This window comes from Chamaea fasciata, unplaced genomic scaffold, assembly GCF_029207755.1.
Source record: "Chamaea fasciata isolate MVZ Bird 193981 ecotype frontalis unplaced genomic scaffold, bChaFas1.0.hap1 SCAF_4, whole genome shotgun sequence".
NCBI classification, from domain to species: domain Eukaryota; kingdom Metazoa; phylum Chordata; class Aves; order Passeriformes; family Sylviidae; genus Chamaea; species Chamaea fasciata.
Window position 1 is genome coordinate 22,739,126 of NW_027094089.1, and position 125,495 is coordinate 22,864,620.

Sequence of the window (125,495 nt, forward strand, 5' to 3'; positions counted from 1 at the left end):
GGGCTGAGGGGGTCCTGTTATTAATCTTTGATGCTTCAAAAGCTGCTGCAGAACAGGAAATAATAACATGGACTCTACTAGTTTGCAGGCAGAGAGAAGTGGGTGTAAAGTCCTCCTAAGCCTTTTTGAAAAAGACAACTTTTTACTAAGGATAGTGAGTTCCTAGCCAGAGGCTGTCTTTGAAGGCAGTGGAACTTCTGGGAATGTGAGATGGTAAGAAAAAAACACTTGAGAATCAGGAAGTGGGTAGGATTCATCCTGCTTTGGGGCTAAAGATGACATCTTTCATACTATTTTGAATATTAATTTGCACTCGAAAGAACTTCAGATTTTTCATAAAAATTACTAGATTTTAATGAGAGAATCAACACCCTTACTAAACTGTGCAGAAGCTCATGCATATGATCACTAACTGGAATCAGAAACTCTTGAAATACAAACATTTCTGCTTTACTTTAAACAACACAGTAAAGTTTTCAATAAATTGGCTAATGAGAAATATTAAACTACCCCAGTTTTCTTGTTTCAAGTCTTTGATTCAGTGCCTCTGAGAGAATTGTGTTTTGTACCATACGTTTTCAGATATTTTTTTTGTTTGTTTGTTTGTTTTCCTTTGAAATGGTCCTGGAAACATAGATAGCATTGTTCCAATGGCTTACTTACTTCCTGAAGGATGGATAAGTAAGAAAATTACCTTTTTATTACTCATAAGGAGCAGATTTACTGCATCGTGCAATGGGTAGAAATTTTTAATATACCAACATAAGGGTTAGTTTTTGTAAATTATGCAAGTATGTTATGTAGCATTACAAGAACATTGTGTAACACAGACCTCAACAGAAAAAAAATTCGTTTTTGATGCCAAGACACTACAAACACTTGACATATGAAAGAGGAAATATTTTATTTTAGGAACAGCTGACACTAAAATATGGAAAATAAAGAACTACTACCAAAGGTATCAGCAAAAGTGAGTTTATTGAAATACGTTGTAAAAGTGCAACTTTTTCAACAAAATTCAATGGCAAGGTTCACCATATTACTGCACAAAGGATATAATAATGATTCAAAGCTGGCCATATGTCATGACACCATACAAAAAGCAAAGCTACCAATACCAAAGTCTTTGTGCACTATAATACCAGATTATGCATGGTATCTGTCAGTTACTGAGCACCTGCTTTTGGTGGGAGGTCTCTATGCTTTGAAGAGCAACCTCAAAAGGTGTCCCTGCTCAAGGGGAGATTCCGCGCTACAAGCTGCTTAGCAGAGAGAGCTTGAAAAATGCTCATTTAGGCTAACATATTTCTGGAATAAAATGGTTGGCTTGTAGTCAAACTACATACAATAGGAAAGGTATGTGTGAGATTGCTTGCACCCACAGATTTCTTTGTTCCTTGATAAATGAGTCCTAGAAAAGCTACCTGCTATTCATGTGTTATTTACATGATCAGTGACCCAAGCTCATATGCATCAGTGCTCACCTCTGTCACTCTGTTCTTTTGTGTATTTTTACAGAACGGACTGGAAATAGAGAAGTTCTTGTGCTGGTTATGCCCTAGGTCTTTACCTTCTTTGGAGCCTGTAATAGCTGCCCTTACTTTGGTTAAGGAGTTGAGTGCATTTGTCACACTTGGTCAGTTTGTTCAGGTATTTTAGCCAGGCACAGAGACTCTGCAAGAAGAATACACATAATTGAAAAAAAAAAAAAAAAGGCAGTTAGTTGTTGGCTAACAGAGTGGAGTTAGCTAGAGTTTAATGAGCTGCTAGACAAAGCATTACTATATTTGCCACTCATGTTAAGCTACTCAAGAAGTCTTTGCTGAGCAGGCAAGCATGAGTAAAAGGGTAAGGGTCACTTTCCATGGCTCTCTGGAGAGGAATCCCAGCATTTCTAACTTGCAGTCTTCCATCAGCACTTAAACACAACAAAAGGGTTCACAGCTAGTCCTCAACTAGACTCTCTAGCTTGACCAAGCTTCCCCAGGTTATCTTTACCTTTATGATTTTATACCTTTTCATGCTGGTGCTTTCCTTCTGAAATCCTTGAACATCAACAATCTCATGTCCACAGCCTTTCTTTCAAAACTCTACAGATGGCAGACTTTCATAGGAGTCTGGATCAAGGCCCTGCAGGTGTGTTGTGTCAGAGATGGGCTTTAGGATACATGTACACAGGCAACGAAACATCCAGAAAAGTGGGGTGAAACACAGAGCTGCTCTTACAGACAAAGAGGGTGTCAGGGTTGGATTGGATACCTCCTAGATCTTTCCAAACTACACTGCTATAACCTGGTGTATATAGAAAAGTTTGGTACCTGACTTGGGATTTGAAATTCTCTAGATTCTGTGACACTTGACACACTGACCTTCCAGGCTGTTTTGTGGATTTACCTTTGTTCTTCTCTTTGTATCTCAGTTTTTCTTGCTCAAATATCAGGAAACTGGCAACTTGCTTTTTGAAACACTTTCTGACCAGGCATGAAATTCCTTTAGACATTACTCAACAACTCTTTAGGGTCTCTTTGTTCTAGTTAGTACCTTGAACATTATTTCTAAATAGCAGTGAATTCATATGGTTATAAGGAAGCATTCAAAGGATAAGTTAATACATTATTCATTCTGGAACTTAAGGATCATGTGGATCAGCAAAAGCAAGATTAGAGATTGTTGCTGGTACCCAAACAGAGAGCCACAACAGGATTGAAAATGTTAAATATATTGATAGATTTTAAAAGGTATCTCCACTAGAGACCTAAAAGAATAAATATTTTCAAACACAGAGTGCTCAAAGCACAAAAATGAGTTATTATCTTTAATATAGTATGTACAAAGATTTTCTACCCCACATTCTATTTATTATTATTATATTTTATATGTATAGAATTTGAAATCTACTTTCAAATACATAATTAATAAATTTTGAGAAAGCTTTATTAATTATCTGTCTAGAAACATTAGACAAAAGAACTTACTAGCATATTGCAGAGACTTGTTAACAAACACGAGAAATAAGAAAAGCTAAAATTTTGGCATCTAACCACGGACATCTGTGATTTGCATTTTCAGTAAAACTTAGCAGTTAGACGACCTTTCATGTGCATACTGCTCTGAATTCTGGAACAACCATAAATGTCCAGCTGTGGTGCCTCCAGACCACATGCAGACAATAAAAAGAGTGACTCTCTGTGAGAAGTTCAGTTTATATGACTCACAAAACACGCACAGGAACTCTGTGGAAGAAACAGATGCAATTATTCAGAATACAGTTCTGAAGAATAAAACTATCCTTTGACTAGAAATCATTTGCTTGACTAAAAAGCAAAAGCATTGCAAGAAAATGGAATGCCTGACTAAGGAACAGGATGTTACTCGGCAGAGGGAAGTATGAGACATCCCTGAAATACAATGAGGCAGTGAACAACTGGCTAGACAGCAGTTCAGAAGAGAAGGATTAAGGTGCTGAAGTGGACAACAAGTGTACGTCGGCAATGCTATGCTAGTAAAAAAAAAAAAAAAAAAAAAAAAAAAAAAAAAAAAAAGGCAAACTGTATCATGAGGTATAACAATAAGATAGCCTATAAGGCTGAAAACTTTGCAGATCACATCCCCCGATGAAGAGCAATCAAGCTTCAAGAATTTGAGACAATCCTGAAGAAGGCAAGGAAATTTTCTTAACAGGTACATTATGTTTAACATAAAAATAAATAGAAAAGAAAAAAAGACACACAAGACCTCTTTCAGGTAGAAGTGCTATAAACTGGAAAAACTTTCACCATGAATGTCCTGGAAGGGATGAGCAACAACTTTAAACAAAACTTTCTCACGGCTACATGAGAAGATGTAGCCAGACTACTTTTGGCATACTGTACCTCATACTACTCATACTACTGAATGAGGCCAGAAATATGGAACCTGCAACAGAAACATGGTCAACTCCTGCTCTCCCCTCATGTCTTATGTGATTTTTTGGGAGTGAAGAGTGTGGTTTGTGAGCCGTAGCGTTACTTGTCGCGGTTTCTGTGAGGGATTCCCAGCTGCCTGCGGTAATGCGGCATTGCACCCGGTTACGGCCCGGCCCCGAGCGCCGCTGCGGGCACCGGGCACCTCCTCACCCCGGCCAGAGCGGCCATCCCTGCTCCCGGAGACACAGGGACCCTGGGGCCACGGCCCCAGAGACGAAGGTGGCTTGGGGACATTACTCCTGCCCGCTGGGGACTGGGCAGATCGGAACGTGTCCATTCTCTGTCCCTCATGGTCCTCTCGGGCTGCCCCTTCCCGTCCCCCTGCGCGGGCCCCCCCGGACCCTGCAGCGCTGAGGCGCCCGGAGGAGGGGCGGCGCGCGTTCTCTCTGGGAGAGAGCCAAGGGACGCGCTTCCCGGAGCTGGGGGGAAAGTCCCGAGAAGCGGCTCACCCGGCGCCCCGAGGTGGGAGGAGGCACCGCCCTGCCCGGGGAGGAGCGGCCGAGCCGCTTCCCGGCACTGACCGGGGGGGCCGGCGCGGCCCGGTGCGGAGATCTGGCTGACCCCGGGCGTGAGGGGGTTCCTGGTGTGTGCAGGTGAGTGATGCCGGTGTCTCCCTGTCACGGCAGACCGCCGTTCCCTCAGTGACTCGCCCGTTTCTCCTCTCCGTCCGCGGGCGTCCCGTCCGCCCTCGCTGAGGGGAGCTCTGCCTGGCCCACTGAGGAGCACCCACCGCGCCGCTCCGGCTCTTGTTTTGAAGCTCGCTGTGGAGTTTTTACTTTGAATTTTAGCATTTCTGATGCCCTCTCTACCCTTTGCTCGCCCGTTCTCCCGTGTTTTGCAGGCACCCCTCGGTACGGCGTTGCGGGAGAGTTGGAGCGACGCCTCGTACCGCATCTCCGTCCTCCGGACGCCCGCCAGCATTATCGCATACCGATGAATTTAAGGCGCTTCATGACCGTCTAGTCTCCTCTGCTTTCAGGATGCTACAGCTTAGCTACAGCATAAAAGCTGCTGATTTGACTTGAGCAAAAATTACCTCGGGTGGGGTACCTCGTGGGATGAGAATCCTGCACCTGCCAGAGGTGACTGGGGTTTGGTTTCAACATCTTCTGTGCCCACTACTTCAAGATGATGACTTGCTCAGAAATGCGAGTCCAGACCTTTAAATCTGACATCACACAGAGACAAGTTGTTGCTCTTGCTTTCTTTTAAGTAGCTGAAATCCAGTGATTGATCTCAAGGCCATTTGTGTAAACAAGAAAACATGAATTCCAGTGTGGTTCCTGAATTTTTTGCAGTTTGACTATTTTTTTGCCATAACCTTTTTGCCTCTCCTTTAATGTAAATTTTGCATGTCCGGACCAAACTCCAGCAGAGCAAACCACATAGATTGTAACAGAGATACAAGTAGATAATGCCTGAAAATTTGTTTCTCTACAATTGCTGACATTTCTTTTCTGATGGGGCAGGAGTAGTTTAACCAAGTTCATTAATTGCTTTATAGTTTTAGATCCTATTTCCTCCCTATTTCCACTGCTTTTTTTTTTTTTTTTTTTTTTTTTTTTTTTTTTTTAATTTGGATTCTTGTCTTTGTGGGACCATGAAGTGCATGTTTTCTATTTTGGCAGAGTTTTTCAGAAAAGCAACAGCATGCATCAAAGAGCTTTCTGTTTATCAAAACACAGGAGATAAAACTGCCCTTCAGCAGTCAAATTATTATGTGTATCAGACCTTAATTATAGAAATTACTTTGTTTCTTTCTTGTGCAGCCTTTTAAACATGTTGCTCAGCCATTAAATTAAAAAGGCTTTATTAGGAGCTTTCAGTGTCTTACATACAGATGTATTTTGTGTACTAAGTATAATTGAAACCACCTTTAAAATTGCGTGGGAGAAAAAAGCAAGTGCAAGGACTAAAGGAAATATTCATCCACTTTAGAATGTGTATCTCAGATGTTTGTTTTCTTTTTAGCATTCAGGATTGTTGACAATCAAATTCTCAATTTTTTATATAAAGTGTGATATTTGTTTTTAGAAGGGATCTATTTAGCTGGAATGTTTTAGCAGATACTACCTTACCAACACTCCATAGGCTCCTGATGGCTTGACACTTCTCTCACTTTCAAGAAAACTACCTCAGATGTCAGCTCTGCACTGTTGGTTTTGCAAGGGATCTATTGGGATTTGTAGAAATCAGGAGAGCAGATGCACTCTGTGTTGTAGTCTTTGTACAAATCGTTGACTTAGGGCCTTCCAGTTCCTTCTGACAATTACCTAGTTATCTCTTTATTTAGGACACAAAAAACCGCATCAGGAGGATTAGTTACCCTGCCTGTGCTCTGCTTACTTTCTAGGGGTGCCTTTTTGTAGGCTCTGGATAAAATTTTTTAGATTTTGGCACCAAAATGTCACTTATGTTATCAATCTTGTGTTGTGTGGTAGAAACTTGAATTGTCATTCTGATCCTCAGTTTGTTTATTAAGTAGAGGGAATAACAACATAGGATGAACAGTGTTATGTATTATTACTTGATTTGCCTCATTGACAGTCTTCTTCCATGTCTGGTTTAGAAAAGCTTGTTCATGGTGTTTATGGGTTGGTATCCATATCAAGTACTCTCCATTAAATGGATAAAGTATTTTGCAACTGGAAACATTTCTTTTCTCCGCCTGTGAACATGCTCAGGTTCATTTAAGGATTTGGCTTGTGCAGCTGTTTTAAATAAGCAAAGCAAAGGGCACTGAGAAAACAAAGTTGTATTAAGGATGATTTGAAATATGTGCCTTCAGGAAGACTGCTACAAAACAGATTAATTCTGCAGTCAGCTTTTACTAGATGTTTTAGCAGGAGCTTCCTTTCCTTACACACAGGTGTTCCCCGTGCTGCAACAGTATGTGCACTGTATAGGTCCAACTCCCAGTCAATTGAATTTTGGTGCTTTAGTGACTTTGAAGTGGAGTTTGATGAAATGTTAATCTTTGGTCTGTTTACTAGGTAAATAATGAGAATTTTTTAATTTCATCGGTGGCATCACAAAAATGTTGGCTTGGACAGGACTTCAGGGATTGTATAAGCCAGTCTTTAGCTCTGAAGGAGAAATAGTCTGTGAATAGTTTAAAATATTACAGACCACCTACTTAAGGAAATACCATTTTCTCAAAGGTAATTTTCTCCTATGGTGTCTCCACTTCTCTAAAGAGGACTGACTCCTCTTTGATTGTGTTTAATCTGAGCAATTCCTATTGCTGCTGAATATTATTTCAGTTGCTGTCAGGTCTCCAAAATAATTCTGTTCTATTTAAGTATCTATTAGTGCTGATTAATTTCAAGTTAGGCAGAGAAGTCCTGAATCCCTCTGTATTTGTTTTGTCACATCCCAAGTTCATTTTTCCAACAGGACAATTGTAAGTAGACTATGAAGTTACGATTTAAAAAAAAAAACAACTAATGTTTTAGCCTGGAGTCTGATAAAACCAAGCAAGTCTGCTTTACTTCCCCCAGAGAATTGAATTTGAGTTTTTATAAGAGGAAAGAATGTATGCTAAAAATGAAAGATTTATTACTCCGCTAACTTCTGTAGTTCTCACAGATCATTTTGTGCCAAACTGACTTCAGCTTGCTACTCAGTATCTCCCCTTTTCTGGTTACCTGTCTTCATTGCCTTTGTTGTTCTATTTTCACTTTTGGCAAGGGTGTTGTTAACATTATCATCATTTTGCTGTTGTAGCCTTTTTTTTTTTTTTTTTTAAATTGAATTGGTAATGTATTTTGTACAATTGTAGCCAGGACACAGACGTATGAATGATGATTTTATAAAAGTACTTAATTATTGATAATACATTATAAGTTCTTGACATTCATTGGTGGTAATTACTATGTGTGATTAATTTGTTAGTCACAGGCAGATGTTTCTGAATAAAGAAGATTTAATTTAAAATATTACTCATACATTAAGGAGCCTATTTCTTTTTTCTCAACTAGTGTTTAATTTATTTAGAATTACTTAATATTCTCTTTTGTTAGAGAATTCTAGGACTTTTTCATGAAAACCAGTTTGTTGCCTACAATTGCACATATTACCACAATTTGTTTATCATGCACTATTAAACTAGATTACTAGCATACTGAATAGTGAAAACCATTGTCACTCTCCAAAATATGGTCTTATTTTGGTAATCATTTATTATATTACACTATTCCTTTAGTAGCGTAAGGCTTTTGCATCAATAAAAGTGATCTAGGCTGTGCCGTTAGTGAACTGGTGGTGTAGATGACTGGAGCTAGATTGTTAAATTTAATGCTCTTAAGAACCATTCTGAACTACTGCCATGAAACCATGACATTGGTTTCATGACAGTAGTTGAGAATGGTTCTTAGGAGCATTAAAAAAGTTTGGATTTTTTTTTTTCTGAAGAGGAATAACTTAAACAAATAGTCTAATATGTCAGTATTCCAGACTACCTTCCCACTGTTTTTAATGTTGGATTTAAAAGATTCTTAACCAATGGGGCAAATTTTGTTTGTCCAGCCCCAAAGATATTTACAAAATTAGGAGCCTTGCAGGGCCAGATTTTTCTCATGCTGATATGATTAAGTCAGGAGATATGTTGCTGAACCTAACTGACCACAGTTGTCTCGAAGTATCTGAAAGCAGAGAGTTGAGTCCTTTGACTTCGAAAGCAGATTAGTTGCACATTTTTCCTGGCAGAAAAAAAAAATTGTAAGATTTGGCTTTGTATCTTAATATAATTTCTTTCAACTCAAAAAACAACAGTCTTCTGAAGGAGTTACCAAAAGTTTTAACATGATCTGCCTTGGAAAAAAATTCTTTTTATGTCATTTTCTTACCACTCTCTTCTCTATATTGTTTTCTTTTTTATTCCAGAAAAGACATAAAAAATTATTTTTCCTTTTAGGTCCTAGAAAACCTGTGGAAAATCCAGAAAAAATAAGATATCCTTAAATCACTTCTTGGAATAGTCTAGTAGTTGCATGTGAATTAAGTCTAGCTTCTCAAAAATATTTAGATTCTTCATACATGGTGATCTTAGTGTTATATGAATACTTCTGAGGATATTTGTTTAGTGGCAGGAAAGACTGCAGAAGCTTATGCATTAGGCAAGACAACACTCACCTGGTAAATATGAGGGCCTCCATGTGAAGCATTTGAGCTCACAAGGAGAAGTTTGGGCACACTGCAGCAAGGTTACTTGTTGTGTGCATTGATGCCTGGGTTGGAATGCTGCATGCAGAACTGTCCTACAGTGTTCGTGTGACCTTTAGAAACATGTTTTAGAAAAAAGTTTGAAGTCTTTCTTTTTTATCCTTCTGAGGAATTTGGAGCTTCTCAAAATGGTTGAATCTAATTAAACTTATTAGACATAAGAGTCTGCAGCTCTGAGGTATTAAATCAGAAGTTTTCTGCTAGAAATAAATTCCATGGTGAATTCCTGGCCCTTCTGAAATTTGTGAATGTTCTTATCTTAGCTTCAGTGGGTACAGGTCATTTTGGTTATCTCCTGTTAAGCAGTTGCAACCGCTGTTATGGAAGTAGTGATAGAAGACTATCAGTATTCTGCGCAGCTTCAGACCTGTAAAATGTTCCAATTTTTTGTTAAAGATAGCTGTATCCATTGTCCTGTTCCTGTTGTTTGTACTCCTTGTACCCTCTGTGCCTGAGAGCTTTAACCATACTGCAGCTTGATGTTTAGCTCTCCCTTCTGGGTGGGGGAATTTGCTGGTGATTCATGTCTTTGAGATCTAATGTACAATCAGTCTTTCAGAGCTGGACTGTGCAAGTCAAAGGGTTTCATCCTGGCACAGCATGAGTGTTAAAGCTGTAAATGGAATACAAGATAGAGCTCTGTGGTTCTTGAGATGACAGTCCATCTCAAGAATGGAACTTGCTAAGACTTGATATGTGTGTTTCAGCTCCAGCCTAACTAAAGCTCTCCATATATAGTGTCCTGGGTGCTGACAGAGGAATCTGCTGGATTCATCAGTCAGGCTGTAGGTGGAGCAGAAATCACAAGGTGTTTTGCACCTTTAATACTCTTTTCCCCTTGTTAGGATGGGTATCTTCTTAATCGTGCAGGAAGAAAGCCAAAATATATTAGGACAGACTTCTACTTCAATATTTATTTAAAATAAGTCGATAAAAAACCTTTAAGATATTGTGTGATTTATTTACTTAGACTCAACTGAACTTTTTGGCTATAGTGCTACTTTGCTACAGCTAGGTCCTAAAAACAAGAGACTTACTACTTTTTAATTCCTTATCTTTCTTTGTGTGTTCTTCCTGAACTTCTCCTAAGCTTCCTGGAGTCTATGCAATTGGGTTTTTATTTATTCATTCTTAAATATAGTAATGTTATCTGGACTATTGTTTGGCATACTGCATTTCTCCTGAAAGAAACAAATAAATAAAAATGTTTTCTTTGCTGTTAAGTCTTATGCAGGAAAAGGTGGACAAATGATGAATCACTTCATGATTCTGGCACTACTGATCCCCCTGAGGATGTGCTACACTACATGCTCAGAGCAAGGTAAATGTCTGAATGTTTGATTTTTTTTATTTGGAAGCAATCTACAGCAACTGAAGCTTTCAACTTCCTGATTTTTAAGTCTCTGATTAAGCAACATGTCACACATTTAATCAAATTATTCTCTTTGGTAAGGTGATAGAGCAACTTTCATTATTACCTTTGTTACCCCATTATTCAAAATTACTCAAAATTGCCTGTTGAATCAACAACTTGCATTGGCGTGAAGCCAAAGTGTATTTATTTATTTGCTCCTCCCCTTTCTCCTGTGATCTGTACTGTCATCTTCAAGTAATTTATTTCCTCTTTGACCACTTTTATGGTTTTTTACTTCTTTCCTTTCTTTTTTTTGTCTCATTCTGAAAACTTTAGCATTTCTGTTGGCTCTTTTCTGATTGGGCCACAAGATTCCAGGACCAGATTTTTATTTTTTACACTTCACATATTTATCCAATACAAATACAAAAAGCAAATATACATATTTGAAGGGGAAAAAGTTTAATATAATGACAACTTTTCAGAAGGCTGTATATTTTAAGGTAAAAATACTTCTTGTGTACTTGCTGCTATAGCAATATAGCAATATAGCAATAGCATTTGGGTATGTCTCCATTAAAAGAAAAAAGAAAAATTTTAATTGAGTTTTCTGTGACCACAACTAAGAAGGTAGACCTTACCAGGCTCTAGTCTGCATTATGGAAATTTTATTGCCTTTTTTTAAGTTGGTGAAGAAGGTAGAGAGATGTTTTATAAAATATATTTATTGTCATACTGAAGGGGTAATATATCTCTTTCAGACATTTTGTCTCTCTTCAACCTTGAAATTCATGTGTTCACACACCACTCACCCAAGTCTCACTTTTGAGACTTATTACTAGGGCTCCTAAAATGGCAAAACTTTGTAATGCAGGCAAGTCCAAACTGTTACTTCATTACAGTAACTTGGTCACCTGTTTTCACATGCAATTTTTCAGGAATAAAATTAGTCTCTGTTGTTAATCATAACTATTCACATAGTCTTGAGTTAGCTTGCAAGTTAAAACAAGTCTTAAGATGTCTTAGGTTTTCCTTGTGCCCTAGACTCCGACATGTCTTGATTGCTTAATTTTGCTAGGAGAAAATATTGTAACTGTGAATGCTGCAAATACTTCGACACGTTAAAATTATTCTACAAAATTCTTTAATACCTACACTGTAACTTAGTGGTCATCAAAAACTTGGATATATCCTTAACTATATTGTTTCTTCTATTTTTTAGTACTGTGTATAAGCTCCAACTGATGATCTAGACTGTCTTATGCCGGACTCGGTGGAAAACAAAATAGTGTGGGGTGTGAAGTGATATGTCATCTAGCTGAAGATAGGGACACTTGTACAGGTGGAGAAAACCCAGAAAATAATTACACCTTTGCAGTTTTTTATCAAGCTAATTAAGTGTTGCAGGTGGAAGTATTCTTTATGGTTAGAAAAGGGATATTTTCATTTGCACAAAAAGAAACAGATGCAGAGAGGAGATGCAGGCTCATCGTCAATGCAGTAGGCATAATAGTGACACTTGCAATTAGAATTTGCTAGAAAAAGAGCAGAAAGAGGATAGGGAAATTCAGAAGATATGTAGAAGTTTCTTTTAATGGTGCACCCTGAAAAAGAAAGGGGTTTCTGCCAAATGCCTGGTTTTTCTTTCAGGTGTATTTATTTCCTTTCCCTGAGTTCTTACTTTGTGCCATTGAATTTCACTGAGAGACAAGCTGGGTCATTTCCTTCTCCCAGTTCCTCTTGTCCTCTGTTGCTTCAGCTGTGCAGACAGAAAAAACAATGATGCCAAAGCCCAGAGTTCTAGATCAGCTTGTGTATGTAAAACGAGATCCCCCAAGAGATTTGGTACTTGGTGCTCCAGGTAAACAGACGATGAACGTACAAGTAAAGGTGACCAGAAAATGAGCAGCTAAGATTACATACTGGAGACAAACAACATTAGACTCAATTCTTAGCAAAAGTGGATTTTGACAGTGTTTATCTTGTTTTGATGGTGAAAGTCTGTAAAATTTGGGGAAACGAAGTGTGTTTTATCCTATCTTCCCAAAATAAAGTGATGCTCCACTTCCACAGTTAATTTTATGAATCGCTGTGTTGTTTTGGTTGTTCGGGCTCCTTGCCTAGTCAGTTGTTGGCAGTAAAGCTAAGAATATTTCTTTTTTCCAGTAAAACCTAAAATTGATGCTCCGTCATCATTCAGTGAAATTTATCCCCAAGCCTTCCACGTTGTTTATTCAGTTTCAGGCAGTAATTGTCATAGGTAATGGTTTTCCTTATGGCAGTATAAAGCTGATGCCCATTGTTTTTCAAAAGCAGCTGTGAAGCAGCAGATACACTTTTTAAGGACCATGTCATTACCGTAGACAAAAAGGAAATTTTATTTCTGCATGTGAAACATTTTGCACTTACCTCACAGAATCACTTAGGCTGTCAGTTCTGCTTTCACATTATTTACATGTTAATAATTTCCTGTTAATTATATATCAAGACTGCAGTGAGACTTCATAGAAGGTGTATTACATGTATTTCTTCCTCCAAAACACTTGAAGATACCCCAGTCCTGGTTCTGAGACCATGTGTTTGAGCAGTGAAACTTGTTTTTTCTCCGAACTTATCTGAAGATGCCTGTACCAGTTTCCATTCCTCTGGATGGAAAGCATATGGTTTTCATTTTGCTCTGACTTCTAGTACCCTTGAAAATGGAATAAAAAGGTTAAAAATATCCCAACAGAGTTTTTGGATGATTTGCTAAAAAGAGAATTTTTTTTTCCAGCAGCTTTTAATAACTTTGTACTAATGATAAAATGCATTCTTTTCTCCATTTATTCTTTAATTATGTATGGACTTACATAAACAACAAAGTTGTGTCTGTATTCTCATAATTAACAAATATGTTTATAAAGTTTTATTTGCTTCCTTTGATTGATCAGAGGTTGTTATAACTTCTGCTTCTCTTGAGCCTTTCATTCCTTCTCTGAATGTAAAAATCCCTGTGTTGGGAAACTGCTGCACAGAGGTTAGGGTAATCAGGATAAATTGCAGAATGATTTGGATATGTGATGTATACCAGAAACATCTATCAAAATGTAGATTCTCAGCCTAAATCTCCTGAATGCTTGTGTTTCTGCTAGTGATACCTGGCAAAAGTCTCAGGTAGTTCAGTTGGTGAAGTCTATCTGGGAGACAGGAGTGGAGGTGGCAGTTTTGTGAATGTGGGCTGCTGAGGTCACTTAATCCATTGTGTCCCTGATGACTCTGGCTGTAAAGTGTCAGGAATGCACAGAATGAATTCTATTTTATAAAAAGGTGCAGCTATTTTTGTGACTTTTTTTTTTCCTGTGTCTTGGTTAGGATGAACATTCCACCTTGTCCTTTTGTAGCAAGCAGAGGCACCTTGGAAAGCACATGTGGCAAAAGAAAAGGCCTGGTTACTCCGATGTTTCAGCTCCCTGGCTTCATTAACAACCGGGTCAAATTTAGGGGGTTTATGTTTCTTTGATTAGTTTTCAGGAAGTAGAGAAATGAAAAATCAGTGAGTGCTATATTTCATCTCTTCCAACAGTTAGGGTTTTAGGGAGGGGTCACAAAGGAATCATCTAAAAAGAGGAACCACTTATTATTTGTAGTTTTTAGCAGAACAATCTTGCAGGAACTTTTATATCCCAACACCAAAAGGGACTTCAGTCTGACTTTTAAACTTTATCATGTTGTGGTCTGGAGTTAAATCCAGAGCAAGAGAAGGATGCAAGTGCCATTAGAACTAGGTGTCTAATTCCAGTAGAAGAGTAGAAGAATATACAGCCATGACCTAAGCTCTGTGTAGAGTCACTAGAAATGTGCTTAATACTAGACTATCATCTAAGCTTACTACTGAAGGGAAACCCTTAACATATTCTGTTCAAATAATGATTTTGCATTAACTCATTTAGTCTGGATTAAGTCAGAGATCAAAACTGAGCCCAAAGTTTCTGCCCTAATGATATGAAGGCTTGCTAGGGTCTGGGATTTTTGGGGATTTAGTCCCTCTTAATACATTATGTTGTTCCTCTTCATAAGATTATGAGGGGATGGATCTGTATTCCCATAAAACAGCTAGTAAATTGAGAGCATAAAGAAATGAAACAGCATGCCAAATATCATGGTGGGGAGCTATTAAATAGATTCAGGAACCTCATTTTAGCTTGCTGATTCTTTAAGAAGAATAATAATTATCTTTTCTTTTGTCATCATCATCACAGTTCCTGATAACTTTTGTTTTTTCCTTCAGAACCATCTGATGTGGAACCTGCCTTACCTCTAACCACTGTTTTTTTCAGATCTGATTTGTAACTTAGCTAGACAGTAATATTTTTGTGCCCTTTCTGTGCTCCTAGAAACCGGTGTGTTTCCAGTAACATACCTTAATGTTTCCAAGGATTTGGATCTTCAGAGGCTGCTGGTGGAATGGGATGTTGACAAGTCAGCACATGATGCTGAGCTGGCAATGTATTTTGAGATACAAGTCCGTCGAACTGATGAAGCTACTACTGTGTGGACAGTAGGTGTACTTACAAAAGAAGGGTACTAGTCGTTTACAGTGATGGAAGATGTATGGATGTCTCTTTGCAAAGTCCCTGTCCTGATAGTTTTCCTTAACATCTAAACCAGCAACATTTTTTTTAAGAGATTACCCAAATGATAGCCTTAGCCTGTTCTGGGTGTTATTCTGTTCGTGAGTTCTGTATGGGAACAGTCTCCAAAGAAAATTTAAATCTGAGTGTCTTGGGTTCATTGGAGGGAGGGGGTTTGCATTCTCCATTCCAAGGGAAGGTCCAGCTTTACCTGTCTTTTCAAACCAAAACACCTAGTAAAACTGAAAAACTGCAGTAGCTCATTTAGAGTTGCTATTTGTCAGAAAGTACGTAAAACAGGCAAGGGCTTATTTTTCTGAAATCAGTGATCAATAAAATAAGATAGGTGGTGTTAAAAATCACAGTTTACTTTAATCACCCAAGTTGGTGGTGTTTTGTCTCTGAGTTTGAAGAACCATGTCTTCACTGCAAATGAGCTTTATGCAGTTCTGAAGATTTTTACTACTTTGATACGCTGGATAGGATTTTTAGGCCAGTGAGTAGATCTGACCCTAAAGTCAGTAACTGGGACCATATAGCTACAAACAATTAAGTTTTGGGTTTTTTGAAGTGTCCTTCAACAAATTCTTATTAACTTGTTGGAAGGAATTAAATTTGCTTCAAATCCAGGAATGTATTGTGTTCCATTATTTGTAATAAACATGACAAGTTACTTTGGATATCACTACCATACAGGAATGTATTTGCTTCTGTGTTTTTCTGAAGTACGGGTACCAATAAAGAAACTCTGTGAGTCTGCTCATACCAAAGCATGGACAGCCTATATAACTTCTAGAGCAGTTGCCACATTCCTTAGGGCCATAGCTGAGAAATTACATTTTGAACTGATGGCAGAGTTTTTCTCAGAGCAGTGGTAGTATGAAAGTGCAGGTGTTGCTGATGGAAAGCAGGGCTGTAGAGAAGTTCTCTCCTGGTCATTGTGAGTCAGGGCTTTGGTACAAAGGCGTATGAGCAGCACAGATCCGTATGCTGAGAACCTTGAATGGTTGCTATAAGAAGGACTAAAATATGTAGAATGATAGAATCCCATAGGTTGGAAAAATTCTTTAAGATCATTGAGTCCAGCCGTTAACCCAGCACTACCAAGTCCACACTAAACCACCTCTCTAAATGCTGGATCAGCACATCTTTTAGATCACTCCAGGAATGGTGACTCCACCACAGGGATATGTAACCCAGAGCATTAGGATGATGCATTTTATAGGCAGCAGTTTATGCAACAGCAGACACAAATAACCTACTGAGAGTATCTGAGAGCAAACCCATGTCTTGAGAAGCAGGGTCTCACTCCCAAATATGTCAACACATCAGTCACTCCCAGCACTGCAGGACATATCTGAAGCAGCTGATAAGCTGACTAGTTACTTAGTGTGAGATCACATGTAGCTGGTGGAGTTTCACCCATTCCTTTTCAAAGGCAATTTTCTCCTTTGAACTTTCTCACTGCTTTTGATTGTATTTCCAAATCTTCACATTGGTGTGTTTTCAATACTTTGCCTTACTGCTCTTCGTAGGAGTTTCATAATGTCACACTTGATAAACTGGGAAAGCGTCTTCATTGGACATGGGATTCAGACATACCTTTGGAGTGTATGTCGCATGCTGTGAGAATCAGGAGCAAGGCAGAAGCATCAAAAATCTGGAGTCAGTGGAGTTTGTGGGAGACAGTCCCAGGTAAGCAAAACAAAACAATATTGAGGTTTCTCTCAAGTATAAAGCTAGATTGTAATTCACCAGTGAATGTAACCATGGAGGACTATTCAGGACAGATGGCATCACATCAATAATCCATTTGCTCTAAGCACTAACCAGTTCCTTGTATTTTGTTGGCAATAATAGCAGTGCTTCAGCTATTGCTCTAATTTGCAGACTGTCTTCCTAAGCTAGTAGACTGAAAGTTTTAGAGCTTTTTTTTTTACTCACACTTTTAAAAAATGTAGTAGATGGACTGTCATGGGATCTTGGATAGGCACATCCCTGGCCCAGACTCAGGAAAAGGAGAAGAAGCACATCGCTAGGGGCTTCATGATCTGATGAACGTGTTGCTTTTGTCTGGGATTCATAGCTTGAACTGATATTACAGAAGGAGAGAGAAGGGAGCAAGTCAGCTCCTTATTTCACTTGGAATGAATGTCTTGTGAATTATATGATAATAAACAGAGAGAGAACCAATAATGTAATTAATGACATCAAAAATTTTATCTTTTTTTTTTAATTACCATGTCTTACTAGAGTAGAATCTTGTTTTAACAAAATATGTAACTATTTTAGAAAATAGGACTGTAGTGATTTTATAATCGTTTGTCCAAACACTTGTTTGGAGCAGCAAGGGCTTTTAGATATTGGAGACGTCATGTGTATAGATGTCTTCAGGTGCTCCAGTATGAATGAACGGGTATTTTTTCATACTTGGATTGTGACACTCTTGTCATATAATGGGGAGTAGACTTGCAAATAGTGTAAGATTCTCTTTTTTGTCCCACAGTCTCCTCAGTCCTGGAGATTTTATTTTTTTTCAGTTGCAAGTGGATGAGGCTCAAAAATACTATTTCTTGGTCACAAACTGATCCCACATTAAAGACTTGAATTAGAGCTCTCTGGAAGATAGAAACTCAACATGTCATCAGGTTTTTGGATCAGATTCTTGATACTACCTGTGTAGTATGTGTAAAAAATGGTGAGTCACTTAAATTCCACGAACTTTTCCATCCATTAACTAGTCCAATATAGAAATCTATGGCAGTCTCATTCCAGTTTGATTATCCCCTCACTGCTTTGATTCAGTCAATGTTGACTCCTCTTAGCTGAGCTCTGCATGAGCACCAGACCATGATGTTTTTGTAGCCCCCTGCTCCAAGTCTTCAAGAGAAGGCATTTTTGATATAAGCAACAGCCTGTGTATAGGGGCAGGAGTTGGTGTTCCTTTCTAAAGGCAGTTCTTGACAATATATTTTTGTTTTCTCTAAATGAAAGGCAGTAAAACAGATTTAGTCTCTTAGATAGTTTGTTGGACTACATTACGTATTTATGAGTTTATGAGAAAGGTATTATTACATGTGAAGTTCATCTCTGTGTTGGGAAGAATACTAAATAAAAGTCTATGAATGACTAATATAACATTAGCAATTTCTTGTGTAAATGCTTAGTTTTGTGTTCTGGGTAAAGGCTGCTGCCCTGAGCAGATTTTGAAATGTGTTTTGTTTTGTTTTGTTTTTTAATTTGCAGGCCTGGACACTTCAAATAGAAGTGGGCCACAGATCTTTCCAAAAGAAAAATTTTTAGCAGAAGGCTCTGCTATCACTCTTTGCTGCATAGGAGGGAAAGGTCAAGCCATTAAGGAATTCTCTGTATACCCAACTGTTGATGTTTTCAAGCACACGAACAGTCAAGTCAGACTTCTCACTGTGAAAAATCTGTCACATGAGAAAGGGTCCAACATTCATGTCTACTGTTATGATGAAGATGAGCAGTTTCATCAGGCAGCTTTCTTTGTGGGCAGTAAGTGAACACTTTGTTAGAGTTTTATTTTCCTCTTACTAATAACTCAAGAATGACTGTAGAAAAATGGATGGGGGAAAAAAGCTTTCTGTAAGTTGTCATGGTCTTGTCATGTCTAGCTGAACTCTGCTTGAGATCTGTAAACTTACATAGAGAAAGCAGGGAAGAATAGCATTAAATTAATTGACCCTATGACAGGTGAATATACTCACCCATTTAGGAGTTCAGCTTCATTGTCTGTGTTCACCTGGTAAAAACAGCACAGTCTCCTTTTCAAGGGCTAACAGCAATTTTAAAGCTAGAAAAGAATACAGACTGAATAAATGAACGGATGAGTGTAAAAAGAAAGATAATAGAGCATAAAAGTGTTTGATTGCTATTGGCTCATGGTATTATCCTGACTATATCTGCAGAGTGGTCATTGAATAAGTGTAATTTCAGTAATAAGATCTATAGTAAACCAGACTTCATTCTTATTATTATGCGTTATGCTTATTATTTGTGTCTTGTTAATATATTTAAAAGGTTAGTGAGTTTTGCCGTGACTGTCGTGATGTTGGTTTGGTTTTTTTTTTTTGGTTATTTTGTCTGACAAGAACCACCTGATACACCCAAAGATTTTTCCTGCCAAACTCAAGACATGAAAAGAGTAACATGTACTTGGAGAGAAGGAGAGACCTATCTCTATGGACAGAATTTACCACGATATACCTTGTCTAAAACGTAAGTCTCATTGTTATATTAACCCTGATCTGTGCTGTACCAAACAATTCCTTCTTTCTCTTAGAATCTGTGGAAATGCTTTTTGTCCATGTAATTAGCTGCTTGCCTTTTTCCACCTCACTAATCACTTATTTAACAAAGCTTGAGCAGTGCAGAGCTGCTATGAATTAGCCTAGCTATAACAAAGTTGACAGTCCTTTAGATCAAGTTCTGCCTGATAAAGCTTATTCTAACCATTCTTTTGAGTTAATATGTTTGGATATTGTTCAGTAGGTATGAAGACATCCTGAAATCAGAATGTAGATAACTAAAAAGTATAACATAATTATTGGGTAGTACACACAATAGATAACTAGGATCTGATCAGCTGGTAGGCTGAGATCATGTGTGTTCATGATCCATTGACACTAGTGCTGACTCAAAGTTAGCAACCTGCCTGATTAACCTCCCTAGTTATTTTCCTTTAGGATTTTAGAGCTTTACATGCTGATGTTTTCCTTCTTGAGTCCTTGAGCTACTGACAGTCCTACTTCAAATGTCCTTCTTGGGTCTTTAATTTCTGTAGTTCCAGCTGGCTTCTCTACTTTAAAAAAAAAAAAAATATATTTATATATATATATCTGCAGACTTTCTCATAGCTCTTTCTTAGCTCTGAGTCTAGGCTTCATAGCTGTGGTATATCAGACATGGCTCTTACATGAGGAGAGGGGCTTTACAGCAAGGCCTGCAGAGAAAGGGAAACTCATAAAACAGGACAGATACCTCATAACCACAACAAACTTTCATCAAAACGTCTCAGCAGAAAACAGGCCAGCGTTGCACATACCTTCCTGGTCTCTGCATCATTCACTTCTATTAAGATACTGTAGTGGTGATTTAAAGATGGAAGGTTAGAAGGTGCACTTTAAGATGCAGCTGAAATTACAGCTTCATTTAAAAGCTTAATGGTAAATATGTAAATTATTTAAGTCTTGGCAAATAAGTCTCTGGTTTAGACTATCCATAAGGAAATTTCTAAAAGCAATATAGCTGTATCTTAAAAACACAAACCTGGATTTCTAAGGAAACTTTCTTTTAGGAGTATTTGTATTAATCATACTTCAGGCTAAGGGAAAGGACTGGGTGACTTCTTATATAAGGCCCCTCATCCTTATTTTTATAATGCTGTATTCTAGTTAGACATCAGAAACTTCCGAGATCTATGTTGATTGTATATTATGGAAAACATCTTTCACTCTCTTTGCCCCACCTCCTACGTCTCCTTTTCTTTGATAGGTCATCCCAGAAAATGACTCTGTGCAAAGCAAGTTGTTCTAAGCAGTGCTCATGCTCTTGGGATATAGGCCAGCAGTGGATCTGGAATGTCACAGTGACTGTGGAAAATCCACTTGGAAAGAAAACTGCCACAGATGTTTTTGATGTGAATCACAGAAGTAAGGTTTTTTCCTATGTCTTTGTTTAGGGCTTTTTGTTCCTCCTTCTGAGCTTGATACTTCTGTGTCTCAGTTTAAAGTATGGAAGTCCTTGATTTGTATCTTCACAGTTTAATTACTTATCTGTCCTTGTGCTATAGTTACCTGCTCTCAAGTTTCAGCTTTGGAAAATTGTATTAACAGTACAAAACAGCTTTACTCCAAAGGTCAGCTTTGATTATTGGAATGACCTCTTAATGTTTAAAAATTTGCTGTTTTGCTGAAGCTGGTTAATGGAAGAAAAGCAAAATTATGCAAGGATATAAAATGGGGAGTTTAAGCAAAATATTTTTGTAGGTTACTTTGGAATGGGTATGATTCGAGATGTGATACACGTGTAAGAGCTATTGCTGGGAAAGAAGTGATGGTGCTAACCTGCTCTTGGTCCTAATATGGGACGGTAATTCCCACTGTGCTACTGTACGGGAGGAAGAGTAGTTCATTGGTGACAAAGCCAAGACAGGCTGTCTTACCTGTTTGAAGAAGGAGGAGGCAACATGTGCTTTGTGCAGCTTGGAAGCTGACAGGATCATGGCCTAGGAGGCTGTTGGTGTAACTGCTGCATCCTGGCACTGTTTCCTTCCTCAGAGGCATTGCTGACAGTTTTGCCAGCCACGATTTTTTATATGAAGGAACTTATGTTAAATGTCTGTGTTAGATTTGTCTCAGAGAGGCATGAGAATTATAAAATCTGATTATCTGATTGTTTTAAAGTGGAAGAAACAAGGAGGAGTAAATTTATAGCTTGTGGGGAGACAACACAATGTCATAAACTAAGTTTTCATGGGAAGTCATGCTAGAATAGTTTATATTCAATGTGATAAGTACATTAAAATTTTTTACAGTATTCTTTTTCCTGCCCTAGTGAAAGTTGCAAATTAAAAAAATTATGTATAATATGTGTGGTGAGTTAAGCTTTTAAATAGTGGTTCCTGTAAAATCCTTCATGTTTTTTCTGACCCTGCAAATATTTACATTAGAATTTTCCTTACTTAAAGGATGACAGTAAGTATAGAAAAATGTAAATCCATTGTTTCCAATTCTGCATGTGGTAGTTTGGACGGTCTATATCAAATAAAACTCCTTTGAATAAGAAAGTCCTCAAATTGTGTTTCATGGAGTAGTGTAATTCAATAATGTAATTTGTGAAGTTTTACGATAAATGGCCAAGGATGTAAGCATGCCCCTCATTTGCATTGCATGCCCTTACATTGCATTACATTCCTTACTATTACAATATGGGAGAGTTTGAGATTTATTTCATTTGCTGAATACTCTTACACAGCATGCTGTAATGGATCTCAGAAATCTTTTGGAAGAAGTAGCACTGGCACTGTTTACCGGAGGGTAACTACTGACAGGAGTCAGTGTTAAAATTGTGAATAAAATTTCTGTCAATTCTGGAGTGTAGAAATGTGTCAAATGTTACCATGTTACATCAGGAGCTTCTGCCAGTTCATGAATCAGAGAATTTTAATGGTTTGCAATAAATGTCTCTCTTTCTTTTGTCCATGATGTTTTAAAACATTAAGTCAGCACAAGGGGTTTTTTTAAACCTTGTGTAACATTTACTTACATTTGCATTCTGAAATGAAGTTTTATAATTTCTATGTGTTTCTTCTAGATCAGGAGAAAAATCTGTATTTTTTATTTGTTTTTACTACTCAGCTAAAATATCTTATCATACTGTTGCATATATTTTATGTTTTAAGAGCTAACTCAGATTTTCCATTGGCAGTGTATCCCACTGCTCCTTTCCAGGTTTGGGAAGATTGTACAGATACAGAAATTACATTGCATTGGAATTATGAAAACAATGATATTGAACTCTTTTGTCAGACCCAAGTGCTCCAACCTGATGGCAAAGTAGAACTGGTATGAAACCTGAATTTCCTAAACAAAAACATAGCGAAGATCTTTCTGATATGATTAAAAAATAATTCCCCGGTAATGCAAATAGTTTGTAAATTTTGTGAGCATGTTGATATGTCTGTTTTCTGGATTTGTTTGCTTCCCAAGATCTACACTGATTGTGCGGTCGATGTGGGCTGTTGGCTCTAATTCACACTCCTAACACTGCCTGTACTCCGGCAGAAGTACATGGTGTGACTGGTCTGACTGTGGGGCTCAGTGCTTTGCTGAATGGATCCTGAAATTTGTTGAAGTTAGGGAAACCACTGAAGGGCCTAATAATTCTAAAGTTGTATGATATATAATACATATATGTTAGCAACTGGTAATCTTGATTTGTTTCTATTGCTCATGCTATTTCACACACCACAGAGCAATGTTGTAGATTTCTTTTGCATCAGTCCAAGCTCTTTCTATGTGCCATTGACTGTAGTTGATGGTAGTGTGTCTGGTTTCTAGTGATAGAATCCCAGAACAGTTTTCCTTCCCTTCCTCTTCAACCTCCTTGAAGATTATTTGAGTAGATTCCTTATCTTGTTCCACCTCTTCCACAGTGAGGTTGATGGACTCCTTGCCCATTTACTGTTACTTCTCTGTAGCTCTTTTCTTAGAAAGCAGCTTGCCTCTAGCACATTAAAAAGGCACAGTGAAGATCACAGTCAAGCTGCATTCTGTCTTGATTGTAGTTTAAGAGCTGTCAGATCAAGTGACCACTGGAGTTGGCCATTGCAGGAGACAGTTTTGAGGAGCGGCTTAAAAGCATGCTGGCTTTTTGATTCTTACCAGAACTCACTCTGTCTCTTAGGAGAGAGTGGGGTGAAGACTGGGGGAAAAAAATGCAAAGAAAAGGTAGCTGTAGATTGCTCTGCAGAGATGTGGAACAACATCCTACTTTTATATGACGTAATAGCACAAGACTCTAAGTGTGCAAGATCTCAGTAAATTCCCTCCTGGACGTAAAACATACTGATGTGGAGGGTTCTGAGTGACTCAGACAGTTACACAGAGGTGGCTTCCAGCCCTCTTTTTGGATCTCCCACTGTTTTGATCTTGTGCGTTATTTGCTTTTTTTGTTTGTTGTTCCATGACTGTCTTTCCCAAGTGAAGCTTAACTGGCTCTTGCGGGGTCTAGAGAAACAGCTCTTTTCTCAGAGAAGAGCACCTTGCTGAGGATGCTGTGCCTGTTGTGTCTTTGTGTTTTGCAGCACAACAGCTCCGTCGCGGGCTCAAAGCGCGTCACTGTGCGCGGGCTGCAGCCGTACACGGAGTACACGGCCAGGGTGCGCTGCGGGGCGGCGAAGCACTTCTGGAGGTGGAGTGAGTGGAGCCAGCCCCTGACCACCAGAACAAAGGAAGGAAGTATGTCCAACCCATTGTGAAGCAAAGTTTGAGGGATGTTCCTTGCTCGCCACCTCTCTTTGCTGTTTGTTGTTACTCTTCCACTGTGTAGCTAAAGCAGAGGCCTGCTGCATGTGTAAAAGAAACACTTTAAGCAAACTTCAAGAAGATGACTTCTTGAATAGTTCTCAGCCTACCTGCTAGTCTTGGACATTCCCTCCAATGCAGGCAGTGGGAAATCTAGTTGACTGGGAAGATGGATGGACTGAGTTACAGTGCCCTGTGAGTCCTGGAGGAATGGTGCAGAGGTGGGAAAAAGAGTCTGGTGACTTCAAGCAGAGATTTTCCAGGGAAATTAAGCAGACTTAATTCAGGAAAAGGAATAAAGGGAAAATGGTGTTAAAGGATAATGTTTGGTCAAGACCTGGGGGTGATGGGAAAAAGGAGGTGTTGTGAGTGGAATTTCTTCAAATGGGAGGAAGCAATTAAACTGCCTATCCTTTCAACAGCCAGAGCACTCTCATTTTCTTGTTTTGATATATTTATTGCAGCTCCATCAGGGAAACTGGACATATGGAGAGAAATTACACCAGTTCTGGGGGGACGAAATGTGACCTTGTTCTGGAAGGTGAGACGTGCCTGCAGAAATAGAAACAAAGCTCTTCATAAAGGGGTTGGAAAATTCTTCCATGATTTGTGTGCAACTGATAGCAATTCAGTATGAAAATATCTGCTACAAATCTAAAACAGATTGTATATTAAATATCTCAGAACACATATATGGTGTTGTTGTCCTGGAATTTCAGACATACAACTCTGTTTTTCTAAGTGTTAGACCAAGACAGATTCCATTACCAAGATTTCTGCATTTCCATTTCAACCAGTATGTGTGTGAATGTATGGAAACAGATGTTTATTTTCTTACAGAAATAACACATCCTGGTAGTTATTTAAAATTCTTAATGATCCTCATACTTTTCCAACAAAATTTACTAAGTTATTGTTCTCTTCCTCCACAACTTTTTTCTCAGCAAACTTCAAGTTTTCAAGCAAATGGAAAAATTATTTCATATGAAGTAACCTGGGAAAAAATAGAAGATGGCTCCAAGCCTGAAAAGATCTCCTTTTCTTCAGTCTACAACAGCACAAGGATTTTCATTGACAACCATTTCTACAGAATCAGTATAATGGCAAAGAACAATGTTAATTTTTCACTTCCTTCAGTATTGATCATCTCCAAAGCTACAGATAACAGTAGGAGTATTTTCAGTTGAAATTATATTATTGGAGTTTTGTTTTACCTGTTTTGAGTGAAGTCATAATTTTTCATCTTGGGCAACAAATTAACTTTACCTCTTAACTCACGCCACTGCTTTCTGAAAATTACTACTTCATTTTCTGCTACAGGGTGGCAGCTGTCTGTTTATTAAGGTTGAGTGCAGGAGAGTGTCTTCACAGAGCAAAATACATTTAGCCTAAAACTAGGGCCTCAGACCTGCAGTAGGTACCTTGATGACATTGACAGCCAATGTCAGTGTGATTAGCCTCTTGTGACTCTTTGACTCTGGGTTTCGGCAGCTGATTTTTTTTTTTTTTTTTTTTTTTTTTTTTTTTTTTTTTTTTTTTTTGGAAATAGGTAGTAACAGTTACTGGATGGTTTCTGAGCTGTCAGTTTTCAGCATGTGGAATACCCCATATGTCGTTTAGTGAAGGAATGCAACTCTTTAATTGTTGTTTTCAACTGCTTAGTATAGGAAATGTATTGATCTTCATTTATCAGACTTCAAGAATCTGAAGTGTCATGCAGGACAGTAATAAGAGATTCTGTTTTCTTCATTCCTAGGCACCAAGGAGCTTAAGGAAGGACAGGTTAATGGTACAGAGGATGGCATTTTTATCTCCTGGGAGCCCGGAAGTATATATGACAGTTACATTATTGATTGGTGTAACTTTCCCAGGTTGCAGCCTTGTGATTTGCAGTGGAAGAAATTTGGACCCAACACTTCCAGTGCTGTGATCAGCTCAGGTGAAAGCCAAACAACTCCTCTTTCTGACTGTGCAGCAGTCCTTCAAGCTGTGGGCATTAACTGAATTTAGGAAACAAATAATTTTTTTAATATTTTGAATATTGAATTCTGTTACACCTGCTGTGCAGGTGTAATTCTTCAAAGACACATGACATCATATTCTTCCTACCAAATTAATTAGACAACACAAATGTACCAGCACCATTAAGCCTTGGAAATCAGCATACTATATTAGAAAAGTTAACACAGTATTTTAGACAAAACTTCTTCTGAGTGGCTTATAGCAGCATCATGAAGGTGGATGGTGAGGTTAATGAAAGGGTTAAAACAATTTAGCAAGCGAAATGCAAAAGGGAGCTCTATCCTCTCTGTGACATGGATCAGAAGTTTAGACTCAGACAATTTAAACCCATGATGTAGTGAGAGGTTTGGTGCTGTCAGTGTGCCACAAATGATGGGTGTCAGTACCAGTCCCTGCTTAGGATTACTTCTATCTGTTTTATCCTGGTTGTGGCCAGTAGACCTAAATCCTTTCTGTCTGTGTCGAAGTTGCTCTGATAAGCTTCTAAAGCTGCAAGGATTTAGCTTTCCTAGAGTCTCTCAAGCTGAGGGCTCACTTTGGTATGAAACTTTCGTTTGAACAAAATTTGATTGAACACACATACATTTGCAATAAAGGAACTGCGCCTCAATTCATACAAATGTCCCCTGTATGTAATGAAGGGGACTGTAGTAAAACATGGGAAGAGTATTGTCAAATTCCTCAGCAGTTTACACTTGCTTAATGTGAATGGGAATGGATGTCAGTGAGGATAGCAAGGAATCCTGATACCTGGATATGTGTCTGTATTAAATATTCCAAAACACAACCTTTGCCTGTGCCAGAAACATAAATAAAATTGTCTTCTTTTTTGGTGGAGTCTATTGTTCAGTCACCTTGAATATTGTATGGCCAAAAAAAAATTATATATTTATATATTTATATATTTATATATTTATATATTTATATATTTATATATATCTATATATATTCATATATTTATATATTTATATATTTATATACAAACCTCTCTTTCAGACAGAACAAATGTGTTTAATTCACATAATGCTCACCAAGAATTGGCTTGCCCTCTCTCTCCTTCAGTTGCTTTAATAGCACAATGGCACTCAGAGGTGTCTAATAGGTTATTGACCCCTATAGGAAGCAATTAAATAAAAGTATAACTGAAAAACAATCCATAGCCTATTTTTGTTCAACTGTTTTCTAGATGCTTTTGTTCCGGGGGTGAGATACAAATTCTGCATCTATGGATCTGTTGCTAACAGAGCCTCCTTACTGGAAAAGAAGATTGGTTATCTCAGAGAGCTGCGTAAGTTTGCAACATATTTGGGGCTTGTGCATTTGCTAAATTGATCTGTCACAAATAGAATAATTGCCTCCTCCTACAGCTAGACAAAATTGGATTTTTTGTGTTCTTTCTGTATCTTCAGTGAGGCCTTTTAAAGTTCTATATCAACATACAGGCCCTACATGGAGGATGTTTGGCTAGTGCAGTGACCAGGTGGAGCTCATGTTTATTAAACAAAGCTGTGATTATCAGTTATTGCTTCGTGTATTATGTGGATGCATGAAGGCTCTGTGAAGCTGATAGTTTTTGTACAGAACTTTGGCTTTGTTCAGCTTTTAAATACAAGAAAGATGTAAACATAAACACCACGGGGGAATGTAGATTTTTCAAATGCTAAGAGAAAAGAATAATTTCTCTTGAAGAATAATTGCAAGTTTAACTTGAATTTCCTTTCTCCAGCTCCTCATCTTGACCCTGTTGTGAGAAAAGTTGACCTGACTTACAATTCAGTAACACTGTCTTGGGATTCTTATTTCACAAATGAGTCAGATCCTGGTTTTGTAAGAGGCTACCATGTTTATGTGTCACCTATACAAGGGAACTGCAATTTGAAAGGATCAAAAAAGCACATTCTTTCAGGTAACTTAATGCTCTAATACAGAAAGTTGTGTCATTGGTACAGGTGAAAGACTTGTTGGTATTGCAGCATCTTAGAAGGTTCACATTAGGCAGGAAATGGCTGGCTCATTCAGCCATCTCTAGGTTTCAACACCTGTTGCTCTTGATTCCTCTCTGTGCTTGGAGTGCTGGTAGGCAGAAGTGATTCCTGGCTTTTAGTGATTTACAGCCCACATCCTGTTGTCCATGACTCTTTTTTAGCTCCAGAAATTACTCCTTTGGTACTATAGGAGGAGTTCTGCCTCTTGTGATAGAAGCTCTGGATGAGTGTTGAAAAACATCTGTGGTCTACTGGATAAAAGTCATAAGAAGCATGTTAGTCATACTAGAATTTGGGGTATTTTAGAAACAGATGGGATACAATTTATTTCCTTCAAAATTGGAGCACTGTATAAATTCCCCATGTAAATTCTTTTTTAGTGAAAGTATTTATTTGTGTGCTCTACAGTGGAGTTCCTTCAGCAGAACTGAGCTGTGAAGTGTCACAAAGCCACAAATTTATATCAGACCTTTCCACATGCAAAAGTGCTCAACATGACTTTGCTCCATTAGAATTTTCAGATGTTTCCAACACATTAAAAAATGTATTTTATTTTTTCCTTGCCTCCTCTTCATGTTCTGTGTTCTTCTGCTGATTAGACTAGTGGCAGGATGAAAAGCATAGTTTGAGCTGAGGGAGACCTATGTAGAAGTTCTTCTCAGAACTAAACTAACCATTTAAGTACTATAATTCTGTAAGTAATACCAGTTAGACTTTAAAAAGTTTAAATCAAAGACTTTCTGCTTCACTGCTTCTGCTAGCAGACAAGGGGTGTGATTGAAAACAGCAGAAATAAGCAAACCCATTTCTCCCTGGGGTTTGGGAGTTGCACAATAGAGAGGCAAAAGAGCTCTTTTTTTTTTTTTTTTCAGGCAGAGATTTCTTGCTTTTGATTACCTTCAAAGAAGTTTGCATAAGTTTAAGGACTACAGTATTCGGGTAAAAAAAAAAAAAGAAATGGCAAAACGCAAATCATTCTGGTACAGTGCTTGAAGAGAAACAAATTAAAATAAACAAGGTTCTATCTTTGACAACAAGTTGTTAGGTGTCTGCCAGAGGAGGGCAGTGCTGTGGCCAGTCCTGTTAGGAGGGATGTGAGTTCAGCTAGTGGCAGTGAGTCAGGATGCATCATTCTTCCTGGAAGAAAGTGTGCAAATTACAAAGAAGGCGGATTGCAAATGTTTTGTTATTTCAGTTAACTGGTTTTGTAATATTTTGGGGAGAACTTATTGCAACCTTTCAGTACCTAACAGGGGGCTTATAAAAAAGATGGAGAGAGACTTCACCAGGCCTTGCACCAATAGGACAAGTGGTAATGGTTTTAAACTGAAAGTGTGTAGGTTTAGGTCAGCTATTTGATTCACTGCGAGGGTAGTGAGGCTCTGGAATGGGTTGCCCAGAGAGGCTGTGGATGCCCCATGTCTGGAAGTGTTGGAGGCCAGGCTGGATGGGGCTGAGTAAGCTGGTCGAGTGCAAGGTGTCCCTGTCCATGGCAGGAGAGATGGAACTAGGTGATCCTTGGGGTCCCTTCTAACCCAGAGCAGTCTGTGATCCCATGATTCTATCTTATCTGTTTTGTTTTAGATGAATCAGAGCTATGTAAATACACAATTGAAAACCCAGAAGAAAAGAGATACACCGTGAAACACCTGATGCCAAACACAACATATAAAATAGTGGTTAAAGCATTTACAGGTGGCGGAGAGACTCCCATTATTAACTTTAGATACATAGATACACCATCTAACTGTGAGTACTGGCTGTGAATAATGTCCTCTAGGAGAAGGATGGGATGATTTAAATGTTATAATGATCTTCCTTTCTTTAGGGAAAACATTTAATTCAATGCAACATTCACTTAAGAAAGAATCCAACTGAGAATAATTTGAGCAGACCAACACGGCATTTTGATACTTCTAAGTAGAAAGGATTTTTTCTATATTTTAGAACAATCCTAATTTACATCCTTATTTAAGTCTTCTATCCTTCTGGGAAATAGCTCAATATTTGCACATTTGCATGCCTAGTGAGTTGTGGTTGTTAAAACTCATTGAAGAATTGTGTTTGGGTTTAACTAGTTTTCTAGTATAGGAAAACCTACAAACCTGTGTGCAAACAGGTAATTCCTGTATGAACTCTTGAACTTCTGATGTTGATTCTTACTCTCACCAGTCTTTAAAACCATTGCCAAGTTCACTCATTCATAAGACAATACAGAAAGGTTGTTGGCACGGGCACACTAGTTTGCTAACTCCGCAGATTTGATCACCAAAGCAGAAAAGGAAATCACTTGCCCATAACTTTGTCCCTTGAAAATGCCAGTCAGCATGGTTGTGAAATTCAGGATCCAAACTAGAGATGCCTGGTTTTGAGAAACTTGTTGGGGCTGGAGATGGAGGAGAAGGGATGGGAAAGGGGGAAGCATTGGCTTACGCAGGGAGACTTCATGTTTTAGGCTAACTACTACAATGTCTGACCATCATGACACCCTCACAGGCACAGTTCTGGTTCTAACACACAAGTTCTGGCTCCCATCGGCCAGCCAGATGTTTGTACAGCCAAGCATAGAATAAAAACAAAGCTTAATTAACCCTAAAGAGATACGAGGAGAATGTGATGTGTCAATTCCCTCCTGTGGTGTGTGATAGGGATACACAAACTCTCTGGCACAGGGCAGGAGGGCACTGGACTAGGCAGAGGGAGAGCAGGCTCTAACTGGTGCGCTCCTCAGCTCACCTACAGCCTCAGCTGTTTGTGAAGAGCATAGCCCAAGGCTGTCTTCCAGCTAGAAGGAAATACTGAGATCCCTGTATCAGCATAAGTCCTAGGAGACTTGAACACTTGCGTAGTGTTTTTCTTGCTGTAGTGAGTCTGAAATGGAAGTACAGATGTTGCTCATGTCCCACACTAAAAACCTGCCTTCTCTGCGAGTCTGAGAGAAAAACTAGAGCAATACTTAAGTGAGGTTATCATTGCCTCAACTTTTGAAAATTACTCTTACAGCTAAGGTGCCAATAGGAGGGCAAATAAAAAGAAATCTTGTTATAATTCCATTCTGGTAAAGAGAATCAAGTTCTAAAGACTTACAGAGATATCCCAGAACTTTTCAGCCAAGCTACTTTGTAACCATGGACCACACAGTTTTACTGTGGAATTAGTGGGAGGCATCCCACACAGACTTGATGTTATTTTTGCCCCAGAAACTCAATCTATATTGACTTTAACATGTGAGATATTAAAACCAAAATTTTGAAGTATTTTTCTTCCACAGCAAACATGCTGTACTTTGTATTCCTGCTTGTGATAGTTCCAATCCTAGTAGCAGCTATATGCCACTGGAAGATGGAATGGTAAGTTGTAATGCATGTTTCTGTTGTAGACAGAGAATATAACTAACCTAATTCACAAACCACTGCTGCAGCTTGTTTATTCCAGCCCGTTGCAAGGCCTCATTCATTTCTTCCTTTGGCTGTCTGACTGTGTGGATGTTTTAAGTATTTGGCTTGTGGCATTTCTGAGACACTGGTCATCTGCTGCTGTGCCTGTGGTGTGCTACACTTCTATGGGTGGCTTCTGCTGATAGAGTGTGCTTTGATGAGAGAACAAAAATGCATTTATTTTGGTCTCTTATCTCCAGGGTGAAGGAGTGTTTCTGTCCTGTAATACCTAGTCCTAACAAGAGCAAAGTGCTGTCATTCAAAGAGTTTAAGGTAAGATCACTGAAAATCTAGAGTTTTTAATTTGTCCATTCTTTGCTTAATAGATTAAAAAAAAATTCTTGTGTTGACTGCATTTAAAAATCAAGTTCTTTTCAGTTTTTGTGTTCACTACATTTAATCATTATATACAAATTAACACAGTTTAATATTACCATTTAGTGGAAAACACTTCTTTTGACATTCATGTGACTCTGCAATGACCAGCTTATATTCCAGTCTGTTACCGCAGGGAAAAAAAAAAAAAAAAAAAAAAAAAAAAAAAAAAAAAAAAAAAAAAAAAAAAAACCAACCAAAATCAACACATCTGGAGAATAAATGAAATCTTTTGTTCAGCAGGTGATTACCTCCACTTTACTGTTCAAACCCCTGCACTGTCTGAACTCAGCAGCCCAGAGGACATGGGACTCCCCTGCAGTCCATGAGCTGTGTCTGCCCCAGTTCCCTTGGGAGGACACTGCAGGGCCATGCACTTGCTGGCCTTGGAGGATGCTGGGGGCTCTGCCAGGCCTGGCTGGGAGAACAGCATTGGCAAAAGGCCTCCAGCCTCTTCTGTAGCCCCTTTGAACTGGGAGCTGCTGCTTCTGTGCTGCATGCAGGGGGCTCCAAAGCCTTTGCCCTGGCACATGTGAGGCTGCTGGTATTCACTGAAGAGCAGCACAAGAGCGAGGACTGGAGTACACATAACAGTTGCTGCTGTTGCTTTAATTGCTTCTGCCTCGGTCTAAAGCCAGCACACATCAAAAACCTGGCCAAGTCTTTACAGCAGAGGGATGAGTTCCTTCCGCAAATACAGTCATTGTGAGTTTACTTAAAAAAGAAATCTCTAAATAAATAATCTGATAAATTTCACATAAAATACAGCTTCCATTGAACACCCTCTATGTAGGTTTTCCTTCAAATTCATTTATTTGAAAAATGCAAACTACCAAAAAGCTGTGTAGGGGTATTAGAATTCCTTAAAGTAATCACTCTCTCTTCTCTACTTTGGGCTTCTTTCATTGAGTAATTTTTTTTTGTTTAATGATTCTCTTGCAGATTGATTCTGAGAAAGTGCTGAAGATAAATGACTGCCTTCCTGATGTGCTAGACATTGACAGTAATACTGAAGCTCAGAAATTGCATCCTGTTACTTGGAGCCCGTTATCTTCAACACCAACTGAAGATAAGATTGATGGTCACAATTCTTCCTGGATTTACCCTAGTGAAAATGCAGAGAGAGACTTTCCACCCACACCTACATCTCAAACTCATACTTGTTTCGAGAATTTGGCTTATTCTTCTCCCCTTAAGGCTGAATCTGATCCATACCAAATACCTGAGACACTGGGAGCAGGCAAGACAAATCAGGCAGTGGTGCTGTACCAGCCACAATGCTATTTAGATATTTTTCATGAGGATGCAGCCTCAACCACCAGAGAAACAGCTGAGAGAAAGAACAGTCTGAGATACAGCTCACAAACAGATAAGCACTGCCTGGGGGGAAGGATTTGATGTTCTGTCCTCCAGTGAGTCCACCCAGTGCTTGGCTACATACTATAAATGAAAATTTCTAAAACCACAACTTCTTTTGATCAGAGCTCTTACAATCCCAGCTGCCTGATTTCCATTAATATGGCAAAGCTGTTGTTTCTAGACTAGTTTTGAGTACTGATTTACACAGGAATTATGTGTGTTATGGTTCCATTACAAGTTACTGGCATTAGATGAGATTTATAGGCTGGTTTGTGGCCTGTATTGTGCAGAAAGTTACATCACAGCAATCTGTCACAGGCAGAGGACTACTTTATTTTGCAGAGATTAAAACTTTATTCATAAAGTAGAGGAGCAAATGAAACAAGTGTGAAGGTTGTGCTGCTCTAGGAGTGTATTTCTCTTGCAGTGTTCTGTGTACTGTGGCCACCCCAGCCAATGGGTGCTGTGCTGCTGGGCATGGAGCATTACTCAGCCCCATCCTTTTGGGGGCTGGATTGTATTTTCCCTCTCTCAAACGATGTAGGGAACCATCATAGAAGCATTCCTTGCACACACTGTGGCTCATTCCTAGAAGATTTGAAGGAACTTTGATTTCCCCAGGACTGCTGCCCAGAGCACCCAAGTCCAGTGATTATCCTGCTTTCTCACCTGTGTCCTAACTACGCTTGATGTGTGAAAAAGCACAGAAAACAGATCTTCACAGGGAAGACCCTGCTTCCATTTATTGTAGCTGGGGCTCCTCACACTTCTACCTTCTCTGCCTAAAGACCCTTTAAAATCATCTTAACTATACATTGAAGAGATGTAGGGAGTTAGGTGGAAAGGAGTTAATTTTTTAGACGTAGTACCAGATGGAATGGTACTTGTGCACATGAACTGAACTTTTGGTATTGACCCTTGCACTTCCATAGCCAGCCCCAGCCAGTCAAGCAAGCAAGCAAGCAAGCAAGCAACGAGACAGGCTGGTCAGAAGCACGGGTGTATGAATCCCATTTGTGAGGAACATCATATTCAGGCTGCATACATGTAAATCTCCCAACACTACTTTTTCATGTGTTAAAACAAAACCAAAAAATATTTATTGTTACACTCAGAATTCCCACAGCAGGCAGCAGTGAATTTGGCCTTTCATTTTGATTTCAGGAAATTGTACACTTGAAATGAAACAGTACAGTTGGAATTGTAGTTGAAAGTCTCATCAGATTTACCTCAGTGTGCATAGAACCCTTTGGTTTTGCCTCCTTATGCTGTTTGTAATTTGTCACAAAGAGATGGTTTTAACTTAAGAGCACAGCATAAGTGATTCTCAAAGGTGAAAAAAATGGTGTCTGACAATTTGATGTTCAGCCAGTTTGCTAAAATGCAGTTACTTGCCTTCCGTGTTTAACTAGCTAATATCACTCCTATAAACCAAGCAGCTGCAGACAAAGTGAGTTCTGACATTAAACCACATCTAGTTTCCATAGTGTTGCTTACAGATACTGTTGTCATGTCACAAGCTGTGTTGCAACAGGAAAACCAGTAAGACCTTGCACGGCAAGGTGACAAGCACTGACTGCAAACAGCAGGAGGAACCTTCAGCCAGGAAAAGGGGAGGTATAAAGATACAGAGAGAGATGGGCAGGTGTGGCCGGAGGTGTTCAGTGCACACCGTGCCACATCCATCTCTGTGCTGTGCACAGGTGCAGGTGGTTCACAGACTGGAGAAGCAGAGAAGAGTTTGCAGCATGGTCCTTCCTTTCAGCCTCCAGCCAGCTGAGTAAGGAAACATGGCTGGGCTCATTCTGCTGAATGGCAAGAGAGCAGGGAGGGTGAGGCAGAAGGCTGATGCTATTTGACAGATACATCCCAGGGAAACTTCCTCCCTTTATCTTAACCTATTCTCTGAGGAACAATGTATGTGAAAGCTTGATACCACAGTATCTTTACAGCTTGGAACACTTGCATCTCCAGAGTGCTTCATCACATTTTACGTCCATGTGTAGCTTAAATGCTTTACTGCTGGAAAAAAAGGCCAATAAACATAAGGGAGCTGCTTTTTCTTAACCAATACAAAACTTCTGAGCTGTACATTTCAGAAGAAGGTGTATTTATCCTAAAATGTTGAAAAGGTGTCCTAAATCAAGAGTTATGTACTAAAGAATTCAGACATAGATGTCAGTCAAAGAAATCAGAGTGTCACACAAAGCATTTTAAATTTTGACATTGCTGCAGTTCCTCCTGCCAGGGCGACAGCTGCAACCACACACAGCTCCCTGCTTTGAAAAAGCTGCTGTCACTGAGGCCTGGCTGCAGCAACTCCACCCAGGAAGGGAATGAAGGGGTTTGTGGGTTCAGCCAGTTGTGCCTTCTTGATGGTGGAGTAAGACATGTGGGCCTGGCTGAGTTCCCACTTCTCAGTCCCCTGGTCGTTCCTGGGAAGATCCTGGTCTAATGAAATTCCATTATCTGGATGCAGTGACATAATTGACCACGTTTCAGACTGCTTGGTGAGGGAAAGAGAAGCTGGCTCCTCTTTCCCTATAAACCCTTCTGCTTCCTGGCTCTGTTGTGTGGTGCTCTGTGAAACCTCCTGTGCATAAAAAGCACACAGATGGATGATTCCAGGAAGGATAATGCCTCTGTGGCAGTCAAAGGGCAGTCTGGGAACCAGAACTGAAGACCTGAGAAGTATTTTGGCCTACATGGAGAAGTGTGTATAATTTTTATATATTAAATATTAAAACATCTGTCTTGCATTAATGGTTGAATGAGTTCAAAACTGTAATCTTTTTTTTTTCTTTTTGTTCATACTGCAACTTTCACAGCTGTTGCTGAAATGGTAATACTTAAACCATCACATAATAGAAAATCATTCTCAGTATGTTAAATTTTTAAAATAAAAATGGTGTGTGAACTATTAAAGGGTCTCTGTATCTTATAAAGCATTAATGTAAAATATATTTTTGACAAAAAATTTCATTTGGGAAGCTTCTGATTGTTCTATTTAACTAGTAACTTAAAAATATGAATTAAATTCCAACCCCTTTCTAATGCTGAGAGGTAAACAGGAGACCAGAACAACTATAAGAAGTTTAAGTACATTTTATTAACAATGCATCCCTTTGATAAGACTACGCTTCAGGAGGCCTTTAATGCTTGTTGACATGAACTGTACACAGTATACAAAACAAACAAACAAACAAAAAACAAAAAAAAAAAAAAAAAGGAAAGAGAAAAAGAAAAAACACAAAATCAAGGTGGGCAATACCATTTTGGGACAAGCCTCTTTTTAAATTATACACAGCTCAATGCAATATTCTTACGTAAAATATATAAATACTTTCTCTTTCTATGTTACAGGTATACAATATAAATCAGATTTCAATGTCTGTTCAGTGACCTACAAACACTAGAACCTCCAAATATGTAGCAGCGTATTACTAAACAAAAAAAAAAGACCACACAGGACAGGGAGAGTAAGTATTGAAATTTTTCTTGATCCCTACCTCAGATCAGAATGATTTAGATAATCTCTTGTAATGCAGTTTTAGGGATGCTGACAGCCCAGTATTGGAACAATTTTTCAATTAGATTTACAAAGTGTAAAGCCTTTTTCCCCTTTACACATAGAATCTTGTGCTGAAACACCCTATTCAGTGGCAAAATGACGTTACGTTTTTTGGCATAAATTAGGTTTTGCAAAAAAATAGTGTATTTTAAAAAGCAACTGAAGCAAAATGTGCAATTTCTGCATGCTGTGGCATTGCTGTCCGTCTATGCTACAAAAATAACCCAAAGAAAAATCCACATTCTTTAGTGACTATAAATTCATTGAAAACAAAACTATCCAGGGAACCAGCATTGGGAGTTAAGCAAAAACCAGGGAGATTGAAGACCTCCAGAGAAATAAAAACATGGTTTCTAGCATGTCCTCAAAAGTCTTTTGCAGTTTTAAGATTTTGCTCTCACATCATATACCTGTCATAAGCACACAATAATACAAGTGTGACTTAAAAAAAAAAAAAAAAGTTGCTGGACCTGCTTTTAAGTGGCTCCAGTGCAGCTCAGAGCAGCAGGACTGTGGGGAGGTGAGCAGGACCTCAGAGCCTGGTGAGAATTCTCCCGTGGCATTGCTGAGCTCAGAGCCGCTTACTAGTTTTGCCAGCTTCCTGCTGCCCAAACTGTCAAACACCAAGTCCAAGGCACAGACTACAAAGCAGCAACTCTTCCATCCCTCACTAGGTTTTGGTTACAGTCTAGAACAGCTACCTGACTCTTCAGGCACCTAGGAGAGGCGCTTTGGTTTTGTTTTCAGTCTCACTGCAAACCACAACTCGCTTTCCAGACCACTATGTATGTTTCAAAGTGAAATCAGAAAGAGAAGCAGGATTCTCACAAGTGCTTTATAAATGTTCATAAGGGCAGCTTACCTCAGTGTGCTGAGCCACTGCACCCGAAACTAGTGAATTGTTTAGAACCCCACTTAGGGGAAAAACCACCACTACCCCTTGAACAGAGTGCATTTAGGGTATATTTGTCAAGATGTCAGTCAAGTAAAAGCTCTCAGATGAGGAAAAACAACTGTTTCAAGCACAACATGCTAGGGGCCCCATATAGGAGTTGGGAACTTCAAAGCCTGATCATCTCCAGCTCCAAGTGATGTCCACAACAGCTGGGAGTGTTCTGCATTTCTGAATTTCAGAGGTGAAAAGTTCTCCTTCTCCAAAAGGAGACACTCAGCCCCAGCCTCCTTCCCTCCATGGAGAGGACTAGGCCCTCATGGAGGTGCATGGGTGCCTGCCAGTCAGCTTTCTGCTCTTTGGAAAGGGCTCCCCTTTCCCCTGCCTCTAAGAGCAGACCAACAGAATCAGGCAGCTGATGATAATTGTGACTGGTTCCACAAGCAGCCTCTCCTTCCCAGAGCAGCTCCCACCGCTGAGCTGTGTGTGAGCAAGCAGAGTCCTTGAGGAGTTTTCTTTGCCACAGCAACCAAACTGCATCTGTATACAGTGTAAGTGAATGCTAGACGTTACCATTTATTGATAAGTATCACCAATCACTCAGACTGGAAATACAAAAAGTGGGTGGTCTGTCAGCTTCCCTAGGAGAAGTGGAAGAGATTTTTTATTAGGGCTAATGTAAGTACAATCATTATTTACTACAGCTTTCTTTCGAAGTTTTATCATGATACAAATAAAACCCCAAAATAAGGACTTTGAAAGGGACATTTAAAAAGAAAGAGAACTATAAAATTAGAAATTCACAGTTTATAACTACGCCAATATAAATTTCCTTCAGTAACAGTATCCCCTTCATCTGCCAATTAAAGTGAAACATCAATGTGAGCTTAATGTCAGTGTGTAAATTAATTTTCTAGAAATGTATGTTATGTACAATACAGACTTAACATTCTTGATGCATACTTGTTGAAATCTACTGACACTCATACACTTTCAGAAGAAAAATCACACTTTATAACTGAATTTGCAGCCATAATTTTTTATGTCAAGTTTCTGTTGTCATGGATCCCCACACAAGCGCATTATTCAGAATACATGAGCATTTCAGGATGGAGATTCTTTCAAAAGTATATTTGCTTACCTGTCTATAATCAGAGGCCTTCCTATGATGCTTTCTACATTAAGTGCTATGGGTTAAACTTAAAAAATGAACAGAGGTTTTTTTTTAAATATAGGTGATAAAACTTGTTTGTTTTGCCTTAACTGCAGAAAAATAACATGGAGTTGTTCGATGTAACCCCATTTAGTTATTAAAACAAATCTCTTCTACTCTAGCCTAACTGAGGTAGTGTTTGAAACTACTGTATAACATACGCTATCCCCGTTTGAGGGAAAACTACATTATTTTCCTTTGGAGTTTATACCACTATTTGGTCTACTGTGATTGACATTTTGGTTTTACAGAAGCATTTATTTCCTATGACCAGAAATCCAATAGTTACTGGTGTGGTGTGTTTTCTAAACATTTCAAACATGTCTTGCCACACAGATGTATTATTTGTGTCAATGACCACAGAAGAGTTCAATCAGTTTCTTTTTGCTCCTTTCAGTGGGAACTCATGAAAAGACAATCTTAGGAACTAAATCTGACTATGAGCAGCAACTTACAGTCTGCTTTACCAGAACCTGATGGTATGCAGTGCACATAAGAATTCAGTGAAGTAATAGCTGCAAAGCAGTGCTTATGTGGCATGATGAAATTTCCAGTAAGAACAAATAAATTCTACGTTTCACTAGGAATTGTGTGTTACTGTTCACATGACTACTTATTGAAATCTCCAGTAGCATAGCTAGTAAGAACAGAGATATGAGCATCAGGATAAATTTCAGTTAAGTATTAATCTGACAATTATAAAAAATGGTAGGAGTGAATGGATAAAAATACGTTCTACTTAGTACAGTCCAGCTGAATTATTCACCTATATCAAAATCAAAGGGTAATCCCTTCTATTACAGGCATTCTAACAAAGGTGGCCATGCTACTGTATATACACATTTGCATATATTTATACTACCTTTATATAAAGGCTTCTGAATCTTTAGATCCATGATAAAAGTGACAGGGATTCCTACTACTTTTTTTTTAGCTTGTACTTACTAGTTTAGAAACAGCACTAGTAACATGATAGAGGCAACTACTTCAATCATTACCAGTCACTGTATCATTTAGCTTTTGCAACAAGTCTTAAATTTAAGTACGGCTGCTCCAAAATTTGTTACTTAAGGCTTTTCACTACAATTATTAGTACTATCTGATGCTTGATCACTAATCCATTGAAAATTCAAATAAACCTTTGTTTTTATAAAAAGCTGTTTCCATGGAACTTGGAACATACCTAAGTCTCCTCACAAAACCTGCAATGATTAAATGTCTTCAAGTTCAGTTTATACAATATTTGCTTATCTGATACAAATCATGCTTTTTAAAGGATTGTAGTTGAGTAAGACCCACATTTGTACTACATGAGCATGAGTTAGAAACTGCAAACACATGCATAGTATTCAGGGAAAAGAATCTGATTTCAGCACTTTACGTTTTAAATGACTTGTTTTGAAAATCAAATTGTAGTGAAAATCCTTAACTGGTTCAGACAAGATACATGTATGTAAATGCAATGAAATCGAAGAGACTGCTAATAAAATGTCTTACAACTATAGCAATATTAAAATAACTTAATGAAACCTCAGATTCAGAGGCATTTCTTCCTGTCTGAAGTTACAAATCCCCAAAGTAGTGTTATAAACAGTACAAAAATCAACAGAGAAGGGCTAACATTAATCCCCTGGTGCCCACAACTACAGCATGGCTCCCCATTGCTGGCAGTGGAATGCACCCCCATCTCTCTGATTCCTGGTATCCAGGGTTTAAAAAGCAAGGCATCGTTCTGCTTCTCTGGAACAGAATTGGAAGTCACTTAAAAATGTCTCTGCAAGTTGTCCTATTTCATTGTAATTTATGGTAGAAAATGAAATGAAAACTTGTGGAGGTGTTCAGTGCTTGGCTCTTGCATATACTGATAATTACTATTATTAAAACTATGGTAATGTCTAATAAATCCCCAAAGGGCTCAAATGACTGTGCCAGTAATTGGTTGAGGAAGAAAATGTTTTCAGTTCAGTCTTCAGGTACCAGTAGCTTCTGGAAGGTTTCAAAGAAGATGTTCCTAACTTTCTATCCAGTCAGTGGGAGGTTGTCTGAGCATTTCAAAATCCATATGCAGAGCACTGCCTGAGCAGAGGTCAGGACTCAGCTGATGCATCGATTACAGGCTGCTTCGTTGGGGCTGCCAAAATAGCCTCTGCTTCCTCATGCATCTAAAAGGAGAAGATGGAGTATTAATACTGCTAGAAATTTTACTCAGGAGACATCACAAATTGTTTCCTTTTGGATGTACCTATCTGAAAGCATCTTTAACTCAGGACATGGACCTGCACCCAGCCAGCCACTTTGGTACAATCAGTGCGTGTGCACCCTCCACTTACCTGCAAGAACTGAACATCTTGAAATAGTTCCTGAATGAACCTTCGGGATGGAAGTCGAAATGTACAATGTGCTAGCAAGTAGGACACCTCAGAGTAAAGGCATATGTCATCAAATGCTTGGGGATACTTCTCCTTAATTCTGAACAAGAGAATAAACAAAATTTTGTAGGTCTTGAACAGATTTTGTATTTGTTTTCGTATTAAAAAACCCCAAACTCTTCAGTAAAATTGCCATCATTAATTCTTCAGTAATAGGCATTATAAATCCTAGAACTGTCAAAGTAAGAAAATCATGACAGCAGTACTTTGTACAAAACTGGAAGAAATCTACACTAATGGGATGAAACAGAATATACAACTTGCAGGTTGTACAGAATTACTGTGATTGCCTAGGCTTAAAATAACAGACTTAGAAAGAGAACAGTATATCAAATAATTGGCATCCACATGTACAGCAGTCATAAAAATATGGAAAAAGATTAAAATAGTCTTTTAAACCTGTAAGCATTTTTGAAACTAAACCACACATTTCTGCATTTTCTTTCAGCAGCTGTCAGTTTCTAATGTCACTAGCCTAGAAACCCACAGGTTATAACATTTAGTCTCTGGATTTATATTCCTATATTTGAATATTTTTTAAAAATAAATTATTTTCAGGAGTTGTACTGCTGCTTAAAGTAGAGCTGGATTTCTCATGAAGTCACTTTCAGTTTGTTATTCTACTTATCTATTATTCAGCAATAATAAAAAAATATTAGTTTCTTTTTTAAAGATATATGCTACACTAGGCTGAATACACTACAGTTGAATTACTGATTTTAAAAAGTTTGGTCAAGAGTAAAATAGTAACTAAACACAGAGCAAAAATGTTAAGATTATTTGTTTAGCTTTTACGTTACATTCAATCATATCTGCCTGACAACTTTTGAGAAGTGAGATTATCCACTGTCCCTGAGACTTTAAGAGAACACTCATGTGTTGCTAAAGCATCTCTAACATATTGAACTTACGTCAGAAGCCCAGTTTCATGGCCCTTAGTTCCTACTGAACTGCTCAAGTTGATAACTAAACGTAAGACCTCTTTCCGCAGAAGAATCCTGCACACTGGTGTGTCATCTGGGATTGACTTTACTCCTGAAAAAACAAGTAAAACAGTGAGGATTTAAACAGAATTGTCTTTGACTGAGCCAATCCTACACTATAAGTCTGTTTATGCATTCCACCCACACATGAACACACATATTTACATATGTATTCTGAGCTATCAAAATATTTCTATTGAAATTGGAACATAGAACACCACTATTTTCAGGAATTTAAACAGTTTACTTTTTCAAAAATATTTCTACCATTTAAAAGAAAAACCTGGAAGACAAAGTTACTGTGGTATTGTTACCACTAACATGTTGCAAACTGGATGAGCTTCTATCATAGGGGAGAATTTAAAAAACAGCTACTTTGTAAGAAACCATCATAATTCAAAATATAATACACAGGTATATAAAAAATCTCTTTACAGTAATTCAGTAATTCTAAGACCCTTTTTTACATTAACATCTGTAGAAAAAAAAGGCAATCCATTTGCTTGTAATGTCAGGTATTGAATAATCTGTAAGAATGCTGTATAGAAGAGAGAGAAGAGTTTAGAACTACATTCTCCCACCTGGAGATGGATGATGTTTTTATTCAGATTTGTTTGTTTTTGTCTAATAACAAGCATTAATTTGTTGCAGTGTACATAAGTGAAATATAATTTTTTCACAATGCCTAGAATATACTTTATTAGTAACAGTCTCCAATAATCATAAGGCTTTCAAATTCATGAAAACCACAAAACCAAACTTACCTAACACAAGCTCTGTACTCTTGGTGCTGCTGGCTGAACCATGGGATACTGCATCACTACAGCCTGAAATTCCAGAAAATTTGGAGGAATGCACATCTAAGTGATTGTGAATGGTCTGCCCACACCAGTCAGTATATGGAATGTCTGAAAAATCTGACATAAACAAGATGTTGTACCTTTGTTATTCACACTTCTCCTCCATTCATAAGCTTTCATTATTTTTCAACAATGGCAAACATGCAAGATACTGATGCACTAAGTACTATGCATAAGATCAGCCCAGAACTAGATAGTGGATTCTGGACAAATCATCTCAAACTCTTCCAAAATTGATTTTTTTAAAAAAATCTTGGAATATGTGAGTGGAGTATTTTCCAGACACTGATGGAAGCCTAAGAAGTCATCACACATAGTACTGTTACTGATACATCCATGCTCTGTTTTATGTAACACAATAGAGATGCTCTTGCATGTGCAGACTTCTTTTGGTTCACACAATTGTCACAGGTGTTTGCAGGAAGGGCTCTGGCAAGAGCCAGGCTCTGCTGCACCTGTAACTATAGCTGGGATTTTATTTGCCACCCCTTCTTGCTTCTGAACTCAACCTCCAGCTGAGTTCTCTGAGCCATTCCTCACATTTGTGCATCACTCCCCTGGCCAACATTGCTACTAATAAATGTCTAACAATGCTGTGAAGCAGTGAGGATTCCTTCTAAGCATCCACTACTGGATTACCTTTCCATCTCAGGAACTGACAAAACACATGCAACTGCAAACTCTGCAGAGGTTAAAAAAATAACTCTGAATCTCATGTGAATCTCAAAATAAGACAGAAGATGACTAAGTCCCAGAAGTGACAGCTCAGCTTCAACAGACTCCACAGATTTCCTTCGTTGTATTTTGTGGCACAGACTTGATTTGATGTCAGACTTTTCATTAGTTCAACAGCAAGTGTCAGCTTTCAGAACATGCATTTTAACTACTAAATAAGATTTTTATTTTGACATGCTCTTAGGAATATTAAAGAAACATGCAGGCACCTACTCCTACTAACACTAAAAAGTAGAAAGCTTGAAATGACCATAGCAATACCACTGGTTGCACCATGAGCTTATTAGAGGAATAATTTTAAGGTCAACAGTCAGTTAAACAAAAACCCTTCCAGACTATTTAAAGTTAAACAAAAGCCAGTATGTTCCCTCAGTTTTATCACAATTCTCCACAGGGAACACTAACCTGTACGATTATAGGAAGAGCTCACTTTGGTGTTAGGCTGATAACCCAGAATGTGAATGCAGACACAGTAAAGACAGTTCTCATCTGTGTGCTCCTGGAGTCCTGTGTCCTCGGTACCTTCTAAGAACTGACAGGCGTCTGAACGGCTGGTGTTCATTATTTCTGTGAGACTGATCTGCTGGCGGAGCATCTGAAAAGGGCTTTTGACAACATCACTCCCACCTGATGGAAGACCTGCAGATAAAATTCAGTTATCGGAAAAAGCCCCCACAAAACCAAGCAACCAACACTAACTCTTTCAATTAATTTCCACTTCCAAGCCTTTTAAGGCTGAGGATGGAGTGCATGTGAAGACCTATAGTGTTTTGGGGTTTTTCTTTTGAGTGGTTAAGCTCCCAAGACTGTTAGCATTTGAGAAAGAGACAAAGTTTTAGTCCCAACTTATTATACATTACAAAACATTGCAAAGGACAGAATTCAACCTCTAAGTACACACTGTAAGAAGGTAAGTGGTAAATCCTGACATGATATCAACATTACTAATACCCACATAACACCAATACATTACCAATTCCATATTGTCAAACGAGATTAATACAACAATATACCAGATGTTGAAATTACACACACACCAACGCAAAAACAAACACAATTTTAAAAAATTGTAACTTAGTGGCCGTGACAGGAAGAAACTAGACTCAGCAATGCAGAAACAAGCAGAAGACACTTTAGTGACATGCTCTTCCCTGGGTGGAAAAAACAAACAAATACAACTTTGAACAAGAGTTACTTTACACTGAAACTTAGCAAACTACAGAAACACACTTCAGCAAAATCAACTTTGTGTATACGGAAAGGGAAAAACCCCAAAATGTAAGACAACAGCTATCTTAATAAACTATTAAGAAAACAGTGTCAAGCCTTCTTTTTTTTCAGTTGAAAAGACACATACTAAGACCCTACAGATTCATGACTTCTCTGGACTAAATAGGAGGTACATTTCAGAGCAAGCCAAGCATTAGAGAGAGCACTTGCAATTCTCTCGTCCCATCACCTTCACTGATCAATTGTCATGGATGCATCATAGAAAGACAATTTACTTTTTGAAACACATATCTAACACCGTAATAAGTTCCTATAACTGAATGTGTAATCAAAGGGATATAGTTCAGTATGTGGCACTCATATTTTTCTAAGCTTAAATTTTGTTACTTCCTGTAATACAGCATCACTACCAGATTTTGAGCAGCATTATCTCACGTTATCAGAGATGTGCAAGCTTTCCTCCTTCATTTTTTAGAGTAGGACCATACTTTGAAGCAATAAATTAGCTCAAACAAAATAAAACAGGGAATTAATGGCCTACTATCCTGATTCCAGAAAACAGTCCTCAAAGCTTAACAGCTAAAATTATGTTTCCTGTAAAGAAAAATTAACAAACAAATCAACAACCCACCCAATATGCCAATAAACAACAGAAAGCTACAGGGAGAGGAACAAAACCAGTACCTCCTGCATCAGATGAAAAGACCCTAGATCCCTGCTCATCAAATGGAGGTGTAGTTTTCTTCTGGAAATAAGGAGTTTCCTTTACCTGAAATACCCAAGTGAAAATTAAAATTAACAGAGGTGATAATCAAACACAAGAAAAAAAAATTGATTTTATGAGGAAATCAAATGTTTCCTATCTTTCACTTCAGGAAAAATATATCATTAAGAGGAAGAAATTAAGAATGAGCTCCTGAGTAATAAAGAAAAGCCAAATGAGAAAAATATACATTTGTGAATGAACATTTATTAACAAAGGCTCATGAAGAGTTAGCAAATGTTAAAATGGTGCTGACAAGCTGTAAGGAAACCAGTGACCCACAGGGGCCATTCATAATCTGTCCATGATCATGCTACACCACTGGACATCTTGGGAATGCAGTACAAAAGCAACCAGGACACCTAAAATGGTGCCTGTAGGATGTAGAGCTGATGTCTCAACTACAAAAAGATCTGAGAGAGATGAAATGAGGTAACAAATATGCCTCAAAGACTGTGAGGGAAAAAGAAAAAGTAGTAATTTCACAAAAGAAAAACAGAAGCAGATACATGATATTACATGATTTTGCCCCGTGTTTAGCAATTTTTTGAGATTAGCAAGACATTTATTTAGATTTGAAAGGCAAAGACTAAGTAAAAAAAGATAATGAAGCTCACTTTTACCTTTGACATAGACCACATCCTGGTTTTGATAATTAAGTAACAGAGTATTAAACCCTATGATGCATCAGTTTGTTAAATGGGAATGTGTTTCTATCAAGTAGAAAGAGGAAGGGATTTGCTGAAACACTGAAAATAATCTTTTCTAATTTAAATACAGGTATCTGCAAAGTTAAGACAGTGTAATTTAATACCATAATGACATATATTAAAAAAATATTATTTAATACAGATCACAGTAGTAGGGAGTTAACTGTGTGATTATGCACATAATTTATAGGTGACTCATGGATACGTCAATTATTGGTTGGCTAAAGCAGAACTCACAAATGCACACAGACTGATAATTTTAGTATAAAAGCCAGATGCCAACTAAAAATCTTATGACAGCAAATTTGTCACCACTTCTCTAATGGTCTTTGCCATTATTTGCCTTTAACACAAACCTGTCTAGTAATCTTGTGTAAACAAGAAGAACAGTTAGAAAAGAAACTCTAGTTCAAAATGCATTCCTTTAACGTACTACATCCATTTTTCCTCATTTCTCTAGATTTAATCTTTTCTCATGAAAAGCCAACTGTTGACTGCCTTTCAGTATGAAAATGCAAAGGAACCAAATCAGTTAACACATACATACCTGGAATATTTCGTTGATATCCACTGGGAGAGCAAGGCCAATATAATCATCAGAGCTACCATAGGTAGCATTAGAAACCATGGAGCGGACAGAGGAGGAACGCTGAAGTGTGTTTTGGTTAATAGGACTTAATAAATCTTCTTTATCTAACGAAGCATAACTTAAAGCTTTCATGAACCTGTAACATTGAAACAAAAAAATCACAATTGCAGTTACTCTCTCATTCTGGCACATTAAACCTCAGGACTGCTGACACACAGACCATCCTCATCTTCCCACTGCCTATCTCAGAGCCTGTTAGGACAAATTATAGGCTGTTGGAGTTCAGGGCATTCCTTTGGGCACCCCGGGAGGCCACAGACCTCGGAAGAGAGGTCTGGGACCCGAGCAAGAGGGTTTGAGATCTGTACAGGGGGGGTCTGGAATCTGTATAGGGGGGTTGTAGACCCTGGCACAGAGCCCAGAGAGACACCGCCTTTGACTTCAGTCCATGGAAAAAAGCTTCTAACACTGAGAGAAGAATTACAAGTCACAAAGATGTGACAGACAGTAGTGTAGTGTGTCACAGGGTGGAAAATTCTGTAGTTTTAGGATTCTTAGTATGTAGGTGCATGGGGAACAAGATGGAGGATTTAGGATGTTGCCCTGAGTTCTTCCTTCTTCTCCCACGGCCTCCATCTTTTGGTGACGGTGGCACAAAGTAGTTAAAGGAGATTGGGTCAGAGTAGAGTTGACCCCTTTAGTATAGGTATTAGGCATTGGCACATAATTGTAAATAATATACATGTAGTTATCTGTATAAAAGGCAGTGACCTCCCATCTTGGCGGTAGTCGTCCTGTGTCCAAGCAGCTGTGAACATCTCAGCTGGGCACAGAGAAAATTGTAAGATAAGAAAATAATAAACAACACGAGAAACCAAAGAGAAAAAGACCTTGAAGACTCCGCTTTTTTCTCGTGTCTGGCTCGGGGCCTTCAGAGGGCAAAAAAGGCTCACTCGAACCAACACCTGAATATTGGGAAAAGAAAACCAAACCCGAGAATAGGTTTATTGCTTTTTCTGCCTCATTTGTCTTGCATGGTTTGGCAGTTTCTGGAGTAAAAATTTCTTCTTTATAATTTTTGGCACAGGAACTCCTGCCCGTCCTGCAAACCCATGGATTTTCTTCAGCATTCTAGCTTTGAATATTTACAGCCCAGACACAGCGAATAAAGATTTGGGCTTCTAAACTCCTAACTACCGAATTTTGAAATGTACCTATGCACTGAACGTGTATTTCCTGCCTATTGACAAACTCTGAGCTGAGCAGGCACATCCCTGCAAAGGCACACCTTGAGCCTACCAGTGATACACACAAGGAACATTTCTTCTGCCATACTCCAAAGGAGCCACTCAGCAGGTCACGCAAGCACAGAGGAAGTATTTGGTAAACACGAATACAAAAAGAACAAACTTAAACCTGCACAGTGAGTGGAGCTGACTGTGACAAATAGCTTGAAGAACACAGAAAGAAACAGGATGGGAAAATGAGACAGGAGAGAGGAGGCTGGAGAACAAGTCCTCAGTAACCCTACTGATGGAAATTTCACATTTAGCCATCTGTCATTTTACTTCTCATCAAACATAAAAACCTAAGAATGCTTTCTGATAACCAATCTATATAGATGGCCTATTTGCATGGGCTGAAGCTTCCTAATAAAAAACACACCTCAGGAACAGTGAATTTTTATTGCAAATTATGACACACTGGAGAGTAAAGTGAACATTTGATTTTTTGACTTTTTGCCTTGGAAGAAGTTTTCTACCAATTTTTTATTTCAGATGGGCGATAAAGTGTCTGCTTATCCCTATAGATGGGATTTATACTGAGATAAAATTAAATTATCAAAGTTTGACCATGGAAGGTTCAAGAAATTATTATGCAACGGAAATGCACAAAATACAATGAGAGGATATCAATAGTTTTCTTGTTGGTAATTCTGACCAATGCTAGTGACAGTAGCAGTGGACTCACCACAGAAGTTAAGCCACAGTTCAAAAAAAGAGGGAAAAGGCCTCAAGTTATGCCAGAGGAGGTTTGGATTGGATATTAAAAAAACCCTTCCTCACTGAAAGGGTTGTCAAGCACTGGAACAGTCTGCCCAGAGAAGCAGATGAGTCACCATCCCTGAGAACATTTAAAAGATGTGTAGATGTGGCACTTAAGGACATGGTTTAGTGGAGGACTTGGGCGTGTTGTGTTAATAGCTGGACTCAATCTTAAGGGTCTTTTCCAACCTAAATAACTGTGCAACCATAAAACTCAAAAAATTTTTAACTGCATCAAATGCTTAATAATAAAACATTCTATACTCTCAGCATAAATTAAAGATAGAAGTCCCTGCTTTTCCTAGGAAAGCAAACAGATAAAGCATCAGTAGTGGTAAATACCACCAAGTTTTCATGAAAGAATGTCTGCAGGACATTTTCATGAAACAATGATAGCAGAGCCACCATCTCAGGATCCGAGATATGCATGTTAGTATTTCTGGCTAGTCTTTAAAGACAAAGGTGGGAAATTTAGCCTCACAAAATTTATGCAAAGAAAAAGGCTTTTTAAACTTCTGAATAAAAAGAACAACTAAAAACATGGCAAAAGTAAATCTATGACTGTTAGTTGCTACTAACACATGAACTTTTCAATAAACCATAAATAAGTGTCTTCTGAAGACTGACAAAAAAATTGCTTTGGCAGTTAAAAAGGACAAATTTTTTCTTTCTACTTTATTTTTAAAAAGCACCTAAGAACAGTTTTAGCTGGACCAGTAAACATACTCTGAATTTATTAGTAAATACAACCTGAAATTATAAGGACCATAATTTTTTAGTGGGGACACAGCATAACCAGCAAGAAAAACCCGTGTACTAGTTTCACTGCAGCCTTTCCAATCAATTATATTAGCAACTAACACAATCTGAATCTCTCTTTGAGTATGCATGTTTGCAATTACTTAACCTTCGCAGAGATACAAGCACTGCAGACATTTCAGTTCAGCGTTAGGCAGGTCAGCTCAAATCCTTGACTCTGTCCACTGACACAAGAGAACATGAACAGCTAAGCAACAGGAATAGTCAGTATGACACTGCATGCAGGATCGAAGTCCACTGCAGCAAGGCTGCTCTGCACATCAAGGACATGACTGCAAGGAATGGTAAACATTACTTACAGCAGTTACTGAACCTGTACTACCACTGAAATGACACCCACTAGTTCCTGCACTAGCACAGGATGCCAGTGACAGCAAGGAACGGCACTTCCAATTTCCAGCACAGTGAGAGGGAAAAAATTGTCCTTAATCTAACCAACATACTCAGACTAGCCCTAACTTACTTCAACAAAGGCATCTTCCATGGCATCTTTCCAGAAGGATGTGAAAATACCAACAAATGGATGTTTCTCTTAATCAGGACATATACACTCAACTGTGTATGAGGAGGGCAGCTCAAGGATTGAGCATTTGCTTTTTCTGCAGTATGTAGATGAGCCATGTACCAGTAGTGTCTCCCCCTTCTCTAATTCGAGAGATGATAAGGTAAGAACAGAGAAAAAAAGTGCCTTTTCCATTTCAACAGTAATGTGAAAATCCAATGCATTAGTTAAAAGATGATGTGAAGGAAAAATCTCATACAAGAGCTTTAAATGGGAAGGTTATTAATCAGCGACTGTTGCAGCTGGGAACAGTGTCAATGTCAAGAGCTAGACATTTTATGTAACTATCTAATTAGTCTTCAGAACATCTAATATTGCTCAAAAATAAAGAGGTGACACTGCCATCTAAAAATAAATGCTACGAGTAAAATCTTTGATCTGCTGTAGCTAAGAAGCCAAACTGACATTCCTATCAGTGGTAGTAGTATCTCGTCACTGGCCTCAGTGCCACAGTGAACACAAATACAGCATATTGGCAGGAGGCCCTGTCCTAAAACCTCCCCAAGTGACATAGAGAAAATTCTCTTCTGAAATATAGCTCTGACTTCATGGGCAATTTAGTGTGTTTGCAACTTTAATAATGCTAGAAACTTTAATAATGTTAGCAGTGCAACTGCATTTTTTATATAAGAACAGGAAGCAAATGTGATAAAAGGAAACTTTTTCTTTTGTCACCAACAACAGCATTATAAAGGACTGAGCACAGCTATGAAAGCTGGGCTTCTCTGACAGCACTTAGAAAGTTGAGAATTATCCTTTTACTATTCACTTAATACCAGAACTGCTTTCAGTGAAGTTACGGATCACCTTGCAACAACTGCCCCTTTTAGGTACAGATAAATAAAAATTTTAGGAAGACATTTAAGTTGCTCTTACAGCACTGAAGTAAGAAATGAGCCTGTAATAATTTCTTACCGGCTTGGGGTTAGTCGAGAATCCAGGCTGCCAGACTTCATGGTGATAGTGTCAGTAAACAGCACATCCTTTGCTGGAGATGCGAGGGCTTCTGAGTGAGACAGTGAGGGATGCATCCTCTGCTGCTGCAGGCGCTTTAGTGTAGCATAGCCAAATGCATCTCGAGAACTTGTGTAGCTGAAGTTATAGTCAGCAAGGCTTTTTATCGTAGCAAGAGAAGGAGCTTTAAGAGACTGGGCTCTTCTGGGAAGGGTATGAGAAGACCCTGGTGGAACCAGGGATACAGAGTTGGATTTTGAGAGAGGCAGGTGGTTAGACTGTGGTGTTGAACAGTGACTTGGTTTAACTGTTTTTGTGCTTACAACAGTACTCAGACTTCCGCAGTCAGTATCGACATTTGTAGTGTCCACACCTACAGTCTCCCTTGAAGGGCTAGAGCTCATTGAACTTATGCCACTTGTTGTGGTATCTGTATTAAAACTTAAGCTACGACTCTTGAAATGTGTTTGCGTAGTACCATCTCCTATTAGCCTTTCTTTGCTTGTGTTTTCCCGATGAATTTCATTTCCAAGACCTTTTGGCAGCTTCAAATCATTTTCTCCGATACTCTGAGTACAATCAGTATCTTCCACATGCTTACTTCCAACAAAAGAAGTTTCTAATCGTAAAGTCTGGATTTTTGGAACTCTGAAAACAGGGGTCAATTCTTCCCCAGGAGGAAAGTCTACGCTACCACTAGGTTCTGTTACTGTACGATTTCGCCTCAAGCCTGACTTACTGTCAGATGACGTCAGCTTTCCTCCTTTTGGATCACTGCTACTTCTGTGTTTTTTATTAGGTAGAGTAAGAGAGTTTAGAATGCGATTTTTCACAAGTCTGCTAGAAGAAAAGAAAGGAAAGGGACTACGGTCTTTGTCTTTTGAAGGTCCAGGTCTGTCGTAAAATATTTGCTCTGCATCTTCAGTGATATCTAGGAAGAAAGTACTGGTGGAAGTACTACCAAAACGGTCATCCTCCATGATGAACATACCTGAAATTATACAAGACTTTGTCACACAAAATAGGCATTTCTTCAAAGTCTACAAACTACGTTGCAATATATAGCAATATTCTATATATTCTACACAAGCCCAACTGGGAGTCTATGCAATTTACTGTAACTTTAATTCCTCTTTTTTTTCTGCAGAACTTGGTGCAAATTTGCTCTCTCGAGGAGTAACTGAGCTGAAGATCTCATTGCTTCAAAAGAAAGCCAAACTATCTTATTTCAGTGCAAACCCAGCTACTAGGATTACAACCTAAGAACTCCTTTAACAATATCTAAATAGGACATACGTCTTAATTTAAATCCAAGTATCCACAGAAAAAATAAAATACATTAGGTACTTGAAATACACAATAGTTTAAATACAGCAAAATTTCGGGGGTGTGTGTACATCCAGAAAACATAAATACTTATTTTCTAGAATATTGCTTTGAGGACAACCAAGTGTATCTTTATACCTACGCATGGCAGTTCTGCAACATGCTAGAGCAAACTGCCATGACCTAACATAAAATTAGTAACTTACTTCATGTGAAAATTTTTCTTCTACACCAAATGTGAAGCTAAGACACAGTTTTATTCCCTCGGACTTGTCTGCATCTCACTGAATGGACATACCTGTCCTATTGGTTGTACTGTTGTATTGCAAGACCACCTTTGCACCACTGGTCTGAACCTTACCCTGACAAACGGCTGGTAAGAAAACCAAAACACTGTTTGTGCTGGGTTGGGCTCTTGGCAGGTGGTTTTTTTTTTGTTAGCTTGTTCATTTTTCTCCTGCTTACTTGTTTTGGTGTTCTGGTTACTTACTTGACGGAGCAGATTCACTTTCACTGTTGTGCCTAGAACTGGTAGACTCAGAGTTTAAGCTAAGAGTGCTGGGTATTGAAGAAAGTTCATTGCAGAGCTGCTCCATGTCATCAGGGACCACTGGCCAAGGCTGTCTACGACTGTGCCTCACCGCATCCCAGTTGTGATGCTTTAAAATGTCACATCCTTGTTTAGTTTTGGCTATTAGACCAAGCACGTAGACACAGGTTCTGTATTTAATGTATATATAGAAAAAAGAGCAACAATAATAGCACCTAATTTAACTAAACTTACTTCATATTTGAAAGGAAACAGTTTCAAAGCAATTCAGGAGAAACGTCACAAAACCAACAAATAGCATATTGTTACTTTATTTGAAAATCAATGTAAGCTTAAGAAGTTCATTAATATATCTGAGAACAAGATACTATTAGAAAATAAAAATCATCACAAGAGCCTGATTACGTAAAGCAGAAAAGTACCTTTTGAAAAAAAGGCTAAACATTAATGTAGTAGCAGTATTAGACAAAATACGATCTACTTATGCTTTTAAATATTTTAAAAAGATATTTAATAAAAAAGATGGAATAATAAATTCTCACAGAGATATAAGCAGAAAGTATTTTGTTTTATAGAACAGGAGAAAACTTGTATCTACCTTTTTTAATAGATTTGTTTACTGCATGTTCTTTCAGACTTCCTACACAATTCCGCAGTTGCATAGATCTGAGACTGATCATCACTGACTTTAATAACTGGTTTCCAGTAAAGTACAAATCTGTACTCATGTAAATCAGGTAAAGCTATTTGAAAACTGATCACAACTACCATCTGAAAATTTTATGTATAAATCAGATACACATACCCTCTAACAGACAGAACCTCACAATGCTGAGCGAGTGCCATTATATCAGGAATTACATTCTCCTCTTGAAGCAAGTTAAGACCCCAATTCGATGATCCGATATTGCCCTGGAATGAAATTTGTCAAGTAAGTTTTGATCTTAATGTGATCTGCAGCACTATCAATGTAAAGCTTTGCCAATTTTGTTTGTTGGTAGTAGAGTTTGAAGCCACATCTTCTCAAAGCAGTTAAAAGATCTGAATACCCTTTCTAGCATTTCCTAGCTGTTCTAACGCAAAAAAGCCCTCAGCACACTGTGTATAATAATTAAAGGTGCTCAAAGTTAGAACTACTATGTATTCCTCACTTTACAAGTCCTACTATCGCCTGCAGCATGGTCTTGGATTACTCATTTTACATTCCTCCTACACAGGCATCTTGTTACATACTTACAGTATCTTCCAGTAACAGTCACCTTGGACAAATGTTCCAAAATTAACTTCAGGGAAGACAAGAAGCACATTTAGGAGTGTAGCTTGGATACACATCAAAACTAGGTTTTTGCCTGTCCCAAATACCAGGGTGACATGACCACACGGATCAACACTGGCAGCCAACATCCTTGCAGAAACATTAGTGACTACCACAGTAAATATATTAAACTCAGACAATGGCAACTTTTAACTTGTAACTACCAGTGCCATACTAATATTCATATGCAAATGTGGTATTCTTATTTGTTAAAAAGAAAAAAAGACAAAGTGATTATTAAAAACAGAACGAAACAGGCACAGTGAACTATTTTCAACTGAAAGTATAGTTATAGAACAAAATTCCAACTTGAAAAAAATCACACATTTTTTGAAAAAGCCCCTAATTTATTTTTATAGAATTTTGCTTAGTTATTTAAGAATCAACAGTTATAACAGAACCAAACAACTGCAAAACTTAGTGAATATATTACTAACCAAGGCCCAAAGAGCTGCTTTCAGCTGCTTAATTCCTTCCCACTTATCCAGCATTGGGGAACGAACAGTGTAACTTAGATCTGTAACAATACTCTGAAGGAGCAAAACAGAAAAAGAAAAAAACTATGAATAGGAGACTTCAGTTAAACAGGCTCTCTAGCATTTATACTAGAAGCTAAAGCAATAATTTAAATCATGCACTCTAGGAAGAAAGTGGTAATTCTGGAATAATAACCATAAATTAACAGCAGTGATAATGCAAATGAAAATTTTAATGAAATCACAGTTTGCATAAAGTTAATTTAGGTACTATAAAGATGATAGATTAGTCAAACTAACACACCGCAATATATACATTTTCTCTCAAACTTATCAAAGAGCATCATCAATTCATTAAATCATTTTACCAACCCACATAAAAAGTGAATTTAAGCAATTATGGCTTAGGTTTTGTTTTCTTAGATTTTCAAAATATTAGAAAGATTTTATTTCATCATCTCCCATTTTTGCATGCTTAAAAGCATAGTTTTACCACATGTATAACTGTCAATATACAATCCAAAGAGACTAACAATTTTTTTCTATTTATGAATTGGCTTTCCATGCTAAGATTTTGCTAGTCATTTTAAGAAAAATGCTGAAAGATATTTTGCTGATATTTCAGTGTCAGGAAGGAATTTTACATGATATTAGATGACAGACTGTCTTTACAACTTAAGACTCATAATCAACTTCTTCTGCAATGCCTATTTAAATGCCTCTTTTAAAACCTTTTTTCAAAAGGTTTACAGTGATCTTTAAAATATTTTAAGTTACAAAGGACTATTATCCTCACCTGAGACTCCAATAAATGGCAGCCTGTTTTATGGTGCACCAGTTGGCCATAAAGGTGAACTGGCAGGTAGACATGTGGTCGCTGTAATCTGGGAAAGACAAACATACATAGGTTTCCCAACACTTCAAACATTTTATTCTAAAAGTAAATTACACTGCAATGTAATACGATGACTTACCCTTCATTTTCTTCAGAGAATTCTTTTGAGGAATTTAGAAAGGAGCAAACTGTTTCAACTGGAAGGGATGTACAATCATCATCTAATCCGACTGCCAGACACTTCAGGGCTGACTAAAAGCCTGTACAAATGCCTCTTGAACACTGACAGCCTCGGGGCATTGACCACCACTCCAGGATACCTGTTCTTCTCTGTGACCACACACAACCCTTGTGGTAAGGAAATGCTTCCTAGCATTCAGTCTGAACCTCCCCGGCTTCAGCTCTGAACCATTCCTATACATCCTGCCCCTGGGTGCCAGGGAGAAGAGCTCAGCACTTCCCAATGCCCTTCCCTTCCTCCTGAAGCTGTGGAGAGCAGTGGGGTCACCCCTCAGCCTCCTCTTCTCCAGAGTGGACAAGCCCAAAGACTTCAGCTGCTCCTCACAGGAGGCTCCAGCTCTGTTTCCCTCCTCAGGACGCAGTGAAGGACCTTCCCCTCCCTCATCTGCAGGGCGCAGCAGGGCCCCCTGAGGCCGCCCCAGGCTGAGCCCCGCGGGGCCATCCCCAGCCCGGGCCGGCTGCGCCGTGCTCGGTGCTCTGGGATGGGGTTTGTCCTCGGGGCTGCCCGGGCACTGCTGACCCACACTGAGCCCAGCACCAGCCAGCCCCACCTCCTCTGCAGCTGTCCAGACACTCCTCTCCCACTTTATCTCTGCCCGGTGTGACTCCATCTCAGGTGCAGAATTCAGCATTTGGACTTGTCAAATTTCACCCCATTTAAGATTGCTCAGTGCTCCAATCTATCTAGATCCCTCTGCAAAGGCCTCTTGTCCCTCAAAAGAATACACAGCAGCTCCCAGTCTGGATCATCAGCAAACCTGTTACTGGTGCATTTACCTGCTGCACCCAGATGTTGGATAAATCCACAGAACAGAACTGGCCCTGGACAGGAGCCCTGAGAACACCACTGGTGTGACAAGTCACCAACCAGATGTTGCCCCATTCACTCCAACCCTTTGTGTTCAGTCCTTCAGCCAGTTCTTCACCCACCACACTGTGATCCTGCTCATCCCACAGCTCGACAACTTATTCGGAAGGACACTGTGAAGGACAGCCTCAACAATCTTGCCAAGATCCAGGAAAACAATATCCACCATCTTTACCCTTCACCCAAGAGATGGATGACCTTATCATAGGAGGCTAATAACTTAGTTTAACTGAAAACTTTCCCTTTGTTAACCCATGCTAACTATGACTGATGACTGCATTGTTCTTCAAATGTCTTTCAACAATACCTAGTATAATCATCTACATAATTTTTCCAGGTACTGAGGTTAGACCAACAGATCTGTACTTCTGTGGGTCTTCCCTTATGTGCTTCTTGCAAACTCAAATAAACTGGTTAGACTCCAGTCAGCAGGACTTCCCTAGACTCACAAGACTTTTGGTATTGTACATGATAAGAGATGGGTCCTGATATATTTACTAGCTCCCTGAGTACTGGTGGGATAGGACTGAGGAGGCTAGTCCCTCAGCCTTGTGGGAACCAGGCTGACCTGGTGAACATTCAACTGATACAGATGGTCCCCATCAATGTTAGTGTCCACAAATGGAAAGCCACAGTTTCCACATTTGTGGACCTCTGCCTCAGGGAACCAGGCAGCCCAAGCTCTATCAAAATCGCTAAAGACTGAGGCAAAAAACGCACAGAATTTTAATTCTTCTGTTTTCCTTCAGCCCTGTAGGTCAAGTGACTATCTCATGCAAGTTTCGATCCAGTGTATTCTTCAGACCTTCTCTTTCTTGTTGTATGACACAGAACATTGCTCAGTTTCAGTCCTGAATGAGCTTTGGCTTTCTGTACCTTCTCCCAGCTTATGTGAATCACAGTTTTATAGTTCTCCTGTGAAGGGTGACCTTCTAAAGATCATACAATTTTTTTTTCCTCTTGAGCTCCATGAGGAGCTCCCTGTTCAGCCAAAATGAACATACCTCTGCCCTGCTTGCCTGACTTACAACACCATGGGACTGCCTACTCCTGTGCTTCTAAAAGATAGTTCCTAAAGATGGACCAGCACTTCTGGACTCCTTGGCCCTCAAAAATGTACTCTGCTAAAGTAGCTCCCCAAGTTAGCTCTCCTGAAGTCCTGAGTAGCAACTCTGCTGTGCTTTTTGTCATTACATTCAAGATTTTAAACTTAACCATGCCATGATCATAGTGGCCTAGAGAACCCCCCTCCATCACATCACCCACAAGCCCTATATTCACAAACAGCAAGTTGACAAGGGCTTCTTTCCTAGCTGCTCACTGAGTACCTGTGAAAAGAAAGCCTGTATCTCCTACAGACTTTCTCCTACAGAGAATTTCCAAGGCTGCTTGTAATTGCACTACAATATTTGCACTTGATGCCTGGAAGTTGAAATCTTCCACAGGAAGCCCATACGAACAAGAGCTACTGATCCAGAAGTTTCTCCTAACTGTCTACAGCATGACTCATTAGTGCTAACACCCTGGCTGAGCAATCACTAGCAGACACCCACTACATCACTTCCTTTGTTTTCCATCCCCTTAATCCTCACCCAGAGGTTCTCAACCACATCACCACTAACTGTAAGGGCTGTATAATCAAACCTCTTCCTTATACAGAGTGACACATTCATCTGCCTATCCCTCCTGAAAAGCCTGTAGCCCTCCATTCCAGCACTCCAATCATGGGACTCAATCCACCAAGTCTTAATAAAATGAATTCTATGAAAGCTCTAAAACTAATTATATAAAAGCTGTGAAATAATTATGTTAACACTCTGCGAGCTAAGCATTGCATCCAGTTGATCCTGTGTGTTTCTCATACTGTGCTGATGTAGTGCTCCAGAAGCAGAATAAACTGAAATCCCACTGGAACCCCTCTCTCTCACACACTTCAGTTTACAGCTCTCCTGATCAGTCCCACCAGCCTATGCCTCAAAATTCATTTTCCCAAATTTACCTTTGGTTGCTCCGACGAACATAGTTATCCCCATCAACAGGTTTGCGGTATGTTGTAAGTGCTTCATTAAGTTGTTCTTCAATCAATTCAACATATTTTAAGTTATATTCCTGTAAGAAGACAGATGAGGGTTGACACAGTACATTTAGTGGTTTATGGTGTTATAGCATGAGACTTTATAAGGAAGAAATAATTGAGGAAAGACTTAAGAAAGACTGCATTTTTTTATGATCTGAAGGTGGGGCTCAAGAAAATGAATGCACTTCACACATACGATGAGTTTGCAGAGTCAACAACTGATTTCATAATTTTTTCAGGGAATTTGTTAAAAAAGGAAGAAAAAAAAACTTCACATCCGAGAAACTCTATTTCAATAGATCATCATGCATTTCACTACTTCAGAAGTGACACTTAAACGACTAAAAAACTTAGCAACAGGAATGCGACCAATCTCTTATTAACTTGAATTTTATTCAAGTTATGACAATAATAAACTTTTCTTAATGGTCTTGTGTTCCTCTTCACTTCCAAACAGCATCATGCTAGCCAATGAGGTCAATTCTGTCTTCATGAGCTCCATGTTTAATTGCCAAAAACCAGAGGTAACAGATATCTTGAAAAGTAGCATTCCTTTGCACACTTCTCTAAATAATGACCTTCCACAACCACCTATTTTAAAAGGTCACTACACTCCTGAAATATTTGCTGAAATATAAAAATTATATAAAGGTCTTGGTAAATCAAAAGCACACATGAACAGAGAAGCTATGGAACTGTAAGTCTCTGTCAAACTTTCCCAGCAAAAACGAAATGTCACTGATGCAATAAACGTATTTGCATTTACAGGTACAGGTACAGGTACAAGCTTTACAGGTACATTAAAATGCAATTATTTTTAAGAATCTCTGTTCTAAAACACTGTATTTATGCAATTCTTCCTAATATCTAGCAAACATTTTCTTCTTAGCATTACCTTTTGCCACTTTTCCATCTGTTTTGTTACATAACCTCTTTCATTTAGAAAGGAAAACCCCTTTGGGATGGACAGAAATCTGTAAAAAACCATGAGACAGTTAACATCCTAATTTAAACAACTCCTAGATTTTGAATAAATAGAACACTTATTTGTTTCCACAGCGTGAAGTCAAAAACCATATTCAACGTTTACCTTAGGAGTAGAAGCAAACCCTTGTCTCCCAGATGAGAAAGGGCTGGTTTCATTTGGATAAGGGCATGAAGATTGGCCTAAAATAATTAAGAACACATAAACAGTATTTGAGCGTTATAGAATTCTGAAAACTGCAACAACTACAACACTCTGCTTGCAATGAAGCAATAAGTTTTTCACAAGAAGTATCAAATGCCGATTTAATCCTAATATTATCAATCTGAGGTATCTTCTGTCATTAAATATAAATTACTTTACAAGAAGTATAATGAACAACATAAGCTGCAACGCACAATCCGGAATTCTATGTTTTCTTGTAAGTAATATTGCAGTAGCTTCATCAAAGGGGCCTAATAAACTATTTTAAGTCCATCAATCACAATTGAAAAAGGAAATCAGTAGCTCCTTGCATATTTGTACTTTGTTACTAGGGAAGGCGGTGGGGAAGTGCGTAAGAGCAGCACAGCAAAAAGAGGTTAAAAAGAGAAGGGATGCTTACCTTGTCTTCACATGCCTCATCTAGAATATCAAGTGCCTCAGAAGAAATAGTTTTATTTTTATCATGTAACTGGGTCACCAGTAACTCAATCCCCCAGTTGCTGAAGAACTCTACATTAGCTCTCAGCAACACTCGTAAGTGTTTTGTTGCATACAACCTGCAGCTCTGCAAAGTAAGGAAAATATTTGCTTGAATGGAAGAAAAATAAATGCCTTAAGTTTTAGATTTCATATCTATTTCTTCATAACTAACCAGTTAATGATTTATAACTTCTAAAAATACCTTTCAGTTACTGTATTTTGCAGCAAGCAACTGTGATACACACCTTATCTATTAAAATTACAGTTTATTAGAGAGTTATTTCCATCTTAGCAAATAGGAAAATTGAATCTAAGATCACAAGTAAATTGGTCACTGTAAGCATCCAATCCTATCTCTGTTTTTATTGTATTATTGTATCTTTTGAAGAGAATTTAGAAGCCAATTAAAACAATTATAGTCAGTAGGGAGCTTCATCTTTCAATGAGTCATTCCTGCAACCTCAACTGTCTTCATTACTTTCAGAATCCACTCATTATCCATAAGAATCCTATCACTGACAGTTTCAGAGAAATATCCTCAATTTAGGTCATCCTCTTCCAAAATACAGTGAGACATATAAAGCTAGAACCTAGATTTTTCTCTCTGGTATCTATTCTAGGACACATTCTGTCTGTTCAGAGGACAGAAACAACTTCATTTGAAGTAATGAACATTTTTTCCTAGTAATGTTTCAACTTCTTAATTGTCAGCTATCTCCCTGACATCAGTGCTTGCCTGTCTAACAATGCTACCTTAAAAGACAAGTTTCCTCTCCCAAATCCACCTCTATTTTTTTATCCCCATCCACCTTGATTCAGAAGAACAAATCCCAATGCCTATTTCTGCACCATTCCAGTAGCTACAGCATCTACTTAGTTCCAATGCACTGAGTAACTGCAATCATTATCAGAACAGTATCTACTCCTACAACACTAACATGCTTTGTCCTGCTAGAAATACAGATTTCTGTTTGTGACAACGCCTTCACAACTGGTTCAAGATGCCACTGACCTAAACAATCACAATCAATTACACTTAGTTATACATATCAAGACTTTAGCCCCCGACATACATGAGAGAAAGTTCTACTTGAAGGACTTAATTTCTTGAGCACAAATACAATACAGGGTATGAAGTTCACAACATATTCAAAAGCTACACTTGTAGGAGCTTCATTTCTCTGAAGAGAAAAATGAGAACCCTTTTCATATATAACAGCTCAAAAATAAAGTCATACACCTTGATTAACAAAATAAATGTGTGGAGGGCAATAAGAAGGAACTTAAGTTGAACTGAACTTACATCAGTAGCTGCAGTCAGGATTTTAGAAAGGATAACTCTTGCCAATCCATCTCTGCTATAATCCAGACTAGAAACAGTCAATTTTAACAAATGATCCTGGTTCTTCAAAGAACAAAGATTAAGAAGACTGGAGGCATGGAAGGAGAGAAAGAAGACAATAAAATCAGTATTTGAACCCACTTGAACCATCAATAATTTAAACTTAAGTAGTCTGAATTATACTTTTATTACTATAAATGCAGAATACAAAGTATGGTCTTGTTTAAAATGGAGTAACTTTAAATTGTTACAAGTATAAAGTCAAATTGGGACCAAATAATGCACTGAAGTGCAAGGGGAAAATCGCAAACCAACACCTTTTATAATGGCTCTGTAAAAATACTGTCAGCATAATCAGCGATTATAAGTATAAAAATTAATGCTCATGAAGCTCTGTGAACAATTCTTACTTGAAAAACATTGTGTACACAGCTTGCTATTAAGTTAGTCCTATTAACTGTCTCTACTTTATTGTATACCACGTTTTCTGAAGCCAGTAAAATAGCTTGCTTTCTAAAAATCAACAAAATCAACAATAAAAGATAAAAAGGACTACACTAAAACACCAGTATTTTAACTTAAAGTTTACTATGTGTTGACAAACTAGTACTAGTCACCAGCCAATTTATTCCCAAAGGAAGCTAAGTTTATTTGTACCTGAACAAAGTTTTGAGCTTCACAACTTCACTCAAATGTACTGGATTAAAGTTTTAAGTGCAACATACATAAACATTTCACAAATAGTATGGTACCTGCCATTTTTTTATGGTTTGTGAGTTTTGAGGTTTTTTTTCCTATTTCCCCATACTGCATTTTTCAGAATACTATAATCCTTCCTGATACTGATCAGTAAGCTGTTTATACCATAATCACCTCTGTCTGCTTAGTAATGACAGACTAGAAGACCTTAGGAAAAAACAGGAGTCTTTACGTGTAACTACACCAAAATAATCTTAAAAGTTTTCAGCGTTTCAGATAGTGGCCCTCACACAGTTTAAAATTTGCACTACTATTACACTGCAAGTATGATCCAAACCAAATAAAAGCACTCACCACTGAAACACATTACATTTTTCAAGCATTTTCACTCCATGGGGGTGACAAGATAAAGTACCAAAAAACAGGAAGTAGTGCTGGCTAAGGGTGTTTAGTAACCCATTATTCTGAAGACTACGTTCAGGTTTCATGCCTGATGAAGAGTTGAGCCAAAGTACAATATCTTTAACCAATTCCTCCAGGTAACCTTGTCCATCCTAGCAAAATAAAGAGGAATAGAATCCTGTTAGTAGCAGAAACATGTCTCTTCTTTACTGAAACTCATTACTTTAAATTTTTTAAAATTTACAAACACAACACACACACAAAACAGAAATGCAGGCTGGAAAACAACTCAGACTAAAGAAAAAGTTTCAAGGCAAATAAAAGGAGCTAAGCATGGGGACATCTTAGGACTAATTCTCTCTTTTGAAGAAAAGGGTGAAGTATTATTCAATGACATTTTCCTCTGACCTGAGGCATAGAAGTCTTTAGCACAAAAGAAGTTAGAAAAGGAAGGTTATACACAGCATAAATAATACAAAAATTTCCTTCAAACTCTTAAGTTGCATTTAACAAAGCTGTTTTTAATCTTCTACATAAATACAGTCATCTTCCTCAATTTTTCACATTTTATTTCTTAATTACACTCATAATTTTAGATTTAACACCCAAAATCTCAGAAGCCTTTACCAAAAATTAAGGTTTTTCCACGTGACATTCAGCAAGACTACTCATTCTACTTCAGTCTTGTAGCTGAAAATTTCTTACCTCCTCTGACTCAAGAAGAAATTCAGTAAATTGACAACCCACAACAGTGAGCTGCTTTGCCTTGGCATAGTCCAGATCCAGGTTAGCATAGAGTTTACTGCTAGGCTTGTAAAAATACAGCAATCTCCTTACAAACCTATAGAAAGTAGAATAGATTTTTTTTGGCTATAATTCAGTATGACAAGGACAGTCTCACAATACAGAATGATGCTAGTAGAAAAAATGGGTTATACTTGGTTTCTTGGCACTAAGTAATAAAAAAATTATCAAAAGAGTAGCAGGTAGCAGTAGTAACTCTATCCAGTCAAAATTTCAGAGATGCTGCTGTGCTGTGTGTTATAAAGGGTTTTCTATACCAATTACTTAAATAAGCAAAGGAGCTTAAAATCTCTATCCTCTCAGAAGCTGTATCTTCCTTCTCATTCTTCTATTTTTTTTCTGTTGTAATTTATCCTGCAGCAAGCCCCTCACTACAGGAAGGACACTGAGGTGCTGGAGAGTCCAGAGAAGGGCAACGGAGCTGGGGAAGGGTCTGGAGCACGAGTCCTGTGAGGAGCAACTGAGGGAACTGGGGGTATTTAGCCTGGAGAAAAGGAAGTTCAGGGGAGACCTTAGTGCTCTTTACAACGCCCTGACAGGAGGCTGCACCCAGGTGGGGGTGGTCTGTTCGCCCAGGTGACAAGTGACAGAATGAGAGAAAAAAACCTATAGATGCACCAAAGGAAATTTCGACTGGATAGCAGAAAAAATTTCTGAACTAAAAGAGTGATCAGGCATTTGAACTGCCCAGGGAATGCTGGACTCACCATTTCCAGAAGGATTTAAAGGACATATAGACATGGCACTAACATACTTCAGCAGTGAACAGTTGGGACTCAATGAACTTTGAGGTCTTTTTCATGATTATGTGATCCTGTGTGTCTACATACACTGCATTAACTGTATCTCCATGAAATGAAGGAATCTTTAAAAAAATACCTGGAATTTCACTTTAACAGCTGTAAGATCATCACAAAAACACTAACATTAAAAAAAGAGATCAATTTATGGAAGGAGAAATCAATGTAATTTACACCTGCAAAAAGCAGCAGAAAATTTTGTCATCAGCAGTGAAACTAGAGAGATTTGGGGCTTAGTTACTTATAACTAAACAGGAGCAACAGCTCCTAATTCTGCAAAACGGATCAATGAACTATAGAAGCTTCAGACCAATTCAATTCTAGCTTTTCCCAATGGATTCGGAATTAAATTATTTAGGCATTGACCAATGCTTGAGAGCAGCACAAAACCATGGAAGGCAAACACTGTCCTACACAGGTAGGTTGAGGAGTATGTGTTGGTGTCACAGTCAGAACTGCAGACCCAGCTTTAGAGACGTGATGTTATAAACTACCAGATTTTGAAAATAATTCCTCACCCCAAAGTACAGACTGGCAAGTAACATCTCAGGAAAACTCAGAAAAAATACATATGTAAAATTACATAATGGTTATGATAACAATGGGACGACTGCTTGTGCTCTAAATACTTCATAAAAGGACTCTGACTACTTCTTGGTAAAAACTTAAAACAGAGCCACATGAGCCTTTTACCATATATAATATCTTTAGGGTTTTCCCCCAGCTCAGGAAGTAGCTTTTCATGCCCACAAATACAGACCTATTCTTCAAAATAATGTAATCTATTTCTGCTAAAAAGCACATCCAAGAACTAATTAGTAACACTACACCCACACAGGCACAAAAGTAATAAAAATGTCTTATTGACAACAGACATGAAAGGAACCATAGCTGTACCGGAGGTTGTGGTTTTTTTGGGTTTTTTGGGGTTTTTTTTTGTTTGTTTGTTTTGTTTTGGTTGGGTTTTTTTCCTCCAAATTACACATGCTTCTCTTGCCATTAGCAGCAACTAGAAATAATTTCCTCTTGGTTTTTGATGAAAGCTGTAATTAAAAAACTGTACAACTATAGATTTAACTCTGTAAAAATTTTCCAAGCTCTGACATAAAACAGTACTGTTTGAAATACCAAGCAGCAACATTTCTAAGGTTTAAAATTAAATTTAGCATTTGCAAAGGTGGTATGATCCCTAAGGGACAAAACGTATAAAGTACCTATGCATAGAAAAGAAGGTTAAACACTGTTTATTTAAAGCAAATATAGCTACCTAATTATCCAAATTTATACCTTAACTTCTTACCTATAGGCTGAGTTTTAGAAATGTGATACATCTAGGGAATATTTTATTACAATAATAAAAACCAGTTTTTCCAAATTTATTTCTTCAAAGAAGGTCTACATAATTTTTACATACCTGTGCAATTGTTCATCTTTGTAGTTCCTTAAATTTACATTTGGCCACTAGAAAAAACAGCAAATACAGCATTATATGAAACTTGTACATCAGTCCTTGATTAGATAGTAAAATTCACTAATTTCTATCAGTTGTATTTACCTAATAATTAGAAAATTTTCTTGTACCTAATGTTACATCTTAAAAAAGATCATTTTATTGAAAAGCCCACACTGCCTGCTTCAAGAATTGTTCTGTTTTTTTTCTAGAGAAGGACAGGGAATGTTGGCACATGCCACATGTACAAGACCACAATTCTAATGAAAACAAAAAAACTATGAGAAGCTGATGCAAAATAAACCATTTTGCTTAGTTTCTTTTCTGCAACCAACAAAAATTTGATATGCATAACAGGGAAATAATTTTTGGCTGCTGTTTTCAATATTCATCAGATTTGGTTTAAAAGCAATCATTATTCTGTTACAGATCACTTAAATGCTGATATTAAAATGGTATTTAAATTCTCTTGTTGATACTTTATAAGATGTATTAAGAAGAGCCACATGAAAAATAATACTCTCTTCAGGACCTATTCTTTCTTCCCATTACAGTGTCCTCTGTTTTTACAGCAGTGTGTCATCTACGGTTTAAGATTCTTTTCTGTTGATACTAGTGAATATTTTCTTGTCAGGAATTGAAAAAAGTGCATCAAACATTCTTCTTTCCTATCTATGTGACACAGTTCTACATTTCCAGTTGGTATTCCAGCATTAAGCACACACTGCATTAATTAATGATTAGTAAAACTGACTAGAGCAAATAACAGTGCCAGATACAGATGAGGCTGACACTTTTGCTGATCTTTTAGCAGCTTAGCAAGCCGAACAAGTGAAAAAAGCAGTAAGGCACCACCTGAGATGCACACAATGATGTGGTTAGAGAGCGGATGCTCTACAGATACAAGGCTGCAACAGATGAGGGGGAGTTGAGCGGCCACATGAGATAACAAATTTCAGACACTGGGATCTGGGTCCTGCTCATTAGAGGACAAAAGACGACCACTCTGGTAACATTATCTCAGTTTATGCTGGTGTTACACAGGGACAGAAATAGGTAAGTAATCCAGAAAACATACACATTTCTCATTCAGAAAGAAGTCCCCAGATTTCAGACATTAGAAACTCTTTGACAGGACAGTAGAAAATACATTGCTGGGGAGGTCTGAGATGGCAGAGAAACTGGCTGTTTGACATGAATTTCAGTTTTAAAAAACCCAAAACACATTAGAGGTCAACTACATCAGGTTTCCACTGTCAGAATACTACATAGACTAATTAACAGTTAGATTCTGAAAAAGTTTTCTGATAGTATCTTTAACACGGAATCAAAGTATCTATGACTAATAATAGTTATCTAGTAACCCAGAAAATCTTATAATAGCAGTAAAAAAGTCTGTAAACAGTGAAATCTGGTGGAGCAAAGCTACTGTCATATACATATTCAGGTCTTTATACCAGACAGATTCTTGCTCTTTCAACTTTATCGGTCCCTGAAAAAAAGGCACAGAAATATTTAGTTTTTTTTCTTTTTCTCAAAAAACAACATAGTCTTGATTATGACTGTCATTATTAATCCATTTTTGCACTTTCACCATCTTTGTAACAACACAGTAAAGAAGACAGAATACTACTCAGCTGAAGGATGGCTTTGATGCACAGAATGACATTTTGGAGCAATTTTGGTTTGAAGACTACATTAAGTACTCAGAAAGTTTTCTTAGTCGAGCAAAGTATATTTTCTGCTTACAAAAAGAGATAGCGTCTTAAAATCTGTGCATTAAATATATTTAATATACTTAAATATATTTAAAACAATGCCCTTCACCCCATTAGGTATTTCCTTTATGATGTAAAAAGAAATTAATTCTGTAATAAAATCAAAGCTACAGAAGCATTTGTATTAAACATTCAATGAAGCTTTTATAAGTGGTTCAGTCTAAGCATCTGAAGTTTGAGCTAGAACCCATCTCTTACAATAACCTTCCGCTTACATTTTTTTAAAAAATCTGCTATGAGTCCGAACATAGCAGTATCCGTCTGCAGTCTGAAGCACTAGGAGCTTTAAAGACAATATACCTAATTCTATAAAGTTGATTTCTATACAAATAAAGACCTATAACATTTAATATATGCTTCTTAGGAAAACTGTAATTAACTATTGTGCGTCTTTTAATATAGTTTAAGGATTGTATATAGAGACTACAGCAGCACTGACTAAACCCAAGAGATTCTCATTTCCTGAAATAAAACAAATTATTAGATGTACTCTGGAATGACTATTAGAAAGTCAAAGCTCACATGTGAAACAGACTTTTCCCCCAGACAATTTCCGCAACATATTATCACGGCCTTTGTAAGCTCACCTTCAGTATGGTCCCTATTAGATTCCAATTCCAGTCAAGGTTCTCTTTGTGATTGAGAACTTGGCTGTCTCGAAGATTCATGATGAGCGCTTCTTCTGTATCCTGGAACACCAACATGAAAAATTACAACAGGTTTCCCCGAATCATCTTTTTCAGTCTTGCCACATGAAATACTTACCGGTCATGTAAAAATCATTAAAAGGGCTGTAATGTGCATCTGAAGGTAAGTTGTATGTACTGCATTAAGAGCCTAACAGTAAGAGATCATAACTGGTCCCAAAAACCATTAGAGGTTATTGTAATTTCATTTCTCCATTTCCAGAAATGCAATTTAGTATCGACATGTACTCACAAAGCAAGTAAGATAAAAGAAGTACTACAAAGAACCATACAAATGACTCTGAATTACACTGAGTGAAGCTTCAGGGGGAGGATCCAAGTCTCTGGAACAGAGTGTCAAATTCAGGTTTGAAAAATGAATTATCGTATACCTTTAAAATAAAGATGTCTTTCTGCACACGGTACTGATCCCTTTTTTGGTGTGTTGAGATTGCTTTCTGAATAATATGGTCTAAATGGAGGCTGTAAGGTTTAGGGCCTCTTTTCTTCATCTCGTGAAAACGTTTTAAGCAGTTCAGTGCTGCACTTGCTCGCCTAATAGTAAAAATAAATGTTATAATTAGTATTTGGCAATTATTATCAGACTAAAGAGGACCACCACCTCCTGAGAAAACAGTTCAAGAAAGATCTGATCAACAATTCTAAGGTAAAGAAAATTATTTTCTTGAGAGACATTTTTGCACATCTGTAAGACTCAGTCTCATACCAAAATTATGTACAAAAATATCTTTTAGAATTTCTAGGACGGAAGTATCGTCCTTACTGAAAACTTTTCTTCTGCTCTGCAATTAGTGGTGCCTGCCACAGTTCAGAGAGGATATTAGAAAGTTTAAAGCTGATTTATATTGTGAAATGTCACAATGAGAGATCAGCATCCTGCAGTAAAATTGGTAGTTGAGAGCATTAGCTTCAACTTAGAGGAACAAATTGTCTCTCACACATTCTCATCCCCACCCCTCCTATCCATAAGGGTCGCAGGAGTATCAATAGTACACTTCCTGCTTGGATATCTAAACAATTCAGCAACAGCATGTTTCTGTTTTCTGGGAAAAGAGAGGGAGTAACAGAAATGACATCCGACAGGGGTAAAACCAGTTAATTACAAAACAGTGGTAGAACAAAGACCCCACACCTGCTGAGCAAATAAAAATAAGGAAGTCTAAAAAAGAGGAGTTAAGTCTTTCTTCTCCATAAACAAAAATTAACATAGTGCAGGAGAGTGCTTTTATTTTATTTTCAAACAAGTACCTTTGAATTTGGTCACTTATCTAAATTATTTAAATTTAATCTAACAGAGATTACAGTTTTTCAAACTATAAAATGGTGCACAGTGCTGACCAATGCCAAGATCCTCAAATAAAAAATACTACTTCTAAAAAATCACTTTATTTCAACAGAAATGGGAATTCTTATTACTTTATCAGGTATGTTCAGAAATGCCAAAAAGCACAACAGTTCCACGTAATACACAAACATCTATCTTCTGCTCTTTATCCCTTCTTTCACCAGACCCCTTTGGCCAATATCCTCTCCTGAAATTTCAGAAATACCTTTTTTGGAAACTAATAGTGTCACTGCATATCAAAATCTTCCACTGACATATATGAAACCTTCAAAACTAAAAACCAGTACTTTTAAAAAGTACTCTACAAGCAGCATTTATCATTTCGCACTAGCAGTTTGGAAAAAAGCTGTAATTTATCACTGACAACACAATGAAAGACAGAACATTATGATACATTGATCAGAATACTGATCTGACAAGAGAGATCAGAAATGGCAAGAGTAATTAACAAATACATTTTTACAGGTGAAAGAAAACTCAACACACTCATTTTGTCTTCTACAAAGAAAAGCAACTAAAGTTGAAGAAATGCATATTAAAGACATGAATTTATCAAATAATTTGACTTCTTCCATTAGGAAGTTTCAATTGTGTAAAGTACCTAGAAGACAGCATTTTGTGACAGAATTTTATGCTTTCAAATGTAACATAGAATTCTTACAGTCTTTTCTCTTTCATAATGTCAAAGGATGCTGCCATATTCATCAGTGTTGGTAAGCAGTGCAAGTGATGGCTGTGAGAATGAGGAAGAATTGTGTTTGCCTACAAAAAAACACAATAAAAGATCAGTTAGAATAACTTATTACAACAATTTCATCAATCTCTTTGGGATCAACATTTAAAGAAACTACCACAAGATTTTCACAAATTCTGGACAACAAAATTACATTTTGCTTCTGTCAGAGTACGACTACACACTATTTTGAATTTGCGATCTAACTAATTAGCCTGAACTAAGCTAGAAAGTAAATTGAAATGATTTCAGAGTTTTATAATACATATTGGAGTTTAGGCAGTAATACGCAAAAACTTGCAAAACATCAGATGTGCTTATGTCATACACATAACAGTACTAAAAACCCTAAAATCAGAAAGGCAATTAAAGCTGATGATTTCTACAAATGTATTACTGAACAAAAAACCTTGGTTAATTAACATTCTAAGTTGCTAGACATTTAACTGCTTTTAATAAACATATGTAGTTCCAAAAATAATTTTGAAAACTAAAGAACAAAAAGATAAAGAAATTACTTACATTTCCAAACACTAAATAAACAGATAAGTATTTTTTTCAGTTTTTGAGAAACAGTAGTTATATCCAATTAAAACATCACCTCTTCAGAAAATCAAAAAATACCTATACCCGTGCTTTACATCATGCTCCAACATGAGTTAACAATCACTCCCATTCAAAACTATTCCGGAAACCAGAAAAACAGCATATAATATAAAAATCGAAGGCTGAAACGTAGCACTGGAGCATTTATGAAAACAGTATCATCATCTCAGTACAAGATTAACTTAAGAGAGAGAAGATACTGTAAAAGCTATCTGAGGTCCACAGGAGTGGAATGAAGCTGAAGTTTTCCTGCAGGAGGAGCACTCCACCAAGATGGAGTTGCCTGAACGAGCAACATCAAGTAAGCACATCAAGCTGAAAATGAAAAAATTTTCAGCTGTCTCCCCTGTGAGGCAGAAAGCTAAAGACACTGTCAAAGGCCTACTGACGACTATTCTAAGAAAAGCAAAAATTAGCAATGGTTCTTTTCCCAAACACAGTTACTGACGGGTGTGTTTGCAGGGTTCCAGCTTAAATATACAACTGCTGCTATGGCAAGAAAGTGCTGTGGTTAGAGTCAGAGCTACAGACAGCCTTGGAGCAGAACCCCTAGCACTTTTAATACTTTCCAAACAGCCTTCCTATTGAATAATACTGGGTTTATTATATGAAGTGTCAGAAGATGTAATGTGAAATTAATCAACTATTCAGATGAAAACTACATGTTTCAAGCTTGGAATACACATTAATGCTATAATAGCAAGTATCTATTTACAGGTAGTTACAAAGGGTGGTATTTACCATGTGCAAAAGCTCTCCCAAAAGGATAGTTGCTCTGACGGATACATGGTCATCACTACTTGTGACCACTTCAACCAGACCCTTTAAAAAGTAAAAAAATATTACAACATTTAATGTATAACATCTTACTTGAACTCTTCCAGGAAAAAAAGTAGCAAGCATCTATTAAAACTGAAAGTCATTAGTTACCTCTAGAAGTCCATTGGTAATAAAAGCAGAAAGCACTAAAGCCAAGTAATTATCCATGAGATCAGGCCTAAGGAGAAAAAAGGATGGGAACAGTTTAGAAAGTACATTTCTTATAGTTCCTGCAAGAAAACAAGGCATGTTTTGTCCACACTGCCACAAAACAAAACAAGAATGCTTTAGACTAAGTTAAGTTCATTAAATCCTCACCTTGACCTGGCTCGATGGGGTAAAACAGTTTTAGCCTCAGCAGCTACAAAGCCATCAGAAAGTCTCCAGCAGTCTTGAAACCTGCCTGGATCTAGAACAAGAAAATATGGATAACGGTAATTATAATTATTGGCTTTCACAGTATTATTTTAATGGCAGTCAGTATGACAATAATAATCCTTGCCCGCAAATATTATTTCAAGTGGTTTCAAATTACAGAAAAGTTTGTCATAGGGGATCTCTAACAAGTGATCTAATCCACAGTCCTGAACAAAGCAAGGGTACCTTGAAAGATAGGACAAAGATCATATCTAAGTGTCACCAAAATAGTGATATTTCCATTCATAAACACATTAAGTATGTTTAACAGAAAACACTATTAGCACCTAAAATGTTACAAGGTGCATCCATATATAGAAGTAGCAAGTTTGCAACAAAGAATGATTTCTTTATTTATAAATTTAAAAAAGCAGATATTCTCTTGGGTTTACAAAGGAGCAATTCTAAAGGTAAAATACTAACTTGGTTAAATTTAAAAACATGAAAAAGCATGCACTTGCCCTCAAAAAAGCAGAAGTCTAAGGACAATGGGGACAGCTAACAGACAAGACAATATATAGAAAAGACTAATAATTTTTCTTAGTATTCACTACAGTATCCACAAATGTGACTACTCCTAACAGTTCAGAGAAGTGTAATCTGTGGTACTGACCTACAGTCTTTTATATTAATGCCTAACTACGCTGATCTCTCATCAAACCTACAAAACTTAACAGGTGATAAAGAATTTTAAACAGGACTTCAGAGCACCCAATAAATTCAGTGATAAAGTAGTAAACATGAGAGCAACTTACAAAACAGAGGAGACAGCAAAGGTTTCAAATTTGCATAGGAGCTTAACAGACATAACTCTTGTGTGAATGTTTTAAATACCTACCTACACTGAGAAGTGCCTCAATAAATTCTTCTGCAATAACAGGGAGAGGAAGGCGAAATATATCGTAGAGAACTTCAAGCAGACCTCGCTACCAAAGAAAACATAACACAACAGGAATTTTATAGATTTACAAAATTGTCCCTTTTTTCACCATTAATGCTGACCTTGAGATTTCTAGAGTGCTAACAATGGCGCATTTGTTGCAATGTTTTTTACACAAACTGAAATAAACTGGAGAAGAGAGGATGGGGCTTTTTTAGTTTTGAATTGTTCCTTATTGTCATCATGAATGCTACAGTAGTTCAGTGCTTGGATTGCAGATTTTTAGAATAGTTAGATCTGGAACCATCAGCTTGTGTCTAGTAAGCTTAATTTGTGAAGAAACATTTTTATTTCCCTGAAATTCAGCTCTGATTATTATGCTTTAAACTTGCAACTGCAGCTACTATAAACTTGCTTTGATTTGTGAACAGAGTAAAAATTAATTTATGCACTTTTCTCTCCGTCATTTAGTCACACACACATGGTGTGCTTCCCAATTTCATAGGAATTTTGTAACAGAATTACAGGCTTGAACTTTGGGGGTTAAATGAACTCAAGGACAGCTGTCTCATAACTGGAGTCTGTGTTTATTTATGCCATTAAATAGCTAAAAAGTTAAGAACAGATTAATTAAAATAATAAATATTATTCCTACATCAGTTCTAAATATTCACCACCTACCCGGATTTCCATATTTGGTATACAGAGTACCCCAATAAGAGACTGAATCCCAGAATTTCCAGGTTTGCACAGGCTGATAATACCTAGAAAACATTTAATGTATAATAATATTCCCTCATCAACAAAAGAAAGGACAACAGACAGATTGCTAAATTAGACTTCCAGTCTGAAAACAAGCACACATTAAAAAAATTATCATTAACATTTTCACCTTTATAATATCCTCTCCTTCCCAGTCAATAATATTCAACAGAACTTCCCAATCACAAAACTTTATATCCTTATTAAAAATTGTGCTACTTTTGTCCTTCCTCCTGAGAACAGTACTCAAAAGTTATCTATGAAAACAACATATGCACGGAAGAAATGACAAAAAGAACAAAACTGTCTGTAATGAGCAACTCTTAAGCCTGAAAGGTTTTCATCATCTGAGTAGACCTCTAAGGAATTTCAATGAAAAGCTGCATCTTAAACTAACAAATTAATTTATTTCCTTTTAACCTCAGGTGAATTCTAACAGCTGTTAGATCTATGTGCCTGAGTGTAGGAAGATGCAGTAATACACCTATCAAAAACTCTTTTCTGGAAATTTCAAAGTCATGACATGCTTTCTCTCCCAAGCATGTGAGAACACACAAGAAACTTGAAGGATACCTGGATATTAAAATTAAGCTTAGCGATAATTTTCAGAACTTAAAAAACAACACAAGTAGTGTCACAAAACAGCCTAAGTACAGCCTGGAAGAATACCACTCAATATTTTGGTAAATGTTTATTTTCACTGATTTCAATTTGCAAGACAGTGTCTTGACTGAAAAAAAAAAGCAATCCCTCAGGCAGTACCTTCATCTTACATATTGTAATATTGCAGAGAAAGGATTTAGTAAAATGAAAAAAAAATACTTTTTTGATTTAGAAACGTCTTCTACATGAAAATTTGAAAACTATGTCCATTTCCAATTTCTCTTCAGCTATGGCAGCTGATGGAAGCAGGTAAAATATCTGTCTATATCTCTTAATATAGACAAAAAGATTTCATTTACAGTGGCAGAACCACCTCAAATGCAAATTCTTATTATATGATGTTATTTTAAACACCCTTTCACCCACTAGATTTCAAGAATGACCATCAAGATGTAATTTATAAGGCGTTTTACACAGGGAGGGGAAAAGCTGTGCCCTGTCAGGAGTCTAAAAAAACTATGCATTGCATCCTCCAATCTTACAGTACCAAAACATTCATAAAGTAGCACTGCAGGAAGGTATTGATAGAAATTAGACTTATCAAATGAGACAGATCCTATGTCATTTATACTAGAAAGTAAAATCACACTTCCAATCATCCAAATAGGATGACTTCAAACAAATTTCAAGTTTCAAACAAACAAACAAATAAACAAATCTTACCTGCCCATGATCGAAATGCTGCCACTATTCCCATTTTACTAGCTAGGAATCGTGCTTCTCTGTCCTCTCTGCCATCAAAACAACAAACATCACCATGCAGGTAATAACTACAAAACCAACAGTATTACTGTATTATTATTAAAAGGTACTTAACTGAGATGGGGGACAAAATTCAGAGTAAAAGAAATATTTTATGTATGTATATATGACTATATATGTATTTACACAAGATATATACACACAGAAAAGGTTAGAATTTTAAATTATTGTTACTTTTCCAAGGGAGTTTCCACAGGAAGAGGATAACATCAAAAACATCTATAGGGGGTCAGATGAATCATTCTGCACCTCCACTGACACTAAGTCTACGGCAGAGACGTGAAGACCTTATTCAGTTACCCAGACCTAAGCATCTAAGCACATTCGATAATTAAAAAATCCTGAATAATTCAAGTTGAAAGCTATCTCAGGAGACCTCCTTCTGGTCCAAATTACTGTACAAAAACTAACCAGCTACCAGACTAGGCCAGATTATAGAAACATCTGGGTTGGAAGGCACCTTTAAAGGTCATCTAGTTCAACCCCCCTGCAAGAACTCAGCAAATACAGTGTGTAGTACACACTCCTTTTACAGTGTCCAGATCTTTAGGAGGTAAACAAGCTTCTGTAATTCAGCTTGGAATACCTGCAAAAAAACTCAAGGCTTTTATCCAGCTGGGTGCTAGAAACTCTCAAGAATGAAGGCAGCAGGACCTCTCTGGATAACTTACTCTAACTCTTGACCAACCTCATATAAAATCATCCTCCTGCCTCTTATATCAAGTTGAAATGTTTCTTGCTTTAATTCATCTCTGTTGCTTCTTGTCCTGCCACCTGCCACCAACATGAAGGGCCCTGGCTACATCATTCTGAAAGCATTTTCACAGGTTATAAAAAGGCTACTATTCATCAGAGGGTGTCCCTCAACCCTCTCCTCTCGAGGTTAAATAAGCCCTTTTAAATGTTAAATGCTTAACAGTATTTTAGAAATAGACTCTGGCCTACTATTTTCAACTTCTAGAACTTCAGTATTTGGAAGGAAGTACAGCTTAATTCCAAAGCTATGAACATAACCAATAGCACGAATAGCAGCACGAACACTTACTTGAGTTGTCCCTCTGCTGTGTCTGGATTATGCCTGTAGTGAAAATCTGTGTAAGGGGCTAAAATTCTCTAAACAAAAGAAAGACATGCATTATTTTCACATGAAAATATAGTTAAATCACTACTGCCGTTTCCTCAGTCCCACTCCAAACTGTAGTATTATCCTTGTTTCATAAATCTTGGGCTCTTAGCCCAAAACATTATCTTTTAGACTGGGCCCTAACACAGAGGAAATCATAAGTAAAAGTAAAACATTTTAATGAGTAATAAAGTGTTTAATTTCTGTCACTAAACAAGTAAAATGGCACTCACCTCTAATTCTACATCTGCTCGCACGTACTGTCGGGTCTTTGGATGATTAATGAGGTGTAAAACTGTAGTTATCAGAGCCTCATTTATTCGGCTTAGCTGACAGTCAATCACATTTTTCAAGATGGTACTTAAGCCACCCCGAAGAGCCACCACCTCAGGATTCTGAAGTGCTAGATAAAGGAAAAGAAGTCATTTTGGATAGCAATCAAAGATAAAACATTTCATGGCATGTGACAAACTTGTCATCTCAAGCATGGGTATCTTATTTGTCCTGAACACTGCTGAGGAACATGTAAAGCTTTTAATGGAACTGGCTGACATGGGCAATGAATTGCGGTTTTGGACTGATTTATCGCACACAAAAACACTGGTCACTCAGTCTCCAGAATATGGCCATTCCCAACTTAACTCCCAACCAAGTTTCCATACAGTAGCTTCTAGATTTCTCCATAAAGAGTTTTCATGCTTCACTGAACTGACATAGATAAAATATTTATACTGAAATAAGAGTAACATTTTGTTTATTTCTTAAAAACAGACGTTTTATTCTTGAAAACAAATCAATGAAGTTATTTCCCACTGACTGATTTTGAAAAAACTTCAAAAATCAGCAGTCAAATGAAAATTTAGGGAGTTAGTACAAACCACTGTCCTGGAAACTACAGTACCCACTCCCAAAATTTTTAAAAATTAAGATAATTTTTAGTTCTCTGTAGTCTTCTAAATTTGTCAGCATCTTGTGCATGGATCTCTCCCTATTTCAAATCCATTAGTTTAAGAAACATGAACTCCAGTAATGTTTTTAAGGCAAACTAAAACCTGTGAGGTCTTGAAGGCAAGATGAAAATCTGAAACCTTTGCCTATGATACATAAATGGATTTTCAGTCATTTTGGTTAATATCATGCTAATAACTAAAATCCATGAAACTTACAGTAAGAACACTTAGCATCTAATTCCTTATTAAATAAATACTGTGAATGACAGCCACATCAAAACTGAACCCTAATTAAGAAAAATTATCTTACCTAGTTCACAGATAATGGCTATACATGCTCGAACCATTCTGTCTCTTTCTTGAAGACCATCATTTCCAACTGCTATCAAAGAATTAGTAATAGAACTGGGGAACAATGAAGCATTCACAGTGATCATCTGCCAAAAAGGAAAGAAAAAGCCCTCTGGTTTCTTCACATTTCTCTAAATACACTTACATATTCAGCAGCATTCTGTTTCCTACATACAGTTAGACATACCAGTCCACCTGCTACTTGGTTGCATCTGGTGGTTCTTCAAAACTATTCCTTTTGCGCTTGAAATTTTTTCCATTTCAATGTGTTTGTCAACTAACTTTACCGTTCTCTTCTTGCTTCAGTTTTTTTAATGCATTTTATCTCAATAAGGAAGAACTTAAAAAGTTTTTTTGCAGTGAGAATTAAGACTACCTTCATCACAGGTTTTTTTCTCTAGAATATCTTTATTGACAAAGAACATTATCCAACGACACAGGGTAGACTACAAACTCACCTACTACTAAGGAGGTTCTGCACCATAGAAAGCCTCAGCTGTTAGCTTGAACAGCCAGAATTCACACCAGATTAAGGAGCAAGACTCATTAAAGGTGAAGAAAGCCACTCCTGAACAACCAACCAATACCACCAACACTTCACTGCCCCCAAGTCAGGCTTTGATTAATTAAAAAGGCTGATCAACTGCTTGTTCACATTTTTTCAGTTTGCGAAAATTAAATACACATATCCTTCTGAAATAAGAATATCACTAAACAGATGAATTACTAAGGAGGAAGGTTTTTGTCTGTCTGCCTGAAAAGGGAACAATGCAATGTTTTATAGCCCACTAAGGTGTGTCACCTTTTTTCGTCCATTAATAAATAAAAACTAGACAGAAAAAATACCCAATATACATCAAACACCTGAAAATTTAAGGGTATCTTTTTTGTGTGTTCAGGAAAACCAGGCTTGCCTTTGTAATTTTTCCAAAACTGTTTTGTCCTATATCCATTTTGCATCATGTGTTACAGGTATTTGTGCAAAGATGACTAGTTTTTTACCTTTTTTTCACAAATGTTAAAATGAGAGGGTATCAACTATTATGACCAAAATATTGGAAGTGTTTTAACAAATCTATCTTTAAATTCATGTATTTAGAAGCTTCTTGTTATACATAATTTTAATGCCAACAAAACAGGAAGCTTTAAGATAGGACTTTAAAGAAAAACGAATTTTCTCCTGCCCACACAGTCTTTCACTTTTACACTGGCAAGAAGAAATGAGAATAAGCAATAGAACAGGTGCACCAATCCACTCAACAAACTGCAACCTGTTTACTACTGATATTGGCAGGCTATTTCATGTAAGGACACAAGCCATTCTGCTTCATATGGGTCTTCCTTCTTATTAAGACAGGACAAGGAAAGGTTTCTCGCTATACTCCATTTTAAACAAATCAGTAAAATAAACAAATTTTTGTATTTACTTTGTATCTGCACTAGGTATTAAAATGCAGTTCCCAAGACCAAGGTCAGGTAATGGAAAGCTACTTACAAGCAGCTGATATGAAATAACTAATAAAGACTATGAATTTGGTCTTTTAAGACTCCTTTAGAAAAGAGGAAGAAAGAAGACTGTTCATATTGCATTTAACCCTGACTTCTGCTTTAAAAAGAAACACCCAGACTACTACATTTGAAAAAAAGTCTTATTGACTTCTATTAGACAGAAAAATGCTTCCCGAAACAACTTCATGCCATCCTTTTCAAGGCTATAGGTATTACCAAATTGTAAATATTTTACCAGTAGATGCAGAGGTGATTACAGTCAAAATCAGCTAGGGAGTGAACACCTAGCCTTCAAAAACTATTTGACAAGTTTAAAAAAAATTAGATTTTTTAAAGTCTTCTCACACCATTTAAACCTAGTATTTTTAAAACAAAGTTTATGATTGCCTTTTCTAAATTAATAAAAAATATTAATATTTTATATTTTGGTGTTCTTCTCTATGAAAAGAAAGAAAAGAGAAAGTTTTAATTTTAATCTATGCAATTCTCAAGGACATTTTTTTACTACCAAAGATGAGGTTATAGAGACCAGTCTTGAAACTGAAAACAACAGTTCTGTGATACCAGAAAAATCCAGTTCAGTTTCACAATAAATTATCTTCTAAACAATTCTGTTAGCTTTTTTCATTTTATTTGCCATTCATTCTTCACTTCTAGACCTTTTTATAATCTTTCAGGAATCCTCACATCAAATCACAAAGTCTGAGATACTGAGGGGGATGAAGACAGAGATAGAAAAAGGGCAAGAGCAGGGTAACCAAAGGACAGTGTGAAAATATAAAATGTGATATTCAGGAAGTACAAATATTCCTTGTGAGAGAATTTCTTGAGTACAGACAGCTCTGTGCCAGTGCATGCTTAACTGCTGTAGCCTAGACAGCACATGAGAAAGCTGTTAACTTTAGTGGTAGCAGACTGGGTGGCTTCTTGACGGTCTGGTACTGTCTCTTAAGAAAACAGAATGTTATAGGTAAGCAGCTAAAGATGCTAGAAAAGGCTTTCCATCAACACAGTTCTCACCATCAAGGAACCACAAGTGTGGCTGCACAGCCTGTGCATTTGATGCACGCCAATACCTTTGCACCACGATGGAGAAAAAACTCCACCAAGGATCAGCTGTATGATTTCTTTGATGTTTCCCCTTGACCATCACTTCTTCAGATCAAATTAATGAATTTGTTTATCTTGCTGTCCCTTCCTTCATGCAAGATTGAAGTTTTTGCTCAATAGGAACTGCTCAAAAAGGCCCACAAATAATGAGGACAAATTTCTGGCCCAAATAAAACCAATTTTGGATGGGTTTCCATCTTCTGATTTACGTTATTCTGAGTCTACAGTGAAGCTCTTACATCAAAGTAGATTTGCAAAGATTTTTTTTTAAAGTGCAACTTCCTCAAGGACCCGTTCCTTTATAGTGGGGCTTTTTGTTTGTTTTTTGCCTGTCTGGGTTTGAAGGCAGCCATGTTTAACATTTAAAACTCTTTCTTGGCACAACTGTGAATCAAGTACATTACATCTTCTGTAAGACAGAAAACATATTTCGGTAGATTTAAAATACAAAGAGAGATTTAACACAGACAGTACTCCTGCAGAACCATTCTTCAACTATTTCATACTTTTCTCCAGTCTCTGGTAGTTTTTTATAAGAATATGAGAACAATAAAGAAAAGTGAAGCCTAGCACAAAGGCAGGATATTACGTCTCCTTAATATATTTGGCACCTCTATATGCCAGTTTCTCTAGGATGAACTTGAAAATGCAGCTACCATACTTTCAAATCTCACATCCATGGGTAACCATCACAGACTAACCGTATTTTACTGAGTATCTGAGACAAAATCCTATGGATAGCATCAACTGCCACAAACAAAAAAGTCTGTAAGTATTCCTTGAATGATTACTTCAGTGACAATTTGTCTCATTTCTCACAGAGCAGAAAATCTCCCAATCTCTGACTCACAGATGATTAAACAAACTTTACAATGAAGCAGTAATTTCAATATTGAAACTTCATGTTGTTTTTATGCCATTGCTTTCACTCTTTGATAAATTTTTCCCAAACCTTGTCCAGTAAGCAAGATTTTTCTAGTGCACTTGAGATTCTAAATGGTAAAATTATAAAATCAAAACAAATCTCTTCACTACATTTTTCTGCCTTTTGAATTATCAGCTATATTACATGATAAAGGTAAAGCAAGATATTAGAGACTGTGAAAAAGCACTGTTGATGGAGACAACCAGAAGTCAGCACAATTGAGTGGCACAGCAGATACAACCATACACACTAGATTTTACCTTTCTGACTAATCGAAGTGCTTGTGTTCTTTCTACTTCATTACTCTGCTGAATGTCAATGCACCTAAAGTAAGTTAAAAAACACATTTTGTTTATAACAACAGTAACTTTCACCTTAACTGTTAACAACTTGTTAATATTTATGCACACGAGTACAAAAGAAAAAAAACTGACTTACGGTTTAAAAACTACACTTTCCAGCAAATATTATTTCAGTTAGCTTTGGTTTATATTTTCTCACCTATTTTCATTACGATTAGAATGTTCTCAAATATAAAATGGCAAAGCAATTATTTTCCAAGCTAGCTGCATTTGTGATTTGCAAATGAGACCACACCAAGTATTTGTAATGTTTCACATGAACACACTTCGAGTGTTCTCAGATCAGAAAAGACCTTTAGCTCCAAAAAAATTTAACAGCACACTAAAACTACATGTGCATATTTATAAACAGAAATTCACACATCTGTATCAGCATATTAAATAAAAAATTTAATTACAGGAAGCACCAGAAATGCTATCATTTACATCTATTCATCATGCTGATTGTATTATCTCATTGTTGGTCTGCCCTTTGGCATTCTTCTGCTGTGTCACTGATTGTATTTAGACTACAAATTTTTGACTTTGTACTGAGGCTCCAAAGCACCGTAATAATACAAAGAATCAAACAACCCCGATACAAAAACTTAAGACATGAAAATTATTAATATTTCAACCATATTAATTTATAGTTAATGGCATTTATTATTAAAATAAGAAATTCTTTGGATTACTTGTAATATATATTAGGACACCATTTTATTTGGATTAGCCAGTGTGATGAAATATTCTGTTGAAGAAATACGTCTTTTATGAAACTACTTACTAAGAACATAGGAGAATACAAATTCACTCCTGTCTCAATCATGAAAAAGCAAGTGATCTAGAACTTTACAATTTACAACAAGAAGAAAGAGGAAAAATTACCTGGCTATCAAATAATCCACCTTCAACTTTAGCACCTTCTGAAGAATACTGGAGTCTCGAATAAGGTAGCGGAGGGCTCGCAATCCTGCTGCTCGCACCTCTTTTGCTTCATTTAGTAAAGCTAACCTCAGACTACAATGAAGAAAACAAGAGGGATAAACAACTATTAAGCAGAAGGTAGACTTCACCATCTGATATGCAACTACTATTCACTCATTTAAGACAAAAAATATTATTTTTAAAAATAAATGTTCTGAACTCATTTTCTGACTTTCAGGTCTTCTCATGTGCAATCTTGAAGGCAAGCCCTTATCTGGTCAGCAGATGTACACAGACAATACCATAATCTTAAAAAGCCAAAAATTAATTTCTCCCCCAAATAACAGCTTGTACATCCATGAAATAACATAGAACCAAAACCTGTACACAACTTGTTATTTGACAAAACAGCTGAGCACAATATTAGTCAAAGAAAATTAAGAGGTAGAATACTGTAAAATAAGAAGAAAAGAGATACGGTAGAACTCTAGAAACGGAGTTAGAAAGCATGAAGTAGTACACTGTCCTTTTGAAGGCCCTCAAGAGATCTGTCCCTCTTCCTCAACGACATGCAGGGTGGGGTGGAATCCTTAATCTCCCAATAACATTTTCTAGTAGGATTTTTCACTGGACATCTAAGAATGTAAATACTTCAGCCAGTGAGACTGAATTTCTACTTCTACAAAGGATTTGTTTTTTTATTTCCTTATCCTAGGGTTGTCATACATGGTAATCAGCTACTCCAAGGCAAAAAAATTTTTGTAATCTTTTGGTGTATACCTGGCCTGGGTAAGTCACTGTAACAGGAACCTACTCTCAGGTGGTACCTAGAGAAAGTAGAAAGGCTACCATATCATTTACAGTAAAGACAAACTGATCATTACTTTCAGCAGGGAACTGTTTCAAGACCATCTTTCCTGTAATATGAATATGCTCGGCTCAAGACACAGCTGGATTTCTGGAGTTCCAAGACTGGACTGCTGACTCATGTCCAGCCTCTCATCCAGCAGCACCTCCAAGTCCTTCTCAGCAGGGTTGCTCTCAATCAGTTCAAGTCCCAGCCTGCATTGATACTGGGTGCATTCTTGGTACCAAGGATCTTCAAGTCCAACTCCTACACAGGACAATCCCAAGGGTCACACTGTGCGCCTGAGAATGTTGTCCAAACACTTCATGAACTCTGCCGGGCTTGGGGCTGTGACCACTGCCCAACCACCCCCTGGGTAAATAATCTTTTCCTGAAACCCAAACAAACGTCCTCGACACAATTTCAGGCCATTCCCTCGGGTACTGTCACTGGCCAATGGAAAGAAGAGAGCAGTACTTGCCCCTCCTCTTCCCCTCTGTAGCTGCAGACCAGCTAAAGAACTGGCATAGTGAAACCATTACAAAGGACAAAACTATCATGAGATCCAACACTCAAATGCAATAGCTACTAAAAAGAGATGTGTCACTATCTTTAAGTATGCAATGAAACCATACAGCTAGTCAAATGACAAGGACATCAGTTTTAGGTAAGAAAACAATTACACAAGTTTTTCCAACATTTTGCTCAAAGACCAATTAGCTTTCCTAAGCTTTTTTCCTTAAGTGACATCTAAATTGAAAGAATACAGAAATGCATTAAATACTAGATCTTATTTGTTTTTGTCACCAGTGCTGGTCTTCAGGACATATTTACAAATTTCTGTGTGGAAATAAGCATGTAATTACATTTGACAGTCAGAAATGGCCACAAAATAGACAGAAATTCCACTTGAAATTATATAAACAGGGCATGTCCACAGCAGGGAAAGGAGTGCTACATGGACATATACAGACCAATACAACATAAAATATTGATCTTTAAATCTTGATTCTGTATCAAGAGTATGCTCTGTATTTTGTAGATCTACATTTTTATTAAAAGGGCTTTCTACAAGTATTGAAATATTTAGACACACTTTTACATCTCTGAGGAATAAAATAAAGAAATCGACACTTCTAAATTGGAGGGCTTGTCTCTGTTTGCCCAAAAGTGAATAATGTATTTCTGATTTTACTCATTAAAATATTTCAGATTATATACTTGCATGATAAAATTTCAAACATATTATAAATACAAAATACTAGTTTAAAAGTACAAATGAAGTTTATCTACTTGCACCAAAACAACTGAAGTTCCCTAGGCTTCCACTTACCATATTATGATGCTGTCATAGGTAAAACCTAACTTTTCTTCAGCATGGCCAATATTACAAAGAAGCTGAAAATAAAAGAAAATATCTATTATTTATAGCTCTCCAAAAATGACCATGAAAAACTGTTGATTTTGGGAAATGCCTTCAAAAAAATCCTAGTAATTTAATGTGTAGCAAGGGAGAGACTACCAGCTTCAAACTTCCCTGAGAATTTCTGCTGTCTGCAGTGTGTTCCTACACACATCAGATACGGAGACTCACCTGTGGATTTTCATATAAAAAAAGGCGGCACAGTTGTGTAAGCTGTGTACTGGTTGGTCCGTTTTTCAGCACCAGATTGCTAGCTGGCAACTGGCAATTTGAGCAGAGAGCAAAAAAGACCAAAGTCAAAGCAAATCTGCAGGGACTCAGGTAAGAGCTTTGAAACAAAGACCGACAATGATGGTCCACTGTCATATTTTGTCACAGTAGCACAGAAACACAAAAAAATCAGAAGGCATTACCAAGTGTCCTGTAACTGACATTTGGTCTTGGCCTGCCATCCTTTCTATAGAACCTGTACCTCTAAAAAACAAGAGCAAAGGTTGAATTTATGCACACAAAACCACAACTATAAACTGTCACAAACTGGACACTTCAACCATATCTTGTCACTGTGAACAGAAAAGATTTACAAGAACAGTAAAGTGCTTTTACAAGTCCAAAATCATGCTTAAAAGGAGCTACTTAGGTTGCCAATGTTTTAGCCTTTTGAGGAAATGAAAACAATCTCTTCTGTAAGAAGAGCTGATGCTGTTCTTCTTTTCAAGAGCAGCAAAGAAATTCCTAGTAATCTCACTCACTATCCCTGGCTAAAATTATAAAATATTATCATGCTGAAATCCCAAAGCACTTTTCTTAGCACCTCCAAAACCTGAAGTGACTAATACTGATTGCAATAACTTTGCACTTTGTCCTCTGTTTTCAAAATAGGCATGCACTCTGTTCTAAGTCAGAGCAGTATTAAGTTTCTCAGTGAGGAATTCAGGAAGTATTTGTGCTAACCAGCCATTACCTCTGCTCTGAAAATATTGTAATATATCAAACTCTGTGACACATTCTTTATGTGTACTTCCTGCTAACAATAAGAAATTTATAATAAACAACACGAACAGCCAAAGCAAGGCTACTATAAGTTAAAATATTTAGTGCATTCCATGCTTCAGTTCTATTGTTCACCTGCATCTGAAAAAATGGCATATTGCACAGAAACACTGTTTTTAAGTAAATCCATTTTATTAGCAACATCATTAAAATTCAAACAGTACCTAGGTTTATGCTCAACAAGTAGAAATTCATTTGGTGATCACATTATGTCTTATGAAATTGTCTTTCAAGAAAAATACCTAGTGATAATGCTGAAATTTAAGGCTGTTAATGAGAGATTATTAAACTGGCCTGGATCTGCTCCATGTTTGACTTCAAATAATTGAAGTAAATGGAAGTATTTTGTATTTTTCTTAACCAAAGATGATTATAAAACATAAGGAAAGTTTTTACATAACCTTTTTTACCACCTTTCAAACTTAAGTGATAACAAAACTAGACAATTGATGCACTAACTGGTTATGACAGTATGTCACTTCCCAACATCAATCTATTTTTATGCCATGTTGTTGGACTGCCTAAGGCCACCATTGCTGCTTTAGCATTTCTATTGACATCTTATGAACTGTAAAAATTGGCTGGCAGAGTGTAAGCAAAACAGTGCGAGAAGATAGTGAGTAAAAACAGTTCATTGTTCAGTTGCAGACAGTTACATCAATAGTTGTTTAGGCTAATCATTTATACATCTAAACCTCTCCCCAGCATTCCACTCCAGACATAAATGAGAAATCCTAACTTAACATAAAAGATTGTCCTCAACAGTCTCTTTTTCCTACTTTAAAAAAACCCAGAGATTTGTAATTCTGATGTAGGAAAACCCCATTTTTTTGAAAGCTGCTACTATAGCGTGCACTAGTTCATTAGTGAAACCAGTCTCTTAGTACACACTTACCACTGGTTTGCATCTTGAGCAGTCCTGAGATTAGACTGAAACATTTGACATGTTCCAGGAACCCACCTAACTTGCAGCACTTCTAAAAACCATTCAGTTAACTGGACCAGTTCTAGTCTGGTTTTCACTCTCACCAAATACAGAGTGGTTATAAGCTCCTCAACACCATTTCCACACCTATATATGTGCTCCCACTGCACGCATCTTCACCAGTGTGGAAAAGAACTTGACCTTATCTTGAAATTCAAACAAAGTCATGTAACCTGACAAGTTAAAAACTTTCATCAAGTTTAAGTGATGTTTGGATATAAATTTCCAAATTTGACAGTAATAATTTTGAAGAGTTTGATGATGTCTCTGTGTACATCTGAAATACTTCTCCCACAGAAAAGAAAATAACTACTAGTTTATTCTCCCTCTAATGGGACACCAGTACTTATGCACTAGCTTTCTTTGTAATTTATGTGTATTCCATATAGAAAAGGGCCTAAAAAGATGGACGGCAAGATCAGAATTCAAAAATGTTTCAGGGACTTGAAACAAGTGCCCAAACCTAAGAATAAGTTTTAACTAAATAATAGGAAGAGTATATGATATCCTTCAGGGTACCACAAATTAACAGACACATAAGAAATGAAAGTAGGCAGCAGAGAAACACAGAATGTCCAGAAATTAACATTCAGAATGTTAATTCAAAACAAAAAAGAAAACAAATTTTATCTCTGGAAATACTAATAGGACTGCTTTATATTTGAGATTTGAAGACTTTTTCCATTTTATCAGTTGCTCTCTATAAGAACACAATTTTGTGTGTCACATTTTAGGAGCAAAGTGGAAAAAGTGTAGCAGAAAAATGGACATAGAAAATCGGTGGATACCCATGAAGGCTGAGCCATTTGGTTTACTTAATCTAGGGGAAAAAACCAAATGGCTGGTAAGACTGGATTTCTCCGAGTTTGAAAGGGGGAAAAAATATGGAAGTTGGTAAAAAGAACAAACTGTTCAGCTGGTCCAATTCCTTGGGCATTTGCTATGTTATAAATGTCTGTCTTTAAATATATTATACTAAAAACTGTTATCGTTTTCTTCTCATTTCACTTTCAAACAACATTAAGGAGATCAATGATTCTGGCCCAAATGCAGTAGTATTTGTAGATGGCTGAATTCCTGACAAAGTCAAGTAACTGTCCTATGTTTGACTGTAAAATTTAACTATTAATGTACATACCACAATAGTATAACTCTGCAGATAAACAGTACCAGAATAATGAAATCTATCTTTGGCTTTACATTGACATTGCGCATTAAAATGGCAATTAGATTATTATATAATACTTGAAATTATGAACTTATTTTTATTTTTATACTATATATATTTTTCATATATAGATCTTACCTACAAAAAATTTTAAATGTACACAATAAATTTTATACATTTTTATATAGGAACACACAAAACCAAACAGAGTATATCTGTGAGTTGAAAAACTTCAAATGAGTCCACTTCAAAATTAAAATTCTGTCATCAAATACACAATGACTGGGCATAGCAAAGACTCTCTGAGGGTAAGATTAAATATTGGGACAAAATGGTACGTACATTAGGTCAGAGAGTGACTAACTTACAGTGAAGGGTTTTTTCATGTTTACTGTCAGCTATGAGTTTTTCATACTACTCAGATGAGTCACAGCAATATGAGTAATATATCAACATGTCTTGGAAACAGTAGCTCAGAACAACAAAACCATAGGAGGTCAACAGCATGCACAAGTGGAGTGCACATTTGAGACCATTCAAATTTATACTTAGCAAAATAGCCACAGCAATTACTAGATAAAAGCATTATATTATTCTGTGCATTCAGAATGTAATTATTGCATTATAACTTTGGAAATACAGTTTGGGCCACCACTGGTAATATTTAAGTGAAGGTTACTTTGTAGATCCTAGTTGTAAGAGAATCTCCTACTGAAAGTGTGGATTCTGATTTAGACACATTTGTTACACAGCTGAATGTCTCCCAGTCTATGTTCTGTTCCTATCTGCCACATCATTCTGAGATTTCAGGTTTTGCCAGTGGTTTATCTACTTGGATGAATGTTACAGTCAGGCAGTACATTCAGTCTAAGACACCTGCGTTTTGCAAAAGACACTCTAAAATGACAGACTATGAATCAGAGACACAATCTGTGAAAGCCTCTATGGCCATATCCATATCCAAGCCACTCAATCCATATCATCCTAGTGAAAGTAATGCAACAGGCATGGTCAAAACCTAACAGCTTTACAGAGAAGAACATTAAATAATGTCAATTAGTTTTGAACAGATTGAAAATATAATTTTCTATATCACTATATTACTGAAGGTGTTCCATTGCTAAGCTTATATCTAAAATGAATTGCTTGATTTTGTCTTTTAAGAAGTACCTTTCTTTTTGAAAGAAAAACAGAAATTCCTACAATATCTGTGAATTTCTTATTAATTTTAATTGTTATAAAAATACCCTGTTTTACAAAGGAATGAAGGATCTCTCAGAAGCTCCCAGTGGGATAAACCTCCTGTAACAGAGGATTATAAATAAACACTTCAAATCACCAAGATATTTTCCTCCAGGTAAATGCAACTTTACCGTTTCTTCTGGTTTTCAGTAATTTATCATTTACTACTTTGCACGGGAATGGGGAAAACCCAAAAGATGTAACCATGATGTTTTGGTACTAATCAGCAGAAGCTGGGAAACTTTAAAGTGCTTGCTTTATGTAGGTGGCTGTATAAATTAAAGATGGGTAATCCTACTCAACTTACTGGAGCTAAATCCATATATCAAACATGTGAACTGCTGTGACAGTGAAAGTGGCACTGACCATTTACTGGAGGTCAAATCCTTGAACAGTTTTCAGGCCAGAATATCAGTTAGCTTAAATAGGTGGCTTGAAAGTAATATAGATTGAGGCAGTATTTCATAAAAATTTTTGCTCACAAAACTGTAGCTTCATTTACTAGGTGACAAGAAGCAGAGAAGGAGTGTGCTGACATTCAGAGCAGATAAAATTTCTAAGTCTGAAGCTGCTGCAGTTCAGTACTAAAAGTACCTTTCCCCAGTCTGTGCATCACCAGACTGGGAATGCTAATTTCCTGGAACAGAAAACTTAGACCACCAGTCAGGCAAGAACAACCCACACTCTACAGATAAAGGGCAAAGAACTTGGACACTAATGACTTAGCTAATAAGTAGTACTAGCAAAAATTTGATAAATGAAATGTAAGTTTTTGTAAAATACCATGTATAAAGCATACTTTGCACAGTAGCAATGGGTGCTGTGGAGACCTGAATGCAACTAGTTAACATTTCTCTTAAACCGAAGTAGCAATGAAACAGGATTTACAGCACCTAAGCACACAAGTTTAAAGTATCAAATAAAGTATCTACTGTCTCATTCTTGCAGATGAACTAGTAACTCATGTTGACTTCTGATCACAATTATTTAAAAAAAAAAAAAAAAAAAAGAATTAAAGTATTTAACTGCTACATAAAGCCCTGGAGTCTACTTCAGTGCTAGTTCAGTGATTTTTAAAAGGATGATTATGTTCCTGCTCCTTAAAAAAAAGGGAGGTGAGGGGAACAGGTATCACCTTAAAAATCCAGTCCAGTTTCAAGTAAAGAAACCTGGATATAATACACCTAACATATCCTGAAAATAATACAAAATTTGGTGTCTATCATGATCCTTATTGGGAACCTCCATATTTGGAGTAAATTACATTACTTGTTTCCATGTGATAAAAACATTTTGCTTTCCCTGACTGAAGAACTAAAACAGTAAGATTCGCACTATTTGAAGGAAAAATGTGGGGTAGTTGGAAGCAACTGCTTAGACTAGCTCAGATATTTTCTTTTAAGTATAATAATATTTCTATCAGGCAAATAATAGATTTTCCATATTGTTTTATCTGAAATATGCCAATAAAAATTTTCAAAGGTCCTTTCCCTGTACAGAGTACAAATATCCCAGACAACAAGTAGCACTTCAAAAATGGACCAAAAATGCAGCAATTTATAAACAAATCAAGTTCAGACTCACTGTAATTCCAAGATAGGATACAAACAACCTCAGCCCTTAGCATATCAATCTTACACTCCTGTCTCACAGAGGAACTAAGACTATACCAACTCATGGTAGAAGAACAGAGTGCTAAAAGGAAATAAAACCATCTCGCCAAGCTCCAGGCTTTCACTTTTAACCACTGGAATGAAATACACAGAATTGTTCCAACCACAAGGCAGACAATACAGTACAACTTGCAACTTTTATTCTATTCTCATAACTGCATTTACAGTTCAAACAGAAATATGAAGTTTTTAAAACCAATGCACTAAGTTATACAACTTACAAAGTACGTATTCCAGGGAGATGAATACAAGAACAAGTGTTCAATATTAAATTGAGTAGTATGATTCCCTAATGCAGGGTGATTCTGATGTAGAATCAAAATCAGGTTATGAACTACAGTCCCCATCACCAAACATCATACTTAATTTTATTAAGCTGCTTTTCACAAACTACTAATTTCCTGCCAGTGTTAAGTCCAGTTTATGAAAACTGTCCTTCCATTTCTGTAAGTATTTTCCATTTTCAATACTGGGTTTAAGAAACTCCCAAAATATTCTTCAAATATTCAATTACAGAACTATGCAATCTCTCAAAACTGGTTCATCTTTAAATTACAATATGCATATTTATTAATTTAACACAATTATGGATGTTAAACATCTGATTTTCAACAGCCAAATTGAACCTGTTTTAAGATCTGTAGTTTCAAATATTGACTTTTCACTACAATTCACGCATCTACAAACCTAATTCAGCTCTTTAATTTTAAGACAATAAGAGACTTTGGAAGCATTCACATTTCAAAATTTCCTGATTATCACAAAAAGGAAACCTAAGCTATGCATCAGACTTTTCTAGCAGAATAAAGGGCTTTCTTGCAACATGTTTTGGAATTCTAGTGAAAACAGCAGCATTTTGTCAACACAAAGCAATAGCCCAATGAAGAGATTTCAGTGTGAAGTTCAATTCTTTAGTGAATGCTATGCACCTACACGTGTTCTGAACCAACCCAGAAAATTGAGCACTTACAGATTTGCTATTAATGCATTAGAAGATGAATTCATTTGTTATTGTGATTTTGTTCTCAGTACTCACCCTCCTGTTTAGTGAATCGTACACATCACCACTGAAGTGGCCAATCTCACAAGGAGTGCCTTTAGCAGCCAAGGTGCGTACTTCAAAGGTTATCATACATGTTTGTCCTCCTCATATCAGCTGGTTTCCCACACTTCCCCTTGAGTATTCACTCTTTCACTTAAGACTGGCTCAAAAATGTCCACTGAACTCCTGGCAATCTTACTCCATTTTTTCGTAACAAAATTATCTGCAACCATAATTTAAACCTTATTTTATCCTCCACATTCTCCTCTATGTTATTTCTTGGCTGCTGCTGGTTGCAGGATCCATCCTCAGTCACAGAACTCGGTTTTCATTTTCAGATGTGTTGCCCTATCTCTATCAGAAAGGTGTAAAACACACCATGTCCCTTTATCAGTCCGTCAACCTGGCTAAGGCTCACACTGAAGCTTCAATGTCTCCTCGCCCACTGACAGCAACGCATGCTTCCCTTGCACTAACAAATGGAACACTGGTCCAACCACAATCACTCACCATCCTACCAGGAACAGCTTTTCCTTAACTCCCTCCCATGAGTTGTCTCAGCTTCTCTCCACAGGTCTCTCTTTTACCCAAAAAATGCTACTGGCTGTCCTTCTGAACATCCTTCACATCCTTCAGCTTACACCCTCATCCTGCAGTAAGTTTTTAATTCTTGCCTCATCAACTCACACTGACAGCTTCCAATATACCTGTTGTATTTTCAGCGTGTACCTGTCACATGTCCACGATTTGCAAGAATAAAATTAAAAAATGATCAACACAGACATATTCCAGAAATGGACCCTTTAAAACTGCAGTGAAAGTTGCAGTTCCTATTCTACTAGTGTCCAAAACATCGCATGTAATGTGCATTGATACACTCCTCCCCACTCACCATAGTCAAACAGTTTACATTCAGAAAGTCTGGCATTTTACGTTTTTGATTTCAATTCTGAACAACGGGAACCAATTCCTTAGCTCTAGTTATGCAACTTAATCCATTAATTGGGAGGCATTTCCATCTTCTAAGCACTAAAATACTACAAAAATTCAGCCAGCAGGACAGATATGCAAACTTCAGCATAACTCTGCATTCACATATTTGCTGGTCCTTATTTGATACTTTCCCACAGTATGTATGCTTTGAGTACTGTTCTGTGATATTAAGCAATTTCATCAACATCCCAGCCAATGTCTGAGTAAATATGAAGCATTTTACCTGTACAATCACTTGTTCTGTGACACTATTTGAGCTCTTACCTTGGTAAAATTATTCAAGTGACCTAGTTTTCTCATATTTGACACGCCTTGTAATTTGGCCACATTTTGGAGAATCTCTCTCATATTATCACAAGGGTCTGCAAAGAAAAGAGGGTATTAGCAGATACAGTAAAAGAAAAATAAAAAAGAAAAATCTAAACATGCATTCAACATGGAGTTTCATAAATATAATAGGTACCGTCCGGGTCCCAGTTAGGGATGCAGAGCACTTTTGCTCCAAGAAGCATCAATCTGATTTACAGTAGAGACCAAAACCAGGCATACCTGAGTTCTGTAGAATAAATACTAAAGGCCATGGAAGAGAGACACTCCTACTTTAAAGCAGATTTTAATCAGTGTCTTAGATTTGCAGTTGACAAAGAAATCCATTTAGTGTCTGAAATGCCAATCCCTACATCTTGTAAGTGAACAACTTTACCTTTAATCCCCCTGTAATTTAAAGACAAAGTAAGCTGAAAAACAGAAGTTAAAATATAGCATGTTACTGGCACACCACATTATTCCCTTTTTTTTCCTCCAGACAAAGGGTTGGTGGGATTTTGGAAAGATGAGACCTCTTTTCTGCTCTCCACATGGATGCCTTTCCAGTGAAATATGAAGTGAACTACAAGGTAAACAAAAGGCTTAAGAAAGTCTTTCTTCTTCAAGGTCTACTATCCCAACAAAAACAGACAAACAAAAAAAGATGCCACCCACAAACCAGTATTCACACACCAACTGATGACCCTGCATTCTGCCAGAAAACAGAAAATGGGTACCATGATGAGAAGAGAAACTTTTGTGCCACTTTTGGAATAAAGGTAGGAATTGAGGCAGAGTGGAACAGGCAGCACAGACTGGGGCTGGGCCCAGGGAGCTGCACAGGGAGCTACTGTAACAGACACTGTAATAAGTTCTGTACCTGGTGGTACTGTGGCAGGGCAGCTTTAAAGGGATGTATTTGACACAGGATTCTCATGGAGGTTTAGACATGACACTGAAGACAGTATCAGCAGTTTGAGATAAATGAAAAACCAAGGCTATCCTGAAGACATAAACTATTGAAAGTAAAACATTACCAAAAAGAAGGAATAACTGCATTACATAAAATGAAGTTGTTAGAACATGACTGAACACCAGACATCTAAAAAGCAGCAAAGAGAGCTTTTGTGCGTGGTGTCCCACACTAACTTTGGTAAGAAAAACTGGCCTCCTACTGCAGAATGGAACAGCTACAGCTGATTTTGTGGTATACACACAGTCTTTTACCTTCGTGTTCTTTGTAAAAATGTGTTTGTGTATTTTTCATTACACAAAGGAAATCAAGCACTGGAGATGTAAAGAAAGCATCATCTACTACCTCTCCACAAACCATGCTTTTACATCACTTCCTGTACTTTAAAAACTTAAAACAAATTTAGAAAACAAACATAAGTAGCAATCTTGCTAGGATATATATCCAGAATATGTTTGGACAGACAAGACCTGTATTTGTACCATCATCAGGAATCAAGACATTATTTAAAATGATGACACTTACAGGTAGGCAACCCAATTAAAGTGTACAAACCTGCTAACCTACTGCAGTCAATGAAGATTTTGTCTATCAGCCAATAAAATCAAATGACATCAGCTTGATTAGCTCCTAGATGCCTGCTCAAGAGTAAGATAATCAATAGTATCGATTATGGTGTTTATAACGAAACTTCAGCATATGTAGAGACACGCTGCTGTCACACCATGTAATTCTGTTAATTTTCAAACAAAGCATCAGTGAGATTTTGGGAAGACAAGTTTTAAACATGGGCATCAATTTCTATTAGCACCAGCTTGATAGGAAAGATGCCTTTCCACAAATCTACTCACAGCACACACAAAGTCAACCATCAGATACACAAGTATCAATGCATACATATCAACTGCTGTGCAGTATGCACAGTAAAACCGGACATCTAATAACTTTGAATTTAAATTGGAATATGTGCATGGACCACTCTGCATTCCTAGGAAAAAAAAAAAATCTTTCATACGATTACAGAAATTAGAGACAGTGAGAATCTTACTAGATCTATACCAGGTTTAGGATTCCTGTGCACAATTTGCTTTTCCAGGGCTTAAATCAGTTTAAGAGGTTTGCAATAGCACAACCCATAAAAATCATGATATCGTTTGGACTGGAATGACCTTAAAGATCACCTAGCCCAAATCCCCTCGCCATGGGCAGGGAATCTCTCACTACACCAGGTTGCTCAGAGTCCCATCTGACCTGGCCTTGAACACTTACAGGGATGGGGCACACTGAAAACAAGTGGTTTGGGTCAGCTATGGCACTACAAATAGTTTGTGTCATAAAGCCATAGAGGAGGCTTCCTCATAATCTGGTTTCTTTGAAAATACAGTTTGGCTCGTATCTACGCTTTGGCCTGCCTCAGGTAATGTGTGGGAAATTCCCTGGCTCACACTTTTGGACCTGTAGAATTTCCCGTTATGCCACAAGAAAGATCCCAGGTGAGCAGATTTAGAGCAACGTAACTTCCCAAAATGACTGAAAGTATGTTTTAATTTTCACATTGTAGATGGCTAAGCATTCACAATAAACCCCTATAAAAACTAAGCTTGCTGTGTGAACAGGAAAGACCATGGGAATAGCCCAGAAAACCTCTTGTGCTATGGCAATGAGCATTCTTATTCAGCTATCTGATAAAGCTGGCATTAACTCAGAAGTGCTCAAGCTGTCCTGTGAAAAACGGCAGTCAGTTTGGATGTGAAGAAATAAGGACACAATGATACTACAGTTTCCCACTTAACAATTCTGCAGTAACGACAGATCTGTACAATAAAGGTGCCTAAATAAAATGTATACTAAAACCATTTTCCTCTATTTTCGCATGAAAAAACTGCAGGCACAGCAACATTTTCCTCACTGTGTCCTCTTTCGGTTGAGGAAAAACTCATTTTTAGAGACTGAAAAGTTTGAGGAAAGACATGTTTGTGGTGCTTAGCAGGGCTAAGTCAGGTATTTCTCAGAAGCTTTATTAGCACGTAAGTAATTTGAAGCAAACTGGGGACTCCATAGCAAAAGCTACAAAACTGTGAGAAATCTCTGAATGTGACAGACATTTCCACTACTGAACTGATAATAAAACAAGAGGAGCTGGAAGCCATGGTACAATAGCAAAGCTATGATGCAGTTACCATCATGGAAATGTGGTGGGACAACTCACATAGCAGATCACTGCACTGGATGGCTACAGACCCTTCAGAAGAGACAAGAAAGGGAGAAGAGGTGGAGGGGTGGCCCTTTAATATTAAGGACACTTTAGATGCCATGGGTATTGAAACTAATGATGATAGAGTTGAATGTGTATGGGTAAGAATTAACGGGAAAGCCAACAAGGCTGGGAGTCTGTTATCATCCACCCAACCAGGAAGAAGAGTTGGACAACTTATTCTATAAGCAGCTGGAGAATGTTTCAGGATCACCAGCCCATGTTCTTGTAGGTGACTTCAACCCACCACACATCTGCTAGGAACTTAATACAGCAGAAAAGAGGCAGTCGAGGAAGTTTTTAGAGTGTGTGGAGGATGACTTTTTGTCACAGCTGGTAAGTGAACCCACCAGGGGAGGGATGGTGTTAGATCTGTTGTTCACAAATAGAGATGGGCTGGTGGGAGATGTGGTGGCTGCAGGCTTCCTGGGGCACAGTGATCATGAAATTAAAAAGAGTTCTCGATATTTGGTGAAATCAGGAGGAACATCAATAAGACTTTTACATTAGACTTCTGGAGGGCAGAATTTGGCCTATTTAGGAGACTTATTCAGAGAGATTCTTGAGAAGCATCCCTTAAAAACAAAGAAGTCCAGGAAAGGTGGGATTGCTTCAAAACAGAGATCTTGAGGGCACAGGAACAGACTCTCCCTGTGTGCCAAATGATGAGGCGATGAGGCAAACATCCAGCCTTGATGGACAACGAGGTTTTGAAAGAACTTAGGAAAAAGAGGATGTATCATCTTTGGAGGGAGGGTCAGGTTTCTCAGGAAGCATTTAAGGGGATTGCTAGAGCATGTAGGAAAAAATTAGGGAGGCCAAAGCTCAGTTCAAACTTAATTTGGCAGCTTCTGTAAAGGATAATAGAAAAACGTCTTTACAAATACATTAATGGTAAAAGGAAGGGTAAGACCAACCTTTGTTCTCTATTGGACACAGGAGGGAACTTAGTAACTGCAGATGAGAAGGCAGAAGTGCTTAACGCCTTCTTTGCCTCAGTCTTTAGTGGGAAAACGGCTTATCCTCAGGAAAACTGTCCTCCTGGGTTGGTAGATGGTGTTAAGGAGCAAAATGGTTCCCCTGTAATCCAGGAGGAGGCAGTCAGAACTGCTGAGAACCCTGGATGTTCATAAATTTATGGGCCCAGGGGGAAGAGGGAGCTGGTAGATGAGCTTGCAAAGCCACTCTTCAACACTTACCAACAGTCCTGGCTCACTGGTGAGGTTCCAGATGACTGGAAGCTGGCCAATGTGATGCCCATTCACAAAAAGGGTGGGAAGGAGGATCCTGGTAATTATAGGCCAGTTAACCTGACCTCAGTACCCAGTAAGGTAATGGAGCAGTTTATACTGTGTGCCATCACACACCATCTACAATATGGCCAGGTTGTCAGACCCAGCCAGCATGAACTGAGGGTCTGAACCCTCAGCATGGGTTCAGGACGGGTGAATCATGTTTGACCAACCTGGTCTGCTTTTATGACCAGGTGACCTGCCTGGTGGATGCAGAAAAGGCTGTGGATGTTGTCTATTTGGACTTCAGCAAGGCCTTTGACACCGTCTCCCACAGCATACTCCTGGAAGAGCTGGCAGCCCACGGCTTGGACAGGAGCACTCTTCACTGGGTTAGGAACTGGCTGGATGGCCAGGCCCAGAGTGGTGGTGAACGGTGCTGCATCCAGTGGTGATCCTCAGGGGTCTGTGCTGGGGCCAATTTTGTTCAATATTTTTATCGGTTATATGGATGAGGAAAATGAATCATTCACTAGTAAATTTGCAGATGACACTGCATCTGTTGATCTGTTGGAAGGTAGGAGGGCTCTGCAGAGAGACCTGGAACACTTGGATGGATGGGCAGAGTCCAATAAGATGAAGTTTGTAAGTCCAAGTGCTGTGTCCTGCATTTTGGCCACAATAACCCCCTGCAGCGTTCTAGGCTGGGGATGGTGTGGCTGGACAGTGCCCAGGCAGAAAGGGACCTGGGGGTACTGGTGACAGCAGCTGAACATGATCCAGCAGTGTGCCCAGGTGGCCAAGAGGGCCAATGGCACCTGGCCTGGATCAGGAATGGTGTGTCCAGCAGGTGCAGGGGGGTCATTCCTCCCCTGTATTCGTCACTGGTGAGGCCACACCTTGAGTGCTGTGTCCAGCTCTGGCCCCTCAGTTTAGGAAGGACATTGGGACGCTTGAGCATGTCCAGAGGAGGCAACAAGGCTGGTGAGGGGTTCAGAACACAAACCCTGTGAGGAACGACTGAGGGAGCTGGGGTTGTTTAGCCTGGAGAAAAGGAGAGCCAGAGGTGACCTTACCACTCCCTACAACCTCCTGAAAAGTGGCTGTAGTCAGGAGGGGATCAGTTTCCTCATCAGGTAGCAACTGACAGAATGAGAGGACACAGTCTTAAGCTGCACCAAGAGAAATACAGATGGATATTAGGAAAAAGTCTTTTACAGAAAGAGTGATAAAGTACTGGAATGGTTTGCCCACGGAGGTGGTGGAGTCACCATCCCTGGATGTGTTTAAAAAGGCACTCAGTGCCACGGTCTAGTTGAGGTGTTAGGATTGGCTGGACTTAATCTTGAAAGTCTCTTCCAACCAAGTGATTCTGTGTGAAATTCTGTGTAAATATAAATACAGCAAGTTAGCTGTCTCACTCTTCAATCCTATCAAAACCAATACTGCTGCAGAAAAACAAGACAGTAAAGAAATAAAGACGCTCTCACAGTATATCACCTCAGAAGCAACTTAAATAACAGAAGCCTTATTGGTCAAATATTGTCAGGTGAAGTCTTGTTTTGAACTTCAGAAGAAGCTTCTCACAAAAAGTATCTTATAAAAAACTTAACAAAATAACTGTGACATGATAACTTCAAGGAAAGACTGGTTATCTTTTTCCTTCTTCTGCAAATGCATCATACATTACAAAGAAGTAGAAAATTTATATTACGCAAGCGTGACTCATTTTTAGTAAAAACAAAGCCAGTAAGGAAGGTAGGCAGGCCTAAGAAAACTTCACGTCACAGATGTAAAAGAATTTAAACAAGCCAATATGACTTCACAAGTGGCAATTCAGTCATTTTCTGGTCTGTCCTTCATACTGAAATTGGCTTGGGAATAGACTAAATACATTCTGGATTCTAAAAACTAAGCCATGTAGCTTTCCTGTAATCACAGATCAGATCCAGCACTTTCTATCTTCCTGTCATAAAATCTTACAAAGGCACTATAAAATACTGAGTAACACAGAAATAGCAAAAAGCACAGCGCAAAATCACAGACCGATCTTCCAAAGAAATATCACATCCCTAACATTTCTTTATCAAGGTTAACAGCTCATCTTGGTGTTGACAAACACTTTGTTGTTGTTGTTGTTTGGTTTTCTGCTTGTTTGTGTTTGTTGGGGGTGGGTTTTTTTGTTTTGGGGGGGTTGTGGGGGGAGAGGAAGGGGCTGTTGTTGGTGTTTCACAGATTCACAGAATATTCTAAATTGAAAGGGACCCACAAGAATCACTGACTAACTCTTCGGTAAATGGCTCATATAGGGATTGAACTCAAAACCCTGGTGTTATCAGCACCATGCTCTAGCCCATTAAGCTAACTGGTGTTGTATATGTTGTTTAAAGGACCCCAGCCCATGTCACTGCTGCAGAGATTTCTTAGTTCTTACTCTTTAGCTTCTCAGAAGTTCCTGTTTTGTGACTAAAACAAAAAATCAAAAAGAGAAGCTATTTATTATTTTAAAACCCCCTCAAAAATCTATTGTTGCCTGACTCACTTCATTTATTTCTGATATGCTGACTCTTACTGGGAGAAATTTCTTCACCAGAAGGGTTGTCAAGCACTGGCACAAGCTGCCCAGGGAAGTAGTTGAGTCACCAACCCTGGAGGTAATTAAAAGATGCACAGACATGGCACTTAGGGACACAGTTTATTGATGAACTTGGCAATGTCAGGTTTACGGCTGCACTCAATGACCAAGGGTCTATTCCAACCAAAACAATTCTATGATCTTCAGCTGGCCCACTGGCCCACAGCAACAACCAAATATCTTCACATTCTTTCCCATGGTGCTTCTAAGGGTGGAGCTGTGCAAAACGACTAAACTGATCTTACAGTTTTCTTCTGCCAAGAGATGCACAACCCCTACCCTTACTTTCCTTCCCTGACCTGTCCCACCCTTAGCCTTTACACTACTTCAGCACCCACCTTCAAATTCACAGTAAAATTATCCTGCCAAGTATCTCAATAGAATCCTTTTCTTGTTCTGACTACACTAGTTCTCTACTGAGTTACTGACTCAAACCGAGTACTCAGTTCTTACAAAACCCACTCAGAAGTAGCTGCACCACTGAGCCATTCACAGGCAGAATGGTGGAAGCAAAACATACCTGTTCCACATGACACTCAGTAGAAAAAAGTCACTTTTTTTTTTAAACCTGGACTTTAACTGGCAAGTTTTCCCAATTACTGTACACAAAGTCACTTCACTCAAATGTCATCTAGAAATTTGCTGATACATATAAAAATTGCAAGTCAGCCCACGTGTGTCCTGCACCAACAGCTTAGTTTGCTCATCATTATTCTCATTTTCTCTGCTTTTTGTTGGACAGCAAAAACTTTGAGGTAGCAGTAGTTGTTCTGTTTACTTCTGTTACAGGAAACACAGTTACTCACAATTCTTTGCACTAACACCCTGTACTTAAAGTTATAATCTTTAGCACAAAGTTGGTGGGTTTTTTTTTTAAACTCTAGCCTCAAGAACTCCATGATTCTCTATGCCTAAAAGTAATTCACAGACACTGTATATTAAAAATCACCAGTGTTGTGTTCTTTGTTTTTAAACTCTCATGACCTTTTAAGGCTCGACTCATTTTTTCACCCCTTCAGGACTTTGACATTGTTTTTCCCCAGCGAGGACCATGATGCATGCTGACAGATCCCATTCTCCAGAGAGAAAGGACACGACAGAAGTCCTGCCACACAAAACAGCTAGTGCTCCATCTAATGCAGGGATGAAATAGGACCAGCAACAGCTATGTTAGCACAAGTGACAACTCCTTTTGCCTGACAGATTTAGCAGCATTGTTTGACCACACTCAGTATGCCAGAAGCATGCCAATTTGCTGTTCTGTTATGCACATGTGAATGGAAAAAAAAAAAAAATGGTATGCTCTAGCACACAAATTATTCAGTAACTCTGAAGTTGGGCATGAGTTAAACTGAGGAGTGGGTATTGTATGCATCACTTGGTCGGTGCTAAAACAGTACACAGTACTGTACACAGTAGCCAAGGTATATATATATACAGTAACTCAAGTGAGAGACCGCACTAGAAGCTGATGTTACATCTACTAGAATCATAAGGCCAAAATGTGAAATAAAAGATTAAATACTTCTAAATACTTCCTTTAAAGAAGGCAGCTGTACTTCACTACAATCAAACACCTTATCATTGACTAAGAACACAAGAGGTATCTTCCTCTTACTGAAAGAATCACAGTAATGATTGGAGAGTGGAGAATTCTGGTGAACCTCCTATACACCTCTACATTTATTAGTTTCTTTAAGTGCAAATGCCATGCAATTGCATATTGTTAAGCTGTTCCTAGTAGCTCATTAAAGTACATGCTGCCAAAATGAAGGAAGTTGAGTGAAGTACACCGACTAGAAACATTAATGCACTGTTCTCCACTTCCACTGAAACACCAATGAGTTATCAGTTATTAAAAGCAGTGAAACATTAGAAATCAGTTACTGAGAGATGGCTATGTAAGACTATATGAAAAATAATCAGCCTCCTAAAACACACTTTAATCAAGACCTTTAATAATGAAATGAGACATCAATGTTAAGTCATATCCTACCATTATCAATTTGTTGCAAAAAAAAAAAATCAGGACAATTCTGTAATCTTCTTAATATTAAAGTATTCTTTAATAAGCGCACAAACACTTATATTAAATGCGTGATTTTCAAAAACACAGTAAGACATGTTTAGGCTGAAGAGATGTCTCAATTTATAGTGTAAAAGCATAAAAACCTGTCTGTGTGTAGTATGAAGGTAATGTAGTGATGTTGAAAAATGTACTGAATACTAAGCCAGATAGATATCCTCTATGATCACAGTTAAAATTCTGCTACTACAGTTGAAGCCATAAGGTGGGAAATACTGTAAAAGTTTTGCCAAGTAAGACTTGAAAATTTTAGATGAAAAAAATCCACACGCATATCAAATTTTAACAATTAACAGTAACCCCTTCAAAAGTACCTATGACTAAAAGAGTGATTTCAGCAGAATGTACCTAGAGATATATTCAGTTTGATTCCCACAGCTTTCAGGGGGAACCATGCAAAGAGTACTTTATTTTGAACATAGGTAAATTCCAATAACTCATGTTCGTGAAAGCAGAAAGCAAACAAAACCTAAGAACTCAGACTATTTTCACCCTTGTTACTTAAGAAAGCTATGAATATATGAAACTGGTTCACTAATATAGAAAAAAATATACATCCTCCCTTCCATGGCAGTCAGCAAAGAAAGTCACAAAGCTATTCTTCCTATATCACTCAGGTAGAAATTAACCGCCACATATATGAAAATCCCTATGAACTAGAAATCACTGGAAAAGACAGCACACTCAAGGTAGGATCCAGGAATAACCAGAACTTCAGATAAATAGGAAACCATATATCAGGATTACTTCGGTGCATGTGTGCTTCTGAAAACAAGTAGGTAAAATTTAAATGCCTAGTGTGATTGCACATATTTCTCTTCTGCAGATCTGTATGAATGTTGTAAATTAAAGGACTTTTTTAAAATTCTTTTTAATATCCTAAGTACATATAAAGGTGGCAGGAAATAAACAGTCTGGTGTAGGCAGTCAGTTTGAAGAGCAGTTCCAACATGGACCACTTTCCAAAATGTTGTCTTATAATATTATTTCTAACCAAGATATTGAGATTATATCTGTAGAAAAGCCATTCTTACATCCTTGGAATTATGTTAATTATTCCTAATGCGTGATCTTGTATAGCAGCTTTGTGAACAGCACTGCTTTACTGCTAAAACTTCTAAAAAAGGGGTTTCATAGCTGAAATGTTAAGAGTTATCCCAGGACAGAAAAAGAAAACTGAAGGGCCATTCCAAAGGATAACTACAAGGCTGATTTGAAAATTAATTACATCTAGTTTCTGATGAACAAACTATTCTTGAAATGCTTTATAGCAATACAAAATCTAGTGTCCTGCATAAGCTTCCTCAAAGACCAATTATAAAAATAGTATTAAATAGTATTCGTTAAAACTACATAAGGTACCAAGGCATATTATAAACCAATTATTAAAAAACCCTTTGTCTATTCATAGAGAGAAGATGTTTAACTTGGTCCTCCATTTAAATTTACAGTTATATTCTCAATTCCCAGGAACACATTATGTTGATAACAAAAATCATAGCAATAATTTTTGATACGTATTGAGTCTTTGTGAATTACAAACTTATTCCCAGTTCCCCTGCCTCTCACCCTGCAAAAAAATCCCACCATAATGTCATCTCTCTGCACTACAAGATACACAACTATAACTACTGCACATTATCATGAATAAAAACAAACTGGAATAGTCTCTTAAAATTTCTATCATGACCACTTAATAATACACAAATATAAATTATTCTGGGATACAGTTAAATTCAGTAAGAACTTCCTCTAAACCTTCAAAAAAGCTCAGACATTTAAAAGAGAAAGAAAAAAAAGAGACAAAAACCAGAGGGTCAAAATGCTGGAGGCCGGCGAACATTCCATAACTGTGTGACTACGCATTTGTTTGCCCTGTTGTTCTGCTCTCTTCTCTGCAACAATTACCAACTACTGCCAAGGTTGGAGTGACCCAGTACAACTGTTCTTATGGTCAAGAGCCAGTAAAAGCCTTTCCCAGATTCACAAAAATGCTTATGTCACTACACAAATCAAATTAATACTTCCCAGAACATCAACTACGAATCTGAATGGAGAATGTAAGTGTATTGTAATGGTTTAGAAAATGATCTTCCATTCTTCCAACCCATTTTCTTCTTTTCTGCCACCACTTCTAGACGTAGAAATAACATGATGGTCATAATTTTCAGCTGTTTTAACAAAATGCTGTGCCTTTCTGACACCTTGAAACTAATATTTGGAGAGTTGACCAGGCAAATCTGCTTTCAAAACACTCAAGAGAATTTTGATCACATATTTTTCCAACAGTATCAAACTGAAAAATGATTCTATTCTAAGACTGTTTTCTCAATCAGCATTCTGATTCTTCTCTGCATCATTTTAGTATGTTCAAGAACCTGAAAGCATAAATGTTACATGGTTCTTACCAACAAACTCAAAGCTGTCAGGAAGTAGCTACTGTCCCCAGAAATACCCTGTTACACAGGATATGTAAGAAGTCCATGTAAGAAGTCCATCGACATTAGGAAACATAGGATCACCTAGTTTGCCATCAAGACATGAAAGGCAATTTGCACAACATGGAAACACCAATGTAGTAACATACTCAAATTCAAACATTAGCACAGGGGCACAACTATAAGCTACAAGTAATGCACCAACAGCACTGACTGCAGCAGAAAACATTTAAACTGTGGTAAATGTCATTTGCTAATTTCCCCATCCTAAAATGTTATCACCAGAAGATTTCAAAACAGTGCTGGTTGATGATATTTGCGAGCTTCATTCCCTCATACCGAGGAAGAGGATATGTCCTTGTGTCACAAAGGTAATATAGTCACTTTGCTGTGACCATTCAAGACTTCTACTCTTTCTCCTGAAAAAGGACAGGAAGTGCCAGTCATATTTATAGATTTTATGAGATCTAAATACAATTCTCTGAAGACAAAAGACACCTAATCTGTTGGTCAATCTCAACTTAGAAAAACCTATCCCGCTGAAGTTACAGGCTAAGCTAAAAAATGAGCTGCAAATGCCACATTTATAGAAACAGCAAGTTTTTTTTTCTATTTCATTTTTTGTACTTCATGAAAAAAACCCAGAAGTCTACCCACGACACACACATATGGTTTGCATAAAGGAGGAGATGAACACATTCTAAATTCTCTAGATATGAGGTTGCTCAAACTGAATTCTGACTTCACTGATGCTCAGGAGGTAACAAAGGAATAAGATTACTTACAGATTTAATAATTTGTTTTTAAACAAGTAATTTCTAGGCAACAGCTGTTCTTGATAGTCCTTCATTTTCATGAAGTAATTATTTTTAAATATATGTATTTATTTATAGTCTGTGTGCACTTCAAGGAGGAAACCAATTTTCACTGCAGCTAAAAAAAGCCAAACAAAATCCCTGTGTTGTTCACCATACACCTTTACATGAAGAGATTAACGAAATTATTCTGTTATTCCTGCAATTATTGTGCATTTTTCCATAAATCAAGGCCATATTGTTTTGCTTTAAATACCTCAACTCTATGCATAAATATCTCCTACCAATCATTCTGTAGTCTCAAATCAACAGAGGTAGTTCATGTCACAATGAACACTTATGCAAATAGGGCACAGAGATGTACTTACTTCATTTCAGCCAAACAGCTGATAACTTACAGGAGCCATTTCAAAGACAGCAAGTATCGGTCATATTTACCATTTTGCCAACCTTTTCCCTTGGACTTAAATCGTTATTGAAAGTATCATTTATAAACACCATGATGGTTCTCTAACCATTTTCCCAACTGAAATAGAATTAAAAATTTTCATTTTGCATCTCAGACACTAAGCACATTTCTAGTAAACAAGCAAACAAATAAATAATTAAATAAACTACAAGCTGCATTTCTGAAATGTTGAAGGAGCAACCACTTAAGTGAATTTTCAGAGGTACCAAACCCATGATAGGAAATAGCAGTTTAATTAAAATTACCTTAGAGAAGTATAGCGAAGAACAAAACCAGTAAATTTAGAAAAAAAACCTCCCCTTTTAGGAGAACATTCATAAAGGCTATCACTCAGGTTAATTTTTTAATGAGCAACATTGATTCAAAGGCTTTTGCTGTTCAGGTAGAATTTAGGTGAAGAGATATCCTCATTATATTTATTTACCCAAGCTTACGCAGGCCATCAGGGACAGCTAGAAAGCTTTCAAGTACGTGCTAGTAAAATTCAGCCACATAACTAAAAAATGTAAGTGTAAGGTTTTTTTTTTTTTTGTTCTTTGAGATTGGGTTTTGTGTTTGATTTTTCTTTTACTACTTTTTCTCAGTTACGCATCTTTACTAGTGTTCCTCCTTTACATCAGATGCAAAGACTTGATGAATACACTTTTCACTAACCATGTTCTGAAATTTTCCTTCCAAAATTTTCCACCATCACATCAGATGACAGGCAAATGAAAAAAGGTAATTTCTGCAACATATACAAATATACCAACATTACAGACTCTTAAACTAGATACATTTTATTGTGACAGTTACAAGTGCTCCAGTTAAAAATTTGACAAATACCAGCCAGCACTAGTGTAGCAATGTTATGTCACCTACACTTCTGTATCAGAACTATTCACAGGAGCACTGCTCAGTGTACAAATTCACCTGCGCTACTGTACAAGCATCTGCCTGCCTGCATGCAGGTAAAACACTTCCAAAGAAAAGCAAATTTCTTACTTTATCTGATCTGTTGTGTAGTTATCTAAGCCTCAAGACACATGCTCTCATCTTAGTTGCAAGAAGGTAGTTAGCATTAAAAGTAGATTACTTGTGCCATTTACTGATTTTAAAAAGAAATCTCAGAATGAGTTTCTATTAGTATAAAAGTTAAGAAAAACTTACCTGATTTTTTCAGTACATTTCCTCAAATCAGTAATAATTTCAACATCAATTCTTAAGCTCTTAAGTATTGCTCTTTTCTGCAGTGTCTCAGTTTGTACAGATATTAGGAGTAGGAAAACTGCAATTTTAACTATGACTATTTCACTTCTTCCCACTTTAAAGACAAATGACTGCACCTGATGTTAAATGTCTCTTCTATGTTATTAGGGTAAAACTCCTGAGATTGCTAAGTAACTACTAAAGTACAAATGAAGGTCATAAGCTTGGGCAAGCAATGCCTTTCTTTAAGGACAGAACATGGCTGACACAGCTTCCTTGTTTACTGTATTTATGATGAGAGGTGTGTTCCTTTACACAGCATCTACACTGGATAGGCTTTAACAGAAGAAAATGCTTAAACTAAGCATTGCCCTAATCCCTAAGTGGGATGCTAGGAAGCAACAAAAAAAGCCTGAATAAGGTTTATGACAACGACTCAAACATATCTAGAAGGCAGCAGGAGATTTTGATACTTAACACTTGGGGAGGAAGGAAGCATGTTGAAGAAAGTCACGAAAACACAGCATTGCTTAAACATCTAAGGCGTTTGCATCGGTATACTGATACCAATCCAAATCATAGAATAACCTCTTGTAATAGAAAGTACAAGATCTTAGAACAGTCATTTTATTTTCTGACCACAGCAGCAAGAACAAAGAACCCACACACAAACACAAACTTAGAGGTGCTGTACACAAAAACTTTAAAGACAGATATGAGTGCAGATCTTCAAAGACATGGTAGTACCCAATTCCAAGAGAAATCTTAACAATAGATAAGCAAGCCATATGATTTTAAAGTGGTTTTTTGCTAAAATTTCTCCTCCATTAAAAATATTGTTCCTGTTTTGAAGAAAAGGAAAGTGGAAATATTTTAAGCACACACCATCTTAGTAGTTCTCAGAAGTCTTAAGATTATAAAAGCAGTGCTTAGGAAGTAAAGCCAAAGGTACAAAAGTGCTATTATTCTAACTGGGACAATGCACCATACAATTCCAAAACAACGGTGAACTAAAGCACAAGTGCAAGAACAAGTGCAGACAGGAGAGTTAAGTATAGGAATTAATTCTGATGTGCATGTATTCAGCACTTTAACTCTCTTACTTTTAAAAGCTATCAAAAGCTTATAGATTGCCAAAATAGTTAGCAGGCCACCATCACTGATCACTTTCTCTTTGCTCCCCCTATACTAAAAAAACCCTTCAACATACAAAAATAATGCAGCATAACATTTGTTCTTCAGCACAGTGAGCAGCCACTCCAACAGTTTTTGCCCTATTGTTGCATACTTAGTGCCTCAGGAGACTGAATAAAAAAATTGTTACTAATTACCTTCTTTCGACTGTTACAGTTTCCGTTACAGATTCACAAACAAGGGAGCAAAAAACAAGCATCGCTCTGTGTGACCTGCTCAAGCACAACATCCTGCTATAGCTAGCCATGAAAATGATGGCACACAGCAAAGAGAGGGTGAAAAGCGTCCACATATTTTGATTATTTGGCTATTTCAAAAACACTGTTTCTGTGGTGTGGTGGAGCCCCACTTCTTCACATTTTCAAGCCAGGCTAGATTTCCCACCAGTACACAAAGAACCACCTAAAGGTTTTCTTTAACAGACTTGCCTAAGAGTGGAAGAATTGCCTCTGAGCCATCAAAAAGTATGCACCAGCTGCCATCTCTGCTGTAGTTTCCCTACTGCCACACTGCAAGCAATCCAAAAGGGTTTTTTCCTCCTTCCCCCACTACTCAAGCTTTCAGTATTGGATGTGTGCTGTCTACACTGATGAAGAAAACTGGAAACAGTATGGTCATCAAATCTCATGCTGATTTTGGAAACAAAATTCATCCAGCCTTCTTTAACTATCCCACAAATAACCCTTAAAAATGCCCGACATTTCTGTGGGCTGTAAACTGCAAATAGCATCCCGAGATGTTTGCCCTGCATGCAATGCATTATGATTTACCATGTGGGAACATGGAGTCAAATACTACACGGTTTAAAATTATGCAAGCACAGTGAGAAAAGTAGCACCACTTAGGCCTCATGAAGTTAAATGGAACTCCCTTATGTTTTATTACTACCTACATTGCAGGAGGAAATGAAGGCAAAAAAGGAAAAAGAGTATTTTCTTGGATAACACTAGTCAATTTTGTGATATCAGTCTCAGGGAGAAAAAACAAACCAGTTTTCTCAGCTGCTGCTTTGTTCGTGTATGTCCTGTGTTAGTCAGAAGACTCAACATCTACAAAATAGAGAGAATTGGCTGTACAAGAAAAGTTGATAAACCAAAGTAGACTCTTGTAATGTATGTTTTTGAATAATAAATGAAAGTACTAACACTTGGGATAGGTACATTTCAGTTGCTTAAAGAGTACAGTATCAGCAACTGAAGACTGTTACCTTCAAAAGGAGGAAATGGACACATACAGACACTAAGAGCACTCTACTCAGCTCCAGCAAGCAGTTGGCACCCCTGCATTGGGAAGCAAACAAGCTCTGAAAAGTTCCTAATAGCCAGTGCAACCTACAAGTTACAGGATTCCAATAGGGTTCCCTTGAAGGAAGATAAGGCTGACTAGAGATAATGAACCATGAAACTGTTCTCAACTAGCCAAGTTCCAAACTACTTAGGCCTTCAAGACCCAAGGACAACAGCCAAAATTCCAACAAAGGAAGAGGTGCTGGTCACCCACCAGCATAAGGTGATTCAGTTACAGAGGTGAGCAAAGAATCACAGAATGGCTTGGGTTGAGGAGGCCCTTTCAAGGTCACCTAGTCCAACCTCCCTGCAAAAACTCAGGAGCAAATGAAGTGTGGATTACACACGCCTTTAATAGTGCCCAGAGCTCCGGGAGGTATATATACTTGAAAGTCCCTAAAAAAGTCAGAAACAAAGAAAAGGTGCACAACATTTGTATTATGGTTATACATACAACCACGGCCAAAGTCACTGGAAAAAATCCTACCAAATGCAGTAATCTGGTTGCTACCTCCAATAGTCATTTCAGGCCTTAGGAAGCTATGAGCTTGATTTCAGTAGTCTAATTAAACCAATCTCTCTCATCCCACTGCTAATTCCTTCCAGATGACTGCAGTGGGAGTTGTACTGGTGGTGAGTCTGTCCTCCTTTTCCTTTTCTATTCTGAGCAGGTAATATAACACAGGGCCAAAGCATGAGTGCTCTAAATCCCAATTATTAATTGCAATTTTCTAATCTACAGAATACATGACATATGATCTTAAGTAGACAAAAGCAATGAGTCTACCCTGTCTCTGTATCATTTTTGCTTACTATACCAACATTATACACAAAAATGTTTATCCTGGGGAAAATTTTACCAGAGTTGACCAGTCTTTCAGCAAAGTGCATTTCTTAAAAAAGATTTATCTGAATTCCCTTAGAAGATGAGCAGGGCAGAGAAACAAAACAAATACAAAAATCTCAAAACAAGCAAACAAACAAACACACATTAAAGAAAAGCAAACCAATCAAAAAAAAAAAACCCACAACAAACAAAAAACATACAAAAACCCCCAAAGAACCAACCCCTCACTAAAAAAATAACCAGGAAAAGCTAACCACATACTTTGCACTACCATCTTTAAGCAGGCTAATAAGTGTAAACAGAAAGCTCACACATACCTACACAAACACATTAAATTCAGCCATCATACAAAATGGCTTTCATAAACATAATGCATTATTTTTAAAAAGCAAAGCACAAAGGAGCTCCAAAAAGTAAACCTAGTATAGCAACCATGGTAAAAATTTGTAAAAAGCTTGGTGTCTTCTGGGAAAATATGAACAACCCTGTAACTACAGGACCAGAGAAAAGAGCAAACCAAACACATACAGAGAAATGTAGATCACTCCACAAGCACCAAGGCACTCCTCAAGCCTTACTGCTCAAAAAGCCAGGAAGAAGTAGAACCCAGAGCAGCACAAACTGGAGTGCTCTCCCCACATCTATTATCTGTCTTGAAATTCTTAATAACAGCACTGGCCTCTTGCATGGAAAGTGTAGTCACTACACAGTCCACAGGTAGTGACGAGTAAAGGTCTAACCTGTATGCTAAGTCATGCCATTACTAACAGGAACCTATTCAAAATAAGTCAGTGCCAACACAATTCCTTGTGTTTGTAACAAAGAGGCCCCTGTAACTAAAAGCATATGGCTGAGGCTCTGTTTATGGTGATTCTCTACTTTGCCCAAATCAGATATTTCACATTAATCAACACAAAGTTCAATTGTACCGGGAAACAAAAAACATTAGAACATTCTTTTCAGCTAATGCAAACGTGAGTCCTGTGGAAAACTATGTGATCTGCACAACACAATGAATCAAAACATTGTGCTATTAGTACCAAATTAGGGTGACAAAATATTTAAAATAATTGCTTACATAACTATTATAACAGCTGGAAAAGCTACTCCTTGTGTTCATCGTGGAAATCAAGTTATCATCTAGCTCAGTTAATGTCTTGTTGAGACTTTCAAGCTTCCTACTTTTGTTTCCTCTTTAAAATGCAGTTAATATCTACCACAGATACACGATGCTATACAGTTACTGATCAGTCAGCTGTAGTTTTTCTAAGAAAAAAACCAAAACCGTTGTTTTTGACATCTAAATTTAAAGCAGCTTCTTATTTGATTTACCCAATGATTTTTTTTAGTTAACAGAGAATATATGGCCACAGTGCAAAATACCCTTTTTCATTTTTAAGAAATGAAAATGCATACTGAAAATGCATACTAAAAATATGATTTGCATCTTACTTAAGAGCCTCTTTTACAACATAATACACGTGTAATAGCTGTACTGCTACTAGTACAGGTCTCTAGGAATCAGCAGGCAGCTGAAAACACCTGATGGCAAAAATCAATATGAGAATGATAGTCACCTATCGAATTCTGATTACAAGACTTCAAACAGATCACATCTCGAAATTACCCCTCCAGCATTTAAATTTTCTGTATTGTTCGTTCATCTCAAAGCATTTCAGTATGCTATTAAAAAAAAAAAAATTAAACCCATTCATTAAAATCCTAATTCTGCAGATTTCACGAACAGGTAACATTGCTTACTGTAATAACTCTGTCATGTGCTTAAACTGTTAAGACCTTTGTTCCACATTTTGCTGATGAAAGTTTCACTTGTTTTAATTTTTAAAGAGAGCATTTCTCTCAAGCAATCATGTCCATTGGGAGATAGAATGAGAAGAGTCTACTTCTTTAAACTGAGGAAAACCCAGCAGTTTTCCTGGTTATTAAAACATACTTGCAAATATGATACATATACACAGAGATAACTTGCAGGCCACGATTAAACTGCTTAATAAAATAATTCCAAACACAGCTTACTTTGTGGGAAAAGAGAATTAGAGAAAGTATGATGCAGTGTCAACAATTCCAAGATGAAAACACTACTTCTACTGCTGGTATTTTTACTTCCTTTCCATTTCACAGGCCACTTCTATCTCATTGATTCTGTCATTTCCCTGCCTACTTCCCCATAAAATGGATCTATTCAGCATTATAGACGTCCTGGATCTCCTGAAACAGAACAGTTACACACCAGCGCCAACTTCATTCCCCACCCAGACCAGAATCCTCTGTCCCACGAAACACCATTGCTTCTAGAGCAGTAACATTATAGTTTGCTTTTTGAATTTTACCCGACTCTTTGAAAGGACCTAACCCTTACCTCAGTACTCAGCAGGGCAAGATCTCATTTTGAACCCTACACAAGTGGGTAGGGAACGAGTACCTGTTTGTCTGAGACAAAACTTAGCGTGTAGCAGGTATCAGCGTTGCTTCCTTCTTCTTAACCAGCCCCCCAACCCCCGCCCCCCACCACAGACACATACACATCTGAGAGCAGGTGAGGATGTTTGGAGCAATTTAACAAGCAAAAGGAAGATGAGTGGCTGCTGGTCTTGGAGCAAGAGGCTTAGGGCCAGCGGGGTGGCCAACCGGCCTAGGGCAGGCAAGAATACAGGAAGAAGCGATGGAGACAGGAACAGTGGCCGCTGCCGAGGTGCTGCTCGGAGGCGCACGGCACGATCGGCCGGAGGGTCGGGCACTGTGAACGACCCTGTCTGCAAGCAACAGGGGCTCCGAGAGCAGCCCCAGCGGCGGCCGAGCAGCCTCAGCACGCACGCCGGGGCAGAAGGGAGCCCCGCGGCCCCGGAGCGGCCCGGACACGGTCCCGGCGCGGACCCACCGCACCCGCGGAGCGGCTCCCGCCCGCGGGCGGCTCCGCTCAGCCCCCGGCGGCGGCCCCGGCCCCGCACCCGCCCCACAGCACCACCAGGCCGCTCCGCTCCGCCGCGCCCCCCGCCCGCCTCGGGCGCAACGAGGCTCGGGCGGCCCCCCCGCCCCGCCCGTACCTCGGCTGAGATCGAGGGACACGTTCTCCTCGCCGCTGTCGTTCCGACCTGCGGGGACAGGGGGAGAGAAGCGCGTTAGACGGGCGGGGAGGAAGAAGCCGGAGACAGGGAGGAGAAAGGGAGGAAAGGAGGGGGGGCGCCGACGGGCACCGCGGCGGGGCGAGCGCCGGCGGGGCGGCCCGCGGGACGCTCCTCACCTCGGATGCGGAGGTGCCTCAGCGAGCGGGCGCGGAGCGTCGCCGCCATGTTTGCGGCCCCGCAGCCACAACACCGGAAACCTCGCCCGCTCTCGCGAGGGGAGGCGCGCGGAGCCGCCGACGCGAAGGGCGCTCCCCCCCGGCGCCTACTCCCCCCTCACGGCCAGCGCGGGAGCGGCCTGGCAACAGAGGTTACGCTTCGCACCCCCGCCCCCCCCTTTTTTTTTTGTTGGTTGGTTATGTTTTTGTTTTAGTTGTATTTTTGTTTGTTTCTCTGTTTTTTTCGGGGTTTGCCCGCCCGGTTTTTCGGCCTTGTGATGAGGTGGTAATTCACGTGGGTGCGGCGTGACCGTGGGCTTTGTACGCCGGATGTTTTCTGCTTTTTAAAGCGTGAAGTAATTAAAAACAGGAAAAAAGAGATAGCTTTTCGTCGATTGTTTGGTTTGTGCGCAGCGGGCCTCTCTGTAGGCTCAAATGCTGATCTACTTCTTATTGCTTTTAGATTTGCAAACTTACTTAAATTCATATTAAACAAACACAAAAAACAAACAAAACAAAACAACCCCCACCCAATGTGGTAAATGCTAAAGAAGTCCCATTACAATAAATCATCCACTGACATACTGGCTCCTCTTTAGGGAGAAGTTTAAGTTTTCTGATAGCCCCCCACATCAGGCCCTGGTGCTTCAGACAGCTAGAGACAAGGCAAAATCTTGCGCTCTGACATCCCAAATTCTCTCGACCAAATCCAGCAAAGAATTATAAATTGATGTCTCAAAGTAGCAAGCCATATAAAAATACCTTTGCAAGCTCAGATAACTCTTTTCCTGATTTCTAGTCAAGAATTTTCCATTCTGAATTTTCCCTCTTCTCTTGAGGTCTTTCAAATCAGATTCGGCATTACTTACAAAACTTTGGTGTTTTTAAGTATTCATGAACATTAAGTTTCATCTAAAATTTTTAACATTTACTGGTGTACTTCTAAAACATCAGTACTAATTTAGAAAAGTAAAATAACTATTTGGTAAGACAGAGTGGAAAAACTTTTTGGCCTATCAGTTAATGCCAGACATAGAAGAATCTTGCTACATCAAATATACTTAAAATATGATTTTCAAAAACTTCTGCATCACGATTTTTGCTTGCTAAATATGAGGCTATTGTTTTGGAGGAACCAAAGATTCTGAAAATTAAAAGCTCTAAACAATAAAATCTCATCTGTGCATAACACAGGAACAGGTCGAACTTCCTTGAGCAGTTTCATCAAAATCCCTCAGGGCTGTCGTTTAGGATTTCATGTCCAGGGAACCCTTGACCTCCTGAAAATGCCAAATTATTGCTGCTGGTGGTAGTAATGCTGCATCCTATTTACTACAAATTCTGCTGTTGTCTAATTATTTTTACATAACTTTGAGTTACCACTGAACATTGGCCCAGTCTGGACTGGATTTAAATTTGTAATCTCTATGTAAAGTGCTTTGGACACTCATGGTATATGCTGCTGCCCGTCAGCACTTGCTTCTTCCCCAAGAGATACAAAGTCTGAGAGACGTGAGGTATTTCAAGAGAACCCAAACATTGTATTTCAACAAGAAAGAATAAGAAAGGAGTAATGTTTTAATCCCAGATTTTGCAGATTTTTTTCCTGCAGACACCCTTTAATAATCAAAATATTACATTTATCTTGAGGGGCTTCAGTTTCCTGTGTCTTTTTCACCCTAATTATATTTGGATTCTGCAGGCAAAATTGAGGCTGCCTCTGATAATGACACATAAAAGAATGTCATAATGGCAGTTATAAGTGCTAATCCACAAGGCTGTGTTAAAAGAAATTTGAGGTATAATTAATATTTGCCACAACTGGAAAAAAAATAAAAAGGAAATTAAACATTAGATTTTAAATTTTTCATTATGGTGAAATGGAAAAGAGTGAGCATGCATTAACTGTAACTACCATTTAGATCCCCTCAAAACAAACAAACAACCAAACAATCAATAAAACCAATACCCCATACATTGGGCTGCAAGGAGAGTCAGGGCCTTAAAATGCTGTGGTCATCACTGGCATGAGAAGTTGTCACCCTAGGAGAGTAGAGGATATTTTTGGATTTGTTTTTGGAGCTTTTCCTATATTCTAGTTTTCACTTAACTGTGGGGAAAGAATCAGAAAATTTATTTTAAAAATCTTAAAGGTTCCTTACCTGTCAATTTTTAACACACTTTTATCAACCATTATTGCTCTTGAGTATGTAGAAGAGGAGCAATATGAGGAGGAAAAAAACCCTCTTTCTCCCACTTAGAAGGGGAAAATTAATACCAAAGGGGAAAATTAATACCAAAAAGAAAATTAACTTCTGCACTTGGCTTGTGTGTTACAGATTACAGCTGATCCAGTGTATAGCAGCCTCTTCCATTTTTTTTTTGTCTTTCAGTGTCTAAAACATAATACATCAAATCACTATAAATCCAATCCAAAAAATATATGTATTATATTAGTGGCCAAATGGGGAATGCTTCAATTTAATTCTTCCTTTATAATTTTATGTGAAAGTATGTAGTTTAGTTTTGTATGTAGTTTAGTAAATCTCCAAAAGGAGACACAGGGACACACTGTGAAAGCAGGCTTTTCTGTAAGCTGCTGGTGTATTTCGTTTCCCAATTGCAAAGCATGACATATGAGACCATACCAATCCTCTAGTGTCACCTGGAGGTTTGCAGGAGCAGGTTGGTTGTGAAAACAGGGTAAAACATTTCTACGTGTTCAACGACTGGAAAGGGACTTCTAATATTTGAGTCACATTTCTGTGCATGCATGCAAAGGACTCAAAAAGAAACTGCTTTGTTCCTTCCTTTTCCAATCACAAAATTGTTGCTTTTGCCCCCTCATGTGTGGGGCAGCCTTTTTACACACTGAACAGGGATATGCCATATGCTGTAGAAGATACTACCGTCGAAATTATAGATCTTCAAGAATTAAAATTCAAAATAAAGACCCAAAAAAAAGAAAAGCTTTTCAGTTGTTTGGAGTCAAATGAAGAAAGCTAGTGGCAGAGCCTTTACTGTCTTGAATCATTTAAACCCCGTAGAAATGAATATGGATGTGCAGTGTACACCAGCTGCAGGCTGTCCATCATATAAATGTAGGAGAAGAAAAAACATAAACTTGAATCAAGCTATGCAGACAAGATGTTAACTTACTGAATTCAACTGAGCTACTGTGATTTGTAGCTCAAGACCATTTTATCTTATGCAAATGTACTAGTAATATGTAATTTGCAATATCATAAAATTGGCTATAAATAAACAATAAATACTGAATGACAATCGGACAAACAGGAAGAGGAGAAAAATCTAGTGAATGGGATCAGAAGGTTAAAACAATAATCCCTTCTTTGCTATTTCTATACTGTTAGCAGGATTTTTTGTAGTCACTGTTTCTTTAGTCTTATTCTTGATATGAAGCCCATCAAACTCCATAGAACATGAGCCCTGTTCTCTGCAGTTAAGAAATACTGTCAATGGAGATATAAAAAGGAAAGGTATAAAGAAACCATCACTGAATGGAGTATCTCAGAAGTTTATCAGATATTGGTTTGTCCATATAATATTACAAAAATCATTGGACCTGATTTTTCTTATGTAAATATATCTATATATCATCTGTAAAAATGCCTGTCTAAGTAGCAGCTCAGAATCAGGTCAAGAAAGACACTGAGGTACTTGAATGAGTCCAGAGAAGAGCAGTGGAGCTAGGGAAGGGTCTGGAGTCCTGTGAGGTGCAGCTGAGGGAGCTGGGGTTGTTGGGCTGGAGAGAAGGCGGCTTGGGAGAGACCTTATCACTCTCTACAGCTGCCTGACAGGGGTTGTATCTAGTGAGGTGGGGGTCAGTCTCTTATCCCAAGCAATAAGACAAGAGAAAAAGGCCTCAAGTTTCAGCAGGGGAGACTTAGACTGGATAATAGGAAAGGTTTCTTCACTGAAATGTTGGTCAAGCGTTGGAACAAGCTGCCCAAAGAAGTGGTGGAATCACCATTCCTGGAGGTATTTAAGAGCTGTACAGACATGGTGTTTAGGGACACGCTGTACTGGTGGACTTGACAGTGCTGGGTTAACAGTTGGACTCAATGATCTTAGATGTCTTTTCCAACCTGAACAATTCTGTGAATCTAAGAATGGGTCCTGGTAGATTTTTGCTTAGGAGGTTCCACTGTTTCAGTCAAATCAAATTCAGCTCATCAGCACGTTTTTAGCAGCTGGACAAATGTATAGTATCAAATTAAATTATTTTCAGCTCTGTACAACCAGTGGTCGTTCTGAAGCAACACACAGGTCCTGGAGAAGACCTGCACAGTGCCTGACCCCTGGACAGCCATGCACTGGAATTCTCCAACCTCCCTGTGCTTCACGGTTGGCATAAAGTGGTACAAGCCTGAATGTCACGTCTCCACCCAGATACAGAGCAGTGTGTGGGAAGATACAGCTGCAGCTCTGGGCTTGTGTGCCTGTTGTGCAACAGAAGGACCTGCTAGGTAAAGAGTTGTGTGTCAAGATTGAAAATGCATCCTCTTCAGAGCATGTGAGGAAGGAAACAAGGGGGAAAAGGTGACCCTATTAGCTGCAGCTCAGTCTACAAAACTCAAAGTCCTTTAATGTGCTGTTCTTGAGATTTGGTTCTGTATCCCCTTAATAGAGCAACAAGCAGAAACAGAAGGGTCCTTCTTCCAGAATATAAATTCATCTGACTCCCAGGAACAGTCTTTTTGCTTTGGGTGCTACCAGAGAATCTGAGAAGAATTCAATGTGGCCAGAGCCTGGTTGAAAACCTAGCAGAATCTGGAATATTGGGAAGGACAGAGGTGTTGCTAGAGGACATGAAATGAAGGACACGCATGCACTCAGTAGTCAGGGCAAAAAAGAGAGTGTTTATTTTTCTACTTTGATTTATATAGGTTCTGGACAATGACCAGGGATTGGAGGATAAGGTTGCCACTTCTCCACCCCCACTGGTCAAACGAGAAGTCTATCACTTGTTCCTCCTCCAGAGAGAAATGGTGAACAAAGACAACAGTTTCTGAAACATCACTTTTGTTTATATGACAATCTGTGAGAAACTCCACTACAAAAATGCAAACATCAGAAGGCTGAAAAAGATCAGGGCGACATAGAGGTCTTGAAAAGAATTGCTATATGAAAGCAGGGGTATTGCATTTTACACACATCTGCTCCCTTGGGGAATCCATCTGGCTCATGGAGTCACCTAGGGAGGGAAGCGGTGACATGATTATCCTGCAAATATGTGCTGGGGGTTCTTTGGACAGCCCTGAACTGGTCTTCAGCCAAAACTGTCTGATTTAGGCAATGTGACAGCAAAGGCCATCAAGGTCCAGTGCCCAGGGATGTTCCGTGACAGAGTTTTAAATGACTAGTATGGATGCAGCTATGGGTTTCATCTGGTTGTAAGCAAGGTGTGGGTTGCCAAGCTGCCCAGACTGGCATAGTGCAGAGAGTATGCCAAGCAAGGAAGACCTTAGTGTGTAAGTACTGGGTTTAAGTGGATGCTGAATATTTTTTTGCTGAACTTTTGATCCATATATTAGATTTTTTGATTTGATCATTTTGGTCACATGTTCACCAAACGACTTGGAGAAAAATAAATAGGCAATTTGCAGTTGCTTCTACTGGGCTTGCTTTTTTTGGCGTGTGAATGCTCTTCTAGCTTATATACTATATTTCTAATATATTCCTGTGCTAACCTTTTCAAATACAATTAACTGGGTGTACTTCTAAATATATTGTTTTGGAAAATGAGTTCTATAGGCACTATTTTAAGTATCACTAATGTAGTTGTCAAAGGTAATGTGGTTTGCTATAAACAACCCCCCAATACCTAACAAATTTTTTAGCTCAGTAAGGTTCTTTTTTTTTCCCCTAAAATTGCTCTGATTTTGGAAACCATCATAAGTTAATTCACAAAGATAGTATCCTTAAATAAAGAAAGAAGTAAAAGGTAATAATAAAAATCAGAATTGATTGCAGTTTTTTGTAGCGCTAATATTTCTTCAGTACCCCATAATGGAAGAAATTATAAAAATGAACATAAATTGCATATCAGAAAATTAAGCAAGAGCAGCAGTAAGTATTGTACTAAAGCAATAACAATCAGTGGCAAAATAACAGAATGTCAAGTGCTGCAACAAGTCTTCCTGATTAACTGGGCAGGTTGCTAACTAGATTGTTAATTAGTACAGCCTTACACTTAGGCACCTGTTCATGTGAGATTTTCCCCAGCATTCCACGTTGTATAATCCTATTGAAGCTGTGAAAAGCAGCAGGTGTTTAGTTTGTGTATGGTTGTCATAATAATTACACCTGAGGAAAAAACTTTAACAAAACACAGATGCTGTTTCTGTCCAAGTAAACTCTGGTAATAGTGCTGAAGTTCCATGTAGGGATAATTTATTGTCTAGTGATACAAATGTATATGGTAGCAGAAACTATTTTTTGTGACTCATAGTCTTTTTTAAAAATCTGAAGAAGCCCATTAATATCTTCTTTGAGCACTGATTGACAAACGCTGGCTAACATTTTAACAGCAATGCTGTTATACATCATGGTATCCATACAGAAATATTTGGATATTGGAGATTCTCAGCAGCCAGTGACTGCCATTAGAACATGCTTCAGTCTCTTACATGTTAGCAGGTAGCTAACTATGAATATAGATGCAGAAAAGAAACTTTCTTTTTTTTAAGTTACAACTGGCACTTGTAAGATTTAGTTATATATAACATCCCAACTTGAGTACTAAAGAGAACTCGCCCAAATACTGAGGGCAGAGGAAGGTATGTTTGACCTGATTTTAAATGTTGTGGGATAAGCAGCCTAGAACTCAAAATACAAGAATTATAAGTCTCCTCAATGCCTGTTGAGTCATTAAACCTCTGCTGGTGTCACCCACAGAGTTAGGAATCTTGCAACAACAACAACAGGGGCATTTAAACAGAGCAGGTTCTAAAAATGAAATAAAAATGGAAGTGCCAGGGGTATGAATGCAGAAGTAGGGGGAAAGTTTATAACAATGAAAAGAGAAAGGAACAAGGAAGCAGAAAAGCAAAGAACAGAATGCTATGGTCAGATGGTCAACGAAAAGAGGAATAATTATGGGGAACAGGAAGTAATTGAGTAAAAAAAAATACAGAGGACATCTCAGGCAGTGAAAGGAGGTAATGACAATAAAATATAGGATTTTTTTGGATCAATGTAGAAGAAGAAACTGGGCTTACCTGTGTGAACTGGAAGGTGTGTGACAACATTCTCCAAGGCAGGAGAACATGGAAGAAGCTGAGACACAGAAGAAGGGAAGGGAGCTTGGTAGTGTGTCCCTTCTGTGAAAAGCAAAAATGGACAAGAGTCCTGTATTTTCTGTCTGTGTTTTGTGTACATTTTCCATCTAAAGCACAACCACACGTAAATGAAGGATCAGGCAGCTTTTCCTGTTAAGAACTTGAAAATCAGGAATCAGGTCAAAGAAAAAAAAAAACAAACTAAAAAAGCAGGGAAAAAATCCAGTGCTAATTTTTCCTTTCTTTGTCTCATGATGCCTGAGCAGTAGGATTTTGTGATATTACTGAAGTAATGCAAATCGTATAATATTTCTTAAAACCCTTGGTATCCATCTAATTCACATTTCATTCATGTTTGTGTTGACATTTGGCATACTTACTTTCTGCCTAGTACTGAATATTTTAAATTCAAGCAATATTTATGTGTCTGTGTGTTAAGAGAAAAGATACACAGTTTTGCAGATTTTTTTGTAGCAAGTCCCACAATATAAAAAGCCTCCAGCAAGAAACTTCATACATTTATTAACATCTTAATCTTCTCTCACACAGTGCTTTTGAAGGAGGCAAATAGAAATGATTTACCAAATTCTATGTATGACCAGGAGTCATCTATCTAGAAGAAACACAGAGAAGGAAAACTCTGAGATAATTGTATTTTGCTGCACCCAGAGGTCTGGGGGGGGGTACCACACTGCTGCTTAGCACAAGATTAGAACATGTGCTAGGTGGTGTTCTATAGTACCGTGGCTAATCAGAGTGGCACTGAAATGGTTCCCAATTGGCTGGGTTTCTGGAAATTGCTTAAGATGACCCTTCATCTGCACGATCACCTTATTTCTTAGCCAGGCTAAGCAGTCACAGTGGAGGGTTTGTAGGGTTATGCTGCTATCCTGAGTGAATAACTTCTGATAGATAAGTTAACTGGTTTAGATGTCTCAGCCATGGATCTACCCAGACCATGTACACATAATGGTTTAATTCTGGTGAGAGCCATAGACATCACTCAAAACCATACCAACAAACTGCCTGTCAACATGGGAGCTGAAAGATAGCAAATTATGTAAAGTGTAATAATGTGGGCCACTAAATTCTACTGTTAGTTCTCACTTTTTATTGAGTTTCATAATGTAGCCTAACCTATTATTTACATTAAATTTTAATCACTATTCCCTATCTACTCACCTTTTATTACTGTAAACATAGTTCAAATCTGATTTTCTTGTATGACAAGGTAACCCACCTTGTTGACCAAGGGAAGCCAGTTGATGTAATCTTTTTGGATTTCAGCAAAGCTTTTGATACTCTCACAGGATCCTTCTGGATAAAATATCCAGCCCACAGCTGGATAAACATCCTGTGATGGGCGAGCAGCTGTCTTATGGGTCAGGCACAAAGTCTTACAGTGACTGGAATGACATCAGGCTGGTGACCTGTCACTGGTGGGGTTCCACAGGTCTCCGTCCTCAGCCCTGTGCTCTTCAATCTCTTCAGAAATGACTTGGACTCAGGACTGGATGGATACTGAGCAAGTTCACTGGTGATGCAAAACTGGGAGGAGCTGTTGGCTCCCTCTAAGACACAGAGGATTCTGTGCTTGGGAAGAGGCAACTGTGGATGCATGGACAAACTGGGAAATGAGATGCTGGAAAGCAGCATTGCAGAATGGGGTCCAGATCAATGACAAGCTGAACATGAGCCAGCAGTGCCCTGGCAGCCAGGAGGGCCAGCCCTGTCCTGGGAGCATCAGGGACAGCACGGCCAGCTGGGCAAGGAAAGTGATTGTCCCCTCTGCTCTGCGCTGGGGCGGCCTCACCTCCAGTGCTGGGGACAGGTTTGGGTGCTACAATGTAAGAAAGGCATTGAACTATTAGAGAGTGTCCAAAGGAGGCCCATGAGGGTGGTGCAGGGTCTGGAGGGGAAGCTGTGGGAAGTGATTTGGTCTGTTCAGCTGGGACAAGAGGAGACTGAGGGGAGACCTCACTGCAGTTACAGCTTCCTCATGAATGGAAGCAAACGGGCATACATGAATCTCTTCTCTGTGTTGATCAGTGACAGGTCCTTAGGGAATGTCCCGAAGATGAGTTGGGGGAGATTTAAATATTAGGAAAAGGTTCTTCCCTCGGAGGTTGGTTGAGCATTGAAACAAGCTCCCCAGAGAAGTGGGCACAGCACCAAGTCTGACAGAATTCAAGAGGCATTTGAAGATTCTGTGACTCTGTAGTCTATTTACAGTATAAATTTTGCATGCTGATAATACTTTTTAAACACAAGATGTTGTCTCTCTTATCTTTGTATGTAATCATAAGCAGAGGCAAATAAGAGGAAGATAAAATAGTGAGAGTTCTAATCCAGGAAAGTACAGAAAAAAAAGTATTAGCTTCAGTGGTTTGGTTTTATACCCAGGATTAATGGATGTGTGCCACAATTTGTTCTCTGTTTGTGCCTTCCTTTCATACATTAAAATGAGGATAAAATGTTTTTCTCTCTCACAAGATAAATCCATTCCTATTCAAGGGAACATGAGATATCATTGTGATGAATGCCATGAGAAACTAATAATTCTGGGTGCAGCATAAGCTTGGGAAGATTTGCAGTAAATGAAGGAGTGGCCAGAAACTGAACGAGCAGGGCTGAACAACTGCCCTTTCTATTAGTTCTCATCCAGCCCATGCACTAAATGAAATGAGGATTCTGTGGAAAAAAATACTGAGCCATCATGTAATTGTAGATGGTGCACACAGTTAACGATGAATCCACATGAGAAGTCAGAACAGAGGCTGTCCAAATACAAGCACATCTATTGACTCTCCTACAATTTGAGTTCTTTTCAGTAGATGCAAAAGCTTTTCCATGCAGGATGTTCTGGGGCTGCTGTACAGAAATCATAAAGGTACCTTATTATGGGTCCATTCGTTTTCTCAGAATTTGCCTTAATATATACATAAATTATATTCACACACAACAGGTGCATATATGTGCTTACAACAGTGTCTGCTGTAGAGTAATGTAGTGGTAAGGGGTGTTCTAATTTGCACAGAGAATCTACATTCCACCCCTGAATTTCCATGCTCTTACTAAAGTACTGATCTTTACAGTGGAGAATGGATTATGCAAAGGGATCACAAATAGAAGAAATTTTGTTACGACAGTGGGAGGGGTAGACAGGGGATCTGCAATTATGTGGATTGAGAATATAAACCTCTTACACAGGAATGTGCAGGAGATCAGCTGCATTCCTTCAGTCCAGAGCCTGCGGTAACACCAGAGAAATGTTATAAAGCTACTGAATTAGAGAAGCCATTTTTGCCCTTCCAGTTCTGGTTTTGCTTTGCCTGTTTACTGGGACAGCACAGAGGTACAACACAGATGGAAACCAGCTCTGTTTACCCTAACTAGGATGTTCACGCTGAAACCTAATTTTTATGTCAATATTTTGATGTTTTCA

The 125,495-nt window shown here is 38.0% G+C and overlaps 2 protein-coding genes across 2 annotated transcripts; one reads left to right on the forward strand and one right to left on the reverse strand.

Moving 5' to 3' along the window:
* Positions 1 to 4,476: 4,476 nt before the first annotated feature.
* On the forward strand, positions 4,477 to 34,510 carry LOC136288199 (oncostatin-M-specific receptor subunit beta-like). The gene is made up of 19 exons (XM_066181077.1): positions 4,477 to 4,558; positions 4,807 to 5,047; positions 10,413 to 10,509; positions 14,916 to 15,079; positions 16,688 to 16,847; positions 18,399 to 18,671; positions 19,268 to 19,394; positions 20,670 to 20,827; positions 22,605 to 22,741; positions 23,983 to 24,136; positions 24,667 to 24,743; positions 25,147 to 25,369; positions 25,959 to 26,141; positions 27,411 to 27,512; positions 27,951 to 28,130; positions 29,794 to 29,958; positions 31,481 to 31,559; positions 31,847 to 31,919; positions 32,964 to 34,510. Exons 2-19 carry the CDS (start codon positions 5,024 to 5,026, stop codon positions 33,417 to 33,419), a joined length of 2,832 nt encoding a protein of 943 aa, XP_066037174.1. The 5' UTR covers positions 4,477 to 4,558; positions 4,807 to 5,023; the 3' UTR covers positions 33,420 to 34,510.
* A 1,959-nt stretch (positions 34,511 to 36,469) lies between these two features.
* RICTOR (RPTOR independent companion of MTOR complex 2) lies at positions 36,470 to 115,062 on the reverse strand. Its single transcript, XM_066181078.1, has 38 exons — positions 114,708 to 115,062; positions 114,511 to 114,558; positions 93,987 to 94,084; positions 85,477 to 85,541; positions 83,258 to 83,389; positions 82,289 to 82,352; positions 78,444 to 78,570; positions 77,417 to 77,586; positions 77,106 to 77,173; positions 75,962 to 76,029; positions 74,555 to 74,637; positions 73,832 to 73,919; positions 72,895 to 72,985; positions 72,688 to 72,754; positions 72,499 to 72,579; positions 71,080 to 71,180; positions 69,445 to 69,607; positions 68,954 to 69,055; positions 66,553 to 66,599; positions 64,240 to 64,375; positions 63,487 to 63,686; positions 62,395 to 62,521; positions 61,012 to 61,176; positions 60,513 to 60,589; positions 60,318 to 60,396; positions 59,345 to 59,454; positions 56,199 to 56,286; positions 55,364 to 55,456; positions 54,417 to 54,523; positions 53,552 to 53,781; positions 51,697 to 52,726; positions 47,314 to 47,491; positions 45,978 to 46,062; positions 44,469 to 44,702; positions 43,233 to 43,385; positions 42,397 to 42,520; positions 41,387 to 41,525; positions 36,470 to 41,218 (listed from the first exon to the last, which is right to left on the reverse strand). Exons 1-38 carry the CDS (start codon positions 114,754 to 114,756, stop codon positions 41,144 to 41,146), a joined length of 5,142 nt encoding a protein of 1,713 aa, XP_066037175.1. The 5' UTR covers positions 114,757 to 115,062; the 3' UTR covers positions 36,470 to 41,143.
* Between the last annotated feature and the right edge of the window lie 10,433 nt (positions 115,063 to 125,495).

Bases quoted from the DNA above. Each gene is read 5' to 3' on its own strand.
- LOC136288199 (XM_066181077.1), top strand. From the start codon at position 5,024: ATGAGAATCCTGCACCTGCCAGAG. The intron at 22,742-23,982 runs GTATGAAACCTG...TGTGTTTTGCAG, and splicing joins CTGATGGCAAAGTAGAACTG to CACAACAGCTCCGTCGCGGG. The intron at 26,142-27,410 runs GTGAAAGCCAAA...ACTGTTTTCTAG, and splicing joins CAGTGCTGTGATCAGCTCAG to ATGCTTTTGTTCCGGGGGTG.
- RICTOR (XM_066181078.1), bottom strand. From the start codon at position 114,756: ATGGCGGCGACGCTCCGCGCCCGCTCGCTGAGGCACCTCCGCATCCGA. The intron at 94,085-114,510 runs GTACGGGCGGGG...TTTTCTTTGCAG, and splicing joins GTCCCTCGATCTCAGCCGAG to ACCCTTGTGATAATATGAGA. The intron at 69,056-69,444 runs GTATACGATAAT...TTGGTGTTCCAG, and splicing joins AAGACATCTTTATTTTAAAG to GATACAGAAGAAGCGCTCAT.